The sequence below is a fragment of the Danio rerio genome, chromosome 24 (genome assembly GCF_052040795.2).
Source record: "Danio rerio strain M-AB ecotype USA chromosome 24, GRCz13ab, whole genome shotgun sequence".
Taxonomy (NCBI): Eukaryota; Metazoa; Chordata; class Actinopteri; order Cypriniformes; family Danionidae; genus Danio; species Danio rerio.
Genome location: NC_141044.1, coordinates 20,076,310 through 20,220,488, shown reverse-complemented (window position 1 = coordinate 20,220,488; position 144,179 = coordinate 20,076,310). Strand labels below are relative to the sequence as shown.

Below are 144,179 nucleotides of genomic sequence, written 5' to 3'. Positions count from 1 at the left end.
TAGCAACTCGCATAAATCTAATCAGATCTATAGTTTTCAATTAAGGCGAGAACTGCAGATATTTGCTCATGACGGCATACTACGAACAACCAAAGGTCAAAGTTGCATTACAGGGCTGCCTGTCTGCCATTCAAACCCTTTAACTCAGTTTTCTCATAGGCAAGTTAGAGACAGGTTGTCTTCCAAGACTTGGAGGAGAAATTGCATCAACCCACTGTGATGTGACCTCTCAGATAATGGAGAGCATTGAGGTCCCTTGAGACTTTCCTATTGGCTGGTCAAATGCCAGGCTTCTGGATTTTGAAGGGTGTCTCTGAGCTCTGCACTGTGGGTGAGCAGTGCTACCTATAGGAGGCAGATTATCTTTTTTTCTTGTCTTTCCAAATGTGATTATTATACCTCATTTGTTTAGCGTGTCAATTTTGCAAACTGTCAGACATCCACGAGTTAGTTATTTGACTTTCCTTTTGGATTTTTAGCTTAGTATAGTAAAATAAATGCTTTTCTATCAGCGATGTAGCTATTCCCTCTACAATAGTTATTAGTATAAATAAAACACACTGACATGAAATTCTAAATGCTAAAGTTTATGCTGAATGTATGTAATGAATGTTCATTACAGCGTATGCCAAATGCTCTTTTTGTTCCAGAGAGAGGAAAAACACAGTAACATTTTTGCAATTATTATGGCATCTTCTGTAAAACAAAGTATTAAAATACTAATTCAATTTAACTTGATTTCTTTATACATGTATACTCTACTTCAAATTAATTTGTCAGCAAAATGTTTTTAAATCGCTGATTATATAATCCAATTTAGTATGATCACTGAATTATTTCTATATTTTAATAAGTACAAGTCAGTCAGAATAAGTACACCACGTACACCGTCGCAAAAGGGCTTGTACTCTCTAAGATTAAACTAATACTGTAGTTCATAAAAAGACTTATTGCGTTTAGGCATAGAACGATTTGGTTCGGAACTGGTTTGGAAAAGTCAAGGTTTTAAAAACTGCAAAAAAAAAAATCTGCTGTACCACTCCAACAGTGTTTAAGTTTTTTATTTATGATTTCTTGTCTTATGATTTTTTTAAGTATCTCCAGCAGAAAAGAAATGCAAAAATGCCGTTTTTAAATAGTAGAGAAATCAGTGTTTTTGAAACAAATGAAGACAGCTGAAGTCAATGATTTATTTGAATTATTTAGTCTGACATGTTAACTGATTCAAAATATTTTTATATTAAAATAAAATTTACTGTAATCAAAAGAGAACAACTCATAGAATATATTTTAGAGCAGCAATCACAACACCATGAAATTGTGATACCATCAGAATCTTTTACCGGCCCATGCCTAACTGCGATTAACATGACTCATGTAACAACAGGCCATACACACACATCACCCGTGAGAAACAGCACAGTTAAATCATCGTCAGCTCAGTTCATTCGTAAAGCAGTGCGGTGGCCACATGAACATTTTTAAAAAGTTTTGATCGTAGACTGTAAAAAGGTTTTGAATAATGTTGATTTCAAATGCAACAAATCTGTTAATAGACACATTTCCAGCTTGCTCAGTACACTGAAAAAAAATCATATCTGCAAAACGGTTGCAAACAGTTTATTTGTGTTGAATTTAAAAAAACAAATGTAATAAAATTCTACTTAATTTGTTTGTTTAAATTCAGCCCAAATAAATTGATTACAGACACTTAACGTAAAAAAATGAGTAAATCCAAGGAATCATTTCTGAATTTTTTCACACAGTGAATGGAAGAGTACAACAAATATTTTTTACAATCCTTTTTGCTGAAATAATAAAAGACAAATGCCCCAATGGTGTTATCAAGACTTGCAGAAAGAGAGAAAAAATAGTGTGAGACTGATGACGGCAGCCAGAGGAGAGAATAATGTCAAATTTACTCTCAGCCGCTTAGACGCTGCATTAGAAACACCGCACATAAGGGGTAATTTGTTTTTTTGTAATTTGGCGAAAAAATGATATAATACTTACATAAATGCATAGAAATGTTCATACATTCACATTTGTAATGGTGGTGATTTTAATTTTAGGTGCGAGCACCTAAATTTTGGCTGGTGCTCCTAAATTTTTAAAGTTGAGAGCACCACTGTTACCTAGAAAAAAAAGTTAATTTCGAGGCCTGATGATCACATAATCTTTTCTATGTTTTAATAAGTACAGTCAATAAGTACAAGTTTGTGATTAATATTTTTTTACAAAAATATATGTTATTTCCAAGGCCAGCAGAACATTATTTCACCAATATTTTATTTTCCAAAATGTCTCATTTGAAGTGGACACAAAAAACTGATTGAGTAAAGGTAACTAAAATACATTTTTTTAAAATGTTTGTAAGATTTTTGTTTCAAGGCCATCATTAGCCTGCTTTTTATTATTTCTGAATGAATTTATAGCATTTAACCAATGCAACATATTGGTGTTTTCTTCTCTTAATATTTAATTCTCTTAACAACAGATTTTGATGGAACTTAGTCATGTGCTAGAGTTATCTACTGAAAAATACAATATAGCTAACAGTCATTAATTTATTGCTGGAATTTACTTATTAGAAAGAATGTATTGGGTGCACATTTACTACAGGAAATAGGATGCTTGCATGTTGTGCTGCTGACTCTAATAGCAATACATCATGCCTGTAGTTAAAAACATGACAACCCTGACACAGGAGAGAAGATAGTGAGCAAAATGATTTGAACTGTTTTTTGTTTGTTTTGTTTTTATTTGTGCGCACAGACTGTTCTTGAGCTTTGAATGATTACATTTGAACCTCTGAAATCCTATTGAATGTTTTGAGAAAGTTTTTGGTTTCTCTTCTAGACTATGAATGTAACTGAACTGGTCTATGATGGAAGAAGGAACTTTTGAAAATGCCTTTGGTCCTAAGATGCACAAAACTCTCAGGTGTATGAGCAAAGTCAAATAAAATAATATTAAATGTACACAAAGTTTTTCGTATTTTCTTTAATTTTTTAAATTAGCCCTGCAATGACCCAATACATTCAACCTTCTAAATAACAAACACAGACTTGTTAGAATCCAGGTTTTGCGTTCATTTTTGTCAAAGAGGACATGGGCAGGCTTCTTGCCAGTCCATAGGGAAACCTGTGGGCTTATCTGAGTAGGCTTTGGGTTACCTAAGCCCTTTACGCAAATGCAAATTGCGAAAGGAAGTCAGGCATTTTAAACAAGGTCACTTGAAACCCTTTAAAACACCTCACTCCTGACACAAGCAAGCGTAAAGAGGCTGTAATGCATGCTGTGGTTACTGCTCAGCGAGTTCAGCTCATCTTTCAGACTGTGGTCAGAGATTAGTCTATGTTGAGCACTAGGTATGAAGAGTAAATTATTATCTGCACCTACATATCTAGTTATAGTCACACAAAAAAAAAATTCATTAGGATTGTTTAAGGACATGAAATAAAATGAGTCAGTAATTTTGTTTTCCTTGCAAACATATAACTTGAGATAGCATAATAAAGTGTCAAATTTGGATAAATCTAAATTGAGGAATCGCATCCTATTTGAATTACAGGCTGAGTCAATTAAACTTTCTTCACCAACTCTATTACCCCATCTTAATACAGCGATCCCAATAGATCTATCATTATCTGAGGTTGACTATTGTATATCTTTGGAAAAGCTATACTGGTAAAGGAACAGGAGTTTGACATTACCTCAATGTGTATAGGGAATAGGGCTGGGTGATTAATCTAAAACTAATCAAAATTGCTGTTTAGAACCTTTAATCGATCAAATTTTTCCAGGTCAGTTTTTTCAATTACATTCTCTACGACGTGTGGAGTCACGTGATCCCACTCTGTTAAGGCTGGTTTATAATTTTGCAGCCATATCTGATGTCTGGTCAAGTAAGATGATGGACCCATGCTTGAGCCTTACTTTGCACTACATTGATGATGATTGGAAACTGCACCAGAGATGTCTTGATACTGCACATTTTCCATTACATTAAAATTATTTTTTTACATTAAAATATTTGTTTACAGAACCAAGAAATGCAGTTTAAACAATTATTTCCAGGATGTGCAAGAGTTATTTTATCTAGAACATATATTGCTTATTTTCTACTTTTAATATGAAAAAAAAAAACACTGAAAATAATTTATTTGGTTCCCAAAAGTGAAGTTATTTATTTTCTATTATAGATAATTATAGTTATTACAGATAATGTGGGTTTAATTTCAGTTGTTCAACGTTGATGTTCAATAAATAATCTTAGATAGTAGAAAGTGCGTTTCCTTTAAGTGTTTTAAAATCAACTAAAGCCTTCATTCAGAATTATCTGTCACTTGTAACATGTGAGCATATTTACTGTACAAAACCTGTCAATGATCTATAAGGGCAAAAAAATTAAATGAAATAAATAATAAAAAATAACATGCATTAATCGTAATTTACTTAAAATGTTTAATTAATCGAGATTTAGATTTTACACTAAGGCCGTACTCACACTAGGTACAGTTGCTTCGAACCGGGCCAAAGCACACTTGTCCCCCCTCCCGTCTCCCCCGACGGCCCGCACTCACACCACAAACGGGCTTCGGCATGCTTACGTCATCTCTGCTGCACTGTTCAGTGAGAAGTGCTCTCTCACTCAGCAGCACAGAGGAGATTGCTCTGGTTATATCGTTTCAGTCGTTTGATATGCCGTCAAATATTTCGCCAAACAGTCCTTAGGGATGCGGGGACACGCAGTCAGATATTTCACCGAACAGATCCGCCACTTTTGGCGCTCATAAACAATCATAAAGCCCTCGTGCTGCAGGAATGAGGAGGTCTGCTGAAGCCGCGCAGCTGTCGTGCAGTGAGAGGTTTGCGCCTCTAATAAACTACGGCAATTTTGAGTTCACTGAACAGTAGGAATGATTAATAAATCCATATGAAACAGTCCCTTAAAAGTCACGTCTCGCTTTCAGTTTTGGGCTTTGGCACGTTTTGCACTCACACACAAGCGTACCGCACCAAAGCCCAAGTGAACCGCGCTCAGGCACACCTCTTCCAACCAGGCCAGGGCCGGCCAAGTGAACCGTGCTTGAGCCCGATTTAGCGTACTCACACTTATCAAACGATCTGGGAAACGGGCCTGGTACGGATGGCATAGTGTAAGTAGGCCCTAAATTGCCCAGCCCTAATGGGAAAAAAATTCAGAGTGAAATTACCCTTGAAAAAGATGTTACAATGTATTAAAACAATGTATCCCTTCAGTCAATTTGTACAATGTAGTGTAACTACAATGTATCACTTCATTCAATTTGTATCTCATATAGATCCTGTGTCAACTCACTTTGCATTGAGCCTATTCCACAATGGGTTAATAAGCTCTTTTCTGCAATTGATTTAGAACTTCTGATTCGTTTGTATATAAGGAAGTATACAGTTGTGTTTATGGCGATGAATAAAAATATAAACAATAAGAAATACAGGTTAGCAAAATTAAGCGGCATAATGAGCTGTTGTTTTACAGATAAAAATAAATAGAAGTGAATGAGACTGAGACTGAATGAGACCAATAGAGAAATAAATGAATGTTTATTATTATTATTTTTATAATATAGTTGACCCTTTTTATAATAATAATAATAATAATTTATGTATTATTATCAGTGATGGGAATAACTAAAGGTGATACTTTAATCAACACTTTACCGTTTCCCCAGGAGTCAGAATGATGGCAAATCCAACAAGTTCAAAGAAACAAACTGGAAATACAGTTGAAGTCAGAATTATTAGCCCCCTTTTGATTTTCTTTTTTCCTTTTTAAAAAATTCCCAAATTATGTTTAACAAAGCAAGGAAATATTCACAATATGTCTGATAATATTTTTTCTTCTGGAGAAAGTCTTATTTGTTTTATTTCGGCTAGAATGAAAGAAGCTTTTCATTTTTTAAAAAACATTTTAACGTCAAAATTATTAGCCCCTTTAAGCTATATATTTTTTTCGATAGTCTACAGAACAAACCATTGTTATACAATAACTTGCCTAATTAACCTAACCTGCCTAGTTAAACTAATTAACCTAGTTAAGCCTTTAAATGTAAATTCAATCTCTATAGAAGTGTCTTGAAAAATATCTAGTTAAGTATTATTTACTGTCATCATGGCAAAGATAAAATAAATCAGTTATTAGTAATTTCCACTAAAATAATTAATAATTTATGTAGAATTATAAATGCACTAGCAAGTTAATTTAGGAATCACAGTATTATAATGTACAGCATGGATAATGAACATATACAGATCACTGTATATACTGTAAACACATTTTTCAGACAATGGTCAGAAATCAGGCTATTTTTAATGGTTAGGAATCTTACAACAAAATGAATTAATTAGAACTGCTAATGTGACAAGAGGATATCAGAACTATGAACAAAGGAGGCAAATTTCATGAGTTTATTTCAAGTTTATGTCCACTCATCACTAAAACTGAAACTAGTTTTTCTTTAGATTGTGCTGACATAAAGTGTTCATCCTTTTTATAGAACAGATGAGCTGTCTTAACCAGAAGAAACATAACTGCTCTTTGGGCCTCCGCCAGGCTGTTATATGCACTATTTATCAAAGTTCAAGTGAGGCACAGGCTGCAGACGACATCCAAGCAGCCACATGCCGGAGAACATGACACTAAATCACCCACAAACCAAAAAAAAGTGCGAACCAAAAGCAGAGGGGACCAAAATCTCCATCTTTACACCTTTCTCTGCTGATGTTTTGCTGTTTGTGGCATGCAGCAGTTTGTTTTCATGCAGGATAGGATTAATGCAGTGTTTATTTAAAACGTAATTAAAGCCAAGCGGTGTTATAAGGGGTTAAGAGGCAATGGGCACTTGCAGAAACATGTGCGAGCAGGATGAATTATGAACTGTGCTTTCATGAAAATCTTTCTGCTGGCAATGGTGAAGAAACGACTCCCTGCGACCCCTGTCAGCTACGACAGGGGGTCTTCTCAGTCACTCTCTCACTAGCTACAGCTTATTTTGGAGACCAAATCTATGCCTTTTAAGGGCTTGGTAATATCACGTGGACAAATAGGGAACTATATTTGTTCCCTTTTTGTGAAACATGCTGTATGTCAGACACGTGCATGTGAATAACAAAGGGCAAAGGCAAAAATGACTCTGAAAGTGACAAAAATGCCACAGATACTTGTATTTCTTGGGTGGCTCCACAATGTAATCATTTGGATTTTACCATAAACATTTTAGCCACTTTAAGCATAAATAAAGTAAATGTGATATCAACATTGGTAAAAACTGTAGCAATAGTATATAAAGCAAGATTTATCTAGGGCAATAAATCAATGTATGTATTAAATAACACACTTACAGTAGGTGAGAGTTCAAAGTGGCTATTAACGCCGCAGCATGTACCGCCGCCGTTTGAAATAGGTGCCGCTCTGTTTTTAGTGTATGACCGCAGTTTGTGAATGAGCCGCCAGGGGGCACAAAGGGACGGGATGCGAATGGACAGAAATAGCCCATACAGCAGCTACTGTGCTTGTAAATGATATTAAACAATATGTCAAAGTATTATAATTCCTTAATAAATCATTTAAAATTTGTTAACACTATTGTAAACTTTTTAAGTGCAAAGAGGATTCGTTTTGGAAAACAGAATTAAAGAAGTAAAAGACAACTAAAATGAAAGCACAAACATTTAGTAATAATTTAGTTTCAGTTCAGTTCAGTTTTTTTTTTTCAAAACGTCAATGTTCTCCTTTAAAGTAGCTATAACTGTTGTTTTGTTTAGTTTTTTTACTTAATGGCTCAGTATGTTTTGTATTTTAACTTCATATTCAGTCACCTTACATATGTGTGTGAAATATAATGCCGCATAACCGCGGAAAAAGAAGAAATAGCTGTCAAAGGTTAGAGCTAATTCATCAAAATAAGCTATATGCTGCCATATATGAGTTGAGATTTGGAGGAAATACATATAAATCTAATCCTTATAATACAGAAGAAAGTAATTAGAATGCTAGAAAATGTGGGGTATTTTGGAGCATACAAATTCTTACCTTTTTAAATTGAACATACTTAAGTTTAATGATTTGGTTAATTTTAAAACAGCACAATTTATGTTTAAAACTAGGAATAAATTACATACTAAAATATTTTGAGGAAAGACAAGAGGGATTTAATCTGAGAGAAGAACAAAATTTTATGAGGTTTAGAACCAGGACAACTTTAAAAAAATGTGTATGTCTGTATGTGATGTAAAATTATGGAATAGTCTGGAACAAATTCTCAAACATTGACGGGATAATAATTAATTTAAAAAGTTGCATAAATATACCATTGGAAATCAGAATTATTAGCCCCTCTGTTCATTTTTCCACCATTCTCTGTTTAATGGAGAGAAGATTTTTTCCAACACATTTCTGAACATAATAGTTTTAATAACTCATTTCTAATAACTGATTTATTTCATCATTGCCATGAAGACAGTAAATAATATTTTACTAGATATTTCCAAGACACTAGTATTTAGCTTGAAGTGACATTTAAAAGCTTAAATAGGTTAATTAGGTTAACTAGGCAGGTTAGGGTAATTAGGCAAGTTACTGTATAATGATGGTTTGTTAGACAATCAAAAAATAATAATAAAAAAGGGGTAATAATTTTAAGCTTAAAATGTTTTTTTTTTCTTTTATTCTAGCCGAAATAACACAAATAATACTTTCTCCAGAAGAAAAAATATTATCAGACATACTGTAAATATTTCCTTGCTCTGTTAATAATTAGGGAAGTATTTAAGAAAGAAAGAAATTCAAAAGGGGGCTAAAAATTGACTTCAAATATTATTAAAAGAATATAATGATTAATAGAGGAGATTGTAAAAATACGGAAAATGTATATAAAAAAAGTCAAAAATATATATTATCAAAGAAATATGTTGCTGAATAGAGATGATTGAAAAAAGAATAAAATGAGAAAGCAGGTATGTAGAAACTTTGGCGGTTTGCAAAAGTATGTATTTTTTTGGTTTATGTTATAAAATGTAAATGAATAAATGGTGAATTAACCATATAATATGTCAAAGATGTCAAAAGGATGAAACATGTCTCATTTTGCAGCTCATGTATGTCTCATGTAAAAAAGAGACAAGTAAAAGAACTAATAAGTTGAAGAAATAGACGAGTGATGTGTTTGTGGTAATGGGGTGGGCTTGCACTTCATCCCGCTCAATTTCGACCATGATGAAGTTAGTTTTGTTTAAAGAATTGTTTTGTGTATGAAATTTCTATTAAAATAAATAAATCAAATAAGTACACAGCATTTAGTAGCTCAAGTTATAAACAATAGACATTTAGTTTTTTTTTTTTTTTTTATATTAATGAAAATCAAATAAATAAATTAATTAATTCTAAGGAAAATGAAAAGTGAGTCAAGTATTTGTATTATTATTTTAAATAGGGCCGGGAGGTAGGACTATTTATATTGTTACAGTGGAATAAATTGTCTGATTGTTGAGAATTCTTATAATTCTGTATATACTGTGACATGTAAATAAGTGGGAGTGGCTAACTCATGTGCAGTGTGAGTGAGCAAAATGCTGCTCATGAGACTGAGTGAAATGCTGACTGTAGTAAGATCAGGTCAGCAATCTGGTGAAATCTGACATGTGATTTACATGAAGCGTTTAGGATTATGGACTTGAAACTGAATGCGAATACAGAATATCTTTGTGTACAATATCATTTCGTAAGTTAAACAGTGCCTTGTGTAGTGCTGGCATCTGCTGACTAACAGCCTACCTCAGGTCTGACATGCTTAATCTTGTTTGATATATTGGTCAGAATACATGAAAAAATAAGAACTGAATTATTAACTATGACACCAGTCATTCAGAGCTTAATTCAGAATCTGCTATATTAATATCTTTTCCTTACAATATTGCTCACAAGCAGCCTCTGGCTGGGTCCTAGTGCCTGCCCCATAAGAAATTTATTCAGAGGCTGTTACACTTCAATTTTCCAAATATTTTTTAGAGATGTATCTGTTGACTGGACAGGGACTGTAGCCATCTGATTGTTTCATAATCAGCTAGATCGGTGACCAGCTGGTCTTACGGCTGATTCCAGGCCAGCCCGTCTGTTCTGTTAGCAGCCATGAAAAGTGTTGCACATTTCACTTTTATGCATATGCTTAGGATCTTTGAACTTGAAAAGCAAAGAAAAAAGTTACAATGCTTTGATACAATTTGAGGAAGGGCTGGGCAACAACATGATAAAGGTCTATCAAGCCGATATCGATTATGACAGGGGTGGCCAACCCTGTTCCTTGAGAGCCACCTTCCTGCAGATTTCATCTGCAACCCATATCAGACACACCTGCCTATCAAGTAGGGTTGTAACAATATACCGGTATGACGGTTTACCACGATTTGAACGTGCACGATTATCATACCATGAACAATTGCATATCAACGGTTTTAACCCTTAAAGACAGAGACAGCCGCCCGCGGCTAAAAATAAGTATTGCTCTTAAATGTTTAATAACTTTTGATCCGCTGATCCGATTCATACAATTCAAAGATTGGCATAAAGAAGAGAATATCAGCTTTCCAGTGCTGTATCACTTTCAGAGGCTCCGGAATCAGTGCGGTTACGTCATCAAAATTTGACAACGCTGATTTGACAAAGAAACGCTCGTCACTGTGTCTCTGGACAAACCAGACATGATACATTGATGCATTGTCCCTCCTCCATGCCCAGATTGGTTCAAACTCGCTATATCACAACCAATAAGCATAGGTTTCACTTTTGTTTGTGGACCAACACTGAGCTTTTTGAACAACACGGAATGAGAGATAGGCATACATTTATGCGCGGCTGAATAAAACGCAAAAAAAAAAAAGTTTTGCATGAAATAATTCTCATACTAAGTACTTTTGCATGCACAGCAGCACAGAAACATGACAAAACAGTGACACAGCAAAGACGAACTGCTGCTCTTGCTGTTTTCAAAAGACACAAATGAAGGTGCAGCTGTTTGTCTGCATTGCATACAACCACATCCAAATCCATATCCACAGACAACCATATCCATGCTGGCACATAAAACCTAAGGATGTTCCATATTGAATCTAGTTTCGTTATGTAACTATTTATAGTATAGTAAATATTTATATCTTTTTTTTACTGAGGATTTGCACCATGTTTATTTGGACTTTGACACATTATTTATTATTTTTTTATTTGTTCATTGTACAAGTGGACACATTCTCTCACCTCAGCGGTCAAGATTAAGTCCTGAAAATCTCAACATGCTTACATTTCTTCATCACAACCTAGACTGAAAAAAACAACGCTTTAAATACATGTTTACAGCCATAAACTTGGTATTGCACTTTTGGTCTCCCATTTATCCTGCTTATAAGGAAGGACAGTTTAAGTTTATTTTTGTCTAATCTTAAAAGACCCTGCTTGTTTATTCCTTCTAATTTAATTTATTAAAATGGGAGATTTTTCAGTTTATTTTTATAAAAGACTTCTATAGTTCTATTAAAATGGTTCTTTCAAAAGTTTGTTGAAATAAAACCTTTGTTCAGTCAGAAAACGTGTTCTTATTCTTTTCAGGGTCTTTGCTATGAGAATTACTATTTAATACCGTATACCGCGAAACCGTCAAACCGTGGTATTGTTTTAGACGATTATCATACCGTAAAAAATTCATACCGTTACAACCCTACTATCAAGTCGTGTTCAGGTCCTAATTAATTGGTTCAGGTGTGTTTGATATGGGTAGCAACTAATCTGCAGGAAGGTGGCTCTCCAGGAACAGGGTTGGCCACCCCTGGATTATGACATTGAATTATCAAGAGATAATCATCATTATTGGGAAAAATGTAAATAGGCTTGATATTTTATTGTATTCTAATTGGCCTAGTAATTGCTCCTACCTTTAGATTTGCAACGAATGCATATGATGGCTTTTAATAAAGCACATTATTTAAAAAATTCCCTGTTACTTAAATTTATTTAATTTAGCCCTATAAATACAAAAAAGAAGTATAGAATAGAAAATATACTGGCTAATTAAGACATAAAACAACAAACAGGAAATAAAAAACTGCATGGAAAAAACATAGTCCTATAATTGTAAATGTATTTATTTTATTCAAGATATAATTAAAACAAATGCTTCTGCATTCAGCTGATTTAATACAACAAAATGATGTGCATCAGGCACGGGTATCTTTTGTAATCAATTTATAATGCGCAGGAAAAAAATAAACACTCCTGCATCTGCACATCTAAAACATTTCCCAAATCAAGACTAGATTTAGCCCAACACAACATACAGCTAAAAAAGCCAAAAACTATCAACTTTATTATTTATGTTGAATCTAAACTTTCCTAAACATCATAAAATGATGCACACACTTCTCCGAAGCTAAAACATTACTGAAAAGCATAACAGTGTAAACTTTTTCTTAAGGACTGCATTCAAAACATTTTTTTGGCTTGCAAGGGAAATTCATTATTTTTTCCTCCAATAACATCCTACACTGGCAAGCGCAGCTAAAGGCAAATTAATTAGATGGAGACAAGACAGTAAAATGAAGATTTAATTTATTATTATTAGATTGAAATGATGTGGTCATATAAACAAAGCCATCAGTGCTGTAATTCGAAATGAACTTCATGCCTCATTTTATCTGACAGGGACTCCACCTCGCCCGCATGCACAGGCTGACACACATCTAAAATGTCATCAAAACAAATAAAAAAAAAACTTGCAACAAAACATCCAGACACATCTAAACAAAATATTAGCTGTGACATTTCAGAGGTTGCATCCTCCGAAAGATATATTCGAAGTGTGCTGCATCATTGCAGCTTGAAATAAAAAAGGCAAGCATTGTAGCTGCCTTATTTTTAAAAAATTAGAAGGCTTCTTCAAATGCAGCCTCGATATGCGTCCTTCATTTCCCAGGTAATGAGGGCACAACCGTTGGATCCTTTGCGGCCACGAACAACCCAAGATCCATTGTGCACTGATAACGGCAGGACATTTTTAAAAGAAAACTCCGGATTTATTGTATGAATTGGGTTTATTTTACTCGGTTATCTAAACACGTAAAATAAATAAAAATTATGACATGACTTACAAATTATGACAAGTCATTACAAATTTCATTATCGCGTATTAACGGCAGCTTTTACGGTTGCTTGGTGATAAGAGCTATCCTCTGTAGGCTGGATCGGTTCGTTTCAAAAAGGCCTGTACGGACTTCAATCCACCGGAGGATGCAGCCTCTGAAATGAGACACAGCTATCGTCTCTTTTGCTTACGATGATGGTGTGAATTTTAAATCCTGATAAGCGCTTTGCAAAGGAATGTATGAGTGTAAGACAAAGAAAACTAAAAATCATGAGGTGCAAAAATGAGGTCAAAATGTTGTGCACATATATATATTTGCACCACAGGCTATGCAGTATCTATAGGCTACACATAATATTTAGGATATTTTCTGAAGCAAAATCTTTAGTAGTTACTAAAACGTATCTAAATGAACAAGTGATGTAGGGGTGGACAACAGTGTTCTCTGTACAGCTACACGAAGTTTGCACCAGGCGTCCTCCAAAAAAAGATAAACAGCTCAACTGGTGTAGTACAACACAAAAGTTAATCAGAATAAATCAAATACTTTATCAGGAAGGCACTAAAGTCTAAGTGAGTTTGGGTGTGATACTGTAAATAAAAAGTATTCAGTGATAACTGTAAATAAAACTGAAACTGTTCATTCAAGATTGCTCTCTAATGGGCTATCAGCCAATGATGAACTTTCCGTGAAAGCTTTATGTGACGATTTTTAATTTCATAAGGTTTCTTTTTACAGCATTGATGCTGTAATGTAATTCAAATGCATTTAGTTAAATAGACTTAAGCATCTATTTGGTTGTTTGTTTGTTGACCGTTTGAATGCAGGTGCCCTCATTAGAAGCAGGCTAGCGCAGAAATTTTGGGGTAAAATAATTTTCCATATTTTAAAGACATGGCAGGGAAAAATATAATTTTACACAGTGCTTCTTGTTTTGTCTGATACCACTTTATATTGTATCTCAGTCAGGCAGTGAGGATCACTGCTTTTTAAAGAAATAAGATCATAAACGCTGTGATTTTGTATGGGATGACAATTAACCGGAAGCCCTGGCTGACTGACTGAAATTAAAAGTCTGTGTGCATACACCCTGTGTATCGTTCTGTGTTCATTGAGCTACTGTATCGTTACTCAAAAAGCAGATGCATGTGAGTGAATAAGGTTTAAAACTAATGTGTCTTTATCTGCCTAAAAACCAGTTAACTGTTGGAGCTTGCAACCTTGATCCAACAAAACTCTACTCAGTGAGCCGGTGATGAGGCGTGCGCAGTTTTAGAGACGTTGCACTGCACAAGATTAGAAACTGAGAGAAACTGGAGTAGACAACATACTCCACTGTCCCAGTTTCCACCTACATGCTAGATCCTTTGAGAATCCAGGGATAGTGGCCTAACATTTTCAACAAAGCCTGGAGCAGCTGCACAGGATCTCCTGGACTAGCTCCCTCATACTTCAAACAGAAATACCTCACAGACTCGCCATGGCCTGAGGGCATGTTATAGGTGTTTTACAAGCCCGCAGCAAAGGTTTCATTTGATCAAGAACTTAGCGTTTATCTCAGTGCACCCATCTCATCGGCCAAGTTTCACACTACCACTTCCTGTTTGTCTCCATGGTAGCGAAGTCAGGTTTTCCGCTACAGAGCTCACAAGTTTGCACTCCATCAGTGCAGGAAGCCTAGTTCAGAGAACGCTCATCCTCCTACCAGATGTTTATAAAGCTCTTTGTTTCTAAGCAGTGCAGTCAAATGTAGCTGTCATAGTGGGATGTTTGGTATTTCAGCCTCTTGACGTCAACAATGCCTTCATTTATTACGTATGGGCCCATGAGTGTAAAAACAAAAGCAGCAATCAGATCTGATGCAGGCTGAGATTGGATTGTGACAAATCAAATGATAAAATGTGGATTTGTTTCCCTTAAAGGGGGAGTTCACTCAATAATGACATATCTAATCATTTTCTTGTTACACACCTGTGTGATTTTTTTCCTGTAAAGCATGCACAAACACATATTTCTGAAGGGAATTGTTTTCAATTATGTAACTACAATTAACAGTCAAAAATTACTTGGGCTCTACTAACTTTCATCATCTCAATATTTTACAGTGTTCCTCAGAATAAAGTTGATAAAGTCTGGTACAGGAGGCTTACTAATAATAACGAAATGACAAGAATCCATTTTCACAATGTGCGGACGTCTTTCCATTTTGGCACTATGCTTTCGTGTCCGTCACCTAGCAACAGCCTTACACACAACAGCAGCTCGATGACACAAGCGTACTGGGGTTTAGAGGAAAAAAAGACAGTGTAAACACAAACCAACTAAGAAGATAGCAAGGGGGTGGGGGCAACCGAACTTGGGTACGGTCTAGGTAACAGAACCAAATGTGAAAGCACCCAAAAATCAAAGCGTACTGCACTACTTTTTGGGTACCCTTTCCAAAGAATAGCTAGCGCAACAAAAGTGTGCCAAGAAGCCAAGATAAACCCGTTGTTTACGAGGCCATCTAAAGCGTGAATGGCTTCACTTTTTCCATAGAGCTCGCAATCGCTCGCCAAACGTCTATATTTGAAATAATAAACTTCTTGAGCTGATGATAATAACGTGTGCATAATTATTGAAGTGCTTCTGAAATCCGATCCAGTCAGAAACGAACAAACGCAAAAAAGACGGTAGAAAAAAGAAAGGAGAAGCCGTATAAAACAGCAGCAAATGATTCAGCTACCAAAAACATGAACAAGCTGCCATGTTTAACTATTATCATCACTTTTTAAACTATTATGAACTCGGGATGACTAAATTACTTTCTAACAGAGGTTACATGTGCTGCTGAAGATTAAAGACACAGATGAGAGGTTTGCACTGACTCTGCACTGGCTAAATGTATGTTGTGCATGGTTTCCGCTACATTCATTCTTCCATGGCGGGGCGCTACACCAAAATTGATCCTGCCACGGCTACGTTAAAGCTTTTCATTCAAAACATTCAGTCGTGTTTTTTTTTTTTTAATAGCGATTGATAATCGCACCAAAACATATTAAAATGTGAGAGAATTATAACAGCGCAAACTTTTCTGTAACCGTAGTAGTGATATGTGTCATTTGTTTAACCCTTTAAGGTTAAGTGCTGACTGACTGACTGGCTGACTGAGCCCAGGTGTGTGATGCATGAGGCCACCAAACATGACGTATAGCTGTTTCACTTCACTTCAGGACGCATTAATACCGCTCTGTAGGTCTATTGGAGACATTCGTAAATATTCCTAGCAAATCTAATAAATGTTGGAGACATACTTGTTACATAAACGCACTAAATCGGATTTCAGCAGCATTTATTTGAGAGCGCACAAAAAGATCTGCGCTTGAGCAGCACATATTTCAGGGGGCGTACAAGAAGTTTTGTGCACGAGCAGAGGAAATCGGCGGGCAAGCAAAGAGATTCGCATTCTGGTAGGCTATTACATAAATGAGATCTCGACTTAATACTGCGCTCACAACATTTGTCATTAAAATACCGCCACAGGTAGTTGGTAGATTTGTGTAAAAAAGGCCTGCCGCCACAGCTGAAAAAATCCTAGAGGAAACACTCTGTAGTTTTTCTGTAATTGGTAACATATCAGAGATGGTAAGGGTCTGTATGTGTTCATATATGTTGCATATTCATTCATTCATTAATTTTCTTTTCGACGTAATCCCTTTATTAATCTGGGGTCGCCACAGCGGAATGAACTGCCAACTTATCCAGCACATGTTTTCATATAGAAATGCAAGCCTGATGAAGGTGACCCGCACCTACCTATTTTTTTGACATACAAGAGGTAAAAAGATTTATAAAAAAACATCCTGTACGTTTCAAAACTTAAGACGTCATTGCTAGTTCAAAACAGATTTACTGAAAACAAGGATCCAAATGGTTTGTTTCATATTTCGGGTGTGTTCACACTTGGTTTCTTTGAGGGACCAAAAAAAAAAACATTTAGTCCTTGTCTGCTTAGTGTTCAGCTGTTATTCTTCAAACTGAAAAACAGACAGGTCTGAGTGTTCTGCCCTTTTTGGGTCACATCTTGTGACCTCATGTCCTGTTATTTGCTTGACTTTGACGTCTTTTGTCCATGATGTGTTCACAATTTAGTCAAACTACACCATTCCAGAGTTTATCTTAAAGAGGCTTAAGACCTATCTTTTCAGGGGTCTCGGTCTGCTTTTTTAGTGCACACCAAGGTTTGAATATCAAAGTTCACACCAGTTTGCTTTAATTGAACCAAACCTGCCAAGTATAAAAAGCAAAGAAATGTAAGAGTAGCTATGTTTCCATCCAAAGATGCTAATTAAATTTATGTGCAAAACTGGAATATCTAGGGATGGGTACTAAAACTCTGTACTTTATAGGTGCTACATTATAAAAGACCAAAGTATCGATAAGTTTTGATGTTAACGGTTCTGTTATCGATACTGGAGAATTATTGTCGAATAAACATTACTTACAGTAGCTTAATTTCACTGACCAGCTTTTTCTAATTTGCGATATTTAATATTCGTCAATCTCACTTGAGAAATGCTTGTGTTTAAAGCGAGCGTGTCAAGTATAAAAGCCTTCACAGTTTTCGGCTGTGCGCGCGCACTCAGCAGAGGCTCACGCTAAGTGCACACACAAAGCTCGCGACACAGACTCACGTGCACATTCAGCTCGTAAGCTTGCGGAATGAACCAAATAGGTTGTATTTTCCGAGTGAACAGCGACAATGCCTGTTGCAACAAACGCAACCAGCTGTTTTCTTGTATAAGCGGAAACGCAAGCAATCACACATTCGGTTACATTGAAAACAGTTTTTTTCTGAAGTAACCTAAATACATCAAACATTAAAAATGCTTTTACGTCAGCTGTATTTACCAATATATAGCCTATGAATAGCCTAGTAATAAACTATGTTTCTTAAGAAATTATAAAAAAAAATTGCTTATTTTTACATTGCAAGATGCTAAAAAAACTGTATTAAAAACACAGCTAACTCACAAAACACAGTTAACTAATTCATGTGAAAGAGGGTATTTTTAACTGCAGTGAGCACAATAAACTATGACAGATGCCGACTTCGGCCAGAAAAGGCAAATATGTTTGCCTTTCTGGCCAAATATCCAGAAAAATTATCATTTTCCTTCAAACCATTGTGCATTCTTTTACAGGGAAAAAAGATTTATTTGTTTTACAATTATTGGTTTTGTTTTATTTTATCTAAAAAACATAATGATAAATTAAAGTGTGGTTAATTCTGTTAATTTAGCTTTTTCATAAAAAAAAAATAAAAAAAAGTAACGATACGAGAACCGTTAAAGTACTGAACCGATAAGTGGTATCGATAAAAGTAGTAATACCTTTAAAACCTTAACGATACTTATCCTTAGGAATATTGCATAAAAGACATGCGAATAAAGCTGTGGTCACACTGGACTTCTCCCCATAGACTTCCATTTATAGACACGCGTATGCGTCAGACCGGAAACGCAAGCTTGTGCGCAAAGTTTCGCAGATCGCTGCGTTGGAAAGTTCAAGTTGGTGAACTCTGACCTGTGAAATCGCATCACTTCCATGCATGAGAAAAATCAAGGATCAAAACATGACTTCTCTGGACAGAAATTTTATAAATGGACCAATCGTTTGCTTTTTTAAATGTCTAAACATAGTTTAATCCAGTTTTCACAGCGATGTACGGCAAAATTTCGCTAGCTTAAACTCTAGTGTGACCGCAGCTTTAAGCAGCTTTCCATCCAATGAGTCAAAGAGAACAAAAACATCTCTTCCTGATATACTGGCGCCAAATTAAGTAAAAACAGAGTTTACAGTACTGCGTTAGGAAAAGCTGCATGAATCTTTTCCTTATTTAATAAATGACTTGTGCCTCAGAAGACAATGTCAACATGCAGTGAATGCGTGGTGGCGTTTAACGGCATGAGACACGGAGCACAGATGCTTTTGACTGGAGGTTCAATAACACTACTAAAATAGTTATGAAATTTTAGGATAACCAAAACAACTTTTCAGATGTTTTATAATATGCTCAGCTGGCTGATTGATCCATTCAATGCGCATACTGAAATTTGTTCAGTGGAAGTGTTTCAATTGTAGTTTATGTGCACCTTTGCTTATCGAATAAAAGGTTTATCCTACTCAGTTAAGCACATTTTCAAAATTGATGCGCATCTCGGCGTTTCCATCAACCATTTTTATGTGCATATCCAAAATGTGGATAAAAATAGGTGATACCATGTCAAAAGTTGTTTTGCAGGGACCATATTGTTTACATAGTACACAACAACGTCCATTGATTATTTTAATGGTCAAAACTGTTAATCATAGGGCTGTACAAATAATCAGAGCTGATTGAAGGCTTGGTAATCAGCTGTAAATCTGAAAAACCTGCTTTCAAATGGAGCAGCCTTTACTACACAGAGACATGGCTCACTGACAAGCCCCATGAGTGGGTGATTTAATCAGTGCAATCCAGAAATCAAGGAGAATCATTATGCGATTCACTCTCACTGGCTGAGAGCGAAGTGGCAGTGTTGCTGTTAACTTCTGATATTAAAAATCTGATATTGCAATATTTTTTTCTGCTATAGATATTGTGATATGAATAGAGTTTCATAAGATGTTTTTATAGCTCTATTTTACAGATTTCAGGGATGTCTAACAGTATCAGGGTCCAGAAATTTTATAATCACAATGGAAAAAATGCTTTTCTTATTTTGTTACTTTTTCCATAAAACAACAAAAAAATGTTTTGCCTAAATTGGATAAATTACACATAATTAAATAAAATTGATCTATGTTACACCGACAAACTAAATTTTGTGCCCAAACGTTCTAAACTCTTGAAATGCTCAGTCACAGGCCTTAAAAACACAAGCAAATGCTAAACTTTCACTCGATTATGTTTAAACTTAGCAGTGACTCTACAGACTCAACGCTGCATATCTTGCGATGTGACTGTTGCGGATTTGCTCATTGTGATATCGATGCTGAAACCATATATTGTGCAGTTCTACATGAAAGCATATGAAAATAGCCTATTTAACAACAGGTTTTACTAAAAAACTTGCCTCATACTTACAGTCAAGAGTTTAAAATGAAATCATTATTATACCACATTATTATTATAAATCAATAAAAGCAGTTTAATTATCTATGCCACTTGATCTTGCGTGGCTCTTTACAGTTGTAAGAGAGTGAGAGACAGTGCCATCTGGCTTTTGGAGGAGAAAAAAACACCTTCATTGCATTTATTTTTACCTAATGACCCCAATACATATTTGTTCAGCTATTTATTTTTAAATAAGTAGCTGAACAAATGCAGCGCATGTCCGAAACAGAAAGCTTATCATGGTTTTTAAGACAGCGTTGAAGCAACAAGCAGTCATGCTACAGAGTATGTGTGAGCCCAATGTAGAAACGTATTGATTAAGCACTAAAGATGCTACACAGCATATTGCTCTATTCTTCATCATATCTGCAAGTATAACAATGACAATAGAATTGTTTCGTTCAGACATCAAGATCAAACAGCTAAAGCTTCGTATGAAGGTTAACATGTTAACAGCTCTGAGTCAACCCTTTCTTTGAGTCAATAACTTTATAAACAGTGCTCTTTCAGATGTAAACCTCAGCTGGATGTTTTTATTCACGTAGAGGTGTGTTACACACTGCATAAATGGTAAATTTAAAAAATCCATAACCAGGGCACTTTCATACAAAAAGTGCCCTGAAAAACAGGAAGGAATTCATCTAACCAAAAGGCTCATTCAAAACCTTGTAGACAGCCCTAAAGGTCACATTTGAGGCTATTCAAAGTTTTCTCGCATGCATTAAAACCTCAGATCTAAGTTTCATAAGACTATCTAAAACAAGAGTTCATCATCACAGGTTCAGACACACTTTGTTAAAACATAGCAACAGCAACAAAAATATTTATTGCAGCGTTCAACACTAAGGATTTTTTACTGGCCTGTTCGGGCCAGTGTTTCAGATTTCTACTTGCCCAGCCAATATTTTCACTGACCCCACCAAAAAAAATAAATAAATAAATTGAGCAGCTATTTCTTAAGGCTAATTTATACTTCTGCATCGAGTGATTGTCATAACCCACGGTGCCTGCCTTGCACGTTGCCGTGCATTTTTACTTCTGCGCACTGTTTGTGTTGCGCTGCAATAGCATTTCCCAAGTGCTAGCTAGCGGTGAGGTTGTTATGTTCTTCTGTGTCAAGTTTTTTTGCTGGTGTTTTGTTTTTTTCTGAACGCAAACTTAATGTAAAAGTAGCTAAAACTCGCTCATGTAGTGGTGGGAACCAGCAGACGTGCAACAACATTAATGATAAGGTAAGCTCCCTCTGAATTTAGAGCTCCTTCACTGGACTCCACACTTGTAAACACTCACTCCAACGGGTTTGCGCAGCTCTTGGTCTCACCCACACTCGACAGCGCTACCAAACCAGCCAATCACAGAGCTTGCGCTATAAGTCATTGAGACGTGTAGTTAAATTTTTTGAGAGGTGCGCGTCGGCATCAGCAACGGCAAGGGCTATGCAACTTTGCCAGAGCAAACACATGCGCTTGATGCAGAAGTCTAAATCAGCCACACATTTTAAACAATGTGTCAAATAAAACATCTGTGAATCTAGATTTTAAATTTAAAAAATGAAATGGCCTATTTCCACTGAGTGGTATGGTATGGTACGGTTCGGTACGCTTTAATGGCCTTTTCCAATGTCAAAAGTTACCTAAAAGCGAAACGTACCGTACCACTTTTTGGGTACCCTTTGCAAAGAGTAACTATCACAGCAAAAGGGTACCAAAAATAAAGGTGAAGCTGGAAAAAACAAAGAAGCAAATGATTGTTTTAGCAACCTAAAACATGAACAAGCTGCCATCTTCAACTTTTATCATCACCTTTTGACCCATTATGAACTCAGAATGACGGAATTACTTTCTAACAGAGGTTACATGTGCTGCTGAAGATTAAAGACAGCGATAAGAGGTTTGCACCGCCTGGGCTATATGATGCGTGTTGTTTTTAACCCAACTAAGGACTAAATCTATGCTGTGTGTAGTTTTTCTGTAATTGGTAACATATCAGAGACTCTACGGGTCTGTATGTGTTCATATATGTTGCATTTATGTATTTTATGTAATCACAGACGTTACAGCTCATTGTACATTGACTTGCATCTATTTTGCATCATTGATTTGCAGTTATAACCCAATCATGTTCATTATTAAAGGCAAGTAATAAACATTTATACGCAAGTATTTATGTGTATAAAGCATCTGTTTTGTGAGAAGTGCTTCTCATATGATATGTGAACGACACGTACACCATGCCCACCAAATAAATAACATGCTCACAACATCCAATCAGATAAGAGCAACCGAAAAGCAATATGTTGTTTACAACATCACAGAGAAGACAAGAGAAGCATTTAAAGGCTTGAAAACACAAATTGTTACTTTTTTTTTTGTATTTGCACACAATTGACAAATAGTCAAAGGCAAATTAAACATCCAAAATTAAACAGATCAGGCCAGTAGCAATGCTGTCTACTGCCCCAAGCGTCTCTTTGGCTGGCCCCCGGCCATCGGGCAGTCCTTATTAATGAGCCGTGTATTGAAAAAAAAAACTTCTAAATCCAGAAGTCATCTGCAGTCTTATTAGTTTGTTTAAAGGGTAGCAGTTAGGATGTGCGTAATCAAATCACAGCTTAATGTTGATCTTCTACAACTTAAGGTTGAAGTAAATCTGTTATCCAGGTCACTCACCTGCGCTGCCCTCCCACGAATAACAAACTCAGGCACACTTAATTTGTGTATAGGTACTGATAGGTAATAAAAACAGAATGAACTGATAGTTTTGGTTTATCTTCTCTTACTAGTAAAGCTACACAGATAAGAAGTAGCATGACGTTTTTAGTTGAAGCTGATTCGCCTACAGCAAAGAAAATAGCAAATAGCATCCCACAAGCAGTTGAGCAGAAATGCACGTTACTGAGAAGAACATGTAAAAAACCATCTAATCAAAGCGGTCTGATTTGAGCTTTAAAGACTTTGAAGACGATCAGTCTTTGCCTTAGGCGGTGTAAAAATAAAATAGTATGTCTATTTTCCCAGTGCCACAGATCGGCTGCTGTATCTTAAGTATTTTTAGAAACTCCTTATGCAATCCAGACATAGACAGAGCAACTCTTGGTCAGGGTGGGAGAGTCTGGGAAGCTTGGAAGGCTTAACAAAGAGAAAAGTAAGAGATAAAGAGATTAAGAGAGCGTAAAGACCTGTACTGAGTAAGCAGAAAGGGGAGGGTAATGCAACAGCCATGAGTGAATAAAACAACCACTTCCCACTGCCTGTTTGCCTTTGTAATCATCTCAATATCCTCTTTTTGAGCATTAATTCTCGTATCAATTTCAATGCATACACAATTTAGACATACAAAAGCGGAGATGCTCCTTAATACGAGATTGAATAAGGTTACATTATATTCCCCATTCATTGGTTTGCTAATCAAATTCAAGCATTGTGGTCCTTAGTGGTCAAGAGCTGCTGCTGCTTTTCTGTTTAGTAGTCTGAGCTCAGTGAGGGCCTGCAGCTGCATGCATGATTCATTAGCAGAGTAAGCACCAGAGAGCTGCACCAACTACTCCACCCTCAACTTTCTTGACCACATGAGTTGCATGATATCTAAAATTTCCAGTACTAGGTTCCAAGGCCCCATTTGCAGCCTTCAGAAATGTAGTAGCGTGGTTAGCTCTGGCCAGTGGCAGTCAATGTTTTTAACTGATGGGGCTGTCACAGATAAGAAGGGATCTGTTCTCCGCTTGTCTCTTGTGATTTTTGGCCTCCCCCTCTTTCTAATTCCATTCCAGTCCTGCAAGACCAAGAGCTGACCTCCGCTATGACCCATGGCACAAAGCACCACAGCTCGCTGTTGATGTTTATATCATGCAAAACAACCTAACAAGCCGCTGTGGTTCAACACTTTTACATAATACAAAACCTTTTCTGCTTATGTTCAGCTTGAAATGGAAATTTGTTCTTTCGTTTTAATGTCCGCTATTGTGAAAGATTCATTCATGCTTTTTCTTTACATTTTAAATTAGGTTTAAACTTTTTACATGTTTATTTATTTAGCTTTAATCAAAATTTAAATTTCATTCATACATGTGCTAGACTTTTCCCAAAAGTATCATTGTTTTGTGTTTTTGATAATCTATTTAAATAGGTCATAAAATGCAGAAGAAGTCGCTACAAAACTTTCAGCATTATTTTTTAAACCACGAAAACCGATGGCATTCAATTAAACTATAGTTCACATACTAAAGAATTACTTGCTGACATAATAAAAGACTAATATGATATAACACTGTGGTAAAACCACTAGATTTTACCCATCCGACAGAAAATAAATAATTATAAAATCAAATGTTGTATTTTCAAGAATGAAAATATTTTATTTTACATACCTGTACACAGAAGGATGATGAAGAATTTTACCCTTACTTTCCTATATGTTTTCTTTTTTCTTGTGACAGGCAGGTAAGGCTTTTATAAGAGGCTTTAAGTATAATACAAATAGCCATGTTATTTTCATGCCTTGTCTGTTGGAACATTTTCTTAAATGTCAACCATCCATGTAGGCTACATTTATCCTCTGTAAATATACAAATAAAGCAGAAAATGACCCTTAAGGATGGTATGTGTGACTGGAAAATAAATAAATTTAATGTCTCAGACATCTAAACATTCGGAAAATGTCACCAGACAGTGTAGAAAAAGTACAAAACTAAAAACAAGATGCAACAATAAAGAATGACATTTAAAAAAAAAGCTTTGTGTTGAACACTAAAAGAATGCAGTATGATTGGTTTGTGACAGCTCATTCAGAGCAACATCAGAAACAGCTGGAGGGGGCAACCGCATGTCACATTAAAAGTATATGGACTATCAGAATGTTGCTGATTTCTGTAAAGACTAAATACTGCTATGCATCACCTCAACTAATATAATCATTTAAAACTGTATATACCCAAAAACAAATACATTAGCAAAGTTGTTTTTTTTCCTTTAACGACAGCTAAATGTTGCAACTAGTAGAAGAGTCAGTAGCAGCTGAGATGACTCTTGCTTCAGCTTATCATCTTGCAACCAAAACTTCCAACAGGAAATGATTACTCACCCACAACTCCACTACTGATACAGATATTATTTTGCAACGTCTTTGCATGCACGTAAAAGGACATAGAAACCTTACAAATGAGATTCCTTACATACCAAATATGAAGGCTTACAACTTTACAGCCTTAAGGGATATATATCATCTAAATATGAAATGTTGCTGTTAATTTACTCACCCCCAGGCCATACAAGTTGTACATGACTTTTTTTTTCTTTAGAAAAACATTTAACAAATATTTTAGCCAAAAACTGGGGTGATCCTTAAAAATTAAGTCAATAGTTGAAAGTAAAAAAGGAATATACAACACTTGTGGCTCACTATAATAAATTGGCTCTGTGCAAGAAACTAAACATTACTTGCAATATTAACCTTTATTCAGTTTTAGAAAACAGCCCTGACCCAGGACAATCCAGAGAATAAGCTTCTTGGCGTATATCCATCATCACATACATCATGTATGTGCAGGCACAAATTTGCACTGGAGTTTACAACAGTTTATTTACAACAGATATTCAGGATGGATGTGTTGTATTGTTCATCAAAAGGGTTGATGTATTTATCCTAGATGCTGCAGGCTGCAACCTACAGTATATAAGATGTAAACAAACAATGCAAGCTAAGGTGTGGGTTTGTGCACAAACACACACACACATAACTGTGTGACAGTTTCGAACACACTTTGCAAAATATTAATAAAAGTTAATAACATAAAAATTCATGTTTGGTTTTTTGCACAGACCAACAGTTTCACTTCCTAAGTACTTCATGCACTATGAGGAATTAATCTTGTTTTGCATATTTATATATATATATATATATATATATATATATATATATATATATATATATATATATATATATATATATATATATATAAACTCTAAAAATGGCAGTATATGTTGACTTACAATCTTCTTTAATGTTCTACTTAAAAATAAATATCATCATAGATCGCTGGAGATTAATAAATTAATAATTAAACCTCATTTTTGCAATTGTTTTACAACCATTGAACTTCCTATAACCACATAAGGATATGCAACTGTTTTACGGAGCAAATTAAAATGTTATGCATTAAACTGATGGTTAAGCACAATAAAAGAATCAAAGCAGCCCTCTGATGATCATGAAGACCATGTACCAAACAGAAGGTGCCAACTGCGGGTTAAAAGACACCCTGAAGTTCTCTTTCCCTCTTAATTGTAATGCAATGATCAATAACGGACACAAACACAAAGGAAAAGGCTGCAGATTTCACTCACCGAATGGTTAATTCCCCACATGAGAACACTGAGCAGAGGGTCGCTGGCACGAAACAGCTTCACTTTCTGAGCCACGAAGTGTTTCTTCTTCGTTTTTGTTTTGCTCGCAAACGATGAGACAGTGTTACTAGCCGAGGCCATTGTTTGTTGTATAACAATAAATTAACTATCACACAGTGACAAGTGCTTTAATTAAGCTAGTGGTGTCCTAACTGTCTCTTAGTAAAATATAATTTGGCATAACGTTCAGTTAGCTAACCGCAGCCAGCTAGCTGTACCAACTCAACTATTAGCTCTCTAGACAGAAGAATAACTCGCCAAATGCGCTAAAACAGTCTGCCGTTACATATAACATGAAAGTTAAGAGCAAAACGCGGTGTTATTTGTAAGTTCTTATGCGTAAAAAGCAAAATCCCCTTAAGACTTCATCAGTAAGCCTTCCTTACTTGCTAAATCGCTAGCCTCCCAAGCCAGCCCCTCTTAACACCCCGTTTAGGGTAAATTAGAAGAAATACTGACGGAACCAGCTGGAAACAAATAAAAAATGTAATCTGAACGGCGTCAGTGTAATTTGAGGAAAAAACAGCGGGTGGAGAGGCATCCACTGCGGCGCTGCTCCATTAGCATGCTAGCTCGCCCCAGTCAGGCTAAGCCTACAACCCTTCAAATATGTCTCAAGCAAAATCCCACTCCCACTTTCTTTCTCTGCCGCTTGTCTGCCCCGAAAAGGTGTTTATTTTTAGACGAAGCCAGTATTCCGAGAGTGGAAGGTGTCCGAGTCCAAAATCGGTGTGAATTTTGTCTGCGATATTGCTAGAAGTTGGTGTATCCGGCTCATCCGCACTGCCCAACTGACGGACTGACAGCTACACACACGAGCGCGCGCGCACACACACACGCACACACACACATACACACACACATTTGAAATAACACATAATTAAAAATATCTAAATGTCTGCAATTGATTAAAAATAGCAACATTTCTTGTTTAAAAGAACAATGGCAGATAGATTTATTTAAAACATACTTAGATAAGGGTCCCTGTTTAGGGAACAATTATGAAAAATGTCAACTAATAAAAATTAAAATTTAAAAGAAAAAAAAAGAAAATTTCAATTTAATAGGATAGAAGAAAAATAGAAATGTTATTAAGATGAATACATACTTTTGTATAAAATAAATGATCAAGTACGCCTAAATAAGATTTACATAATCGATTAACATATGATATATATTAATTATAGATCAATAATAATGCAAAAAATAATAATATTAAGAATAATCAGATTTTTTAAATATACATATAAAATTGAAGTTAATAATAAAACTTGGATTTTCATATTCGGGGGTCCATAACATCTAGAAGGTTGAAAACCCCTGGCCTTAATTTATGGTGACTCTATGTGTTCTCCAGTTTTACAGCACAAATTACTGTGGCGCTCCCTGTTCCACCCCGCCTGGATCACCCACTGCTGAACATGCTCCTCATTCCAGCCATGTTATGGAGTGGGAGGAAAACGAGGAAAAGCTGCTGTTGTCCACGAGCCTGGGCATGATCCTCATCCAGAGCGTCCGGGGCTCCTCCACTGACTGCTGCTTCTCTAAGAAGTTTACAGATCAAGTACATTTGAGATTGATTATTGATTTTGGTTTTAGAATTTCTCCATATTATGTTAATTTCATTATTTTGTGTATCATTTAATCTATTTAATAAATCAGTCTGAACACATAACAGTTCATCAGAAACATTTTATAAAAAATAAAAAAATTAAATAAGTAAATAACATTTAGATTGCACTAAAACAATCTAGATGCACAAACAAGACATTAAATAGAGTTATATGTCACAAAGAACGAATATAAAATTGCTTGTTTTATAAAGGTGGCACTGATTTACACAGACCGATGCCCTATAAAACTTCTGTCGTTTGATATTCCTCGTGTAATAATGTTTTTAGTTTATAATTGATTTAATGATAACATCAAAACCACTATTCATGGTTAAATATAAATGGAAAGACAGATTAACTGACTTAGCTAATATAGGCTAATCCACAAATATAGTCTAAAACTTTAAGACTATTTTAGAACATCAAATAAGTAACTGAAATGGCTGATATATCACATGGAAACAATATATTATTGCATATTTGATGTTCAATAGGCTGATATTATAAACCAAAAATAATAATAAAACATGTTATATTATTATGACCATTTTTTCATGCTTTCTCGTTCCTTCAATAATTTCATTGTGTACAATTTAATAAAGTATTAACGTCAGAGCCACCTAACGGTCCATGACTATGGAAGCATACGAGTAGCATAATTCAATTCAAAATGTAATATGCAAAATGGCAATGCAATATTTTAAATGGCAATGTATTTCTGTATTTGAATTTGCATTTTCCAAGACATATGAGCAAAGTTTGGTGCAGAATGAAAATGTAAATTAAATTACATTGTTTGCATTTCTCATTTCAAACACTGTTTTAATATTTAAATTGTATCCACATTTTAAAGCTTTATAAGTAGCAAAATTACATTGAAAATGCTATACACAAACTGAATTTGATGTGAATAAAGTACAAGCAGAAACTGTAGCAAAATGATAATTTAAATGTTATTTGTCCTAAATGCATTTACACTCGCGTCTAGGAAACGCAGGATTACATTTTCAGCATAACAGCATGGGATGTGTGTAGCAAAATTAATTTTGAAATGTAATATGCAAAACGATAATGCAATATGTAAAAGGCAGTGTATTTCTGTATTTCAGTTAGCATTTTCCAAGACATATGTGCAATGTTTGCTGCAGAATGAAAATTAAAATAAAAAAACATAATGCATTTTCATTTAACACATCGCGACGAATGAAAGCCGATTTGAAATTGAAAATGCATTCTGGCCTGGCCACGCCCACAGACGGCCACCGTTGCTGCAAGGCGGGTTTTAGGGTATGTTGTCACAGCTGCCGCGAGGACTATTTGGGACATTTGGCAGCATAAACATGGCGAAGTCTGTTCCTCAGCGGCTTCGTGAAGCTGCACGAGCCCTCGAGCGTAAACTGGGAAATACTTTAGAAAAGCAATCACCTCCTAGCTCAGTAAAGTTGGCCTTAGGTTTGATATTCGCGCACGCAGTTTTAGGGATCATCTGCGATTTACATCAACAGAACCAAAACGCACAGTAACGCAAAGCAGAAAAAAATTCAGGAGATTCCAATAAATGGTTAGAGGCCAGACTGATTTAATACAGGTAGCAAAGCTACTATACCTCTAACTATATGGTACATACAATGCAGAAATAGGCAGTAGTCTTGTCATAAGCATACAGTACACATCAGCTAAAGCCCCTTTAGGTTCTGTCGATGTAATTTGCAGATGATTCCTAAAACTGCGTGCGCGAATATCAAACCTTAAGCCAAGTTTACTGAGCTAGGAGGTGATTGGTTTTCTAAAGTATTTCCCAGTTCAAGCTCGAGGGCTCGTGCAGCTTCACGAAGCCGCTGAGGAACAGACTTCGCCATGTTTATGCTGCCAAATGTCCCAAATAGTCCTCGCGGCAGCTGTGACGACATAACCTAAAACCCGCCTGGCAGCAACGGTGGCCGTCTGTGGGCGTGGCCAGGCCAGAATGCATTTTCAATTTCAAATCGGCTTTCATTCGTCGCGATGTGTTAAATGAAAATGCATTATGTTTTTTTCATTTTCATTTTCATTCTGCAGCAAACATTGCACATATGTCTTGGAAAATGCTAACTGAAATACAGAAATACACTGCCTTTTACATATTGCATTATCGTTTTGCATATTACATTTCAAAATTAATTTTGCTACACACATCCCATGCTGTTATGCTGAAAATGTAATCCTGCGTTTCCTAGACGCGAGTGTAAATGCATTTAGGACAAATAACATTTAAATTATTATTTTGGGTCCGTGTATCATCCGTTCATTTGATTATTCCTTTTATTACGGAAAACGAAACATCAGAAAAACGATGAATATTTCGTTTTTCTGTTTATTCTGTAGGCAGAAAAAACGGAAACTCATCTGTTATTCTGCTTATTAACTTAAAACGAAATATTAAAACAAACACAAAACCAAAACGAAATAATGAGTCAAAAAATGGTTTTGTTCATTTGTTTTCCATTTTCAAACGGAATAAAGGAAATGGAGAAAACGGCCGTTTTTCCGTTTTTCTTTTGCTCACGAGAAAACGAAAAAACGAGATTTTGGCTGAATTTTCGTTTTTTGGTTTAGGGTAGGAAAACGGATAAACGACTTTAAAATTCATTTTACACATGTAGGCGGTGCTGAAACGCCCACTTTCCTCTAATTGGTCAACCAAATCTGCGCTCGTGACGTCACCCTCAAAATAAAAGCCTTACACGCAGACTTTTAATTATTATTATTTAATTATATATTAACTAAGTTTACATATTCTATCATTTGAACCACACACAGTTAGCAGGCTTACATTCATTGCGTATGTATAAATTAAATAAAAACGTAAAGCAGTATTCTTAGACATTTGTCATTAAAATAAGGTCATAGTTCACTGCCAAACTTCTTGCTGCTGTGCACCTGATGCAGAGCAAAGATAGCCATTTCCGAGGAGCACCTGGTTTGCATGATTGTTTCAGAGCAAGGGCTTTATAATAATAATAATAATAATAATAATAATAATAATTATTATTATTATTATTATTATTATTATTATTATTATTATTATTATTAGCAGTTACTAGTGTTTTTATTGTTTGGTGTGTGTTTTTTTTCTTTTTAATAGTTGTTAGCAGAACCAGAATAAGAACACTTTGGGCCCTGCTATAAAAACAAAGGGTACCATTTGTTTTCATTTATTTCTTCCTATTTTAATTATATATTGTAATTATTTATTTGATAATTAATACTATTTTATTGCAACGCCAAAGTAGGTCAGTCTTATTATTTTTTTTATTATTAAATTTGCTGTTATTGTAGGCTAGATGGCAGGCTTTAAATATTTTAAATAACATTTACTCATAACCTTACTAATTCGAGAGCCGAACCTAAAAAAGTTTAAGTGCAATAAGCCTGTACAATAAAGGGAGCCGCAATGCAAATTTCTAGCGCATTCTTTCACTCAACAATTATTGCTGGAATAATGAAATAAATTTCAAATTAACTATTTAAACACATTATAGTTGATAAAAAAATTGTGTCTAGTAGTTCCGACAAACAGATGAGCTCGCTACATGTGCGTTGCGCTAATAATTTGACATTTGCTCTTCTTGAGAAAGTGCTACAGCGGGCCCTGCTATTTCACATATAAGGTTAGTGATAAGTATTTTAAATTAGTATTGCACATTATTCATTCATTTTCTTGTCGGCTTAGTCCCTTTATTAATCTGGGGTCGCCACAGCGGAATGAACCGCCAACTTATTTAGCAAGTTTTTATGCAGCGGATGCCCTTCCAGCCACAACCCATCTCTGGGAAACATCCACACATACACACACACTTATACAGTACGGACAATTTAGCCTACCCAATTCACCTGTACCGCATGTCTTTTTACTGTGGGGAAAACCGGAGCACCCGGAGGAAACCCACGCGAACGCACTACACTACTGAATTAGACACAAAATCTCATAAAAAAAAAACTTGATGCTTATTTAGGCTACATTATCTAAAGTCATTTCTTAGGAGGTAGGATCTGTTGTTGTATTATATATTGTCGTTTTAATATGCAAATAATTTTCTTTAATTTGTAATAGGCCTATTGTCCCTCATTGCATAAAATAACCAGCCTTTGTATTCAATATGTTTGTAAATTGTCCATCCAGTTTGACGCAAGCTAAACAACATTTTGGCCTGTTTTGCTTATTAAATGAATGATTTTCACGGAGAAACAAATCATACATCCACACAGTTTTGTATAGGACCTGTGTGAACAAAAATATACACTTCATCATAGCCTATAGGAAAATGTATCTGTTTAGAACCAATTTTGTGTTGTATAATTAAAAATATTAAAAATACAATTAAAAAAAAAGGAATAACATTTGAAGTGCAATGCTTCAAAGATTCAATACGCTGCATGCCAAAACAAAAACTGGTTTGTTTGTTTAATAAAATAATAATATGAAATGAAAGTGAAATAGTTTCATAACCTGTATTATAACTGTAGTCACCCTAGATGACAAATCATCCGTTGCGCCGGTCAGTTTCACCTTTAATCAAGAATGTGCCAGAACCAAATGAGAATATTTACAGATTACCTCGGAATGAGACCTCGGTCTGTGAAGGATGCAGAACACAGAAACTCGTTGAGAATGGAGATGCATGTTAGATGTTTTATATCCCTTTAGATATTGTAAATAAACAACAAGTTTTTATAGAGATTGTGTCATGTCTTTTCTTTGACGCACGCGATGAACAGCCCCGAAAAGGCGCCTTTATTTAGCCTGTAGCCTAAATAATAGTTTAGATTTTATAACATATAATGTTCCATTACTTTAAATGTATAATGTTTTTTAATATTTATGGATTATATAAAATATATAGTTTATATAAATGCGCTCTGATCATTCAAGGATCATAATGCGTTGCATATTCTTCTTATTCTTCAGGCTTGATCCGTAAATTGTGTATTTTATAAACTGATCGTTTATAAGGACTAAGCTATTAATAACTGTAATTCCTCGAATGGAAAAGTCTTGATTAAAGAAAAAGAGAACTTAATTAGACATATGCATATAGTGCGCTTATTTCTGCGCGCATCGCGCGCTTTACCGAATTACCTTTTTTATTTTTTATGCATTATAAATGCATCTGGCAGCACCGAAAAGAGTAAATGCCAAGTTATTAGCGCAGCGCACAGACAGCTAGCTCGTCTAGTCTGAACCAGGAGTTTTCAAACTATTCATTGCACACCGATCCCATTGCATTTTATTTAGGATAAACCACTTATTTAAAATTAATTAATTAAAAGGTGCGTACTCTCCAATACACCACTGAATTATAGTGTCATAATATTTAATAATTATAATTAAGATAGACACCTGACCTCCATTTAATAAACAATTTATTTGCCATACTCTGTTAATTTGAAGTTTAAAGTTTAAATCATTTATGTTAAACTTAAATTATTTAAAAACTTAAAAAGACTTAAATTTAGTCATTTAAGACATTTTAGGTCATAAGTTTACATACATTGACCGTTGCATTTAGTAGGCCTCTAAATAAGCTTTTTGCATCTTAGGTGTTTACACACACAATTAAGCAGTTTATACGTACATTTAATGTTACTTTGAAATTACTTTTGATGCAATAAATAATCCAAAATAGTTGAAAGTGTTAACATATTCTTGAAATGTAGTTATTTTATAACTATGAAATTTATTACTAAACAAAGTGAATCATTATGAATTTGCCAAGAAATAATCCACTTTACCACTGTAAAGCAATGCCCCACACTCACTAGAACGGTAGAACCAGGACTGTATGATATGTTCTGTATGTAAAATAGAGAAAATAAGCAAGATGCGCAGTCTCATGCAGCCTTAGTGAAATATAGCGCGTCACAGCAATGAACTAAAAATAAAACCACCCTTGAAATGCTGGCGATCTTAATTTTTTCAGCCTACACTGACTGAGAATAATGTTGCACTATTTTATTAACAAATAATTAGAATGTTTTTTTTTTCTTCAACACATTCATCATTACTTTTGCCTGTGCAAGTTTTTTGCGCGCGCTTGAGCGCGAAGGCATCTATTTTCAGGTGCAAGATGCCACTTTGGGTGGCACCAGCACACTCTGCCACACCTGTGGCTATGTCTCTGCTACAATAATAATAACAACAACAACAACGACAAAATAATAACAAAAAATAATAATAATAAGACAGGCCTACTTTGACGTTGCAATAAAAAAGTATTAATTATCAAATAAATATTTACAATAGGCATATATTAAATTAAAATAGGAGAAAATCCAATAGAAACAAATGGTACCATTTATTATAGCCCCATGCAGGGTCCAATGTGTTCTTACAACCATTGAATAACTAAGCAAATAATAATAATAACAATACTAATAATAATAGGCCTAATAATAATAATAATAATAATAATAGATTATTATTTTATACAGAGTAGGCTATTATTTAGGCCTACAATAGCTCTGAAACAATCATGTAAACCAGGTGCTCCTCGGAAATGGCTATCTTTGCTCTGCATCAGGTGCACAGCAGCAAGAAGTTTGGCAGTGAACTATGACCTTATTTTAATGACAAATGTCTAAGAATACTGCTGATTTACGTTTTTATTTAATTTATACATACGCAATGAATGTAAGCCTGCTAACTGTGTGTGGTTCAAATGATAGAATATGTAAACTTTGTTTATATATATATAATTAAATAATAATAATTAAAAGCCTGCGTGTAAGGCTTTTATTTTGAGGGTGACGTCACGAGCGCAGATTTGGTTAACCAATTAGAGGAAAGTGGGCGTTTCAGCACCGCCTACATGTGTAAAATGAATTTTAAAGTCGTTTATCCGTTTTCCTACCCTAAACCAAAAAACGAAAATCCAGCCAAAATCTCGTTTTTTCATTTTCTCGTGAGCAAAAGAAAACCGGAAAAACGGCCGTTTTCTCCATTTCCTTTATTCCGTTTGAAAATGGAAAACAAATGAACAAAACGTACACGGACCGTACACGGACCATTTTTTGACTCATTATTTCGTTTTGGTTTTGTGTTTGTTTTAATATTTCGTTTTAAGTTAATAAGCAGAATAACAGATGAATTTCCTTTTTTTCTGCCTACAGAATAAACAGAAAAACGAAATATTCATCGTTTTTCTGATGTTTCGTTTTCCGTAATAAAAGGAATAATCAAATGAACGGATGATACACGGACCATTTTGCTACAGTTTCTGCTTGTACTTTATTCACATCAAATTCAGTTTGTGTATAGCATTTTCAATTTAATTTTGCTACTTATAAAGCTTTAAAATGTGGATACAATTTACATATTAAAACAGTGTTTGAAATGAGAAATGCAAACAATGTAATTTAATTTACATTTTCATTCTGCACCAAACATTGCTCAATTTACTTGGAAAATGCAAATTCAAATACAGAAATACATTGCCATTTAACATATTGCATTGCCATTTTGCATATTACATTTTGAATTGAATTATGCTACTCATATGCTTCCATACATGACCGGCATATTTTAAACTAATAGGTAAATAAATACATGGCAAAGTATGAATCAAGTGATTCTTGCCCCACCTACAGGTGACACGGGAAATTAAACATGTCACCTAGCAACAGCAGCAGGCTAAACAGACACACACTGTCGGAGAAGCACAGGTAACGTACATTTTGTAGAAGTGCTTAACGTTAAACAATTTACATTATTTTTTATTGTTCTCATCTTGTTGGAAGATATTCTTTCTTCGTTTCTGATACATTGTACCTTTTGGCATGTAGCTTGCAGTGTTCGTCTTCTAGATGGGGAAAAAAGTCAAAAAAGAGGCTGAGACATGCCCGAAAGATGTGGTGAGAGCGTATTTCTTGACCCTTGAGATTTTGCATGACTTCCTCGCTATGGTAGACCGTTTCAACATTAAATAAAAAAAAAAACATAGCCTACTTATGTTTTCATGCTACTAGTACTTTCTTTTTTAGATACAGTTGTCATTTCCATGAAGTGGTACTAGTAAAGTAAGGCCTAGCTACATATCATGTTCTTACAGTGTTTTATTCTTTAGATTCTTACTTACTTTAAAGTTACCTATAGGCAATAGTACCTTTTCAATAACGTTATACAGAGCACTGCATAAATAAGTACACCCTGTTTTGAAAATGAATATTTTTATCCATTTCCCAGTGAATATATGCATTTTGGTGCATTTAAACAAAACAGATTTATTAAACAGATATATTTACTAAAACAACATTTTAGTCACCAAACAGATTTAGAAATTGAAAGATCATACAAATTTGTATTTAACATTTTTCTATAACATAAAAGTTTGCGTGTACTTAATTTTGGACCGTTATTGTAAATTATTTTGTTGAATAAGCTCCAGATTTGGCTTCAGTACTGGCTAATCTGATGTATATGCACAAATATAATATTGTTTAGCTTCCTTTTGAAAATATGCATTTAAAAGATAGATTTAAAAGGGGTCTACTTATATAGGCTGAGCACTGTAACTATGCTAGATGTTATCTACAAGAAAAAATATTCTTTAGAAACCAGTACTTATTCCTGAATACTACTACATTTTTAATATACCACCATATATTATATAATAGCCTGCTACCTTTTATTTGTCGCTAGTATTTAATCATTGTGCACTTGCATTATACTAGTTTATTGGATACATAATAACTATAAAATATATGCTAGTTTTTAATTTTTGTATACTAATAATTATTAGTTAGGTTATAGTTTTATTCTAGAACTTAATCATTGTGCATCATACATTTTAAATATATAATAGGACTTATTCGTTTGATATCTTTTGCAGTAACTACAAAAAAAAACAATTCTTATTTTAAAAACTTTTTGAAGTAACTAAATATTTGTTCGTAACAAGTAACAACAGAATAGCTACTTAAGAAATATGTTCAAGTAATAAGAATTAACAGGTTTCATATTTTGTGATTCAGTTTTTTCTATTTATTTACAGTTATGAATTGCATTATAAGAACCTTTAGCTCTGCTCTGTTGACTTTGTTTGTTAAAAACTCATCTCTGCAGTGTTACAAATTGACTTTTATTGAGATTTTAGAACAATATTTTGTATATCAAATAATGTATAGACTGTTCATTCTGTAAAATAACAAAAAAAAATAATACTGCTAATTTCTCACCAGTTTTTGTACTGTAATTAACCACACCAATACAGAATATGTATGACTTCAAATTATGCTTAATAATATTAATAAAAGACACTTTTTCAAACTTTTAAATTTTAAAAGTTGTTGAAGGAAAATCAAGGTCCCATAATGCAGTTCAAAAGCATAAAAAAATCATAAATTAGCTGTAGCTGGACTTATGCCACAACAATTGGCTGTTCATTCCACTGTGGCAACTCCTGATTAATGGGGAACTAAGCCGAAAGATTCATTTTTTCAGTGTGTCTAAAGTAGTACTACTGCACTAAATAAATACCAGTACTTCACGAAAAACATAAGGTCTAAAAAATAGGTACTAGTTTCATGAAAATATGACTTCATATCCCGTATGCCAACATTTTAATACAATTCACATTTAATCCTTTTAGTTCGACCCTTTATCCATCGAAAGCAAAACTGCAACAACAGCAGTTCTGATGCTCAGCTCTCCTGAAGAAGAAGTGCTGGCCAAAGCTTGCGAGGCCATCCACAAATTTGCAGAAAAAGGTAACAGTGTCATCTAGTCTTACAATCTGAGGTCATTGAGAATTTTGCAGAGGTAAGTGTCCACTGTGTTCCCTCATGTGGTATTACTTCATTGATTTCACTGTGTGTTTTTGCTGTCTGCTGCTATTTTTAGGTGATGAGAATAAGACTTGTTTGATGTGTTTGGGAGCGATTGAACCCCTTTCTCTTCTCATATCTCATGAAGACAAGATTGTGCGCAGGAATGCTGTCATGGCTTTGGGCGTCATGGCTTCTAACAGTACGTAGGGTTTAAAAATAGGCACAGTAAGTAAATCAAAAGATTTTTAGCAACATAGTATTCATTTATTTGTCACATTTGAACAGATGAAGTTAAAAAGCGCCTGAAGTGTCTGGATGTGATACCTGCAATAATCAGCAAACTGTCTCCAGAAGGTACTGGTAGCTTCTATTTTCATTTTTAAATTGAGTGCGCATTTAACCATTCATGCATTCATCTATAGGCTAAATAAAGATAAAGAATATACTCTGTATATATATACAGTTAAAGTCAGAATTATTAGCCCCCCTGTGAATTTTGTTTTCTTTTTAAATATTTCCCAAATAATGTTCAACAGAGCAAGAAAATGTTCACAGTACGTCTGATAATATTTTTTTCTTCTGGAGAAAGTCATATTTGTTTTATTTCGACTAGAAAAATAGCAGTTTTTAATTTTTTTAAACACCATTTTAAGGACAAAATCATTAGCCCCTTTAAGCTATTTTTTTTTCGATAGTCTACAAAACAAGCCATCATTATACAGTAACTTGCCTAATTACCCTAACCTGCCTAGTTAACTTACTGTAATTAACCTAGTTAAGCCTTTAAATGTCACTTTAAGCTGTCTTGAAAAATATCTAGTCAAATATTATTTACTGTCATCATGGCAAAGATAAAATAAATCCATTATTAGAAATGAGTTATTAAAACTATTATGTTTAGAAATGTGCTGAAAAAAATATCTTCTCTTCGTTAAATAGAAATTGGGGAAAAATAAACAGGGGGGCTAATAATTCTGACTTAACAACTATAGCTGGTCAAAAAAATGGGGTCAGCAGGATTTTAAAATTCTTTTAAATAAGCTTTGTTCTGCTCACCAAGGCTGCGTTTATTTCATCAAAAATACAGTAATGTAAAATTGCTATTGAAAAAATTTTATTGCACTATAAAATTACTGATCAAAGGTAGTTTATAATTTTATTTAATAATGTATTCCAGTGAATTCATTGATGAATTTTCAGCTTCATTACTCCAATCTTGAGTTACATGATCCTTCAGAAATCTCTCTAATATTAATTATTATTATTGTTGTTGTTGTTGTTGTTGTTGTTGTGGTGGTGGTGGTTGCAACCCAAGCTCATTATTATTATTATTATTATTATTATTAATGGTGATAATAATAAAAGCATTAATGACTGGAGTAATAATTTCATTTGAAACTAAATACAGTAAGTAATAAATAAATATTTGCTAAAATATGTATTTAACAATAACCATTTTTTTACATTTAATAAATGCCACCTTGATGAACAGGCAACCACAACAACAACAAGCACTAGATAATAACAGTAATAATGGTACATTATATTATATTTATTACTATTTTTATTGTGTAAAAAGTATGATCTTTTTTACATTCATTCATCCACCTTTAAAAGGAGGAGGGAGAACATAACTTGAATACAATTAGTTTTCCCTATCCAAATAAAAATATTAATATTAATAATTTATCAATATTTTTATATATTTACCTTGATTATAGTTATTCCTATATGAATAATGATATTAGTACATTTTATTATTATTAATATTATTATTATTATTATCCAAAGTAATTAAAGCAGGGTAAATGCAGGGTAAACTACTTAAATAGAGATATTAATATTGCTTATTTTACAGGTAAATTATTATCATGAAATAACAATTCTTGTATTGTTTCATCTAAAAAAGTTGTTTATACTTATAATAATAATAAATACTATTATGATTATACACTGATAGAATAATACAGTATATTATTATATATTTAAAATAAGTTTATTGTTATTGTTTTTATTATTTTTTTTCAAACTTTGATTATTATTTAAAGAAGAAAAAATTATATCACACTCTGGAAAAAAGTATTTAATAACATAAATATTTTCTGACAATAAGCCTTGATGTCTAGAGCAGTTTACCCTGCATTTACCCTGCTTTAATTATTTGTAAATGTTTGATTTCTTGTCCACACATTTAACCTGCCACCATCTGTTCCTCAGAGAATGTTATGGTCCATGAATTTGCCACATTGTGTTTGGCATCATTGTCAGTGGACTTCTCCTACAAGATCCAGATATTTGAAAGCAATGGACTTGAACCTCTTATTCAGCTCTTGTCCAGCCCAGATCCAGATGTGAAGAAAAACTCAGTGGAGTGCATCTTTAATCTAGTGCAAGTAAGACAACAGATCAGTCAGAGTCAGTCAGAAAGGTTGCTGTGATTTCTGATTAAAAGGCATCTTGCAGGATGGTTTTCAAATTGGTTGTGTTTTAAAAAACATCAAAGATACTTAATCAGCTTTAAAGGGATATTTACACAAAAATGACAATTCTTTTACTCACCCTCCATTTATTCCAATACGGCTTGAGATTTTTTTCTTCAGTTGATCATAAAAATTTGGATTTTTTTGAAGAATGTTAGAAACTCATAATTTTTCTATAGATGTCAGTGGTTACCAGTTTCTGACATTCTTCAATGTATCCTCTTTTTTGTTCAACAAAAAGGTTTGGAACTGTTTTGGAAATTTTAGGGTGAACTGTTCCTTTAAACGCAGAACTCTTTGTATTCCAGAAGGACACATTTCAGATCAATTATTTGTGCTCTCTGCTGCTCTGTGTAAACTCAGGACGTCCAGAATAGAGCGGCTGTGCAGCGTCTGAATGGACTCCCTCCACTTCTGGACCTGCTGCGCTCAGAGTTCCCAGTCATTCAGCAACTTGCACTGCACACTATAGAGAAAATCACCTCTGACACCGAAACCTGTGTGGCCTTCAGGAATGTACAGGGCTTTGAGAGAATCCTGGAGGTTGTGGCGATGAAAGTAGGTTAATTATGCACTTCTAAATTATTCATATAACACTTAGCCATTTCAAATCCGCTCCTTCATTCATTACTAGTAAAATCATTCATCTGCATGCAGGTTAAGGACAATTTAAGCAATTCTATGGAAATCATAAAGCATGTGATTGGCAGTTGTGTTTTTTCTTGCTTGACAGGAGTTTAGTGACCTGCATGAAGGGGCTCTTAGGGTTATCTTGAACTGTCTGGAGGACACTGAGTCCATGCAGCTTTTTCAGACGATGGGGGGCCTGGAACAACTACTGCAGTGTGTTGGCACATCCACAGTGGCTGAAGTGGAGGCAAATGCAGTCAAAGCCGTAGCCAAGCTGGCACAGAGCAGTATGTCTACAAGAAAAAAATTTTGACAGATAACTGAATGTGTCTTATATACTTTCACCTAAAAATTCAGTCATATTTAGCCCATACCCATATAGGAATTAATTTTTTTACAATCATTATAAGACAAAAGGATTAGCCCTCTTGATAAAATTTAAATCCCGAAGCACTTTTTAATAGAGAACACATTTTTAAACACAATGTTAAAATATCGGCCACTTTATTAAGTACACCTTACCAGTTACCGGGTTGGACTCCTTTTCCCATAAGAAATCGAGACTCATCAGACCAGGCAACATTTTCCCATTCTTGTTTTGTCAAATTTTGTTGAGCTTGTGTGAATTGTAGCCTCAGATTCCTGTTCTTAGCTGACAAGAGTGGCACCTGGTGTGGTCTTCTGCTGCTGTAGTCTATCTGCCTCAAGGTTCGAAGTATTGTGCATTCTCGTCTGCATACCTCAGTTGTAACGAGGGGTTAATTGAGTTACTGTTGCCTTTCCATCAGCTGGAACCAGTCTGGCCATTCACCTCTGACCTCTGGCATCAACAGGGCATTTGCGCCCACAGAACTGCTGTTTACTGGATATTTTCCCACTGGACTCTTTTTCAGACCTTTCTCTGTAAACTTTAGAGATGGTTGTGCGTAAAAATCCCAGTAGATCTGCAGTTTCTGAAATACTTAGATCAGCTCATCTGGCACAACAACCATTCCTTGTTCAAAGTCACGTAAATCACCTCTGATGCTCAGTTTGAACTGCAGCAGATCGACTTGACCATGTCTACATGCCTAAATGCATTAAGTGCTGCCATGCGACTGGCTGATAAGGAATTTGCGTTAACGAGCAGTTGGACAGGTGTACCCAATAAAGTGGCTGGTGAGTGTACATGTAATATCAGCTAGCTACTTTTGCCTTTTCCATAATGACTGTACACATATTTGGCTAGTTATTTTGAAAGATATTAGTATTACAGCTTAAAGTTCAATTTAAAGGCTTAACTAGGTTAATTAGGCAAGTTAAGTTTATTTGGCAAATCATAAGACTGTTAATTCTTATGATAAGATAAGTTTGTTCTCTAGCCAATCAAAACAAGGTTTTGTTGTCTTGGTAATGTCAAGTTGGCATGACAAAGACAAAAACAGGTTGTGATTTATTTGTTTTTGTCAAACTGTCATAACAAACAATGTCAACTTTGCCTTTTAAATGACATAACTTAGCAATTAACACATAACAGTTGTTATAAGCATGCATAAAATTCACATTCACATTCATGATAATAAAGGTTTCATGAACACCCCTGAATAACTGTGAATATATATTGAATTAATACCTTAAAAATATATATTAGCAATATTTTATTTCCTATTTTGATGGTGTATAAACCACCTCAAAAATCTAAGGTATGCCATTAATGTACACCTACTTATAAGGTAGACTCTCAGAAATAAAGGTACGTAAGCTGTCACTGGGGTGGTACCTTTCCAAAAGATACAAATTTGTACCTAAAAGGTCCATATTAATACCTCAAGAGTACATAAGAGTACCTAAAAAGTACAAAAGTGTTCCTCTTAAAATTATTAGGTACTAATATATACTTTCGAGGCACTAATATGGACCCTTCAACTACAAATGTGTACCCTTTGAAAAGGTACCAACCCAGTGACAGCTCACTTCATTTCTGAAAGTGTACCTAAGGTGTTATTTGTACACTTTAAATTCCTCCTTACAAGATTATATATCGTCACCTTGGAATTATAAGGTTCTATCTGCATCTGAATGATTTTGAGATATTGAGCTTTAAAGTTTTTGCATTCCATAGCAAACAGTATCTGTGTAACATTTGTTTTTTAAATAAAAAGTCTTGAAATGTAAACATCTTATAAAAAATAACATACCATAATGTAAATAAGTTGTCATTTAAAAAGAATATGTCAATAACTCAATTTTGACAAAAATGTCTGATAGAACCTTATAATTCTAAGATGACGATATGTTAAATCTTAATAGAATGTATTAATAAGATGTAAATATTAGTTTATCAAGAGTACATAATTGTACTAGCATTTACTCATTTAAAAGGGGGTATTTTAGTACTAGTGTAGGGGCACATGAGTGTCATTTACAGGTGTAGATCCTTGGTTACATACTAATGGTACATTGTCTGCACATTTTGTCTTAAAGGGATAGTTCACCCAAAAATTTTGCTTTGGTTATTAATTACTCACTTTCATGTCTTTCCAATCCCCTGAGACCTTTGTTCATCTTCAGAGCACAGCACATTAAATAATTTAGATGAATTCCAAGAGCTCCATCATCCTCGAATGACTCAAATCATCTTCAAAATGACAACAAAAAAAATCCTTAAAAAGTCCAATTGTCTTGTGGACCAATTGGAATATTGTGAAGCTAAAAGAATACATTCGTGTGCCCATGAAGATGCCCATGTGTGATTTCCTTTGAGGTATACCTCAGCAGCACGGCATGCATAAAGAGCACATCACTCTTGTGAACACGTGCCCTATACTGACACTGATGAAAAAATGGTAAATAAAGTTATTTTGGTTTTTAAAAGCATTTTCATAGCTTGATAATATTCTAATTCAGTGTTTCTAAACCACATTCCTGGAGGACCACAAACACTGCATGTTTTGGTTGTTTCCTTTGTTTGTCACACCCATTACAGGTCTTTCAGTCTCTGCTAATGAGCTGATGATCGGAATCAGGTGTGTTTGGTTAAGCAGACATGGAAAATGTGCAAGGCTGGTGGTCCCCCAAGAACGTGGTTGAGAAACACTGTTCTAATTGAACCATTGTAGACATATGATCTGTATTGGGAATGTTAATGGTAGCTTTCTGAATGAGTCAGGACTGTTACTTTCTATGGAGGATGAAGTAGATCTGTTCATTTGTAACTTCATTTGCAACTTCATTTGTATTCCAAAGAACCGACTGTCTCAGGGCTTTGTGCCATGAGGGTGAGTAATTAATAGAAGAATTTAAATGCATTAGTGAATTATCATTTTAAAGTTGTATAATGGTAGAAGTTCAAAATTAGATTGTATAATTTTAAATTTTATTTACAATTTTTTTTCTGTCATAAAGGTGAGAACAGAAAAATTCTGCATGAGCGGAATATAGAAAAAACTCTCACTGACCTTCTCACACAGGAGAACGAAAGTGTACGCACTGCTGTGTGCCAGGCTGTGGCAACAGTGAGCAAAAACCTCTCCAGCAGGGACACATTCAGAAGTCTGGGTAATTGCATTTACATCAAATATCCAGACCTGTTTTACTTCCCCTTTTAATTCAGTTAACATTTTCACTCTTATTGTATCATTCAATTGCTTATATGTCTATGCATTTCAGATGGCATCAGACCCATTGTGCAGCTTCTGAACAGTGAAGGAAGTGAATTAAGAATGGCCGCAGCAGAGGCCTTGTCCAGCCTGACCAACAGCAACAATCTCAATGCATAGTAAGTCATTAATAGCAATTTGTGCCCGCAGAATGTAGTTTAGAGATGTACATCCCTGGTTACATGCTATTGGTATGTTCTCTGCACATTTGTCTTGAAGGTGCAGTAAGTGATCTGCCTAAATGCTAACTGGTTAGCATAATATATTTGAAACACAATACCTCCTCTGCTGTCCAAAGCCATGCCTCCTAAAATCAAGAACGCGCTCATTAAAGATGACAGAGACCCACTAGATCATGTCATTCACCAGTTAGAAAACTTTATAATTCTACAATTCTGAACCAAAAACTGGCCGACGGGGTGCAGGAATTACACTCATTACTAAGCCATACTTACATGCTATTTCAGACTGAATATTCAAAGTAGCATGGTAAACAACACACCCACATAGCAAAGTTTCTCTGGCCCAGCTCTGGCTCTGTAGCAATGAATTACGGTACATGATTGGACTAAGTCTGGCTTCCATACAAGGGCCAAACATGTACCATATCTGGGCCAAGTCTCAGCCAAGTTAATAACCAATAATTGGTCCAGATATGTTGGTGTATCATGACTTCAATGAATTTGATAATCTCATGAAGCATTTCGCTATATGGCCACGCTTTTTCTCAAAGCGACCTGATTGGCTGATTTTTTTTCCCTACTCAAAAATAATTTAAATGCATTTTAAAAGTGAGTAAAGATAGGCCAAATTTACATGTTTTTTTACATCTGGGCCAAATACTACGTTTGATCTGGCTGAAGTCTTATGTGCTGCCTTAAAGACGGTGACACCTCTGCAAACCTGGGCCTTGTTTGACCCACATGCTGTATGCCTGAGCCAGATGAATGCCTGCTATGCCAGCTTTATGCCAAATCTGGGGCAGAATTCTTTGCAAGGAGCGCGCCACACCTTGTCATTGTTCAAAAATGAGCCAATGTGATGTGAATATAAAACCAACTTCAGCTCAGTAAAATAGGCTAGGCAAATTAGTGCTATTTACTTATGTTTTGTTGTTAAATTAAATAAAAATCTACATTATCGATGCTGTAAAAGGTATCTTATGAAATTGAAAATAGTCTCATCAATCTTTCACTGGAAGATTTCAGTGGCTGATCAGCACTTCCGTGCATCACCCATTTGCAACGCAACAAAACCTACATAAGCTTCGCATTACATGGGGTCGTCTTTCCTCCAATGATGCAAAAGTAACTCCAATATTGATTCAGGATTTTAAAAAGTTTTGATTCAGCATTTGTTTTTACCGCTGTCTGCATGTGCATGTGCTAATGCCGAATCTGCATGAACAGAGGTGCACAGATGTACAAATCTACATTTATTGACAGACAGTTTGGGCTACTTATCAGAATTATGGGAATTATCGGCTCGACAATATTTAATTGGATAAACATTTAGTCTTATGCCTTACCCAGAATATAAAAATACACATAAATACATTAAGATCATTTTACACTTTAATCATTACTATTAGAATGTGAAGAGATTTTTAAACAGCACAGCAAAATTAGTTTCTGAAGACCATTACCTACTGCCACATTAAACAATCCCCTGAGACATTTGTTCATCTTCAGAGAACAAATGTAGTAATTTTAGATGAAAACAAACTCCAGAAAGGTACCAAAAACCATCCTTGACGCATTCCATATGCCTTCAGAGGTTTAATCTGAGATTTAATCTGAATATTATGAAGCTGCAAGATCTGCGCACTGAGAAGTAAATTAAGAATGGCTGCAGCAGAGGCATTGTTCAGCCTGACCAACAGCAACTTAGTCGTTTTTAGGCCCACACAGAAATTGAGCCTGCAGAAATCATTAAGTCTATTTATTTACTCATGTAAATGTGTATAAATATATATTTATTCAGTTTTTATATTGAATTTAGTACTGCTTTTTAAAAAAAAATGGAAATGTTTTATGTACAATTCAGTTTAAAAAGTCAAATTTTCGGTCTTTTAGTAGATATATTTTATGAGAGACTCCTATAGCTTCCTATAGCTTTGTTTACCATAATTGGGTCCGCTGCTTAAAACATATGCTGGAATAGTTGGCGGTTCATTTCGCTGTGATGACCCCTGATAAATAAGAGACTAAGCTGAAGGAAAATGAATGAATGAAAGTTTTTAGTCACGATACTCCTAAAATCATTCTGCATTAACCTGTAGAGTTTTTACAAAATATGCACAAAAATGACAAACAAGTTTGCAGATTCGGTCTGGCCCTGGTCAAGATTATCTACTCCAGAATGACATTTTTAACCTTTCTTTGTCCCCATTTTTAGTGCTATATATGATGCAGAAGGAGACAGGCTGTTGGTGCGACAGCTGCAAGACAGCTGCACTGGAGCAGCTGTGTATGCGGCAATGGCCTTGACAAACATGGCATCACAGGAGGAGCTGCGGAAAAGCATTCTGGCCCATGAAGCCATGCCAGCATTGGTGGAGCTGCTTCACTCCACTGATAATAACATTCTCATCAGTGCAGTGCAGGCTGTGGCTTCACTGACCTGTGATGCAGAGGCCAGGCAGGAGGTAACAAGCAGTGCACTGCACAAAAGAGTCCATTTCAAAGGTCTACACAATCACCACAGCTTATCAGCTAACTGAGCGCCAGACAAACAAACTTTTTTTCTGGGTCAGGGGTGTGAAGGGCGTAAATGGATATTGTTGTGCAGTGCATTATGTGTCATTTCTGGTGATTGTTTTGCTGTTTTCTTTACTTGCAGCTGAGAAATGTTGGAGGGCTATCAGCTTTAGTTCAGCTGCTCAAATCGATCAATGCTGAAATTCGCAGAAATGCTTCCTGGGCAATTAGTGTGTGCGCAAACGACGAAATAACAGCCTTAGAATTGTGTAATGTTGGGTAAGTATGCTATGCGTTACACACAAAATGGAAGATTTTTACAGTAAAAAGTCACTAAAATCTTCTCTTTCTCATTCTGATGCTTGATTTACAGGAAAGTTCATCCAAAAATAAAAAATTCTGTCACCGTTCACTCACCCTATACTTGTTCCAAACCTTTATGAGTTTCTTTCCTCTGCTGAACTCAAAAGAAGATATTTTGAAGAAAGCTGAAAACCTGCCACAGTTCATTTTCATAGTTTCATGTTTTTCTTGCTATAAAGGTTAATGTTTATAGGTTTTCAGCTGTCTTTAAACACAAAACAAAAGGTTTGGAACTACTTCAGGGTGAGTAAAGAGTGAGTACATTTTCATTTTTAGATGAACTATCCCTTTAAATTTCAGCAGATCATCTTGAACATGAAATGCCACCATGTGATGATGAGAATCTTTAAAGGTGCAGTAGGTGATCGGCCAGAATGCATTAGCATATTAGCTTAGAAACTTTACAGCCCTCCCCTGCCGTCCAAAGCCCACGCCTCCTTAAGTCATGAACGCAGGGACACGCTGATTAGATTTAACACTAGATCAAGTCATTCACCAGTTAGAAAACTCTGTGGAGACCATTGATGGAGACACGCACTTTACCAAGCGTAGTTGTTGACAGGCCAGCGGGTGCAGGATTTATATTTCCCCAAAACCATCACAGGCTGTCACTGTTCAAAAATGTGACGTTATGCGAACGAGCACATTTACTTATGTTTTGTTATTAAACTAACTAACTCCATGAACTTGAAAATAGCCAATCTTTTCGCCTAACGTTTTCAGTGGATGAACAACACTTCTGTGCATATAAACCCATTCATAACAAGAACACAGTCTACATAAGCTGTGCGTAGCTGTTATAATTTTAAAACATAGCAAAAGAAATACTTCAGCCATCAGATATTTGTTTTGAACTGCATAACATCATTGCCCTCCAGCGTGCAAAAGTAATCTCGATATTGATTCAGAGTTTAGATAGAAAAGTTTTGATTCTGCATTTTTGGCAGAAGCCCTTTCAAAACCATCTTTGTTGTCATGCATACAAGGCCATGTTGGTCTTTCAGAAAGAAGTTTAGGTTGATGCAGAGTTTGCCTGATGTCTCTCTGTCAGCGGTAGATCCATGCTTCACGTGTACGCGCAAGTGACATATCTGACTGTGCAGAAATTCAAATTTAAATTTGTTGACAGACAGTTTGAGATATCTGACGTAATTGAGTTTTTTATTGGTCCAACAATATTTAATTGGATGAACATTTTTTTGTCTTATGCCTTACCCAGAATATAAAAATACATATAAGGGTATTTCTTCAACTACGTGCACTTTTTGTCCTTTGATCATATAACCAAAACTATATATAATTTTGTTCAAATTCCTCTTTCTTTGTTAAACTAACATAAAAAACCTACTTTAAAAAAACGTACTACCTTTCCATTATAATTTTTTCATATTAATGACCTTTTAGGTGTCAAAATCACTGTTTTCACCTTGTTGCACACCCAGAGTTTTAAACTTCAACAATGAAAGTAACATTTTAAAATAATATTTATCTGGTATCTATTCATGTATCTTAATTAAGCAATAGTGAAATCATTTAATTATTTTTTAGTTATTTATGTGAGTCTATTATCAATAAAAATTTTTATACAAAATATAGCTGTCGCACCGTATCAGTGTCATTTCCACCACAACACTGTAACGTTGCTTTAAAAAGTTTGTGTGAAAGATTATTTAGGTGATTTATATGATAATGAATAGTGTCATCTGAGAACATGTTCAAGATGGAGGGAATTACAATTTTTATCAACAATACTTGAAGAAAAATCAAGGTTAATGTTGCTTGATAAGGCAATACATTTTTTCTACATCATTTCCAAACATGTTGTACCTTCAAAGATGTTTTCAAAAACCAAACAAAATCAAGGTAAATAGGAGTGTTTAGTATACATGAATGCTAGTATCAATTAAAAGCTAATCGGTGAAGCTATTTTTCATTTTTTCACAATAAACTGTTGAAATGTCATTTCCACCACTGTCATCTCCATCCCCACACACATTTTAAAAAATATTTTACAAAGTACTCAACACACATTAAAAGTGTATTTACAATGTATAAGTTCATGCTTTATTTAATATATGAATTCAGTTTTTTTTTCTAATAAGCTCTTAACAAAATTAATATTACATTTTAGAGTGTGACAGGTGTACAATTCAGCATACAACAAATTTATTTCATTGACAAATGTAAAATTATTATATATATTGTGGAAAGATTGGTTAAACTAGATACAAAAATGATCTTAGACAATGTTTGACTGCCATAATTTATTTCATTTTGAAATAAGCTGTATATTGAGATGTGGTGGGATTGACATTTGTTCAGTTCACGATGGAAAAAAAAATTCTCTTATCTAATTTTGTCCTCATACAGATCTCAAAACTAGACAAATTGTTCAAACTTATGAGGCTATGTTACGTTCATTTTGAACAAGTTTTTTTTTTTTTTACTTAACTTCACAAGCATTAAAGTGCCCGTAGTTGAAGAATGACCCATAAATACATTTAGATCATTTACTTTAATTATTACTATTGGAATGTAAATAGACTTTCAACCAGCACAACAACAAATGTTTCTAAGGACAATCACCTACTGCACCTTTAACAAGCATTAAATGTACCTGATAAAATGGCCACTGTATAACCCTTTAGCAGGTGCATCAGCCTTTTCTTTGAACATTAAAAAGGTTTCTTGCCAAGACTATTGACGTTGACATTTAAATAATGAACTGTAAAAGTAAAACCAGAAGATGGCAGCAGATCACAAGTGCCAAACATGTAGAAGATTATTAAGCGTATTTAGGACCAGTTTAAATGTCATGCATTCTGTCTTCTTCCTCTTGTGCATTTTAAACAATTGATATAATTCTGTCAGCCATTTTGATTATAATCTAATCACAATAGTTATTTTTTTGTATTTATTTAAGGATTAATATTTATATAATCTAATCTTGATCATCTGTTGTACTGCTATTGATTTCTAATTTATTTTAAACCAATCAAAAGAAATAAAACAAATGCCAGCATGATATAAGAATAATTTACAATTAAAACGATACATTTATCCCAAATTTCATATTACTGTAAATGACAAGTGGGAAATGCATTACTATTAAATGACAATGTAACAAAACTACTACAAATAAAGTTCTAAAAATAGGCTTAATTTTTTAGTCTCTCTCTTTTGGGGGGATTATATTGCTGACCGTTTTTGAGAGATTCGTTCTGCTAGGTGTTCCATCACTTGAAGGGTCAGCTCATTGATTGTTCAGTCATTTGGCGTTATTCTCATCAATCTTACAGAGCTCTAGAGATCCTCCAGGAAATCAGCCTGTCATCACATCGTAGCAACAAATTCAGTCAGCTGGCACTACAGAAGCTTCTGGACAGCAATCTATCATTGAAATATAGTTTGACTGGACACCTGTCATCCAGCGATATTACCACTGATGGCTTCTATGACCCTGGACAGGTCTGAATGTAAACGTTTCTCAAGAGCAAAACTAAATCTTCAGTCTCAAATGCTGCACAAATCAATCAGTCACTCTCTTTTCTCTTGTTTTGTCTTCCTCCTGTAGATAAGAGTGGGTCATCAGTTTCCTGTATTAGAGGATATATCAAAACAAGTGGTCAACCAGCATCGAGCCACCATTGCGGTCAATGGAAAACCTCAGAATCAGTATGTTAAGGCCAAGGGTCAAAAACTACTTTATCACATAAAACTTGCACAAACATTGTACCAAACAACTTTTCAAATATGACCCCGGACCACAAAACTAGCCTTATTTTTGCCAGTAGCCTAAAAAACAATGTGTATGGGTCCAAATAGATCTTTCCTTTCTGCCAAAAATCATTCAAATGTTCTATGAAGATATTTAAAAATTGTCCTACAGTAAATATATCAAAACTCAATTTCTGATTAGTAATGTTCATTGATAAGAACTTCATTTAATTCTTCAATAAAACTTAAATAATTTTTAAAAACTCAGATTACATATTAAAACAGTTATATCTCTGCTGAGATGTATGTTTATATATATATATATATATATATATATATATATATATATATATATATATATATATATATATATATATATATATATTTTTTTTTTTTTTAAATCAGATTTCGGGGGTGGCACAGTGTTCAGTAGTTAGTTGCGTAAGACATACAGTATGCTGGAATAGTTGGTGGCTCATTCCACTGTGGCAACCTCTGAAATAGAGACTCGAAGGAAGTCGAAGGATAGGAAGATAAGTCAAAGGAAAATGAATGAATGTATTCAGATTTCAGGTGATGTAAAAATCTCCAATAAAAAATTTACACTAATGATAGACTTTCTGATCCAGGATCATAAATAGTGCTAATTTTTCTATTCTATTTTGACCAGTATTTAGATCTCTTCTCTAATCTCACTTTAGAGAGAAAACAAGTTCTTTGTGGAGAATAAAGGCTTTCAGAGGCCGTCCTATTCCACAGCATTAGTTCTCCAGCAGCACACTTGAATATTAAATACCTCTGTTGCGCAACAGATAGATGTAGATAGATGGATTTCCCCCCCGGGGGAGGAAAATTCTTTTGCCTGCATTAGCTCGGGAATCATGCCTGGAGCTTCCACAGGAGAATTGGGAACTCTGCCACTGAGGCTCAAGCAACACAATTTATGCTTATTATAAGTTAATTGTATTTAAAGATTCTTAATTACACAGAACATTGTTTGACCACTTTTATACTTTTGTGTTTGTTTTGATCTTGGCGTTTGTGGACAGAGTTCTGGACTTAAATGTCAAGTGAACTCAAAGGTTACTTGATTAAGAGCTGTAGGATATGTTTGTGAAGGAGTTTACTTTTTGTCCATAGTGGAAGTTAAAGGAAAAGCCAACCAATATGTATCTGACTAAATAGATATGAAGATATTGGGGGAATTTTTCTTTATCCAATCAGAGTGTGTGGGGCTTTGATGGCTTTTTTATGGTCCAAAATCCAGCCTACATATAGAACGTTTTGAGCTGAAATAGTTTATGTGTAAAGAATTTATATTATATATTTTTTTCTGAAAATGCAGCTTATTTGTTGGCTGGGGTTGTGTGAATTATTTTAAAGTGACTTAAACGTGTGATTACATTCAAGAAATTAAGATCAATTGTCATAGTGATGGAATCTCAATTCCTATCATATTTGTTTTCTATAAATTAGACTGATAGTTTGACCCACTCCTGGAATCCTCCAAAACAACCTAATACCATAAATAATAAGTTCATTTTTATTTTTCAGTTTAATCCTTTTAAGTATTAAAAGGCCTCATCATTTATTCTACTTTAGATTTATCACCAAAGAACCAGAGGAAGGTAAACAAGACAGTCCAACAGATACTACAGCCTCATCTGTTTTAAACGGCAGAAGAAGCAGCAAAACACCAAGGTGTGTGTGTGAGCTGTGTATGTATATAAATGGGTTTCCTGTAAACCATTTTCCTGGTCTCATCTTTCTTTTTTTTCAAGTAAAACAAAGGGAAAAGGTCACAAAGAGGAAGATGAGAAAAAGAAAGAAGAGGATGAGTGCAAGCCACACCAGAAGATAATGGTGGAAGAAACATGGAGTTTGCCGTATGATGCTGCATTTCACAACCTTGTCAAAGAGGCTGCAGAATCCATAATGCCACTTAAGGATGAGGTCAAAATGTATACAGCTTTGGCCATGTGAGTTTTTCATCATCATCATCATCATCATCACCCCATATTTATCATCCACATGGCTGAAATAGGAAAATTGATGTGAGTTTCTCTTAGGTTAGTATGTGACGCGATGGGCGGTCAGGTTGAGCAACAGAAGCTTCATGACTTTCTGTGGGAGCTCCACATTAGCGAGCTGAAGTTTGAAGCCTGTTCCAACATCGTTCTCATTGGAAAGATTAAAAAGGGCACATATTTTCACAGAGCATTACTTTTTAAGGTAATTCATACATTCTTGTGTGCTATTCCAACAGGCACACAATGTCATAAGACATTAATATTAAAATGGTGATGTCAGGTGACCAAAATTCAATTTCTAGTCAGTGTCTAAGGACAACATTATTTTGATGTCCAGTAACGACATCAAATATCGTTAATATATAGTTAATTTTAGGTTGTGTTGGAAAGTGACCAAAAGCAAATGTCGAGCCAGCATCTTAAACTAACGTCATTTTGATGTCAAATACTGACATTTATTTGTAAGGGATGGCAAGCAAAATTCAACGTCTGATAGACGTCATTGTGGTAACATCCACGCAACGTCAAACTGTAACATCATTAGACGTTGATATTTGGTTCATTTTAGGTTTGACATTGACATTAGCCTGACATTGACGTCAACCCAGTTTTCATTTCCAAACAAAATGCAACGCCCCCAAGACATTGGGGTATGACATCTATCTGACACATGTTGACATCTTGTGCTTGCTGGGATTTGGCAGGATCTTTTTGCTTGACTGTATAAAAATGACCTGACAGTGACTTCAAGACTTATACATTTAAATTGAACTGCAAGTTATATGTCTCCATAAACATGGTGGTTGAAAAACAAATGCAGATTTAGTTACAACAGATGACTTTAGCCAGTTGTTTTAACAGATTAATTTCAATTCATTTTAGGTTCTTGCTGACCGAATTGGGCTGAGCTGTAGTCTCATCAGAGGAGAATACAACCGTGCCTGGAATGAAATTCTCATCATGGGTCCGAAGAAAGCTTATGGTTATTCTCAGCCTGAAAGCTATATCATAGACCTCATGCATCAACCTGGAAACCTCATGAAAAGCAACTCACAAGCAGCCCTAATATATCAGTCCATTTAAAGCAGATATTAATTTTGTTTCTGTGTGTCTATAGGGAAACTGAGAGGGGTGGGATAAATTCAATAATTTGACAATATATAAATTATACTCTGTAAAACAAAAATTGAATTAAATCCAAATAAAGTATTACCTTGATATAAAACTACGTGAGATATAAAATGCTGTGAATTGTGGTCAAGTCAGAGTTGTGATTTATGAAGTTCAAAGTCTACATTGATGAGCCAGAAAACAAGAAACCCCAAAGTCACATAAGTAAAAACTTCGACGTTCGTGAGCGGTTAGTCCATTGACAAAAGGTGCAAAGTTTGATCAGTTTCAGTTGCCAGTCGACCGTGACCCATAAAGCTGTGAGTTGTGACCGGTTTCCGCTGCTCGAGCTGTGAGGGGTGGAATGAAGACAACTGAGCTCAATTCTTTCCAGTCTATTGGGTTGCCCATCTTAACTAATAGTGGAGAAAGTCCCGCCAGTGCATGAAATAGTATGTTGAGAAGCATGTCACGGTTTCTAGTTCGCCTCTCCACTGTCGTTTCCAAAGGAGCGACTGGCAAATCAGTTTTACCTCAGAAGAGGATATTCGCTGGGATTCGATTGATTTCTTCATCTACGGGTAGGTGATAATTTAAACTAATATTTGTTTAAAATTGTTGTACCATCAGGCAGTCTTTCTGCTGTTTGTATTTTTTCTATTTGTGGATATTACGTTTTCTAATTACATTTCGTTATCTAGTAAGTCGGTGCAAAGTGCAGTACTGTATAGTCATGTCGCTTAGAACATGCATGACCTGAATACACAAATGCAGTTCACAAGGCCTGTGAAATGAACTATATGGTTTGAAGTGCAAGTCGAAAAAGTAAAGTTTTTACAATTAATTAAATTAATCTATCTATCTATCTATCTATCTATCTATCTATCTATCTATCTATCTATCATCTATCTATCTATCTATCTATCTATCTATCTATCTATCTATCTATCTATCTATCATCATCTGTCGAACATCTATTCAACAAATTAAGTGGAAATCAGTGTTATTTCACCAAATATTAATTTCTTATCTCATTTGAAATTAACATTAATATTTTGTTGTTTAAAAATCTAAATAAACCAGTTTTATTTTATGCATAGTTGTAATGCAATGATCGCATTTTGTCATAAGTAGTACACAGAATAAACCAAATATTTTCGGTTTTACTCAAATTATAAATCATAAAGTTAGGGAAACATTTTCTAGAGGTTTTATAATAATAATAAAAAAGTGTTAACATAATTATGACACTTCCTAGAGTATGATGCCATTAAAGATTACATTTGTTATAGGTAAATAATTAAATATACTATATAAAATCAACTTTAAATGGGGAACATTTCAACTGTTACTATTAAAATGATATAATTGGTTTGAAACATTTTCATTATAGAAAGTTAGGAAAGACTTGGATAACCTAATTGCGTTTACAAATCATCATAAACATCATATTTTATTTAGTGTACTATAAAATATATGATGATTTGCTGCATTTATGACTCTTGTCTTGGCTGTTCCTACAGGTTTGCAGTCATTGACACGTTATGACCAGTCCACAGACTGGCAGAGAAAACTATCCCCAGAACAATATGTTGTTACAAGAGAAAAAGGCACAGAGGTGGTAAGTTAAATAAACATTGTATAGCTCAAATATGTTCTTTGTTCATCTCTTTGAGTAAGTACCTCTTTATTTTTAGCCGTTCAGTGGCATCTACTTGAATCACAATGAGGTGGGCATGTATCACTGTGTTTGCTGTGACTCGCCTCTTTTTAGGTAAGTTTTTGAAAACTAAGACACTATGATGTTTTTTTTTTTTTTGTAACTGATACTTAAGAACGGTAAGTACCATGAAGTCTGTTACTGGATATGTTGAAAACCCATGAAAGTTTACATGTATTAAAAAACATAAAATATTTGCAATTAGTGAGTTGGTGCTAGGTTTAGTTTATTAATGCAACACAACTCAAAATATAAAATACTTACATAAAATGCCTCATTGTGCAGCTTTTTGTTGTAATTTTCAGCTGAAGGGCAACAAAAGAAGCAATGTAAGTTCAATACTGTTTATTTTTCTCCACAAGCAATCTAAAGGTCCAACATCTATTTTGAAAAATGCCAGAAACAAGACATACTTGATATAAATAAGGCTTCATGACAAGGTCAAAAGTTTAATCATCCACTGACAACTTATTATTATTTTTTACTCTTATGGGTTTGATTGGACCAGCAGTGTATTGCTACATTTTAGCTTAATTACAACACATAGAGACACTAACTTACAACTTAAGCACTGCTAACTAGTTTTTGTTGCACCATTGAACTTTGTTTAAATGTAACTTTACATTCCAACTAAATATTTATGGAAGCCTCTCTCCATGCATGAATAACTGTAAAAGTGCAAGATTAGATTACATTGATGAGCTCATATTGATATTCAAGAACCACAATCTCACTTCCTTCATCTACTTCTGTTCACAGTCTTTTGCATGTTTTAATTATTTATCCAGATGTCCTTCCAAATCTCAATTTATTTCCAGTTTTAAACAGATTAGTTTAATTGTTTCTCAAGGAGTGTTTTGGATATATATGTTTTAGGTTAAATCTAAGAGCTCCTTCGTCCTCCATAGACAGCAACGGTCTGAGAAGAAAAGGAACCAAAACATTGTCAAAACATTCCATGTGACTTCAGTGCTTCAACTGTAATCATACAAGACCATTTTTGTGCGCTAAAAAACTGTAAAAGAGAACTGTAAAAGAGTGCATGTTTACTATGGGCAATATGACGCACTGCTAACTATAATGGCAATATTTTTATTATGATTATTGCAAACATTAAAAAACAAAGAACAGACAGAGAAACCCTTCATTTAACAATAATCTGTGCAAAATGTAAATGAAACCATGAAAAAGACCAAATGAAGACAAAAATGACCTACAAAGACACTGCAATAGATTACAAGTCTTCAGATATTAAAGAAAATGATTGGTCCATCTGGTTTGGTAGAAAATAAAAGAGTGGATCCCACATTTTATCAAATTTTGCAGGGTTCTGAGAGGTGGTGTGTTATTCTCTCCAAATGTAAAGCTGAGGTAAGCCCAGATAGCCAGTCAGAAAAGAGGCTTTTTTTTGCCTATAATCATGTCTTATTGAACAAGAACACTTGAAAGACTAAAAAAAATCTGAACAACCAAAAATGGCTATCATTGGGTCAGGGATTATGTTGTGAAAATATTGTGACAATGTTCAATCTCAATTCTTAAACTCTTTTCTGGACTTTGAATCAATGTCTCTGGACTGTTGCTATCTCTGACAGAGCTCTTGGATCTGAAATATCTTTATTTGGAATATCTTCATATTTCACCATACAACTCTTGAAATATAGGTTTACTTTTACATTGAGTGGGCCTTGGTGAAATAGGGTTCATCTCAATGTCTTATATAGATTAAAATAACATTTGTATTTTAATGGAAAGAAGAACTAAAAGTAAAAAAAATATAAACTGAAATAAAAATGTGCCCAGTTATGCTAGCTTAACACCAAACACTGAATTAATCAACATAGGCTCATTCTAAAAAATGTAGCCCTTTCTACGTTTTTGAAGATTGCGAATTATGTAGCCAGAAGTACGTATGGCTGCATTTCGTCTTTAAAACAAACGCAATGGGGCAGTATGACGTCGTTCCTTTTCTCCCTTACCAGCTGACTGCTTACCTTCGTGTGGACAGCTTTCCTGCTGTTACCAGTTTGTCCGCTAGCTTGTCATGTACTTTGGCAGACTTGAGACACAGAGAGGAGGGGTTCAATGCGAAGACTAAAACAGAAGCCAAAAAATAAAATAAACACAATTGCAAAAGTAAATAACAGGGTAAAAATGTGGGAAAATCTAAAAACATGGTAAAAATCAGATGATGGCTTTTTTTCTGGATTGCTTTTTAATAATCTCTGTGGGTTTTAGGCAAAACCTATAGAATACACAAGACATGTCACTCGTATACTTTTAAATGGAGAAAACTGTCTATATGGCAAATGAAGCCCCACCTTCTAGTTCAGTAGCCAATCATTGATTGCAATAGAATGACAATTCTTCGGGGGAGGGGCTTAGACCAGATGTGAGTTTCTATAGATTTTGTGTATTATGAACATTTAGAAATGAAAACAGAAAGTTGTTGTTTAAATGTATTGGTTATTTGTAATATGAAACGTAATCGTAAGCTTGGCAAACAATTTTAGAGATTTTACTGTTTCCCCATTCAGACAGAATGTCCGAGCATACTGCCCGAGAGGCATTTCAATGATGGCCACCGAGTGAAATGACTTGCTTTATAAGGGTTTTGGTTTAGGGAAGTGGGTGTCCAGGTCAGTCTGTGCTTTTGAAAACACTATTGGTTGGGTTTAGGGAAGGAGGAGGTTCGGTCAGTCGATCGGTTGGTCAGTCAGTCAATCAGTCGAATATCAATCAATCAGTCGACAGTGGCCTCTAGTGAATTTATATGAGAACAGCAGGCATGAATAGCACTCGTGAGAGAAATTTGAGAACCCAAAAAGTTTACACAGCAGCCTCTGGTGGATTAGCGAAAACAAATACCGAAAAAAAGTAGCTCCTGCGACGTATTTGGCTCTCTCTCCAATATTGTATATAGCGGTATGTTTTCAGAATGAGCCTGGGTAGGAATTAATTATTTGCATGAGTAAAATAAATCCAAAGTCAATGCAAATGTGTAAAAAAGGGCAAATTAAGACCAGTGCAATAGTGAAAAACATCCCCTGAGTAAATTGGAGCAAGTGTCCAGTTGAGTGAACCCAGCAAAAGAATGATCAATACTTTTACAGCATTTATAAATCACAGTCCACCAGTTACTAATTCGTTATTATGATCCAAAGTTGTGCTTATTACCATTAGTAAGTGCACTGTGAGTTAACACAAATAACAATCAACTTTATGTAATAAAAGAATTGTTTGTTATTTGTTGATGTTAGTAAATACATAACCATTAAAGTCTGACTGCATAATGGCATATCAGAATGAATCAAAACTAAATGAACATGATTCTGCCTTTGACTTGGACAGCTCAGAAGCAAAATATGACGCAGGAGCTGGCTGGCCGTCATTCTGTGAGGCTCATGGGACTTGGGAAAAAGATGAGAGTCATGCCAACATTGTGCGCCGCCCTGATAACTCACTTGGCAGCACAGGAACTGAGGTCATCTGCAAACATGTGAGTCTTGTTTGTATTAATTATATAGTCAGTTTTATTTTCAGATTCCCAGAATAACATTTTGTTTGATTTTTGTTTGGTTTGATTTTGTTTTATAGTGTGATGCCCACCTTGGACATGTCTTTGAGGATGGTCCTGATCCGACCGGACAGCGATTCTGCATCAACAGTGTAGCACTGAACTTTAAACCCAGAGAAAAGTAATGCCAACAAATCCAATAGTGCAAATAACAAAAACAAATAGCATTAGAATAACAAATGTCCTTAGTTCTGTGCTATGTGTCGTGCCGGTTCACTCCTAAAATGATAACTATAACAATAACTATATTAGCATCCACAACAACAAACATTTGAGTTTATATTGACTGCCCACTTTTTCTGCAACATTGGTTTCCATATTGATTTTTCCCATTTATTTTTCCAATAGGAATTAAGCACATGACACTGTTAAATGTATTTGACTTTTATCATAATACATGATATAATGATATTATCACTGCTGCAAAGAAAGGTTCTTTTAGCATGTACAATTACAAACAGAGCTCTTCATTTTCGGGCATGGCTTAAAGCAGTGTGTCCCAAAGTGAGGGTCGCAAGACAATTTGCTTAACGATTTCCAAAATGGTTGAATGTTAATTATGTAAAATGTTAATAATAAACATTAAAAAATAACATGCAAAAAAAATCATCAGCCTTTCGATTATTTTTTTTTTTTTGCAACCCCTGGGGTTATTACGTTATATTAAAGACGTAGCAATTGGGTTCAACCCAGGCTCATTCTGATTACGAACCCCTATAAACATATCTGGAGAGCACCAAATATGTCCCAGGAGCCACTGCCACTGTGTACGTGTTTTCAGTTGTCAAATTTCTCTTGCGAGTGCCATTTTGCGCCTGCTCTTCTCATGTAAATCCACCAAAGGTCGCTGTTGACTGGCTGACCGACCAACCAACCGACCAATCCCCCATCCTCCCCATCTCTAAACCTAACCAACAGTATTGTTAATAGCTCCTATTGTGACCCACCTACCGACTTCCCTAAACCCAACTGGCAATTTTTTGAAAGTTCAGAAAAAGAAATTTTAAAGACCTGTAATGGATGTGACAAAGGAGACATGCAAAACATGCAGTGTTAACATATGAAATTATTTGTATTTTAAAATAAATAACCTAATAAGTCTTGAACTCTACTGTTAATACAAAACTTTGAATGTTCTGAAAAGCCATGCAAATGGTTTATATAATAAAATAACTATTCACTGTATTTTGAAGTGTTTATGATTAGGGCTGCACGATGCTGGAAAAATCTAACATTGTGTTTTTTTTCCCAGCGATACATGTATATATTACGAAATTAATACAATTTTGGTAGATTTCTTTAAATAGCTCTAATTGGAATGGATTTACATAAATAAAAATATTAATTAATAAAAACAAAATTGAGCAAAGATAAAAATAAATTTAGCAGTCAGATATTCAGGTAAAGTAATATGGTACGATACAATATCAATATATTTTACCCCCGATTATGATTATTACGAATATTAACCATCCACAATATATCATCATATTCATAAATGAAGGGGTGGATGCATCAAAAATGTAGAAGATGTATTTCATTAACAGCACATATATTTTGTAGAATTGCAACACTGATATGTTTGATCTGACACTATGAGAAGCACCACCTCATGTACAGTCATCTAAGTGGTAAATGGTAGCAGTGCAAGGCTAATGAATTAGTTCAGATCTTTTGTACCTTTACATAAATCCTGATACTTGGCTACATCATTAGTGTACCGGGGGTGGAATAAATCTCAATAAACCAGCATAGATATTTTGTCCTAGCCCTAATGTTGAATAATCAAATGTAATGTAAATAAACACTGTGCATTCTTCATTGCTGATCAACTATAATAATCCCAACTTCACATTGAAAATACTGCGGTGTGATTATGGCGAATGAGCACATTGCGATATCGATGCTAAACGTCATATTGAGCAGCCCTATTCATGAAAACATGTTATGCATGGTCATTATCATGATTTATTGTAGCATTTAATATTGGCACGTCTAATAGGGATCTGCTTATCTGCTTAAGTCTTTGTTGTTATTATTATTATTAACATTTTAACCAAACTATCCAGCTATGAGGAGAATCACAGCATTTAAACTTTGAGAAAAATCAGAAAATAAAGAAATAAAGAAATATTTACACAAAATTGTTTAACAGCTTATCTGAGAAAAGTAACTACAGTCCCACAACGCATGGATGACATGAATGACAATTTAATAAAAAGAAAATGAAATAAACATTGATTAAAATCACAGTGTGCTGCAGTTTTGTCATTTGATTTTTACATGCTTGAACTCTTTAAAGCGGGGTGGATTCTGATGGTCAATGTGCCTTCATGATCTGGAAAAATCTCAGAAAGTGATTTCAATTATTTCAAGTTGATGTGTCCACAGTACATTGTTGTTATAGTTATCATCTTTGGTTTGAGCGTGCATTTAGTTTACAATATTTACTCTTATCAAATACAGACACAAACACACACACACGTGTATATAAATATATATATATATATATATATATATATATATATATATATATATATATATATATATATATATATATATATATATATATATATATATATATATATATATATTTGCAGGCTGTGTTTGTGAAATGGTTCAATTAAACATCCATCTTGTACCACTTCAAAAAGGTGTAATTATTTATTGCATAATATATTTTATGTTTGAGTGGCACTGCATAATAATAAATAAATAATACTATTAATAATAATATTATTTTATAGAATGTTAATACTTATATAATATAGATATTATTATTAAGTTATAATGTTATAACTAATATTACAACTATAGGATATTACAATGTAAATCTATGAAAAATTATTCATTAAACAATTATGTTTTTATCACTATAAATATCATTATAGATACATATATTTAACAAAACCAATTATTTTTCTGAAGTTTCTATAAATTTACTATGCAGGTTTGAGCAAAATCTTAATATTTATTTTATTCTTTAAAGGTTTTTTTTTTTCTCGGAAAATAACAATTGGTCAGAGAAACAAACCTTTTATTTTTCTAATATGGGTTTCTTAACGTTCCTGAAGGTAAAATATTGGTATTGTGCTGTCTCAAAAATATAGATAAACATTATGACAAAATAAAGTATGACAAAATTGACAAATGTAAATACCTTTATGACAAAATAAAGAATGTAAATAAATGTAATAAAGTAAACACTGCCACAAATCCACCAGTATGTGACCAGTATTTGTATGGGTATGGTATGAGTTAATGATAAACCTGAACTGAGGGTCATCATCCTAATCTATGTTTGGAAACTGGACAGTTGACTGACTATTATAAGCAATCCTCTTCGCTAAGGAAATTATTTCTTAGTTAAAATTGCTGTGATGATTCGCTTCTGGCTGTATTTGTTCTTTGTGCTCGCGTGTCTCAGTTTTTGGGAACCTGTAGAGACACGAAGAGCGCGATATAAACCAGAACCTCCGAAGCCAAAGAAAACCGAGACACAGAAAGCTATCGACACATTGGCTCCAGGTCAGAACATCAACATTGATCAGGTAATTTCGACATACTTCATGACACCGCAATCAAGTTAATTCGTTTTGGCACCTTGAATTAAATGATCGACATTCACATTTATAGCCCTGTGGCAAGCCAGTTTAACATTTGGGTGTATATTTCATGCTACTTGAAGCTATTTTTTAAGTCCACATGAAATTCAATTTTACAATGTGTATTTTGCTAGAGCACATTGGTAGTCTTAAAGTAAACAATTAATCCACTGAGGGAAAACAATTTGTTCTGATAATTTTAGTTAACTTAAAACAATTTGCTTGCACTCTTGAACGATATTGATCAGGTGACCTCCATACTATATAGTACATTAAAAACAGCATGTGAGTCGAGTAGTATGTCTGAATTCATGGTATTCAAAAAACAGTATGCGTGAAGTACCCGGATGACCTACTACTTCTCATGAGATTCTGAAGTGTGCATACGATGGACGCTATGCTATATTCATAATGCCCCGCTAGAAAATTCATGAATGGGAGTAAATCGACACACCTGATGCAGGTAGGTCACATGATAACGACAAATGGCTGATGCAATATCTTCGAGCTCCATTCATACTATAAAGAACACACTTTTTTTGTAGTGAGCAATTTCAGATCCAGCAAAAGAAGAAATCCAAACTGTTCGATCATCACGTGAATAATATAGACTTAAATAGTTCCAGGAATTGCTTTACAGTTCATTTAAATGATCTTAGCTGATGTTAAAATTCAATTCAATTCAGCTTTATTTGTATAGCGCTTATACAATGTAGATTGTGTCAAAGCAGCTTCACATAAATGGTCATAGTAACTGGAACAGTGTAGTTCAGTTTTTAGTGTTTAAGTTCAGTTCAGTTCAGTTTAGCTCAGTTCAGTGTGATGTAAAATCATTACTGAGAGTTCAAAAACTGAAGAGCAAATTCATCGATGTTTAGCTCTACCAATCCTGAACCATGCGAGCCAGTGGCGACAGCGGAGAGGGGAAAAAAACTTCACCTGATAGGAGTGAAGAAAAAAAACCTTGAGAGAACCAGACTCAGTTGGGCACGACCATTTTAATTTCTCCGCTGGCCAAAAGTCTTGTGCAGATATTCAGTCACCGCGGTGGAGGCTGGAAGATGGCCTCAGCGAAGACTCGTCTGTCCCTGGAGCGTCGCTGGAATCAGACTCATGTTCTCATGTAAAAGCACACGTTTTTATTTTTAGAAATTGTATACCTTTCAAAAGTGCAAAAACACCGCTAACTAAGGTCCATGAGCCGCCATTGGTGTTGAAAAAACATTCCATTGGCATCAATTGTTGAAGTTCATAGTTGTCATTTTTTCTATTATAAGTAATTTTCTAAATGTTATCCATGTTTATTTCTTAATGACACGCAAACAAACAACCAAATAAAACAAATAAAAGAAGAAACTGATTTTCTTTGTCACATGAGGCTTTCAACTTCCTATCCCTAATTTCAGGATGCCAAATGAAGGCAAACTTTCGCAAATAAAGGCAATTATCATGTTACAACTTTTTTTTTTTCAGAAATAAATGTCAACATCATCCTCAGATCAAAAAAGCACTGGAGCAGAGTTAAAGTGCTGATTGGTCAGAGAATGATGAACTCCTACTGTTAATAAGCAGAATCGCTGAATAAGAACATAAAACTACAACTTCTGTGGCTTTAGTCACAGCCTTAGTCCCTGCTGTCCACACAAATATGGGTGTTTTCAAAACAGCAGCTTTTTTTCTATGCTGTTGGACTGCTTGTCAACACAAAAATGCTGTATCAGGTCACTGAAACACTATTTTTATTTATTTTGTTTTTAAAACATGCCAGGGTCTGTGTTTTTTTTAAAATGGAGGATTTTTTCCCCTGCTCTTCAACTTGAACACACACAATAACCCAGACAACCCACAACCCGTCGCTCTTCATCTTGAACACACATGTTCTCCTCCTATTCAAATTTTACATAGAAGGGAACATGTTTGCCCCCCGATCATATTTATTCAGATATGATTTTTTAGAAAAAAAAAAAAAACCTGGGGAAAATAAATGCAAAACTTGTTTTATATAGAACACGTTTAACAAGCATGCCTGAAACCATTTAGAAAAATTTGGGTACATCTGGGTAGCCCCCTCATCTGTCACTTTTTAATTTAAAAAATACATAGACACAAACATATCTTGACAACTTATACGTGATACGCGTATTTTACAATTCTATCCTGCTATCATTTCATACAGGTATTTTCTCATATTTCTCCTGTATTTTTAATCTGTCCATAAAGGGTGGCAACCCATAGGCCCATAGGCAAACCATACCGCCAAACCACCAGGGGACACCCCTTGCTCTTAAATGTGCATCTGTTCTGTGCTTTCATTTTATGGGAACTATGACGTCAATTTGTATGCAAAAACCTGGAAGCGAGTTAGAATTTTAGCATATCCGGTTCCCTCGTCCCAAAGTTATTATTATTTTTTTTTACATTTCAGTTAAATCACCTAAATAAGGTCCATGGCTAACACAAACTGAAGATGCTTTCACGTTTTATTCTACGACATAAAACACTTCAGTTACAGCACACTCTTTATTTTGTAAATTGGTTGCGCTTCTTTAAAAAGACGGTTGCTATCTAGTTGCTAAATGGGACTACAGGCGGTGCCGGAGACATTAATTATACGTCATCGAGCTGATCTGGTCTGGAGCGCAGCCCACTTGCATTGGGCATTTAAATTTGTCTGTTATTTAAATATTTTCATGAATAGTATTTTATAGTTTGTAGTATTTTTCTTATTGGGAATTCATATTGTGTGTAGATAATGCCTTCATTTATAAAAACTGTCAAGATTAATTTGTTGATCGCTTATTTTAATTAAACGATGTTATGAAGATACTGCAGTGCTGCCTGTCTCTTTCCTGCTTTCAGTAATACAAACGTGTGAATAAATGTGTAAAAATACATGCACATTAACTGTGATTTAACGTGATCAAGTGATTTTTCTGTTTTTCTCTTCATCTGAAGACATTTAACTCTGTCATAACTGCAATATTTACACTCCCTAAAATGTATAGCAGTTGTGACTATATGGGCTTTTTTCGGCTGTTTGCATTTAAGATCTAAAAGGGCTAAAAGATGTATTTTATTGTGAGGATTATACAGATTATCTTCAAAAAGCCTATGGGAAAATCCTATAGGGATTTTGCCACGGGAACCAGTTTTATGCTAGCAGCAGATTAGCCTACAAGGTGACATCATAGTTCCTCCACTCTATTCAGGTATGAAAACATTGTCAGACCCGCTCCATTAACAAATAGACGCTGTATCCCAAATGAATTCTGTACATGCGATTTGAAGTGGAGCAAAAGTGGACACTCTGGGCTTTGGGTGAATGTTTGAATAGACATATCCACATAAAAATATTAACATGTCGATCTTGGTGAGGTTTCTTTTAAATACAACAAATGTTGTTTTAAATGAGCAAAAAAGTTAGGAAAGCGATCAATTGCTTTCATTATAATGTTTAATGCGTCCATTTTAAAGTGACACCTCTGTTATTTAATGGAATCAGGAAAAAGGAAAGATCCAAGAGATTTATTTGCTGCTCTTTAATCAGAATATTTTAATTACACAGTGAAGAAAAGGTAAAGGAGATTTGATAAATTAGTTCAATTCTTTATAATAGCTCATTTTAATAGGCTAAACTGCTTGCTAATTATTTTGCAGCTTTTTAAATGGATTTTTCTTGGTAAATAATAAAAATAGTACATATTACTGACCATTCTAACTGTTTATTTACAATGAAACAGCTCTAGATGAGTAATTTGGGGATTTTCTTCTTCTTTTTTTTGGAAGGGGGTGTTGGAGTATTCTTTATTTTTACATGCAAATGTTGACATGTATGTGCATATGCTGCTATATCGAATATCAAATAGTTTTTTTTTTTTTTTCAAAAAATGAGATGACATTTGTGTTAAATGTAAAAACGGCTTCCCATACTAGGTCATTACTCTTGCTCGGTGTTGTTTCAAAATAGGGCATTAATACTTCTTCATAAATGCACGCACAGTTTATGACTGAATGATTTACACGTGTCGGTATGTTTGATTAAAATCTCGCTCTCTAGATGAGTGGCAAGTGGCACCTGCTCACAGTGGCTTCTCGGTGTAAGAATCTCCTGGAGAGCGGCTTTAAAACGGAGAGCACGAGCCTTACCTGGACCATCACTGCGGACACTGTGACTGTGGGCACCGTGAGAAAACTGTGAGTCCTGCTTCAGCCACCAGGAGGAGCAATTTACTCACTGCGAGCTGATGATTAATTATTTTGTATTTTCAACACTATAGTTATATTTCATTTCTCCAAATATTGGTCATTTATTACAGCTTGGTTATGACAGCTACCATAATCAATATTTTTTTCTGCTCAAAAATACATACATACATACATACATACATAAAAATAATAAATAATATTTAAAAGTAATCAATATGATATAAAAATATGATGACTGTGCTTCATATTAGGAGTACAAAATTTCACAAGTAGGCCATAAAGTCTTACACAACCTCAAAAAAGTTCCCTTTGGCAACTGCTGCAGACTATCATCAATTACAGCTGATGCAAGCAAAAGCACCGGAGAGTCAAGATACAACTTGCTTTTTCAGACTTTTTTGACATGCCATTTTTAAATGCTTGGATAAATATATCTAACAAATATTACAAAAACTAATGCTAACAGATAAATAGTATGTTTTAATATTGTTATTTCTACAATCATCTGTTATTTTAATTAATTCTTGTTTCATATGTAATTTTATTTTGACACAATTAGGATTTAAATTAATATTATTAAAATTAAACATTTATACATTAAATTACATAACTATACATGATGCATGCAAAGAATGATGTATATTTTAGACTTGCTTTGTCAAATTATTTTACATGGGCATTATTCTCACTCATTCTACCTTAAGTTAGACTTGTGTGTGCTTTTTAATTGTGGTAATCATTTCGTCATGATTTAAGAATTAAGATTTCATTCACTGTTATAATTGTTAGTAAGTTATGCAAGTAATAATTCTTGTCAGGCATATTTAAAACAAATAGATGAGCACTTACTGTATTGCTAACATAGTGCTCTATTCATTAATCATAACATCTTGATACTTTGCCACTTTTCATCAAGAAATTTTATAGAATTTATCATCAAATAACATTACGTATAATCATTTATTTATATATGTCTCAATTTTATTGTCATATATATATATATATATACATGTGTGTGTGTGTGTGTGTGTGTGTGTGTGTGTGTGTGTGTGTGTAAAAACGTATAACGTGTATAACAGTATGTTTCTTTCTTTGACCCACATGCATATTCTCCTTCTGTTTATTGTGCTCTTTCCAAATGTAAGCAATTTCGTGTGCTGGGAGATCAAGCAGAACTACATGAAAACGAAAACCCCTGGGCAGCTCTTCCTCAAAGGCATGTGCAGACGAAGGCCCACTATATCTATGGTTCTTTTTGGTTAAGAAATATTTTCTAACCTAGACTGTAAATGACAGTATATGTACCCTCTCTGAAATAAATATGCAAAATTGGTTAGTCATAACTTCTACTTCTGCTCTTCTTGTAATCTGTCGCTTGAAGGAGCCAATTTGAATCCAAAAAGGGCACAAATGTGAGCAATTTGAAAAGGTGCAATCACAGGGACAGTTTTTGCACTCTTATTTTTGAGAGTGTATTTATCAGTAATAAATGAATAAATAAATACATATAGTTGAAGTCAAAATGATCAACCCTCCTTTGAAATGAAAGTGCTGTTTAACAGAGCAATGGAATCTTCACAGTATTTCAAAAGATTTATTATTCTGCTGTGGACAGTCTTATTTCTTTCACTTTGGCTGGAATAAAAAGTTTTTAAATAAAAAAATTAAGGTCAACATTATTAGCCTCTTAAGAGTTTTTTTATTGGATACAGAAAAAAAAACATTTTCCATTCATAATAAAAAAGTTAAGCCTTTAAATCCAATTTAAGCTAAATAGCATCTTGCAAAATTAAAATATCACCATGGCAAAAGAAATGTGTTATTATTATGTTTAAAAATCTTCTCTCCGTTAACAATACTTTGGAAATATTTGTAAAAGAATTCATATTTCACAGGAGGGCTAATAATTTTGACTATGCATATATTTGGTTAGGGCTAAATGTAAAATGCATGTAAGATTTTCTATTAAGGTAATAAAGCATGTATATCAAGGAGATTTTTCCTGCATAATTTCAGTATGTATTTGATATGATAGCATTCAAATTTGTTTAGTTTAAATATCACTTAGGGCTGCTGTGCATGTGTTTTCATTCTGTTCTTGTGCAGGCAAGAGACCGTCTGACAATGTGGACATAATGGTGCTCGAGACGGACTACAGCACATATGCTATGCTGGTTTTTAAGAGAGCAGAGAAAATTACTATGAAACTGTATGGTAAGTGTTGGAATATTTTAAACTTTTCCACTCGTGGTGCTATAATAGCATCTTTTTATATGTGTTTATTTGGTTTCCATAATGATTAGCCTTATAAAAAGCTTAAGTGGCAAACATTTGTAAAGCGCAATACTGTTGGAACAGCTTAAAGTGAATTGATTGATGCAAATAATAATTTCTGTTGAAAGGTCGGTCTGGGGAAGTACCTGATAATATTGTGGATAAATTTGAGGATCGAGCGAAGACATTCAATTTGGGATTGGACGTAGTTTTCCAGTTTCCTGACTACGGTGAGACTATTCATAATTAACTCATACGCCTATATTAAAATAGTTAATGAACACTTTTGACTCTCGATTCCTTTTTGCAGGTTTCTGTGAGTCAGCAGAAAAAGTTCTAGGTAAGACCTTTGTTTTTCCTCCGATAAATAAGTTGGAGGTTATTATTTGTTTTAAGAACGACGTGAAAGCGATTAAGTAAATTTATAGCTGTTAACTTTTTGTAGTACGCCTAATATCTGCGAATTTGTCGTTATATTGTAGCAATTCATTTAAATGATCCAAATGAACCGATTCGTCTCGCGTATGCAAATATTTTGGATTAAAGCAGATAATTTTGTGCAATACAAACATTATACATTATAAATAAATAGTTTAATTGAACATTAGGCTAGCCTAACTTTTAAACCATATGTGTAATACAATCCCGCGCGAGGAGTTCTGTTAAATGATTTAAATGAATCATATAAGCGAACCGATTCATTAAATGAATCAGATTACTCAACAGCATTTTCTTTCCCCTCGGTGTCAGCAACCTTTACTGATTGGCTGAAAGAACTTTTACATCCTGCAAAAAGAACCAATCAATCCACGTGTGCATCACGTTATCTTTCGTAAAGGCACATGTTGCAAAACTTGCACAACCTCAGAATTTGGTTTTGTAACAAAACAGTATAATTTTGCATAAGGTCTATTTTTTGCTTAACAACTCTATCATTGCTTTGTCCCCCAGATCTGACCTAAAACTGACTGGCTAACTTTGGTAGACCCTGAGCAATGTGAGAAAGCAGCCTGCAGGAGTACAGAAATAAAATGGTTGTTTAATTTCATTGTTATATGAGTTTTTCAGCATTAGCACTAATTTGCTAGGTGCACCTCTATAATAGCTGATATGGTTGCATCTTTGGTAAAGCTTGAAAAGTTGTGTTTATCCTCAAGCCATTTTAGGGAACAAAACAGTGCTTATAAAACAAGGTAAAGGCATCTTGGTATAATTGGTGTGGTTTGTGATGTAAGTGTCAGAACAGGACTCTGCCTGCCCACCCGTTCAGAGTTACACAACACAACGAAGTAAACATGATGCACATCCAACATTCCAAAAAAAAGTATCCTGAGGAAATCATTTTCTTACGGAAAAATATCAAACACAAATGAACTTTGTTGAACTCGAAATGAGTTTCTACAGCACTAAACTGACTCTGTGCAACTTTCTGAGGTGAAAATAAAAGGCTATAAGATAGAAAGTGCATGTTTAGATAAACTGAGACTGATTTAGATATCTTAGATGCTATGCTGCAGATTTCTTTTAGTCTCATTAACATCATTTATGATCTACACTGATCTATTTTACACAATAATAAACTAATAAAATACTAATAATAAAAGAATTGCTATGAATGGTTACATTATGTGCTTTAAACGGTCATGTAATCATACAAGTGCACATGTCTCATAAAGTAAAAAAAATTGCTCATAAAATGTTTGGTAACACCTTAAAATAACAGTGCATGAATAATGATGTATTAATATGTAAACTAAACATTACTTTATGATAAATTAATGATGCGTTAATGCATGCGCTAATCATGAACTAACTTTTAGTCACTTGAGTTCATGTGTAAATAATGGCTACCTTAATTACTTGTTAGTATATGATTGTTTGTTAATTATGCATTATTTTCCACATCGGTTTATGCTTAACTCATAAAATGTTATTGTATAATTATATTGTCTTTACTTGGAGGGGCACATCATCATTAGCCCATTATTAACTACTCAAATTACCAAATGTTCTTCATATTAGGAAAAAAACCCTCTTAGATCTGCTCTGAAAGCCGCCCCCTGCGCAAACCCCCGCCCCAAACACACACACATATATACAAAAAAATGTTAGTCTAAGACATCTCTGCAAAAAACATTTTTAAGATGCACACCATTACACAATTCCTAATTTGTCTATTTTAAACGTCTATTTTTTTATCTTAGTATTTACTTTATACATTGAGTAAACTAATGAGAAATATTGCTAGCATCAATGAATTTGTTTTGGTGTATTTTATTTTATATAACAAAATGGTGTTTTTGTGTGTGTGGTTTTAGTTTCAGTTAAAGAGCCTTGTTGCTGACGATATGCAATATTAATTTGTTATCCACATTAGTTAGTTAGCATACACTGACTGATATTGAGAAATAATTAGACAAACAATGATAATATTTGCATTAACATTAAGATAGATAAGAATATATGAAAATAGAAAGAATATATGAAATGTTCAAGTGCAAAAACCTCTAAATGCCATTAGAAATTTTCTGCTAAAATAGTCATTTTTCTTAGCCTCTTACACTGTAAAAAAAATCCTGGTTGCCTTAAATTTTTAAGCAGAATCAAATTACATTTTTGAGTCTGTTAAACTTATATTATGTCAAACTGACCTAAAATAGCTTGGGTAACTTATAAAATTAAGTTAAAACATGATTAACTTAGTTTAATAAGTTACAATGACCTAAAAACATATGTGGTCAGGACTAACAGATCATATAATTTTTACAGTGTATGTTTATGCTCAAGTATTTCACTTTAAAAGCAATGAAAATAACTTGCTCATCACTATAAAATAACAATTTCTGAGCTTACACAAAAGTCTGAGAAAATGCTAATTTTAGAAGAAAATATCAAACAACATTTAGAGGTTTTTGCATCTAAACTCCTTCTTGTGAAAAATGAACATTTTAACTCAACACGTTCTCTTATACTAACAAAGGTGGCTTTACTGTAATTTTACCAAATTTATTAAATGTGCACCAGATATGAACACTGAGTGAAGCTGCATGTGGCATTACAATTATATAGCCTACATATAATATACATTTTTTATAATTAATATAATACTGTTTTAAATAAATACATCCCTGAGTTAGCACGGCTCACTTGTCACATAAGAAGGTAAAATAGGGACATCGGTATGAGGGTCATAAAAACCATCAAACACGCATATTTACCTGGAAAAAACCACACGTGCGTGTTAGCAGTTGTGTAACGACTGTAATTATCATTCCTGCTGGGTCTGCAAGTAGGGAGGGACTCGGCTTTGGGGGGCTCAGTTTGAGGATAAAAAGGGGCTGCCATTCGTCTTCTCCACACACCTTGGAACTGCAAACAGAGAGAGAAGCAACACTTCTGCAAACATGACGAGTGTCGTAGTAAAGATGCTGTGCCTTCTGCTCTGTGCAGTTTTTGCTTCGGCTGATGTCATGCCTATGACTGACTTCGACCTGCAAAAGGTAAATTCCTCAAATATACGAGCATTTACACCATGCGTTTAACTGAAGGGCACTAAGTGAGATAATTGCGCTAACAATTTTTTTCAGGTGGAAGGAAAGTGGTATCTCGTTGGCTTTGCTACAAACGCAAAATGGTTTGTCAGTCATAAGGATGACATGAAGATGGGAACTGCCATGCTGGTGCCCACCCAGGAGGGAGACCTTGACCTCAGTTACTCTAACCTAAAGTAAGCCTAAATTGGCTTTATTACAGTGTCAAATGTAAAGAGTTTGATAAATATTAACTTGTTGTTTCATTTGTTTGTCAGGAGTGATGGTTCCTGCTGGAGGATGACTTACCTCGCCAAGAAAACCGAGACTCCTGGAAGATTTGTCTTCTACAGCCAGCGTAAGGAGTGAAATATGTTTTGGTTAGATTACTTCACTGTATTTAAAATTATTTGGCTAAAATGTGGTTTACATTTTTTAGGTTGGGGAAATGACAATGACATGCGCGTGGTTGACGCCAAGTTTGACGAGTACGCTATTTTTCACACCATCAAGACCAAAGGAGGAGTATCTGAGATCCTCAACAAACTCTACAGTAAGGACATTTCTGTAACAATAGATTAACCTTTTAACTTAGATTGTTGTAATTAATTAAATATTTATATTACAAAAACTGACCACGGCCTAACTAGAATAAAACAAAAACATGTTTTGTTGCATCATGTAGCATATACACAAATCAGAGTGCATGTTTTGATGCAATCGCTACAGTTTATCCATGGTATTTTTTGCACAACTATGGTTATTTAAACAATAAATATTGCTATAAATAAAGCCATGCATCTAACGAAGTTAGTCCACATTTTTAATTAGGAGTTATACCAAACATTTCCACTAGGTGACACCCAAAACTCAATCAATCTCCATCACAGTGCAAACTTTCTCTAACCAAACACTAAAATTTACCTATCATACCTTTTCTGATTTGTTGGAATGATTTTGTCAAGAAAATTAAATCTAATGTATACCTATATTAAAATGATTGTGAAACTTATATTGTCCACTAGACAGCAGAGCTCGCTAATGTTGTTTTAAAGTAGCCTTTCCATCTAAAGCCGGATTTCAAAATGGTATTTTGAGGTTTAAGCTTTCAAATAATATCAATGAATACTAAACTAACATATGATGGGGAATTTAGCAGAAACGATTGCCAAATAAGCCATCTGTGAGCAGGAAAGTGAAAGAGTATAATGTTTTCAATGCTAAACAGACTCTAAATGTGTCACAGGTCGCACTCCAGAAATGGTCGATGACTTGAAGGAGAAGTTCAGGCAGTTTTGTTTGGACACTGGCATCCTTGAGGAAAACATTGTCATGCTTCCACAAAATGGTAATTTTTTTGCTTCATAAAATTTTGTAATGTATAAATACTAAAAAAACAACAACTTATAATTCACTTTGGACTGTAAACTTGTGTTCTACAGGAGAATGCTCAGTTGCCGCATAATTGCCTCATCAAGCGAAGACAAAGACAGCTTCAGCTGGTCCAATCATTTCAGCCAAAAACAGATCTGAATTTACTGTCGGCTTGGTTTTGGTCTCTTTCACTTTGTATGGAAACATTCTTTGTGCCTTGAACAGTCATGGTGTGCTCATATTGATTGACCAGTTTGCAACTACAGAGTAATCAAAAGCAGAGGGGAAAGAATGGCAAAGCATTTCCTTACAAAAAAGATGTTTTTTTAACTCAAGTTTTTCATGTTCTAGACCGATGTGTCATGTTTTTAAGTGCCAATGTTAGCTAACATGTCTGATCACCCATTTCACACACCACCTGCAGGACTTTTATAAGCTGTGCTTTTTATCTTTGATGGTTTTGTTTACTGCTGATTGATTAAATTGGTTTACAAAAGTCTAATGTTGGTGTGATTCTTTCCATTTCTCCATTTCATAGTGAAAATAATGAAAGTAATCCACAATTACTGTTTATTATTTATGTATTTACTAATATTTCATACACACATTTCAAAACTTCTTTTAGAATCTGTTTATTCCAAATTGTACATTTCTGTATTTGTTTAAAAAATAACTAACTTCTCAAAAATAGTTGAAGGGTGAGTTTTACAATAAACAGAGCCTTTTACAACAACCTATGAATAAAGCATTAGCACCGTGCATTTAAAGCCAAAGATTGTGTAAGGTCCATCCAGTTGGTCCAATAGAGGTGTCCACTGGTGGATGAAGGTTCAATGCCTGTTTGGTGTTTCCAGTGCACAATGTTGATTTACTTTAAATTTAACTCAAATCTGACTCCAATTTGAATATGAGGTGGTTTAGAAAATATTTATCCTCGTTTTATCTGACTCCAATCAAAACATTAGGAAAATCATATCAATATATAATTAGTGTGCCCAATGCTCCATCTCAACTGGATTTTAGTCCGTCTACTGACCTGACACAGGAAGTGTGGAAACAAGGATACAACATGATCTACTGGAATGAATAATTACAGAGTAAGCAAAAAATGTTCAAACATAACAATTAAATAGTCAGGTAAATGTGTATCATGCTAAATCATTCAGTCAATTCATAAACGATCAATACAAGACATTAAATTATCAACAATAAATCCAAGATTAAAAGATGCATACCTGACTTCAAAATATACATAACATGGAGCGTTAGAGCTTCCATGGTATGGGCTGATCTGAATAGCAGGATCGCACCAACATTTTTCAATCCTTCCCTTAGGTAGAAAACCCAAGAATCCTCTCAAGGAAAGGGGTATGTGAATAACAAAAGGCATTTGCATTTAGTGGAAGCGTTTCTGCCTATAGAAAAAGCACACCCTTCACAGTGGTTCAAAAGATACCTGAAGTTATATATTTACTGTTTTGATTATGTCTGTTTCTGAGAGAATATGACCATTGTACCAGTCGCACTGAGACATTTCAAATGATATCAAACATGATAGATGAAGTCACTTGGGTTGATTTAGAACATTCAGACTTTGAAATGACCATACTGTGTGAGTTGGGGTGGTTGAACAAAGGGGTTTCAGGGGATTCAAATGTAAATGGAGGAAATGAGGGGAGCTGGCTTTTCCTGCATTCCCACCTGCTGGGTTGTGGAGCTGATTGTCTCTGTTTTCGGCTCATATTTGAATTTTCAAAAGACATCAAAGTATTTGTGATATCTCATGCCTTACAATTGGACTCAATGTTTCTCAATGTTTGGAATCACTTAAGGGGGAGTAAAGTGAACTCTCCATTTAAAACTAAAGCTGCATTCATTTGATTAAAACACAGCAGGAACTGTTCTCTTGTGAACTTTCATTTATGATGCTTTACATTTTAACAATTAGAAATGTAACTCATGTGGAGGCAAAGATGAATTTTCAGATGGCATTAGGCCAGTTTGCAGTCTCATATAATAACAAGGGTTTTCAACATTCAGTTGTCATCACAGGAATTACTATTTTAAAGTGGTTTACCACATTTATCAGATAAGTGTAAATACATTTTAAAAAGGCGAAAACGCTAAAACACCTAAAAGGGTTCCAGTCAGGATGAAGGACTGGTGTGCTCAAAACATTAACCATTTAGATTTTTTTAAAGTAAATTAATGTGAAGTGTTTGGTGTCATCGCCTATTCGAATATACACTATTTTATTTAACATTGGCCAATATATCAGGAACACCTTACTCGTAAAGACTTGGACCTTTTGCCTTCAGAACTGCTTAAACCTTCATGGCATATTCAACAAGGGACTAGAAATAATCCTTAGAGAGTTAATCGATATTGACATGATAGCATCACGCAGTTGCTACAGATTTGTCAACTACACATCCATGATGTGAATCTCCCATTCCACCACATCCCAAAGGTGCTCTACTTTTTTAAGGTCTGGTGACTGTGGAGGCCATTTGAGTACAGTGAACTTATTGTCATGTTCAAGAAACCAATCTGAGATAATTTGCTCTATATGATATGGTGCGTTATCTTGCAGGAGGTAGCCATTAGAAGATGGGTACACTGTGGTCATAAAGGCCTACTCACACTATGCTATCCGAGCCGTGTCCAGACCTGTTTCCCGGATCGTTTGAGAAGTGTGAGTGCGCTGAATCGTGCTCAGGCACGGTTCACTTGGCCAGCCCTGGCCCGGTTGGAAGAGGTGTGCCTGAGCGTGGTTCACTTGGTCTTTGGTGTGGTACGCTTGTAGTGTGAGTGCAAAACGCGCAAAAGCCCGAAACTGAAAGAGAGACGTGACTTTTAAGGGGCTGTTTCATATGGATTTATTAATCAATCTTACTGTTCAATGAACGCAAGCTGTCGTAGTTTATTAAAGATGCAAACCCCTCACTGCACAACAGCTGCTCACCTTAAGCAAACCTCATTCCTGCAGCACGAGGGCTTTATGATTGTTTTTGAGCGCCAAACATGGCGGATCTGTGGTGTTGACACAATGATCACTTGCTATCAATAAAAATATCCCCCACACCATTGCACAAGCACCACCAGCCTGAAACGCTGATACAAGACAGGATGGATCCATGTTTTCATTATGCTGACGCCAAATTCTGACCCTACCATCTGAATGTCGCAGCAGAAATCAAGACTCATCAGACCAAACAACATTTTTCTCTATTATCCACTTTTGGTGAGCCTATGTGAATCTCATCTCATTTTCTTGTCGGCTTAGTCCCTTTATTAATCCGGGGTCGCCACAGCGGAATGAATCGCCAACTTATCCAGCACATTTTTTATGCAGCGGATGCCCTTCCAGCCGCAACCCATCTCTGGGAAACATCCACACACACACTCATACACTATGGACGATTTTGCCTACCCAATTGACCTGTACTGCATGTCTTTGGACTGTGGGGGAAACCGGAGCACCCGGAGGAAACCCACGCGAACGCATGGAGAACATGCAAACTCCACACAGAAACGAGGATCGGACCAGCGACCTAGTGACCTTCTTGCGGTGAGGCGACAGCACTACCTACTGCGCCACTGCTTCGCCCACCTGTGTGAATTGTAGTCTCATTTTCCTGTTCTTTGCTGACAGGAGTGGCACCCAATGTGGTCTTCTGCTGCTGTAGCCCATCCGCCTCAAGGTTGGGCGTGTTGTGCATTCAGAGATGCTCTTCTTCATACTTTGTTGTAACGAGTAGTTATTTGAGTTACTGTTGTCTTTCTATTAGCTGGAACCAGTCTGGCCATTCTCCTCTGACATCTGGCATCAACAAGGCATTTGCGCCCACAGAACTGCTGCTCTCTGGATATTTTATCTTTTTTTGACCATTCTCTGCTGAGATGGTTGTGTGTGAAAATCCAAGTAGATCAAGTTTCTGAAATACTCAGACCAGCCCGTCTGGCACAAATAATCATGCCACGCTCAAAGTTACATAAATCATCTTTCTTCTCCATTCTGATGCTCAGTTTTGACCTGCAGCAGATTGTCTTGATCATGTCTACATGCCTAAATGCATTGAGTTGCTGCCATGTGATTGGATGATTAGAAATTTACAGTACTGAGCAGTTAGATAGGTGTACCTAATAAAGTGGCCGGCGAGTGTATTTGCGTATTTTTGGATTGGCTGAGCAGCCAGTTGCGATGTACATGCTTTTGTTAAATTTTAGATTATCAAATAAATGTAACCAGAATGAACACAAGAGCCTTAATAAACATGTATTTTGAAGGTCAAATATGGACATATAAATTATAAAACGCACCCACATGCGGTACATCTAGAAGAAAACACACGTGCGTGTTAGCAGTTGTGTAACGACTGTAATTATCATTCCTGTTGGGTCTGCAAGTAGGGAGGGACTCGGCTTTGGGGGGCTCAGTTTGAGGATAAAAAGGGGCTGCCATTCGTCTCCTCCACACACCCGACTCTGCCTTGTGAACTGCAAACAGAGAGAGAAGCAACACTTCTGCAAACATGACGAGTGTCGTAGTAAAGATGCTGTGCCTTCTGCTCTGTGCAGTTTTCGCCTCGGCTGATGTCATGCCTATGACTGACTTCGACCTGCAAAAGGTAAATCCCTCAAATATACGAGCATTTACACCATGCGTTAAACTGAAGGGCACTAAGTGAGATAATTGCGCTAACAAATTTTCTTCAGGTGGAAGGAAAGTGGTATCTCGTTGGCTTTGCTACAAACGCAAAATGGTTTGCAAGTAAAAAGGTTGACATGAAGATGGGAACTGCCATGCTGGTGCCCACCGAAGAGGGAGACCTTGAACTCAATTGCTATAAACCAAAGTATGCAAACAAGCTTCATTGGTGCCAAAGGAAATAGTTTTGATGCATTACCTTTTGATCAATACCTTCGGTAATTTGTTTTTTAGGAGTGATGGTACCTGCTGGAAAATGACGAACCTCGCCAAGAAAACCGAGACTCCTGGAAGATTTGTCTTCTACAGCCAGCGTAAGATTGCTTTTTTCTTATTTTTTCATCTAATAGTTAACATGCTTTATCTGGGCTAAAATACGAATGCAAATTTTTTTTCAGGTTGGAAAAATGACAATGATTTGCGCGTGGTTGATGCCACATTTGACAAGTACGCTGTTATTCATGTCATCAAAACCAAAGCAGGAGAATCTGATGTCCTCAACAAACTCCTCAGTAAGGACATCTTTTGTAGACAATACAAGTAGCCGCTTAACCTTAATGTTGACAATGTTTTCCCTTACAAAAATCAACCATAGTAAATGAACCATGGTTTTATTAAAAAAGGCTAGTCTGGAGTAAAACCATGGTAACAAAAAATCTATCATGGTTGTGCTACCATAATTTAAGAAAAAAATATTAAAAAATCAGTCATGCCTCTAACCAAGTTATTTAAAAAATTTGAAGTTATTACAAAAACTGAGATTCCCTTGGGATTTTTGTCACAGGTCGCACTCCAGAAATTGCTGATGACTTGAAGGAGAAGTTCAGGCAGTTCTGTCGGGACACTGGCATTCTTGATGAAAACATTCTCATACTTCCACCAGGCGGTTTGTTTTATGATTTTTCATGGGGAAAAAAATGTTATTTAAAAAAAACTGACAATGTGTTGAAAGAAACATCATTTATAAATAACTTTCTAACATAAACTTGTGTTCTACAGGAGAATGCTCAGTTGCCGCATAATCACCTCATCAAGCGAAGACAAAGACAGCTTCAGCCGGTCCACTCATTTCAGACAAAAAACAGATCTGAATTTACTGTCGGCTTGGTTTTGGTCTCTTTCACTTTGTATGAAAACATTCTTTGTGCCTTGAACAGTCATGGTGTGCTCATATTGATTGACCAGTTTGCAACTACAGAGTAATCAAAAGCAGAGGGGAGAGAAGTATTTCCTTACCAAAACTCAGTTTTTCATGTTCTAGACCATAAGTGCCAATGCTAGCTAACAAGTCTGATCACCATTATGGCACATCACCTGTAAGACTTTTATAAGCTGTTTCATTTGATTAGATTTTTTAGAATTTACGGTCGGCTTGGTTTTGGTCTCTTTCACATTATATTGTTTTTATTTGTGCCTTAAACAGTCTGCACAATCTCAAGCAAAGGGAAGAGAATCACAAAGTATTTTTTACACCAAAATGATGCGTTTTTAACTCAATTCTTAATGATGTATCATGTTTAGAGGTGCCACTGTTGGCTAACATGTCTGATCACCATTATGGCACACCACCTGTAAGAATAACTTCTTTTTTCTCTTTGTTGGTTTTGTTTGCTGCCGATGGATTAAATAGGTTGGCAAAAAACTAGTGTGTGTGAGTGTGTGTGTGTGATTCATGCTCAATTTTATAATGAAAAGCAAACACCTTGGACACAAAATACTGTTTATTACTTCTGTATTTACAAATATTTCATATACACATAACATAACCTCTTTTAGAATCTGTTTATTCCAAATTATACATTTTCTGGATCTGTGTAAAAAATAAAATTTACCCTAAATTTCTTCATAATAACAATAATAATAATATTTATTTGAGGGTGAGTTTTACAACAAACAGACCAAAAGCCAAATGGCCACATTCGAGGAGTACACAAACATACAAGCATCTAAATTAAAACAAATTTAGATTTCAGTCTGATGTAATGACGGCACACTCTGATCAAAGCTTGTTATATTACCAAGAAAACCTAAATTACATTCAAGTCCAGACAGCTGTTATTGGTAAATGAATGTGGCAGCACGGTTTGGTTTTAGAACCCAAATTAAAGCCTATATCAGCCATTTGCTCTCAAGTGACAACACTTTTCCAGCAGCCAGGGCATGAGGTGATTATTTCTAATTAGTTTTCATTAGACATTCTGCACATCTGAAGCTAAACATAAAGCATTAGCACCATCGTTTAACGACAATAGACTTTTTCAAGCCCATTCTCAAAACTTGTACTAGTAAACGCATGTGCACATTCACGCCACAATCATCAAAGCTGTTCACACACAGTTTGTGTAACATGCAATGCAGGAGTCATAATTCAAATGTATCACCAGATGCTCAATATCAACATGTAATGCCATCCACACTTGATTTAATATGCAAGATTATCTAGAGGTGCATTTACCCTACAGCTGGTCACAACAATGGTTAGCTTTTTATTCTTCAGGATCTAAAGAAAGGTTCATGAATCTTCGAAACATTCACTTGAACATTATAGAGGGGTAATCAGACACATTAGATGGTCCATTTACTCCCGCTTTCATTCTTTCTATACCATCTGCAATCTGAAAAAGCTCAACCAGACTTCGCTTTCAGCCAAAAAGGCCACAGCTATATCAGAATGAACCGTTTCCTGATTGGAGATAGTATGGCAGGTCACATGGTAGGCATTAGGTCTTTATGATGCCTCATGATGTGCTGATTCTTCTCGGATGGTCTTCTGAAACCTTTCGAGCAGAAGTCACAACGGTGAGGATAGTCTTTGGTGTGAATGGAGATCACGTGCCTTTTGAAACCAGACGCGTCGCCTGTGCTGTAGTCACAATACTGGCATTGGTACACCCTTCGCTCCCGGTGACCCTTCGACAAACCGGCACCCCCCAATATTTTCTTACCTCCATGAGCTCCGAGTCCAAACGTCTTCTTAAGACCCTTTTTATCAGGAAATGCCTGTTGCTCCTTGGTGTGCACCGACAAAATGTGCCGACTGAGAACAAATGGATCTGCGATCTTGAAATTGCAATGCCTGCATTGGTGCAACTTCTTAGCCTTATGGGCGGCCGAGTGTTTCTTGAGCTCGGACGGCCGGTGGAAGCCTTTGCCGCAGACTTCACATTTATGTGGATAGTCTTTGGTGTGAACTGAAATAATGTGGCGCTTCAGGTCACTGGAGTTCGAGCTTTTATGGTCACAGTGGGTGCACTGGTGCGTTTTGGCTTCCTCGTGCGTTAAGCTGTGCTGTAGAAGCTCCTCTGGTTCAGCGAATGTCTGGAAACATCGGTCACACTTGTAGGGCATTTCTTTGCTATGTTTGGTTTTAACGTGCGTCTTTAAATTGGACGAATCGGCTGATTTGTAGTCGCAGTAAAGGCATGAGTACGGTTTTTCACCGGTGTGTGTTCTCATGTGTTTCTTCAGCTCTGAAGGATGCCGAAAACCTTTCCCACACTCTACGCAAATATGCGGGAAGTTCTTGCTGTGAACGGCGAGCAGGTGCCGGTTGAGGAGTCCTTGTTCTGCAGTCTCGTATTCGCAGAACTTGCACTTGTGCATTTTGGTGGTTGGTGGTGAGATCTGAAGCTTGGCTTCTCTGTGGTGGTGCTGCAGACGATGGGAGAACAGCGCAGCCTGCTGGTGAAACTCTTTCCCACACACTTCACACTCAAATGGGGCTTTACTACTGAGAGTGTGGATCTCCATGTGGTTGTGGAGACTGACTTTTTTGTTAGTGGTAAAGTCACAGTCTGTGCACTGGTATTTCTTTCGGTTGACGACATCCTGGTGGTGGTTCTTGGTGTGGCGCTTGAGGAAACCACGTGACTTGAATTTCTTGCCGCAGAGCATACAAGGGTACACTGTAAGAGGCTGGCCGTAAGGCCCGATGATGATTGCTGAAGTTGAAAAAGTAAACAAAAATGAATGCAATATATTTTAGCACTGAGAAAGATTGAGGTTGGAAAGAGTCTTTAAGTAAGCTGCTTTCATTTGGTCAAAAAATGTAAAACTCTACAATCTTGAAATGTTATTTAGAATAAATACTTTTAATTTTTATTTCATTTTAAATGTAATGAACACAAAGATAAACGTTCAGCATTTACTTAGTCTTCAGTGTCACATAATCACAAGTGTTTTTAACATTGATAATAATAATATATTTAAAGGGTCACGAAACCCCCGTCTCAGCAGGGTGTTTTCATACCTCCAGTGGGTGAGTCCCGCACTGTATAGGAGGGAGTGTTGAGTGGCAAAAGAGGGTAGGGCTTGCATAAAAAGGGGAGTTTCATTAAGTGTACTACAGCTGATTTCCACACCGGCAACACAGTCACAGGGGAGATGATAGTGACTGCTTTTACATGGAAATCAGTAATCAAATGATTTGCCTTAATCTGAATAAGACAATAATATGATTAAAGCGTGTACATGAGTTGTGTTTTGATGATCCCGTTTTACATGTTATTGTACACAATTCGACACAGCACTATCCAAATTCCCTCTGGAGTTTCATGTATTTTCGGGTGTTTCATTCTTAATTTTTTTACTTTAACTGAAGTTTGGCACTTTCACTTTCATTCAGAAACCTTTCATGCATGCCCCCCATGACAAAACGAGATATTGGATGCGTGGAACAGCTGGAAGTGTAGTTTTAATGGAATTTTATACCACACAAAGTAGAGAGCACAATGATCGCACACTTACCAAATCTGTGGAGACAGGACACACAACACAAACTGGAGCCGTGTCTTTTTTAAAAGGAGCTGAGCGGCAAATACGAATTTCACCATTTCCAGACACAAAAAGCTTTTGGGTAAAAATGTTCTTTACAAACATTTTTGTTGCATGTTAGCAGACTACTGTAATCCACACGAGTCCAGCTGTGCTCTCATAGCGGGAAAACTGATGACCCATGTCTCCAAACAATTCTTCTTCTTCCACCTTTTTTAATTATGATTGGCAACACAACATGGCGTCTCTCTGATTGGTCTCTGAGTTCGCTGATTGGTTTGAACCAAGTCTTTCTCATAAATAATGCTGAAAGCTCAAAGATGTCACGTTGTATTTGCTGGTACAGACATCCAATCAATTTGCTTGAAATAGCGCAAAAACAACCAATTGTCACTTTTTTTTGTAAATATGTGTGTCCTAATAGTGTTTTTAGCAGCGTAGGACACATACAGTTGAAGTCAGAATTATTAGCCCGCCTGATTATTTTTTTCCAATTTCTGTTTAACGAAGAGAAGATTTTTTTTTCAACACATTTCTAAATAATTCATTCCTAATAATTGATTTATTTTATTTTTGCCATGATGACAGTAAATAATATTATATTAGATATTTTTCAAGACACTTCTATACGACTTAAAGTGACATTTAAAGGCTTAACTAGGCAGGTTAGGGTAATTAGGCAAGTTATTGTATAATGTTGGTTATAGTCTGTAGACTATCGAAAACTAATATAGCTTAAAGGGGCTAACAATATTGACCTTAAAATGGTTCTTAAACAATTAAAAATGGCTTTTATTCTTGCCGAAATAAGACAAATAAGACTTCCACCAGAAGAAAAAAATATTATCAGACATACTGTGGAAATTTCCTTGCTGTGTTTAAACACTATTTGGAAAATATTTAGAAAAGAAAAAAAAGGGGGACTAAAAATACTGACTTCAACTCTATATGATTGTCAACATCTCAAAAAATGTGTTTGTGTTTCGTGACCCTTTATGAATATACATGTCGCAAACATTTGTGTTGCTTAATATTTTTGTGAATACTGTGACAGGTTTTTCAGTGGAATTTTTTCACCAGTTTTTGCATTTACTGTTACTTTTGTAGTTAAAGTTGGTAGTATAATGTATTTTAGCTGAACAGAAGTTATTTCTTTTATTTCTTACTTTGTTTTAATTTTATTTTTGACCACATAAATTTGCATATAATATGTAACAGCTGTTTAAAGGTTAATAAATAAATTCAAATAAAAAATGAACTATAAAAATAAAATCTAAAAAACCAACAATGAAGCAGTAAAGACGCACCTGTCTGAATGTGCCGAAATTCAGAGCGTTTTTTGCCCCTGTTCTTGTTTCGTTGCCGACTGAGCCTTTCAATCATGTCAGATTCATCAACATGCAGCAGAGCACTAGCTGCTCCATTCCGGTTCTCACAGCTTTCGCTCTCTTCCCCACCTGACAGACATTATATTAATTACCTTTCTCACATTGTAAACAAACACATTTACAAACTCCATCTAAACACATTTTCCCAAATTTATCCAAATAAATGTAATAAGCAAATACGTTCATTCTATACCAGGGAAAATATAAATGATAAAAGGAGACATACAAATGCAGATTTTTTTTAAAATTAACTGTAAAAAATATATGCGTTAACCATAAACAATGGTGACTTTACTGACCGTAAGCAGCTGCCCAAGCCACAGGCATGAAGTCTTTGCTAAGTGATGCGTTTTCAAGTGTCCTCTGAACATTTCCAGGGTCTTCACCCCCAACCACCACTTCCATGTAGACCTCATCTGTGATTTTAGCCACATCTGTTTGGGGAAGAACATGCAGTCTCAACAGAGCCGCTCTTCATATTTAAGGGATAGTTCCGCCAAATATTGAGTTTCTTTCATCTGCTCAACTCAAAGGAAGATATACTAAAGAATGATGGGGAATAGTCACTGATGTCCATACCATTTTTTTTCCTACTATGGATGACAATGGCTGCATTTTTTTCAACATTCTGGGTTTGTTGTCAACCGAAGCAAGCAAGTCAACCGCTTTTCATTTTTGGGTGAACTACCCCTTTACAGAATCCCCTTCATATGAAACTGACAGTAACAAGACTCACTGATGTCATCCTGACTTTGATTGGCTTCATCCATTGACATGTACACCATTTTCTCTCGTATGGGCAGTCCAGAAGAATCCACCAGCTCCACGGTTTCATCCACATCTAGCTCAGCGTCTCCTATGTCGACTGTGCCTCCTGTGAATCACCAATAACTCTGTTAAAAACTATACTAGTAAACAACTAGAAATGATTTCATAAAAGGATATTGCAAACAATTTTTTAAATGCAAATGCAAATTGGATTTTCAAATGCATTTTCAATATGTGGATGGATAAATTGTCACATAATGCAAATGCAGTTGCAAATCCCGCATTGCACTTTCGTGACTTTGTTGTGATTGCCCCATTTCAAATAAAAAAATCCCAAACGTCCATTGTCTTACAATCTTACAAGCTATGCACCTGACCTATCTAAAAAACAATATTAATGGCTGCATTTGCTTATTCTTTTTCCCTGCATCGTGCATGTAACCTGCCAAAGTGGAATCGCAAATACTTTTGTCATTTGAATTTCCGATATCTTCACAAAAACCTGTCAATCAAATGACAGTGGTGGGTCTACTTTATTGACATGTTTATTTTGGGAAGTCACATCACCAGTGCCAGCCCGTCCAACAGGCAGTATAGACGGTCGACTAAGCCACTGCGTTTCTTGAAGGGCCCCACGAACACTGCTCTTGTACATTTACTGTGAATGTAAGGGTGAGGATGAGCGCGCACGTATAAATCCTTAACAATACAAATTGAAACCGCATTAAAAGCGATACAATTCACAACAACAGTGAGAAGAAAAAAAAAACCTTAATTTCTTTAAGAGAATAGCTCTGCATAATTCATACATGACAAATAGCTGAAAACTATAATAAATACACAACAGTCAAATAAAAGCAGAAAATATTAGAAACATATCCAGCAGCACCACACTCTAATTTGCATAACACCGCCCTCGCTCGGCTATTGGGTGAACTACAATGAAGTAACGTTCACGCTAGAGATGCGCGGTTGGCGGTTATAGCCGCGGACTCCGCGGATAAACCGCGGATCGGGCGGATGACGTTACGAAAAAATAATATTTTAATTAAATTCGGGCGGGCGGCGGGCGGTTGTACTGTTTTTATAGGCATAGCTGGCACTCCAACGAAAAAGCCTAGGACTGACTTCACAGAATGGGAGGAGGAATCGGATACACTAATTCTGGATGAAGTACAGAAGTATTCCTCTACAAACTTCCGTATAGACGGATCAGCAGAGGAAAATCTACTTCCTTTTGGGAGAAATAAGGCCAGTCATTCCCACGACTACAGCAACTTTCCAAGAGAATTCTATGCATTTCAGCAACAAGTGCTGCGAGCGAGCGCTCCTTCAGTGCAGCAGGGCGCATTATAGTGGCTATGCAGGCGCTCCCGTCTGAATCCTGACACAGATGCTATTTTATTCCTGCATTGTGCCAAGAAAAAAAATCAAACTAGACCTAAGGTCAGGCATATTAAACCAATTAGCCTATGTTATTTAGGCTACACATATGTTCAATATAAACTTTTGAGTTCGGTCAGCTGATAATTTTACGTTCATATTGGTTTAGCCTATTCTATTCTAGACATGTTGGCCTCGCTTTTACGTTCCGAGGCTAAGGTTATTTTGCCAGAATTTCTTTGTCGCAACTGGCGTAGTATTTCGTTTTGCTTCAAGTTTGAGGGGAATGGGCATAATCCTAAATCCATGGGTTATTGGGGCACTTGTCATACATGCACTTAGCCTGGTCAGACTTTGTTCGCTCAAAGAGGGATGGCATATCTATTTTTCTTATTTAATTTCTAATTGTGGGGGTGACTGAGCCTACAAGGCTTAGGCACGATATGACGTTTTTCTTACATTTTTTTTCAACTGTTTGCCAAAGCATGCGACTATAGCCTATGGCTACATTAAGATATTTATGTTAATATTTTTTTACTGCCTGTTGTTTCTTTTGGCATATAAAATAGGTATTGTCTGATAGAGATATAAATAAAGGTTCATCTTGTCGCAGAACTGGTGTTGTTTCCAATTTCTACAAGCTCAATAACATCCACAGCAAAAAATAAAAAATAAATAAATAAAAAAATAGTCGAAAAACTGTGCCCATTAATTAGATGTGCAAGGCATCAGGTACGTTTTTGGTGTTGCTATGGACAACTACAAATGTAAACATTATTAGGCTATAGTGTAAATGACTTATTATTCTATCTATTTACTAAAAAATAAAGTGAAATAGGCATTTAGTAGTAGACTAAATAGCAGCATGTTGAAATGATGTGTCAATGCATTTTCTGTTAGGCTACAATAAAAAAAGTTGTATAGTACAGTGCGTTTAATTTAGGCTATTTATTTATTTTTGTCCCTGTGCGCCGATTGGAGACGGAGTTCACTGCTGATATTCTGAGAGCTCGGGTGCTTCTCATTTCTTATTTGTGCATCCTCGTTTCCTTTCCTTGCTTTCTCTCCTCGTGTTTCCACCCCACCGGGATAATTACGAGGGAAGGACGCAAGAAAAAGACTGAAGGACCGAGGAATCGAATCAAGTGAAAAGACACGTCCTCGTATCTTTAGCGTAACTTCAAAGCGTCGTCAATTAATGACTTGCACGTTTGGATTAACTGCATGTCTACATTAAAGTCATTCTCTATTCTATAATGATCAATAAAGAAACATTCATTTAATAATAAAAAGGAATAAGCCATTCAAATAAAGAGCCCAATCAGCAGATGGCGGGCGGGTGCGGTTTTAAAAATTGGTCAAAAATGTTACTGCGGATGGATGGCGGACGGATGATGAATTTTGTCATGCGGTTGCGGATGAAATAATAGCCCATCCGCGCATCTCTAGTTCACGCTCACGTTCAATATAAACTCAAAAAAGTGTCTTAAAGTCTTAAGTAAAATTATATCACAAGAGTAGTTGCCATTTTTAATTGATCTTAATCAAATTTGAATTTGAATTGAAACGGCAACTGAAAAAAGGAAGCAAGCTCAAAGTAAAGGTATGTTTTCTTTCATCAAAATAGTTCATATAATTCAAGAATCTGTGTCTTGTCCAACCTGTGCCCTTCTTTATTAATTCATTAATTTATTTGTACTTTATTTTATTTAGTTTGTTCTATTTACAATTTATTTTCACAACACACTTGCATTTTCATTTGCAATACTTTACAACACTTGCCAACTTACACTACCGGTCAAAAGTTTGGGGTCAGTTTTTTTTATTTCCATGTTTTTTTAAATTATTCTGTTCATCAAGGCGGCATTTATTAAATGTCAAAAATTGTTAAATTGTTCAATATTTATTACATTTTTAAATAACTTATTTGAACCTTTATTGTATGTAGTTTCAAATGAAATTATTACTAATATTAGAGTGATCATGTGACTCTAGACCAGAGTAATGAAGCTGAAAATGCATCATTAAATTCACTGGAATAAATTATTGAATTAAATGATAAACTACTTTTGAACAGTTCTTATCTTTACACTTTGTACTGTATTTTTGATTAAATAAACGAAGCCTTGGTGAGCAGGATAAGCTTATTTACATTTAAATTTTTATAAGCTTTAATTACTAATTTTTTTAATTCTTTAAATATTAATTTTTATAAGCTTATAAAACATTTAAAAATCCTACTGACCCCAAACTTATCGCTAAAGACCCATAGTGTATTTGTTTAAATATGAGTGAATATTCGAAGAGTTCAGCTGCAAACACCTCTAAATGCCATCTAAACTTTTCATCTAAAATTAGCATTTTTCTAAGGCTCTTGTGGGTAGGTTCAGTAAATACACTTTTAGGTTGAAATAATTTAACATAAACATAGGAGGTTGAGAAAAATTTTCATTTTTGAAAGAAATTTTAAATGGCATTTAGAGTTTTTGCATCTGAACTCTTCATTTTTAAATGTACTAAATGTAAATATGTTACAGTTAATACAAATGTCTACATGTAAATATTAAAATAGTGTTTTTTTCTGCTTTCTTCTTTATGTTTTTGCACCAGTGAGCCCATTTTTTTTTTATCTCGCCCAGGGCCGGCATTGCATGTCATTCACAGTTGGCGTAGTGTTTTGAACTTTACAGTCTATAGCTTTGAACAATGGAGGTAATTGGTGAAATTATGAAGGGCGTTTTGAAGCATTTGAACAGACTCTGTAAAAACACTGTAAGGATTGTGTTGGCTTAGTTTGGACAATGACTTGGAGTTTCAATCATATGCAATCTACTTTCATTCCAAAATAAATAAAAACAACCTGTTTAGAATCAGTCATGAAAAACAAAATCACGATTGATAAATCACATGTATATATTTGTGACGTACCCAAGTCATCCTCCCCTGGGTGAGCCTTGATGATGTACACTTTGATGACCTCTTGACCATCATCATCCTTCTCCACATCTTCTGAATCCTCTAAAGTGCCCTCAATGGTGACCTTAGCATCTTCATCAGACACCACCTTTCCAGCTTCATCCACTGAAAGCAAGTGAGTGTTAGATTATGGAAAATGTAATCCATATTTTGAAAAGCAGCAGCCATTAACTTCCATAGTATTATTTTTCCTGGTATTGATGTCAATAGCCATGTTTCCATGCAAAGATCCAAATTAGATTTCACATGAAATGGAAATGGAATATCACATGAAACATTATTGAATAAAGACACCATCACACCAATTATACTGCATGGCCTGGAGAAAAAAATAAATCACAAGACTTTTTTGATGTGCGTGTTGGAATTGATTCTGTTTACATGTGCATGCTTTTTCTTATAGGATAAAAGGTTTATCAAACAGAGTTGTGCGCATCAGTTGTTTATGCTCATTGCATTTTCAACATTTTTGCACATTTTTCCATTTCCATGAAGCTTTTTTAATGTGACACCTGAAATGTGCATAAATATAGGTGAATAGAAACAGAGCTAACGGCTATAACATTCTTTCTGTGTTCAAGAGAAGAAGAAAAAGAATTCTGAAAGAATTCAGAACCACTTGAGGGCTAGCAAATATTTACAGATCATTTTCGCTACAATCTCACTCACAGGAGATCATCAGATAGTCTCCGCAGGTGTCTGGATCCTCTTGTACCTGAGCGTCGGTCACCACATCCACCTGCAACCCTTCATCCTCCAGAGCCACATCATCAGGTGACATCACACAGGTCTCCACTGCAATGGTGCCAAGCCCTTCATCATCGTCATCATCAACATCGTCCTCTTCATCAGTGCAAGGCACATACTCCGCCACCACATCCTCTATGGCCTCCTGGATGACCAGCTCCTCATGAGTGAGACCGTGCACCGCGATCTTCTCACCCTCAACATCAGACACCAGCACTGACTCCTGCAGCTCCACCACCACCTCGTCTTCTTCTCCATCACACTCTTCTCAAAAAAGAGGTTACAAATTCCAAAGCATTAAGGTGAGACATTGTTTTTTCCATGCACATGCTAATTCTGAGATTTTGATTAGATTTTTCAGTCTTCTTTCTATTCTTACTTCTTTTTTAACAACCTTTCAACGTCCATATTCATAATCAGTATCAGGTTTAGCTATTCCAAACTTAAAACAAGATAAGATGTTTAAGATTACTTTAAAAAAAAAACTTTTAACCTTAATCTGGTTAGAAACTTTCAAAAATGTCAACAGAATAAATAATAGTTCCTGAAATGTATTTTTTATCCTAAACAATCATTTTTAACCTGAATTATTCTAAACAATTAATGCAAATTGGAACATATTTAATAAAAAAAGAATGCCTCATTGCATATTTAAATTGTTCATTTTTTATGCAAAAATGTCTTTTCTAAGTGAAGTTTCACAAACTAATTTCAGGAGGAGCATGTGATATGATTGACTACAGCTGGTCCTTATCGCTAATCATTAGCTAGCCTATCGGATCATTCCAAAATTCCAAAATATCCTTAAATACAAGTTTTCATTTCCTATCTTCTTTTTGGAAAACCCTCCTCCACCCTTCCCCTTCTCCCTCCTCCACAATTCTAGGATCGGGCGACATGGCAGCTCAGTGGCTGGCGCTGCTGCCTCGCAGCGGGAGGCCCAATGGTTCAAGTTCAAATTGAGCCAGTCGGCACTCTCTGCAGAGTTTGCATGTTCTTCCCGTGTCTGCATTGGTTTCCCCCAGGAACTCAGGTTTCCTCCCACAGTCTAAAAACGTGACATAAGCGAACTGTAATAACAGTCACAAGCACTTAACACATACATACTGAATTGATTCTAATAGAACCACCATATCAACCAAAGTATAGGTAAAAACTAACTGGGGGGTTCTCGGGAAATACCTGATCTCGTATCCATACTAATGATCATTGACCATGCAGGAACCTTGGTCTCATCTATCTCCAAGCTCAGAGGTCTCTCCCGGGACAGCATGCCAAATCGGCTATTATAGTCAAGCATTATTCATTCATTCATTTTCTTGTCGGCTTAGTCCCTTTATTAATCCGGGGTCGCCACAGTGGAATGAACCGCCAACTTATCCAGCAAGTTTTTTCGCAGCGGATGCCCTTCCAGCCGCAACCCATCTCTGGGAAACATCCACACACACATTCACACACACACACACACACACACACACACTACGGACAATTTAGCCTACCCAATTCACCTGTACCGCATGTCTTTGGACTGTGGAGGAACCAGCGACCCAGCGACTTTCTTGCTGTGAGGCGACAGCACTACCTACTGTGCCACTGCCTTGCCTAGTCAAGCAATATCTAAGTGTGAACTCTCGAAGTGGTTTAAACTGTTGGTTTAAAGTTGTGTGGCAACAGTATAGGATACAGTAACAGTATAAGCCTGTAATGCTAAACATTAATTCATTGTATTCATTTGTAGTTCCGCCCTCTTTTGAAAATCTAATTTGAATTTAAAGCGACAGTCGCTAAAATGCAACAATTTAGAACAAATCCAAAAATTAGCAATTTTAAATAGTTAAAGATTATGTGTGGGGTATTTTGAGTTGAAACTTCACATGCAGTCTAAGGACATCAGAGACTTATTTTAAATGTTGTAAAAACGGGCATAATAGGTCTCCTTTAAACATTACATTTTAGAAAATGTACAATTATAATATTATTTAATTCTTAATATAAATCAGAGCAGGGGAATAGTTTATTGACTATAAGTTGTGGTATTAACTATTAGTGGACTAACCTTAAAGGGCACATAGTTTACCCCTTTTTTATGATTTAATGTTAATATTATGGTTCTTCTGAGTGTGCCAGTTTAGGTTCAGTTTAACACAGTTCAGATGTTTTTATTATAACGTGTTAAACGGTGGGGGGCGTTTACACAGTTCGCTGTTTTAGGGGCGTGTTGCTTCACATGAAAATTAGTTTCAAATTCCTGCCAACGTAACTAGGGGGAGGAGTCAAGAGCTCCCCCGCTTTGTGTTTAGCAACAAACAGGCAGAGAAGCTGCATGAGAGGATCAGCATTCAGCCATGCTTATACGCATCGGCCACAGACCAAGCAGAGAGTACAAAATCATTTGTGTCTTTGTATAGTTTTACAGCCAACTGTGTGCTAGTTTAAAAATAACGAGCTTGTACACCAAGACTAATAACCATGCACACTAAATTAACTTTGTCTGAGGCACCGGATGACCCGCTTAGAGCCGCGACACGGCACACCAGACACGGACATTCGCATGTTCAGATGGCGCTCTGTGGTAGAGATCTGCACGAGACTAAATTTTGAATCCCGCTCCCGCCAGGTTTTAGCCCGAACCCGACCGCTCCCGCTTATATTTAGCATTTGTTCTCCCGCTGCCCGACCCACCCTGTTTCCTACCCGCTGCGCCCGTTCCCGCTAACGAGTGGGGAGGAAAACAAAACCGAAAACCACCCAGCTATACGGAGTCCAGACAGCCTAACAAGCTGTCTGTATCAACACACACACCAACAAACACGCTAAACGCAGCATCAAGATGTCTCATTCACACACATACATACACGTGCTCGCTCGCTCCAGCAGTACAGCCGCGGGAATGCAGACCTCTACTCTGTGGGGCGGCAGATATGAAGTCAATGCTGCACGTCGCCAAGCAGCGCTTCTGGTGTGCGACCTGCAGGCAAGTTTGCTATTTTATTTCCAATGGAGCGACACTCACATGAGGGAAAGTCGCTCACACTTTACAGCTGCACCTAGTTAAGATCACACTCACAGGGAGCTTCTGTGACCAAGAAATGCAAACTTCTGAAGTTTAAGGTAGATGCAATGAAAAGTACACTAGTATGCAAACCTACCTACAGACAAACTAAGTTACAAACAATAATTCCAATTAAAGCGATCATGTGGTGAATGCTGATCTTGTGTTGAGCCCAGTGAGCTTTACATCTAAAAATAGAGCAAGGGTGTTCCTTTAGTGGCATCGCTTTGACTCACACGCTGAAAATGGCGGACGTGAAACGACAAACTGAAGATTAGGTGGCGTGTGCCAGTCAATCAATATTGATGGGCGGGTGGACTGCACTCCTACGTCAAGTTGCGGTCAATCTAAATACCGCTCCAATTGGTCCACCGTTTTTATGTTGTTAAATTGAAAAAAAAAGGACTGGGTGTGTTTATATTACCCCAATATGACGGTCTATACACTATACTTATACACATGTCTGTCCAAACAGCTTGAAAAGTAGATTATTTACCATAGATGCCCTTTAAAGCAGGGGTGTCCAAACTCTGTCCCAGTGGGCCGGTGTCCTGCATAGTTTAGCTACAACTTCCTTCACTACACATGCCTGGAAGTTTCTAATATATCTAAACTGCTTGATTAGCTGGGTCAGGTTGTTTAATTGGGGTTGGAAATAAAGTATGCAGGACACCGGCCCTCCAGGATTGAGTTTGGACACCCCTGTCTTAAAGGGTTAAAAGTCTCAGTGGTTTGGAACGACACAAGGGTGAGTAACTAATAACAAGATTTTAATCTTTTTAATGTCTTAAAACAAACAAACAAACAAACAAACAAAATCAAACAAAAAATATGTGAGAGACTTCAGCATAATGACTGTTTGTTTACCTGTCCCGTGGAATATGATCTTAGGCTCATGGGAATGAAGAGAGAGAACAGTTACATCTTCATCCATTGTCTTCACCGTTCATCTGCATAATATAGGATCTACAAGAGAAATCACACAAGAAATGTAACAAAATTCTTTTTTTTTTATTCAATTAAGGTTTAGTTGTGTAGCTTTAAAAATTTTTTTTTACAATATATACAGTGAGATAAAGAAAACTACATCACAAAACAAATGAACAAAACAGTTAAGGTGTTCTTGCATTCCTTTATTGCAAGCATACATATATATATATATATATATATATATACACACACATATACATATATATATATATATATATATATATATACATATACATATATACATATATATATATATATATATATATATATATATATATATATATATATATATATATATATATATATATATATATAAAAATAAAATAACTATATATATAATAACTTTAATTACTATATAATTACTTAATAACGTCTTGATTTACTGCATAAATAGAATTAAAAACTAAGATGGAAGTTACTTAAAATGAAATTTAATAAAACTTTTCTAAATATAATAATTACAATTTCTATAAAATGTTAGAAATAAAAATGCTTTGCAAATCACTATTGTAATGAATATTGTAATGCACTTGTAGAACTTGCATCAAGTGAACATTTTGATGGTTTCTGCATTTAATTCAGACAACATTTTAATGGATGCTTAATTCTCATTTATAGGCCATAACCATAAAGTAATATTTTGTAAAGAATCTATCATAATTAATAGATATTGGCAAGGCTTTACTTAATGGTCTTAAGTTAACATTTTATGCTAATGAACAGACATCAAGCAAAACATTTGCTACAGTATTAGGAAGTAGGGTAATGTTATCTAAAACAAGCAGCTTTTCATTGTTAATAGTTTATTTTAGATTAGGTGCATTAAATTAAATTTACTAATACATAACAAAAATAGCATAAGGTTAGCCTTAACCAACACAGATAAGAGTTCAGAGGTATTTTTGATGTAATGTAGTTAACTAACGTTAATAAATTAAACTATATTGTGAAGTGTCATTACAAATTTAAAAACACAACCTTTACATAAAAATAATTCAATCCTGTTTGCATTAAAACTGCACTTATTATTTATTTAACATGACCTTATGCGTTAATCAAATGAATATTAAATAAAGTACCTTATCTTGAGCTGCCTATTTCTCAGTCTATGAGTTGCAAATACTTTAAATTATAACTCAAGCATATTTATTTAATTATAAGTAACAGAGTTCAGAAATGACTGCACAATAAGAAGTAGGTTTAGCACACCAACTGTAACCCAAATAGCCTCCCATGAATCCTATAATCTGATACTGTAGGGTTGACGCCTCTCCTCCTCCCATCTGTTTACAGTAAAAAGGGCGTTTCCTTCTTGAGCCTTGACTATATCCCGCCCATCGTTATGAACCACCAGCCACGCCCCTTTGCCTAACATCGCCATTTTGAATACATTAAAATAATCCTTTAAATTTCATAAATATACACTTTAGTCAAAGCAAACTAACACTAAATATAATCCCCAACACAAACTCTAGTCAATGTAAATACGAAATCAACGTGTAGCTCTATTAGTGTATATAAAAACAGTCAAGTGGGTCGTGAGAGTCTGGTCTCCGCGGCCTACTTTAGGCCTCTGCAGGCCGCGGCTCGCTGCTAACAAAAGGCCTACGTTCCATTAGAGCGGCGTTAATCTCGCAAACCCATAAACACGCACTTCACTTCCCCTCTAAACCAACAAAACCTCACACATGTGTATTTTAAGACCGTGTTAAAGCCTGGGGCCTACCTGTTGTAGTATATATACGATTTGTTCCCAAGGCCGTGCGGGTTTGCGTCTCCCACCCCCCGACTCGGGCAGAATCAGACGGGGCTCTTGTGTGAGTAGGGCGGGCCGCGGCGGAGCGCGGAGGGGAGGGGCCGAGTCTGATGCGCTCCGCGGCGCTGCAGCCTCCAGCTCCTCCGGCTCTTACACCGCCTTCAGAGGCGCACGTCACTGCCTCACAGCCGCAGGAAAATGCGGAAGGAGTCTCAGACGAGTGGCCGCGCTCCGGCGTTTTTGGCAGGCCCACAAATTCTGTTTATCTACGGTTTTGAAAGCAGTCGGTGTGTAATAAAAGCGGACGAATCGCTTTGTTTTTTGTTTGGCGCTTTTGAGGGAACGCTTGTGGAGTTTAATTTATGGTCCGCGAATGATGCGGAATGATTAGCGAGCTCGGAATATTAGCCAGTAATGGATTTACCATTAAAAATCTGGGTGAAAATGACCATTACACTGTTTTGTTGGAGAAAAATTGCTGCGTAGTACATTTACACTGTTCAGTGCGAATACTGATTTTACCGTTTTCTGTTTATATACGTTTCGCTATGAAAAAAAATAAGAGACGACTTCATAGTTATGGTAAAGTTTTTTTGTTTGTTTGTTTCATTTTGTAAACTACCGTTGACATTCTTTCGAATTTCAAATAAAAATATAATTTGGAGATTTTTTTTTTTTTTTTTTGCATAAACAGCCCTGATTTTTCATCCAACACAAAGTAGAACATTTGTTATTCTGACCAATCTTTCTTTGTGGAAAAAATTTACTTTTAGTTTCATTTTAAATTAGTTACATTTTTTTATTTGGAAATGTTCATAAACCTTTACAGAACAAAATATATTTTTTATAATAAACTTTTATATCTTTTAAATTGTTATATTTATTAAACTAACATTTTCTTCTATATAGAAGTTCTATGAAGAACACATAGAAAACTAGGCAAACATATAAAACAATGTACAAATTGTAAGACAAATGCTAGTAATATAATGATACATTATGCGACCTAAATGCCCAAAATTATGGTAATAATAATTCTTTAACCCAATACATTATTTTAATATATTATTGAGTGTATATTTCAGCCGTTTATTTTTCAGTCACACTTTAAATAAGGTTTCATTAGTTAATGTTAATTTATTTACTAACATTATGAACAATACTTGTAAAGCATCTATTAATCATAGTTCAACATGTTCTAATGCATTAACAACCAAAATCCTGCTTGTCAACATTAGTTAATTCAACGTGAGTTAACATTAACAATGAACAACTGTATTTATATCATCAAACATGAACATATACTGTGATAAATGTATTGTTCATTGTTTGTTCTTGTTAGTAAATACATGAACTAATATGAATGAATACATCCTTATTGTAAAGGGTTACCTAGTTTTCAAATACTCTTTGGATAAACTTAAAGGCAGTGTGGAGAAAATTTTTCATTATTGTTAATTTCATTAATACAGTATTAAGACAACTGCCACTCATTCAAAAGCCTCATAGCCTTTCTTTAATGCACAGACCATATTTTATCAGTCTTTTCAGTATGCACTGACAAGTTTTACTGTTAATCCCAGTTGTAAGAGCAACAAATATTAACTTGACTTCTGGTTGATCATTTGGAAAAGTGGCAGAAAATAGATTTTTCAGATGAATCAACTGCATCCCAATCATCACAAATAATGCAAAAGACTTCTTGAAAACTGCATGGACCCAACATTTTCACAGAAATCTGTCAAGTTTGATGAAGGAAAAAAATCATGATTTGGAGTTACATTTAGTATGGGGGTGTACAAAAGATCTGCAGAGTGGCAACATCAATAGCCTGAAGTATCAAGACATTGGTGCTGCCCATTACATTATAAACCACAGGAAAGGGCAAAAGCTTCAGCAGGATAGCGCTCCTTAGACTTCAGCCTCCACATCAAAGTTCCTAAAGGCAAAGAAGGTCAAGGTGCTCCAGGATTAACCAGCCAAGTCACCAGATATCAACATTATTGAGCATTTCTGGGGTAAGATTGAGGAGGCACTGAAGATGAATCCAAAAAATTGATAAACTCTGGGAGTCCAGCAAGAACGATTTCTTTGTCATTCCAGATGACTTTATTAATAAGTTATTTGTCGTTGCAGAAATGTATAGATGCAGTCCTCCAAGCTCATGGGAGTCATACACTATATTCGTTCTTTTTTCACTGCACCATGACTTTATATTCTATACTGTACATTATTTTTGTTAAGTGACAAGACTTTTGTCTAAGCAAAGTCAGACCTCACTGTCTTAATTGAATAATTAAAAATTAAGGCATGATCATATTTTATTTTGGTAAAATAAGCGTAAATCTAGTGGCCTTTGCCTTTCAAATAAGCTGCTTCTGATAATGATCAACTTAAGTCAAGTTACTTGCTGTTCCTGAAACTTGAATAGGTGACAAGACTTCTGTCAGGTAGTGTACAGCAGCGTTTGATCAAGAAATTTCTTCAGGAACAAAAAAAAAAATAACAAAAATCAACAGTACAGTCTTGAATGAGTATCCAAACACTATTAATAAACCTTCATGTCACATTAAAAATTCACGAGTCATGTTTACAACACGGGTTGGCCTAGGTATGTTTACCCCCTTTTTAAAGATCAAGTACACAATTTAACTGCAATAAAAATAGCTTAACATCATCGCACACACTGAAGAATTATATTCTAATAACATCCTGCTGTTGTGTGAAATGAAGCACCATTCACAGACAAAAAGCACAATAATTGGTTTGATCCAAAAGGTTTTTTATTTGTCATCACTGAAAGATGTTGACAATTTCTTCGCCAAGCCAAGGAATAATGTTTTCATTGCATTTCTCATATAAATGACACCAATCTTTCCTCTGAGTATGGCGAACATCTTAAAATACAGGGCCAGTGCGTTCCCCTCAAAAAGAGCTCTTCCCTTCACTCTGCGCTGATGGCGAAACGCGCTGGCCTGTGCTCAAGTGTGTGTGAAAATGGTTTAATAATTATGTCCGGTAGAGAGACAGTGCCAGCCACTGACAGGATGTGGTCACTCCTCAATCATCGTCGACTGTTGGTGTGATGGTTACACCTCTCCTAATCTGCCCCCATCCGATCAAACTAAAAAAAAAGAGAGAAAGAAGTCACCGTCACTGTTTTAAACTGCACTAAAGTCTTAAGAAAGCATCAAATTCGACATCGCTAGACTTTTACCACATTCGCTTAATTTTGCAATCATGTTAATCCATTATTAACCTGCTTTATTCCTTTACTGAAGTATGAATGTGTGAAATGTGACAGGAATATTTAAGAGGATTAGTTTAGTTCAAAGCTTTATTAATCCCCTTGGGGCAATGGTGGTGCTTCACATATAACAAGAATGACACACTTAACACAATGAACACCAACACTTCAAAAAAAAAACTGAAAAAAAATAAAATGTATGAATAATATTACCAATAATGATAATAAAAGTAACGATAATCCATTGATTAACTATATTTAGTACGTAACCAAATTACTTCAGGCGCAAAAGTAGATTTTTAACAATTTGTAAAACATCCTATTGTCCCTAGATGTCACCCAAGGGGCATCCGCGCTCAAAATATTTGTTTAAAATTCCCAAGAAATCAAAACTATCCATATGTTTTTGTTAGCTCACATTGCTAGCTTTGTGGTGAACAATTCATCTGTGCATGTCATTAGGAAAAAAAAAAGTTAAACATTATTTGAAATCTGAAAATGTACTTTTTTAAAGATAAATAGTCAGAATATATACTTATACATCTTAGAAAATGGGGGTGGCTAACATGTTTAATCATGCCGCTCCAACGGTCAGTTTTGACAACAAACAGAAATGGTGAGCAGGAGTCTGTTTAGTTGTAATACCTCTACCCAAACCCTTTTCCCCATCTTTCTGAATGAAATGCCTACTTTACTACATCCATTCATCCTGCACTAGAAAAAAACAAGCCACGCCCTCAGTTTGCTCATTTAATATTCTGTTTCCCTAGGAACTGCATCACAAAACAAAACAAAACAATTTGTGGTAACAGCTTCAGGTTCATGGGGACTTTAAGGGGTGTGTGCTATCTCTTATTACTTCATGTGCCATCCTTAACACCTGCTGTTCGTAATAGGATGCAATACTTTGCAGGGGAACTCCCAAAATTTGAGCACAAATTAACACTGTCTTGAAGACGATTCATGTTTTTTATAGACAGTGAAGAAAACCAGCAAATAAGGAAAAAGGACAAATTACTTTCAACAGACTAATTATAAAAGGTCTTAAGAAGAACTCACTCAACATTAAATGGGTTGAGTTCCACAATAAAAAAAAAGTCTCTGATGAGCCTTAATAATGTATGCCTGTTTTGATTAAATTTCAGCTGTTATCAATAATCGTTACTAGGTATGTATAATCCTCCACAACCTCGAGCATTCAAGCATGAGCATTTATTTGGTTTTTGACACATTCAGATCTACTTTTGTTTTATTGCACCATGAGATAAAGTCATGCAAGACTGGTCCATGTTTCTGGTCTGGTGTAAGAAAGCAGGGATAAAAGCGCAGTGTCATCTGCAGATATAACCAGATAGCTATTTTCCAGCAGGGCTCGAAATTAACTTTTTTACTTGGTAGCACCGGTGCTCCCAACTTCAAATATATAGGAGCACCACCAAAAATGAATGAGCACCGCTGCAAATTGTTTTTTAAGGGATTTATTGTATTTTAAAACAACATCAATAGGACTGACAAAAACCAGAAACAACTATCTAACTAATGCTGCGAAGACATTGATATTTGTGTGCAATAATTCCAAAAAGAATGTCTAATAATTAGGCCATAGAATATTAATGATGATGAAAATAATAATAGTAACAATGAATTACATTTCTCATTATGATACTGCCTTGTAAAATGAAGCATTGCAGTAAGAAATATTTATTTTGTACTGCTGTTTTTATATGCATGTCAATTTAATAAATAATATTTATGCTACAAAACAAACAAAAAGATTATAATAAATCATTCAATTCAATAATGAAAGCTGCAAAGTCATCAGTAAATAAATAAAAAAATAATATACTCCTCAAAAAAGAATAGACAAAAGAAAGTAAATAAAGTCTCACTTCTATCACTCTTTAAAAGTTTTGGTTTCAGTTTGTGTCAATTTAAATGTTCAGTCTGAGATGATCTTCATTTTTCTGTGTTAGTGGAAAAGCTAGCGAGTCAGCCGACCCAATTTATGAGCAGGCAGAGCAGGATTCTTGCGATGAAAACCGGCGCAATACCGCTCTTTGTTATGAGCCGCAGTTTCAGTGTAAACTTGGTAAAGGCGAGCTTCTTTGGCGATGATATGTACAGGATTAGATTTGACTTTTAGTGGACATTTGCGCTGAACACGCAGTGAATGCAAAGCATGGAGATTCGGGCACCTTCTCCAAGAAGCGCATACTCAATTGATCTCAGCTGGTGGATCATTATTCACCACGTGGCGTGTCATGATCGCTCTCATCTGCGCCTCAACTTTAGGTGGGGTTTGCAAACCTGTGCGCTTTAAGTTTTTACTCTTCAGCCGTTTGCATTTCCCGTGGTCATCAAGCTCCTCATCTGACAGCGGAATACCTTGAGGGATTGACAGCTAATATAAACCAATATAGCGGCAGGGAAGAGCGATTCAGCACGTTTTTACAAAAAAATCAAAACAGGTCGCACTACAACCATTATCTGCAGTCGCAATAATGCGCCCAAATATATTATGCGGTCGCATAGATTAATTTTCGGGCGCATATGCGATTTTCAATTCCCTGTCCAGTGTACTCTGACAATCATTTGTATATACAGTGGTATTGTACATTACGTTCTAAAAATAGCCCGCAATAGGTGAAATTTACGAAGTAGTAGTTTTATTTTTTACAATGATTAGATAAATTTTCTCAGACAGGCATTAACATTTTCACACTTTTCTCTCGTTTAAAACTCAAACACAGTAAATTATACACTTACTTTATAATCATACTAACTGTTATACACACACACACACACACACACACACACACACACACACACACACACACACACACACACACACACACACACACACACACACACACACACACACACACACACACACACACACACACACACACGGTCGTTTTTCTTTTACAGATATACCTGTACATCTATAAATGCAAAAAATGTTGAAAACGTGCCATAGACGTAAACATTTTTCAAACCGAAAGATTTCCATGTTTGGCTACTTTTTTGTCAGGTAAACATAGCCTCGAATGATTTCTCCATTCAAAGATTTATAAAAATGTGTTCTCATCTCAAGCAGCAAAAATAGAATATGGTAAATTTCTGCATCTTGAGAGGATTACATAGCTGTCGTTTAAGTTTTAATGAATTAATATGACAATCAACATAAATACTTCTAAATAATAAGTTAAATTCACAAATGATTACGTTTACCAAATAAACTGATTTATATATAAAGTCTTGCAAGCCCATTGCCAAGTAAATCTAAACAACAGATCATTTCAATAGTGATTTTTGTGGATTAGCAGCTGACTGGTGTGCATGTAAACATGCTCGATGGATCATGAACTTATTTTGAATGAATCTTTGCTCACCGCCAATGTTTCTCCACTCTGCGACTCAAGGCGATCTTCTCCCCCACCTCTGTGCAAACAGGGTTTGTGAGCACAATCTTAGCCAGATCAGCTTTGACTGCACTCACACGGCCTCCTGTTGACAGCGAGCCAATGTTAACCATCAGCACCTCATTCTTCGACAGCTTCTGAACCTGTGGGCCAAATCAAATCAAAGAAAACTGTAACCGCTTTCAAAAAAAGTGCAAGGGTACATTAAAAACTGACTACACAGCTCCCACTCTTAGCCAAATATAAACTTTTCCCTGACTTTCATTCATGTCAAAAAAGCTGAATTAGAATTACCATTAATGAATCAAAAAATATGGTTGTTCTTTGCATAATTTTAAAATAGTTCAGGCTTGAATGACATTTTTCATTAATTTAATAGCCGTAATAAGAGAAGCAATGGGTAATTTACCTCTGATTTTGAAAAGAAATAATAATGCAGGAAGATTACATAGAAAGTCAAATAGTCATTGCATATACACAAATGTAAGCGAATTTCCTCTGGACGGCACAAATGACATAGAATTAGCCTCAAACACATTCTTTATGCAAGTTCAAATAAATAAACTTGAGAGGAAAATGCAAATCTCTTGAAATGGTCATTTCTCTGGTATGTGTGCCTCAGTTGATGTCTTGACTCACATGAGCAAGAGAATGAAAACAAAGGAACCGCCATGGTCGACCAGAGCTCAAAGCCAAAAAAAAACAAAATCTACTTTGTCCTGTTGTTGTTTTACGAGCCTGTTAAAAGGTTGCGCGTCTATATTTGAAAAACTTTTTGAGCTCATATTAATAACGTGCGCGTGATTATTGAAGTGCTTCTGACATCCGATCCTTTCAGAAAGGGACAAACGCGAAAGTGAAGCGCGAAAAAACAAAGGAGAAGGAAAACCAGCAGCAAATCATGCTTTCTGCAACCTAAAACATGAACAATATGCTGTGTCTATCATCACCTTTTGGACTATTATAAACGCAGAATGACGAAATTACTTTTTAACATAAGGTCACAAATGCTGGTGAAGATTAAAGACACAGATGAGAAGTTTGAACAGACTGGGCTTGTTGCATGTTGTTTTTGAAACCAGCATCTGTTTTGTGAGAAGTGCTTTCTCATATGATATGTGAATGACCATGACGGAATTTCCTTGAGTAAAAAAGACGTTGTCTGAAACTTTTAGTACCCTTTTGGCAGTGGAAACGCAAGCCTGATAAAGGTGACCCATACCGACCGGTACCGTACTGTACAGTTTCACTCAGTGAAAACGGGCCATTAGTAACTGACAGCTGACGAGAAGGAAAGGTAAAGAAATGGTGCTGATAGTCAAAAACAGCCTAACCTTTACAATAGGTCAAAGTAGGAAATAGAGAAATATTGAAACTACATGATACAGTATAGAAAAACTACATTTTGATGAATGGAAACTAAAATTTGAAGTCAAAAGTCTCTTATGATCCATGACTTTTAATGTCTATAAGATTCAAAAAAATTCCATGACCCTTGGGAACCCTGCATATCCACAAAAAAAAAAGTTTAATTATGAAGTAAATAATCTATTGTCTATTGTATAAAATCCACACTATATTTCTTCCCATATCATAGAATATCACACAAATAAGCTATTAGAAATATAACGCACAACCAAGAAGTAATGGCACCTTGGGTATACATTATTTATCTAATAACCGAACAGCAAGAGGTCAACTAACTTCTGCCTAAACTACTTTTACCACACCTCAAGACATTGTTTAGATTAGGGCTGAACAATGTGTTGCTTGAGGATTGATTTCGCAATGTGTTTATCGTCAATTGTCACATCACATGATTAGCTTTTTATTAAAGATTAAAATATACAGATATTTTTAAATATTACGACGACCATGTTATTTTACAATTGACTGTTCAATTTCTTCACTTGAACACTGCCCAGAAAACAATTACTTATTATTGCTGTCGTATTAATATGCGCTTATAATTTATTAAATAATTATGCTGATGCACTGCATAAAAAAAGACTTCATCATCCCATTCAATCTAAATTAATGAAATCTTTTTAAATAGAGCCATTCAAATCAACCAGTTGAAATTATATTTATATCGCAGCAAAACAAAATACTGCAATGTTAGATTTTTTCAATAACATGCAGCCATAGTTCAGGTGCTGTATTTCAAGGCATTTGTCAGGTTTTTGACCTAAAACATCTCCTCTGTGATCTTAAACCCTTCTGTTTTGTTTTGTTTTATGGAAGTGTCATGCAGTTAGGATTTGTTAAGAACTGCTTTAACCATATATAACAGCATGCCTTAACATGTTCATCATCCAATCAGAATCAAGCATCCAACAGCACTGTAGAATAATGAAATTTGCTAAAAGATGCAAATCTACGGAAAAGTTCTGAAACGGGGTGCCCAACAATAAATATGCAAACCACATGCGAGTTTGTTGTTAAGTTTTGAAGCCAAGATGTGCTCATGTTTTTCTAAGGGACAGAATGCCATTATATTATACTGCATGAATACATGTTCTCCCCGTGTTCGTGTGGGTTTCCTCCGGGTGCTCCGGTTTCCCCCACAAGTCCAAAGACATGTGGTACAGGTGAATTGGGTTAGCTATAATTGTCTGTAGTCTATGTGTGTAAATGAGTGTGTATGGGTGTTTCCCAGTGATGGGTTGTAGCCTTAAGGGCATCCGCTGCATAAGTTAGCGGTTCTTTCCGCTGTGGCAACCCCAGATTAATAAAGGGACTAAGTTGAAAAGTAAATGAATGAATGAGCAAGATTCCAGCAAGATTTTCCTATGGCGGTTCAATCTTCTGGCTTTGGACGTTATTTGTGCACCCCTCTATTTAACTGTAGTTTAATCACAAATGAAAAGCAAATCTCAGAACAGCTTGTTATGAAAGAATAGTGAACCATCCTCATGTATTGATGCATAAATGATGAAACCAGCATGTCTACTAGCGTTTTCTTTACTACAACATGAAAAACATCACTCATACACACAGAGACACTCATTTCTGCTATGTGAGCTGTTAAAATAATAAATAGAGGAAAAATGCTAAGACTGTGTTTTCTTTATCAGTATAAATTCTCAAATAGATATAATATAATATAATAGATATAATGCTGATAATTTTATCCAGGACTCACTGAAAGAAGAGAGAGTAATATCTCAGTGTGATTTCCTGTTTAAGTAAAGAAATATAAAAAAAAAAAATCATCATCATCATCATCATCATCCAACTTTGACCAGACAGTTTCATTTTTCATAAGGTCTTTTCGTATGCAAAATCGTGTTTTAAAACAATCCTGTTTCTCAATTTGCATCATGCTCCTGATGTTTATAAAAATGTCATTTATAATGTAGGATTTTGTGTAACAACAACAACAACAACAAAAAAATGGAGATAATAACCTTGGCTGCTTTCTTGTCCCCTTCAGTGCGCACACCTAGCAGTCTTCTCAAGAGGAAGTAGGAGATCTCCAGCTCTGTAAAGATCTCAGGAAGAGCCCCCACTGCACCGAGGACCTGACCCACCATTCGATCCGCTCTGCACAGTGTAGGGTCAATCTTGGTGCCAACACCTGCAACCCAACGTGCATGGCAAATACTAAATCAATCATGTACTTCATTTTTTTGCATAAAAAACTGAATAAATGGCGCAAATATACAAATTAAAGATACTCTTGAATTAAAACAACAGATCCCCATGAAGCTATTAGTTTTAAGCTTTAAATCATCTGGTGTCTGAGAACAGAGATCATTACACAGTGACTCTGATAATATCAAAAATAAGCTATATGCACAGCAAGTGTTTTTCAGTCACAGATAAACTTCCAATTTTATAAGGTTCCTTTTATAGCATTGTTGATGTAAATTAATTAAAAAATAGTCCATTTTATAGACTTAAGCATTAATTTCGTTGTTCAAGTGTAAAATGAGATGAAAGATTGTTTAAACGAAAGTGCCTTCAGGAGCAGCAAGTGAGTGCAAAAAATCTGTTAAAAATTCTGTCACTGTGTTTATTAAATTTTAAAGTTTTGCGTTTACAATGGAATTTAATGCAGTGCTTTTTATCTGGTCTGAGACCCACTTTATAAATCGCATCTCAACCAGGCAGTGAAGATCATTGCTTTTTACAGAAACCAGATCTTAATTGTGCAATTTTATAATGGAATGACAGTTCACCGGAAACGTTTGAGCTGGCTTAAGGCTGGTTCATACGTCTGTGTTGAGTGATCGCTGTGATCCACAGCACCTCTGCATGCTGTTTGTGTTGCTCTGCAATAACACTTCTGGAACTCTTGATGGCATTGGGAATTTTATGTTCCTCTGTTTCGAGTTTCTTTGTCTCCCCAGAATGCTACCTTAATATACCAGTAGCTACATCTCGCTTATTTAGAGGTGGGAACTGGCGGACGTGCAACAACTTTAATCATAAGGTAAACACAAAAAGAAAGTTTCAATATGGAGCTCCTGCACAGGACTTAACATTTGTAAACACTCGCTGCTCAACTGCGGCTCTCAGCACCGCGCACACTCTTCAACGCTACCAAACAGACCAATCACAAAGCTTGCACTACACGTTGTTGCGACATGTAGTTACATTTTTTTTGAGAGGTCAGCATCAGCCACGGCGAGGGGTTTGTGACCTTACAAAAGATGTGCTGGACCATACACGTATGACGCAGCCTTTACTGAAAATTAAGTCCCCGCGCATACACCCCACTGGAGAAAAAATGGGACAATTATTTTAATTAATTTCATGATAACTTTAAGTTGTAAGGATAAACTGCTTATGCTTGTGTTCTAGTACCCATCTTTTAGCTTATTTTATGCTGAATAATTTTGGATAAAAATATAATATTGAACATAAATTAGATTAGTTAAATGGCAGATGACCAAAAAAAAAAAAAAAAAACTTGCACTCAAGAGAAGATCTGGATACAGGAGTTTCATAGTGGATGTATGGCCAACAACAACAAAAAAGCATTGTTGAGGTCAGCTCCAACAAAGGGATATCCTATCATTTGCAATATAATGATAAAAATGCTCCGTACAATAAGATTTAATATTCTTGCAGCACTAAAAGTACTGCCTACAATCTGGCCTCTCTTAATATTCTTGCAGGACTAAAAGTACTGCCTACAACTGGCCTCTGCCTACAACTGGCCTCTCTGGTCTCTCCAGGAGCATGTGTGCAATACTGTTGTGTGTGTGTGTGTGTGTGTGTGTGAGCCTGTAACAAATAAAGAAAGTGATATACTTTCATTTTAAATTAACTTTATAACACAAGTCAATTAATCATTACATATTTTTTGCAAAAGCTAATTTTGTAGGGGATTCATCCTGCAAGATCGCATAAGGTTCAGTGTTAAACCTAAAATCTGAACGCAAGCGATCACAATAGAGATACTTTCAGGTTAATTTAGTCATTTGTAATGGAATCACTGAGAACATGTTAATATGATGTGGAAAAAGGGAACTCTCTTTACAAGCACAATTACATAATTCCAGCAACATTAAAGTTTGCATACCAATAAGGCCACCAGGAGCAGCATACTGAAGGTCATTGTGTTCGGCAAAAAGTGAGACGATTTTGGAGAAGATGGGTTTGCACATTAATTTCCCTTCATGGTCCTTTGAAACGATACCTGGTCTGACCTCAAGCTCCTGTCCGACCTTGAACCAAAATAAATACAGAGGAAAACAACATTAAAAGAGGAACAGTAGAGCAGAAGGCTGGCCTGACAATAAACCTGTTCAGTAATTGTGGAACAGAAATGGAGCTTTTACTGCCTCAAACTAGTCAGAGTTATACCTTCAGGACACCTTTGAGGATGCTTCCTCCAGCTACACCACCTTTCAGATCATCTACTTCACAGCCAGGCTTATTGACATCAAATGACCTGATTACTGTGGGGAAAACACAATCATTCATCTAAACTTTCATAATAAGCCCTCTTCAGTGCCATTCAAATGAAAGCAGTCTCATACCAATAAGTCGAGGCTCAGAGGTGAAGTCGCGGACAGGCACGGGGATCTTATTTACAATGTACTCGCAAACAACTTCGATGTTGTACTTGAGCTGGGCTGAGATCGGGATAATTGGAGCTCCCTCTGCTACTGTACCTGTAGGAAGATGAACGAGAAAGAAATCACCTCATTAGGAATGCTTTAGAAGTTTGTATAACCCAGAAAAGCAAATCAGCTGCCCTTTACACTGTTTTTTTTGTTTCATACCTATTGACCTTATTCTTCGTGTACAAATGGGCGCAGCCTTTTGAATCTTTTCGGCTTGAGACTTTCGGTCTTATTCAGTTTTATTCATTTTTAGACGTTAAAAACAGCTCTTTGCGCTGCCTAATGTTGCAAACTAACATTTTCTTATTATATTATTCTGCTTTTTCTGTATTGTCATGCACACACTTGTTGTTGAGCAAGAAATTTGACCGTTTTTTGCTGTTTTTTATTTCTAGTCATTTCTCCCATAGGCAAATGAATCGGAAGTTCTAAAACAAATAGCAAAAACGAGCGCACTTCGGTATTGAAGAATAGGGTCAATAGATTAATCATTTTGTTTCAAAACAGATTAAAATTACTACTATGCTATGTTTTGTTCTTGTTGTGGTTCATTTTCATTGAGCAAAGTTTCTAAATGGACCAAAATAGTTCAAACTAGTCACATGCGAGTAAACGGAGCGCAATTGCAGTGTTCACATGCCCAAATGAACTGAGCTAAGGGGAAATGCACCAGGATTCGAAATAAACATCTAGGTGTGAAAACACCCTAAAACAAGTTTTTTTTTAAAGGTCGTTCATTGGATTCACACAGCATTGCTTTGAAAACTCTCAACACAATGTTTTTGTTTGAAAATGCTGGCATTGTCTCAGTATAGATAGACTTAAATGCTGGTTTTGCAACCAGAGGCACAGCATTGGGCTTTTATATTAGCACATTTAGGCCTTCTCCTTGATAATATAATTTCAGAAAAGCATTCTTTGCATTGCTAAATAGGAAAATCATATTAGCAGGCAATGACTATCAAAGTACAACATTGTTAACAGTCAATTAAACAGTCCTTTTTTTGAAGTCATATTTACAAGCAATTTTCGACAGAATATTTAAAGTAGCCTAGTAAACAATATAGGAAGCGTGTCACAAGTTGTCACTGTTCAAAAATGAATGAATGTGCGAAAATAAAACCAACTTCCTCTCAACAGCCATTGCTTTCCAAAATAGTTCTCTGATTGGTGTTCTGGACTATTGCATATTGATCCCTGATTCGTCAAGCCCTTTTCATATAACCTTTAACGCTAGACAGCAAGTATGGATGCCAGCAAAACATCTGCATGTTCATTAGGCATTAAGTAACACATCATGTATTGTAGGCTGTATAGTGTGCACTGAGATCATCTTCTGTAAGGCAGTAAAAACAGCAGCTTGGACGAGAAATGTTTTCATTCTAAAATAAATGTTTTAAAATAATTGTACAATAGTTTAAACTGTACTTTAGAGCAGTGGTTCTCAACCACTGAGCCGCAGACTGGTATTTTATTTTGAAAAATGACCGCATTCTCTCACTTAGGTCTCTGTCACTTGAGCACCCAAATTTAACCCACAAGCAGCAAAATGAGTAAGAAACAGACATCTTTTTGGAAAGTTTCTTTGCTAAGGGGAAAATGCCCAGTGAAGGACCCACGAACTGCCAAGGAATAGATCCGCAACCCATGCGTCAACAAATCAGGTGAATCCAACATGTCTGTGCAAGATAGTCAAATGCTGGAGATCGCAAATGACATATCGTGTATTTTGAGGAGTTTGTTATTTCCAAAGGAAGCACACGGCGTGATGCGCTCGCGCCTTCCTGACCCATCAAGTTGAATGAATGTGCAAGCGCACTGCGGGTCACATGACAAGAACTGATTAATCAGTTTTATGTTTTATATAAAATATACAAATTTCGGTAGACTAATTATCTCAGACAAACACAGAACAATTTTCTCCATAAATAAAACTTGTAAGAGTGACACATGTTTTGTCAGCTTGTTCCTCTTAGAAAACGTTGATGGTCACCTAGCAACCCACAAAGCGTTGACCAGTCCGCGGTGATAAAAAGGTGCCTTAGAGGACACATAAGCTAAAAACAAGGTAATAGAAATGACTATGTTAAGCCAAAAGCTTGATTTTTTTTATTATTATTATTACTACACTTTGGACAAAAACATGTAAGAACCTACTAAAGACAACAAAAACAGTATTTTATCACTAAAAGCGGAAAAGGCAGCTAAAAGTAGCTGAAACTTCATAAGTATTAAAAAATACAATGGCATGTAAATAATAAAAAAATACAATTTAGCATCAAAACTATGAAATACACATTTAGAATTAAAAATATCTAATAAACACAAAATCCACAAACAAAACTGTGCATTGCTAACTATATATAAATGCATTATTAGTTCTCTGCAAAAGAACACAAAAATAGTTCTGTGTTGACAGCACTGTACTACAGTTGAACATTTTTAAAGACTATTTAGAAGAACTGAATAAAATGTATCAAAAGTGACAGAAAGTAATTTATGTTACTATAAATCAAGCCCTTTTGACCATTGATAATTCACCATCTTTTCACCCTCAAGTGGTTCTAAATTTTAAGCAGGTAACACTGCAGCCCGGAGACCTCCAAGTGGTAGGGATTACACCTCAAGTAGGTTGGGTGACCTCCAAGTAACCACAGTTTGGAAAATTCAAGGTTTTAAAACCGTAAAAAATTCTGCAATACCATCCCTAAGGTATGTGTAACAATTTTTTATTGACATTTTTTGTTTTTTGTTGTTTTTTTTGCAGTTTCTTCAGCAGAAAAAAGACATCTGAAGATGCTGTTTTAAATTGTAAAATAAAACTGTTTTTTAAACAAATGAAGACAGAAGTCAATAATTCATTCAGCCTAACACGTTTACTCTTCCAAAATATTTGAAATGTTTCTTAAAATAAAATGTGTTTAAAAGGGAAAAAAGTTTTTTTTTTACCCAGACATTTAAAAAGAAGCATTTCAGAGCAGAAATCATAATACCGTGAAACTGTGATATTTTTATCCAAGGATATCATACCGTCAGAATCTTATACCGGCCCATGTCTAGTGGAAAGGACTTAAACCACAAGTAGGTTGGGTTTAGGTGGTGTAGGTGGAGTAGATATTAATAAAATACATCATGTTACTGTGAGGTTGGGTTTAGGGTTGGGGTAGGTGTAGACATTCATAAAGCATAATATTGGACTCATTAAATAAAATGCCATTAAATAAAAACATAAACTACAGGTTTGTACAGCCTACTTGGAGCTTGAAAGCCCACCCACTTGGAGCTGGCACCACCCTTCGTTTATACAGTTTATATGATTTTTTTCTTTATTTTTTGGCATTTATGTTGCTAAAAAAGGCATATGTTTCAAATAAATCAAGTGCTTTTGACCATATTTTTTTTTATCAAGCTTATGGACTCAAACTCCAAAGGTACTGTGATTGTACACCAATTAAAGGCATAATTCACCTAAAAATGAAAACTTACTCACTTTTTTCTCACCCTCAAGTGGTTCTAAATTGAGTTTATTTTATTCTGTTAAACATTAAAAAAGGCTGGAAAGTGGAAGACATTAACTTCTATTGTAGGGGGGAAAAAAAAAAATCACAGAAAAAAGAAACTTAATCAGGTTTAAAACAATTAAGAGGATTATTAAACGATGACAGAATTTACTTTTTTAAAGAAAACTATCTCCCTTTAAACCTCTATGCAGTAATACCATTATGGTTTCCCGTAACCATACCAGTAAATCTATATTTCAAATAAAACATTGAGCTAAAACTCTTACCCTGCACAAACGCCAGGATCTGTTCATACTGCTCTTTGGCCTGACTCTCTTTCACCAAGTCGATTTTATTCTGCAGAATCAGTATGTGCTTGAGCTTCATGATCTCAATGGCAGCCAAATGCTCTGACGTCTGAGGCTGAGGACATGATTCATTGCCAGCTGAAGAGAGAAAAAAATAATTATCATTAGCCACTTGTACAACAATAACACTTTGGCTTAACTTCAAAAGTACCCTACATGCTGCAAGGTAAATACCCACCGATTAGGAGCAGCGCAGCATCCATTACAGCAGCACCGTTTAACATGGTGGCCATCAAGATGTCGTGACCTGGGCAATCCACAAATGAGACATGTCTAAAAGAAAGAAAAAAGAAAGAATCATGAAATGCACACTGGATCTCTGAAGCAATTACAACTGAATTACATAAAGGGTAAAGAATAAATCAGAATACTGCAATAGTTCAGCAAATATGAAGTTACCAGAAAGTTCAGGGTGTCAGGCTTTTACTTGACTTATCAAAATTTTCTCTGGTCCAACCAAAATTATATATTTCTTAGCCAAGTTTTAATATCAAAACAAGTCAAATACAGTCGTACACATACACTTTTTATTTAACATCAACTTATTACAATTTGCTCATTTTCTAAAATCAAAATTAAACTTAGTGTGATTTAGCCATTTTATAGGATCATGGCTAGCAAAGTTTAAGTCAGACACAGAATTCTGCACTTATTTTAAGTTTTACCTTGCAAATCAACTAGCAGCTATCACTCACGCATGATCATTGAGATTTTTACACTAAAAATTCCATGACATGTTTTTGGTGCTCTGGTATGAGGCGAGTAAAATATATATTTTCAATATTCATTAATCACCTCTGGTTCAACCTGCTACCCGAGTTCTCTCCGATAATGTAATAACCAGTGGGGTGGGGAAAACTGTTTGCCTGTTCAATAACTGTAGAGTTATTGAGTCTGCCACAATGAAGACATTTTTGTAGTAACATGAACAAAATATTTCAGGCCATTAAATATGAAGTCAAGGGTTTAAGACTTAAAGCCCTTTTATAAAGCAAACTTTAAGACATTATTACTTTTTAAAGACCTGTTGCTACTATGGAGTTACATTTCAGACAGAATGTAGCCCGTTTTGCGTTTAAAAACAGCTTCAAATAAAGCCAGAGCAGAACATTTGTGTCTCAGAGCAATGCTATCATTTTTAGTCCATGCTTCAATGATCCTTGCTAAATGAACCAGACACCTTGAGGAAATCATTTCAATGAATATTTTAAAAGGCACTCATTAAGACAAGGTTGCTCTGTCATCTACTGGCACTTGGATGTCAGACTGATTTAAAAAGCACCTTGGTTACCCCTTTTTCAGATTAAATATGAGTCTTTTGTGTCTCCAAATTGTGTCTGTAAAGTTTCAGTTCAAAACAATTATCAGATTTTTTATTATACCTTTTATAAGTTTCTGTTTTATAACTCTGAGCACCAGGTAGCGTTTTTTTGTACAGCGCCTTTAAGCCTGGTCTTTCTCGCCCACTGTTTCTATGTGCCTTTCAGCGTGCCTCATCTCCCCCCTCGGCTGCCTCAGACAACGGACAGACATAAAGGAAGAATATCTCATGTAACATTTGTGAGAAATACTACAGTAAGAACTTTTTCCCAATGAGTATTTGATGCAGTTGTTGTGGAGTTGCAACGACGAGTCAAAGACAATGACTCGTCGTTGCAACTAATACGTCAAGTTGCTGTCGCTCTGAAAACCGCTCTAATTGGTCCACCGTTTTTATGTTGTTAAATAAAAAAATAAAAAAAAAGACTGGGTGTGTTTATATTACCCCAATATGACGGTCTATACACTATACCTACACATACGTCTGTCAAAACAGCTTGAAGAGTAGATTTTTCACCATAGGTGCCCTTTAACAAATAACAGGCCCAAGCCAGCTAATGTACAGCACAAAAACAGACTCAGCAAAATGGTTTAATTATCATTATACAAAAAAATTTCTATTTTAAATTAACTAATTTACTTATCTTAAAATTTTTGTGTCTATTTTGTAACTAAACCCTGGCAGTAGGGGTTGCACAGATTAGTCAGCTGGTCTGCTTTAATCCTCTGCCATGGCGCTTTTTGATTGACATCGACAGGGCATGACGTGCAGATCACATGGTTTTTGAGCTGAAATATATGAAAGGTGGGTTCACGGAATGAAACCCTTCTTAGATTATTGAAATTCATTTAAATGTTATTTTTATTATTTTGAAACTTTAAAGTGTAATTGTGAAAAAGGCCAGACATGAGCGAGATTGATGAAAAAGCATAAATTGGAGAAGCCGGAGGAAACCCACACGAACATGGGGAGAACATGCAAACTCCACACAAAAACGCCAGCTGGCCCAGCCAGGACTCGAACCAGTGACCTTTTTCCTGTGAGGCGACAGTGCTAACCATTGAGGCACTGTGCTGCCTTTATGCATTATTTTTGCAATAAAATATCTGCTTTTGCTACATTCTTAGTAAAACGTGCAGTGATCAATGTGTTTACTGCATTTATTTTGCAACAAAATTAGCCCGTGCTAATGTTGAGTTGGTAACTAAATGAACAATGCTGAAAATGTATTCGTTTTCCACTAAATTTGTGATTGGTAAAGTTGCATTGTTTTTGCAACATGTTATGAGCTGCCAAACAGCATGTATATATATTTTTGCTGCAAATAAATAGCAAATCGTGGCATGATGCAAAACATTTGCATCTTGAGTTTTAGTGATTACATCATAAGTGACCAGTCGACATCAGAACATCACTGAAAAAGTATTTCAAACTTTTCTTTACACATAAGCATGTAGAAAAAAAAAACTTGGCTATAATAATATCAGGACCTTTACTCTCAACACTTTTCTTAAATGTAATCTAATAACACACAAATAAACATACCGGACTAGTTTGAAGTTGCCTTTGGTGCCAGGAATGTCTGTAGGGAACTCATCAGGTGTGCTGCTGCCACAAGACCTGTAACACTCCGGCCGTGGACAACTTGGGTCATCCAATTTATACACCTAAATACACAAGATGTAAAAGACTCACATTTTCAAGAAAACATGACAACAATCTAAATAAATCAAACCCTGGGGAAAAAACAATATTACCTTCAAAAGCAATGACATGTAACAGCCTCTCTTAGAGGTGAAAAAACAACAACAATTTTCCCTAAAAAGAGAAGCTGTAATTTGCTGTTGCAAGCTTAAATTGAGTCAAATAACTGCTATTTCTAGCTTCTGACTCAGAGTGTAGCTTGCAATATTTTTTATAGTTAGCTTTGTGAATAACATACACACCTTGGCATTAGCATAGCCCAACTTGATTGTAATGTTCCTCTCCAGCTCGTTTTTGAATCTGACAGTGTGAACTCCAGAGATGGCTTTCACCACTGTTGATTTTCCATGGGCTACATGACCAATAGTTCCTACAGACAAATCAATAGGTACAATTAATTAATATTTGGATATTGACTTGCTCTCCAAGCAGAATCTAACAGAAAAAAAAGAAATCTTACCTATGTTTATTGTGGCTTGTCTGCTGATGATCTCTTGGGAGAGAGGAGTCAGTTTGCTCACATCCTACAAAGCAAAACCAATCTTTTAATACCAATCTTTAGTACAAATTAAAAAAAGAGAATTGCAAACTGCTTATCAGAAATATAAGTTAAGAGCTGCTGCTGCATATAAAACTGTGTGATGTGATCGATTCTGAATGAGAGAACAAAAACAACATAATTTTTACATAAATATAAATACATATTGGTGTTCATGTACTTAGTAGAAATTAACAATTTATCAGACAAGGAGCTAAATAAGAAAGTAATTATTGTTCAGTAGCCTTGTAATAACCCCACGTAACACTCCAGAAAGTGCCCATTAAATAGTTAAAAGTTTTTTAAAAGAAAAACTAACTTTTGTGGAATTAGTAATTATCAGTTTACTTCTAAATGATTCTGGAAAAATTAGATCGATTATAGGTTCTGAATGTCAATTTCGTTTACTTTTCAACTAATCGCCCAGCCCTAGTTACTACTTTGCGGCGTATTTGGAGTGTCTGCAACAGGGAGTGCCCACTGCTGACCACACAACATTGTTTTCCTGACAAGATGTGCATGATAATGAAAGTTACAATTCAATTTCAATTATTCACTCAGCCCTAGTTTAAAACTTGTAACAGCCTCTATGAAAGGGGAAAAATGTTTTTACCCTAGAGAAGGGAAGCTGTTATTTGCTGTTGCAAGCTTAAATTGAATCAAATAATTGCTATTGCTAGCTTTTGACTCAGAGTGTAGCTTGCAATGATAAAAAAGGAATTCGCGGTTAGACTGACAAACAATTTAAAAAGTGAATTACAGTAAAAATATAAATACTCCATCGTTTAACGATAACTATAAGATAAGGAGCTTGGCATAACGTTAATGAAACATCTAAGTACTGTCAACCACATCACACGAGACGTCAATGAAGAATTGATTAGAAGTTAATTCAACCACATTTGTCGATAATTGGAACTATATTGAAAATAACAGCACGATATAAATGACAAACAACGTTTTAACGATATTTTCATATAATTTCTACACGGGGTCCTTCTCCATCCCCGAATGAATCATGTGGTGAGCTTTCACCGGTACTGCTAACCAGCACGCCTGCCTTCATCAGAGAGCACAAAACCGCTCTACTCGAACTGACGACGAAGACAGTACATCTAGATCATTTCATATTACCTAAATGAACACAAGATGCAGACTTACTAGTGTACTGAGATCTTGTTTATAAAGATGGGGCTGACCCAACGTTGTTCCAGACTCGTCGCCCGCCATCTTGAAAGAAAAGGAATGAGGGTATGACCAAGCAAGCGCCTGACCGTTTTTTACAAATAAATATATGCGATTAAATAATATTCTGTGCAATTACATCGCAGTTTCGGTCATATGAAGTTAGATAAAGTTGTAATTCTTACTATTACACTGTATCAAACCATTAAATGAGACAAATAATTATAAACTCATATATTTAACGGCGTCCAGAAGGTAACGTATGGGATGATGCAATCCGATTCTAGAAAAGGACAGGAAATCCCAAGAAGAGAAGATAGACCGGAAATCGCATTCTAAACTATGGGTAACAAATAAAATGAAAGCAGCAACATACAAATATCACGATTTACCTAATTGTGATTAACGTCAGCAAACTTGAAAACACGTTGGGCTGATACTGATGAAACAAGGGTCCGTCTTATTATAATGACGTCAGAAGTTTTGTAGTTCTTATGTTATTCGTGAAACTCACAATCAGTGGTTGTTATTTGCGAAACGGCTGTTTGTTTAATGATTTATATGTTTGATTTATATAGCAAATGACAAATGCTGCAAACTACATCTTTCAGAAAAAAATGGCATTTGGTTTTTATGTGTGTCTAAACTGGATTTTATTCAAAAGTAATGCAGGCGGAGGCGGTTCATTCCGTTGTGGAGACTTGTAAGTAAATAAGCTACTAAGACGAAGGACAGTGAAGGAATAAATGATAATGCATCTGATTTTTGGTTTCCACATCAAAATAAATGTACGAAATTTGTGCAAAGAAACATATTGCTTGCAATTCTGCCACTAGTGTTTCAAATAATTTTAATGAAAATTCAATGTCAAAACATGGGTGAATAAATAATTTGAGTGAAAATTAAATGTCAAAACATGAGTGAATATCATCATTTAGTGAAGCAATTGCTTATGTAATACAGGCCTTCTTATTGTAATCTCTAACAATTAGTTATGAATGGGCAAAACATACTTATTTAGGGTCAAGAGCACTCACAAATTTTTGCCTATTTTGTCCAGTAAGTTTAATTAACCTCATTTTATTTGTGTTATGTTGTGCACAAATAGAGGAAGCATGAACACTTAAAATTTTTTAATTGGATTTGCTCTTTTTTTAAGCTAATGATTGCAAATGGTTCTTAATGTATGGTTGCAAACAGTTTATATGGGCAGCATTTGAACAAACAAATTAATTTGAACATTACCAAATTTAGGCGAGGCAGTGGCGCAGTAGGTAGTGCTGTCGCCTCACAGCAAGAAGGTCGCTGGTTCGAACTTCGGCTCAGTGGCCGTTTCTGTGTGGTGTATGCATGTTCTCTCTGCCTTTGCGTGGGTTTCCTCTGGGTGCTCCGGTTTCCCCCACAGTCCAAAGACATGCGGTACAGGTGAATTGGGTAGGCTAAATTGTCCGTAGTGTATGAGTGTGTGTGTGTGTGTGAACGTGTGTGTGGATGTTTCCCAGAGATGGGTAGTGGCTGGAAGGCCATCTGCTGCGTAAAAACTTGGTGGATAAATTGGCTGTTCATTCCCCGGAATAATAAAGGGACTAAGCTGACAAGAAAATGAATGAATGAATTACTAAATTTAATTTGTTTGTTTAAATTCAGCCCCTCAAAATTTTTTTTTTCAATAAATCAAATGAATTGTTTTTTTTTTCAGTGAACAGGGGACGAAATATTTTATTGTCTGACTTCCACTGTTGTTTAATAATGAAAGAGGTATTAGAAATGGAGGAGATCAGCCTATAAAGTAGACCTAGAGACTTTGAGAATTTGGTCCAGTCCAGATAACGTTCTGCTTCGTAAACACATGTGCCGGATAAGTTAGTGGTTCATTCCACTGTGGCGACCCTGGATTAATGGGACTATAAGGGACCAATCTGAAAAAAAAATTAATGAATGAATAATATTCTGGTGGAAGATTTGGAAAATCTGGAAATTAGTTTAGTTTAAAAACAGACAGTATCTAAAAATAAAAATGAGCACTGGGAAGGGAAATCTTTTGTGTATTAATTTAAAAAGTAACCATTTTGAGTGATTGCTTTAAAAGCTTATTGGTGACATGTCACCCAAAATAACTTTCTATATCAGTTTTGATTTAAAGAAAAAGTATAAAGTCAGTGTAAATAAAAATATCACATAAATGCTGTCAACTACACATACTAAACATTGTAGAAACATGAATGTGGGGAGTGCATCATGTCTCTTGTACAGAGGACTGTGTTTTTATTTATTTATTTTTATTTCACAAAAATTTTTACAATTAATCAACATTGACATAAATGTACTCAGAAGAGCCCTCTAATTTTTTCTCTTATATACGTTTACTGTATGTGTATATCACTGTCCTATATGCCCCATTCAGTGTTGACCTATTTTTTTTTTTCAATCTGCTGAATAACTTCCCTTCAGGGATCAATAAAGTACCAATAATGTGAGAGGGAAACTAGTTCAAAGCCTGCACTACATTGCGAAGAACCATTATAATCTCCTAGCGTGTCTGAATGTATACAAATTCTGTAAAAGTAAACAAATAAAAAATATATAATCTTAAAATAAAACAAGTAAAAATAACAATTTTGAAAAAATGGTAGCCTTTGACTTCTATTATTTTTCATTAAGTTGGCTACCGGTTTCCAATGTTCTTTACCTCTATGACTGCCGCTCTACTAAACGGTTGACCATGTTTATACTGTTTTAAATAAAGACTGTTAAAGTAATTTAAAGAATGACTGTTTTAAATATTAGTTTACACACAGCATTGATGGTTTACAAAAAAATAAATAAAAATCAAACAAACGTAACCCTGTTGCACTACTGCACTTGATTTAAATTTTACCGTAAAAAACAAACAAACAAACAAACAAACAAACAAGAAAGCATGTTAAATGAAAATGTAAAATATTTTATGCCATACTTCAACAAATAAAAATGATTTAGTATTCAAAATGTTTTTATTTTGGATATTTTTTAAAAATAAATTGGTCCTACACTTTTCATAGTATACGTGTTAATTCCATTAATTTGACCATGCACAGACATATCAATCATTTGGTAGAGGCTGATATTTTAAAAGTTATTGGATGTGCTGAAAAAAAGCATTGAGTGTGTTAACTAGCAACATTAGGAGTTGGAAATGTAATCTTTTTTTTTTTTTTTTTTGGTGGGGCAGTTAAAGGGTTCAAATGTATTTTTGTGTTAAAACAAAACACAAGTATTACAAACAATACAAAAGTAAAACTAATAAACATTCGAGGGGGAGTGAGTGGTGAGGAACTTTTTCGGGGACAAACTAACTCTTTAAAAGGCTGATAATAAAATAATATTTTATCACACAATGGCAGCAAATTAATTAACTGGGTCTTCATTTGAAATAATAGGTAGTAGGTAGGTAGTGCTGTCGCCTCACAGCAAGAAGGTCGCTGTTTCGAGCCTCGGCTGGTTTAGTTGGCGTTTCTGTGTGGAGTTTGCATGTTCTCCCTGCATTCGCGTGGGTTTTCTCTGTGTACTTTGGTTTCCCCCACAGTCCAAAGACATGAAGTACAGGTGAATTGGGTAAGCTAAATTGTGTATGAGTGTGTCTGAATGAGCGTGTGATTGTTTCCCAGTGATGGGTTGCAGCTGGAAGGGTATCTGCAGCATAAAAACATATGCTGGATAAGTTGGTGGTTCATTCCGCTGTGGCGACGCCTGATTAATAAAGGGACTAAGTCAAAAAAGAAAATGAATGAATAATATAGCTATAATATAATATAATAATATAATATAATATAATATAATATAATATAATATAATAAAATATTAATTAAATAGGAGATTCCCCCTCTCAAATCTTTCAACTGCTTAATGCATTATCTAAAATCATAATATAGTCATAAATTATGTGCTCATAACGATTTCCAGCTCTGTGACGGACTAAAACATGTCCATTTAGACTCCATAGACAGTCATTGCAGTGGACACAGAGAAACTCCAACAACATTTCCGTCCGACCGACAAATGTTCGGGAAATGACGTCAGTGCAGACAATAATATGGCGTCTACGATCGCTGTGGAGCCTATAGACAAACAACATTTAGCTATTCCGTACAAATAACATTGATTTATTGTCACCTAAAGTCGCCAATGGGCAGCACAGCTCCGTCGATAATGAGATGTAATCTTTAATTTCTCTGCTCTTTGTCTGACATCAGCACTCCATGTCCGAAGGACCTCGGGCTCCCTGGTCGAAGCGGGGTTGCGTGGAGTCGCATCGCCGAGGTAAAGCCTGCTACAAACCGTCTCATTTCACACAGCAACATTGTCATGCTTTAAAACACACTCCTTTTAACCTGGCGTTGCCGAAAACACCGGAATTCTTTTGTTTGTAGAGCGCTGACATTTGCTAGGACATGTCACCGGTGATTATTGACTGTGTCTATGATATTGACCTATCTAGTGAGCTCCCTAGGTAGACAGCTTGTTTGGTCATTACATGTAAGTGAAGCGATTTTGAGATTTAGTGATCACGAATGCAGTCTAGGCGGACAGATTAGTAGGTGACACAATATTGACAGTCTTGTTTTGTTCAGTTACTGAATTCTGAACATGACATAATACATTAGATGATAATAATACAAGCTTCTCTGTGAATCAGTCAAGTGTTGTTTTTGTGTCTGATGGTGGTTTGCTGAGATTTTGAGCATGAGGTCATTCAAATTCAAAGGTTTTCATTCATATAAGGTGTAATATAAGTTTTAAGAGTAGTATTTGCCTTTAGTAGTGTTCACACTTTTCTCTAATTGTCTTGTTAGTTATTGTTACAGAGATGTTTATCACATTGTATGTCAAAACAAGAAGATTTATTGTAAAAAAAAAATGTATATAAAATTAAGAGGCATCTGGGTAGTTATGGAGCAGTTAGCATTTGAGACATACAATTGAAGTCAGAATTATTAGCCCCCCCTGAATTATTAGACCCATTTATTTCGCCCCCCAATTTTTCTTTAACGGAGGTAAGATTCTTTCAACTAATTTCTGAATATAATAGTTTTAATGACTCATTTCTAATAACCGAATTGTTTTAACTTTGTCATGATGACAGCAAATGATATTTTACTAGATATTTTTTAAGGCACTTTTATACAACTTAAAGTGACATTTAAAGGCTTAACTAGGTTAATTGGGCAAGATGGGGTAATTAGGCAAGTTATAATACAACAATGGTTTGTTCTGTAGAGTATTGAAAATAAAAATAGCTTAAACGGGCGAATAATTTTAATCTTAAAATGGTTTTAAAAAAAATTAAAAACTGCTTTTATTCTAGCTGAAATAAAACAAATAAGACTTTCTCCAGAAGAAAAATATTATTAGACTGTTATTCACTGCTATTATAAATATTATTCACTGTGAAAAATTCCTGTGCTCTCTTAAACATAATTTAGGAAATATTTAAAAAAGAAACAAAAATAAAAATGTGGATAATAATTCTGACTTTAACTGTATGAGTGACATTAGAGTTTTTTTTTATTAAGTTCCATCTAAAATATAGGGATCTGTTAAATTTTTTATTATTTATTTAAAAAGAAGTGTCATGTAAAAAAACAACTATAAAATTAGGATATATTAACATGTAGGAAAATGACCTTTATTATAATAATATTAATATAAACGTAAATCAGTTCATATGTGTTTCTGTACTACACATAAATGTGATCTATTATTTTAATGGCAAACCTAATTTTTGGTATACAGTAGCCTTTATGCAAGTCCTAAGTGCCGCATGATCTTTGAATAATCATTCTCATCCACCTAAATCTCATTCCCATCCCAAACGAGCCCCCTTGTATCCTACTGCAGTTCTACTGCACCCAACCCATGCTGAGCTGGGATCGAACCGGCGATTCTTTGTATGGGAGTTGGTTGCCTTAACAAGGAGTCTAACGCCTCACACGGGGCTTCAGTGTCGACGCTTGACAGAGGACGTGTCTAAAGTTAGGGCTGACGTTATCGTCATAGCAACGTCAGCCAATGAAATTAGTCAGCAATAGGCCACTGTCTGAGCTGGTGTATTTGCATACCGTGATCTGATTGGCTGACACTTCCGTCGGTGCTTGAAAAGTTGAGCAAGTCCTAACTTCTGCAGCGAGCAACGCCACCAAAGAGCTTAGAATGACCAAGAGGCGACACTCTAGTGTAATTTGGGAAACAGCCACTAGAGGGCGGCTGCCATTTTGGTATGAAAACTCCAATAGAACAACAGCATATTATAAGTCTGTTAAATAAACTATTAAAAGTGCTGATGATTGTGATAGTAAGTGTTGTATTGTCGTCTTTCAGGTTGTATCTCAGCTTTAATGCACTTTTTAAATAAATAAATAAAAAACAAAGTAGCTGCTTGCCATCGCGACAGTAATGAGATCCAATGGAGGGCCGATCACTTTAACTCCAACATGGCGGAATCCGGGGCTGTTGCTGGGTGCTGCTGTTGCAATGGAATGTTCTATTGAGTGTCGCCTCTTGGTCATTCTAAGCTCTTTGACGCCTCTGAAGCGGCACCGACGGATCCACAATGCAGTTCGGCAACGCCTGACATCATCCATTCAAAGTGAATGGGAAGCTTTAACGCTGACGCCCTATGTGAATGGGGCGTAAAGGCCATGGCCTCTAGCATTTGTTGCTAGCGCACCTTTTAAGGTCAGAGAAATGAGGTTTACCTGCATCTCCGTTAACTACAGATTCATGATCATGATCTATTTTGAAATAATATGTGCTGGATCATGTTTAAACTATTTACATTTGATCACAATTTATTTTAAGATTCTTTGATTAATAGAATGTTTAGAAGAATGTTGACGCTGTGGCACAGTGGGTAGCAAAATTGCCTCACAGCAAGAAGTTCGCTGGTTCGAGCCTCAGCTGGGTCAGTTGGCATTTCTGTGTGGAGTTTGCATGTCCAGAAGACATGTGGTATAGGAAAATTGGGTAAGCTAAAATTGGCCGTAGTGTATGTGTGTGATTGAGTTTGTTTGGGTGTTTACCAGTGATGGGTTGCAGCTGGAAGTGCATCGGCTGCGTAAAACATGTGCTGGATAAGTTGGCGGTTCATTCAGCTGTGGTGACCCCATATTAATAAAGGGACTTAGCTGAAAAGAAAATGAATGAAGGAATGTTTAGAGGAAATGCTTTTTATCTGAAATATGTATTTATTGTAGCATTATAAATGTATTTGCTGAAACCTTTAATCAGTTTAGTGCCTACATCGTACAGATTTCATTAAAGGGAAATTTCTCTTGTATTACACATGTAAATTATGATTTCTTCAGTATTCGTTTAATTTTACAATTTTTTTTCCTAATTTAGCAAAAGTGCAAATAAACACACAAAAGCAAAAGTGCTTTCTTTTCAAAAATGTTTCCTTAAGATTAACATGGTGTTGTTTAAAATTACCCCTATAAAAATACATCAAATATACCCCAATATTAATATTACCCCAATAAAACAAATTGTTCACACTGCAGTAAATTACACAGTTAATTACATTAAGACTGTAAATAACACATTGAATTACACATGATATCTTCAAGTAGATATGAACATGAATCAAATGCTAAATTAGTCACATTAGTTCCTGTATAAGTTACATATTTATACTCTTTAAAAAATTTTTTTTTAAGGGTTTTAAAGAATAAAAGTATTGGTAAAAGAAAAATACAATAATCAAAAAATATAAATGATCATTAATTATCCTGTCTGTTTACAAGCATCTGGATGTGGTCTTTGTTTTAGAGCAGGGCAAGTACAAGCAGAGGAAATGTGAACGTCCCTTCAGCGCAGTTAAGCCCATGATTGGCCAGGAGGCCTCGAAAAGGTAAGGCCACAAACTCATCACACTATTGTTTTCTTAACTGCATAACTTGGTTAGAATGAGGAACATGAAGTGCTACTCAGTGTCATACATATCAAGTGCCCTGATATACTCAAGGGTAGTTCATTTAGGGCTTAAAAAAAAGTTTAGTTCAAACAAGGGCTGGGCGATTTGGCCTATAAATTTAAATCTCGATCAATTAAACATTTTAACTCTGTTACAATTATTGAGTGATTATTTATTTATTTCGCCCTCATAGTTCACTGACATGTTTTGTACAGAAAATATGCTCACATAATACAAGTGACAAATAATTCTGAACGAAGGGTGCATTACTTGATTTTAAAATGATTGAAGGAAACACAGTCTACTTTCTATGATTATTTACAGACATCAACGTTGAACAACTAAAATTAAAACACACATCATACAAAACAAAGTCACGTTTTTCTTATAAAAAATAAAAATAAATAACTTGAAAAATTATTTTCAGGATTTTTCATATGAGAAGTAAAAATTAGGAATAAATAAAATAACACTTCTTAATAGTTTAAACAGTTCATTTCTTGCATATACTGTAAACAAATATTTCAAAGTAAATTATAATTTTAGTGTAATGGAAAATAAGCCATCTCAAGGCATCTCTGGTGCAGCTTCCATTCATCGTCAATGTAGTGCAAAGTAAGGCTCAAGAATGGGTCCATCGCCAGGAACCGGTGGACATGCAACATCTTTAATCGTAAGGTAAACACAAAACAAAAGTTTCCATATGTAGCTCCTTCATGGCACTGTCCACTTGTTAATAATCGCTCCTACGTGCTCTCTAGCGACTCTCCGTGCTGCCAGCTCGTCGCTGCTACCAAACCGATTAATCACAGAGCTTGTGCTACATGTAGTTAATAGAGCGGGGGCACGTGACCTCACACGCGGCATGGAAAGTTATTGAAAAATTTGATAGATTATATTGTTCTGAATGTCGATTATATTACTTTTCGATTAATCGCCCAGCCTTAGTTCAAACTGCAGAGAGTGTGTTCAGATGAATATGTAAATAAATGTTGCACACTTTCCTCCAATTACCACAATAAACATACAGCTTAAATAACATCAATGGGAAAACAGCAGTTAAAACATTAAAGATCAAATTGCTTAAAGATCAAATTGCCATTTTAGTGCAGCATCAAAGGCCTCTACTACACAACACCGCCGAAGGAAGAAGGCTTTTGTCTAGCAAAATTAGGTTTTGTTAACTACAAATGCTCCTCAGATTCACATATTAAGTAATCATGTTAAAAAGATGCACATGGCAAAGCTTCCAAGTAGTCCTACATTTTTTCACTAGGGTGGCACAGTGGCTGAGTGTTTAGCACTGTCGCTTCACAACAAGAAGGTCACTGGATCGAGTCTCGGCTGGGCCAGTTGGCATTTCTGTGTGGAGTTTGCATAGGTTTCCTCAAGGTGTTCCGGTTTCCCCCCACAATCCAAACACATGCGTTATAAGTGAATTGGATGAACTAAATTGGCTGTAGTGTGTGTGTGTGTGTGTGTGTGTGAATGCGAGAGTATATGGGTGTTTCCCAGTACTGGGTTGCGGCTGTCCACTTTGTAAAACATATGCCAGAGTGGGTGTTGTGATCCCTGATAAATACTAAGCATGAATGAATGAACGTTGTTTCTCCTTTTTTTGTAAAGGGAATTAGGTTTGGCTTAAGGCTTGTGCACACCGGGACGATTATCGTGTGTGATTATTACTGATATTTAATGCCATGTGATTAAACAGAGTGAGCTAATGCACAAAACCCCAGTCATGAAAGCGTAATAAATAACCCAACACATCGGCCTTGTTTCGGTTTGACACTTTTGTCATGTTAAAAACCGATCATGCAACTGTGATTGATGCTTTTGTCCACATGCCTTCAGCTGCTGAAGTTGCAGTAAATTGCACACAACTTGGTGGCACTAGCATGCAGGAATTGGAATTGTTCTAGCCAAGCACACAGGAAATGCAGATCAGATAGTATTCAATGGTGGGTTTCCTTGCAAACTTTTAGACCAGGTGTTTGTGTGCTGTAGTGGAGAAGATCAGACAAAAGCGGAAAAGCTTATGCGACCAATAGACATGGAAAAAACGTAAAGGTGACTACTTCTGTTCAACAAGCCAGTGTCATCACTAGTAAGAATCGATTGTGCATAAATGTTGTATGACAACTCTAAATAAATACACTGGTGATAAGTGTGAGTAATAAACCATTGGGTGTGCACAAGGCTTTAGTCTTTGCATGTTTGACTTTGTAAACACTTGGTTGGTCCTTGACTATCAACAACTATGTAATGTGTGAAGTTGTGGACACACATCAAAGCGGAAGTAGAATAAAAGACAAGAATATGTGGTTAAAAGTGTCTGATTTTAAATATAATTTAGAAAATGTCTGACACTAGCTATGTTTCAATCTAAAGCTGCAAATTAGATTAATGGGCAAATCTGCAATATCGCAGAAAACATTTGTGAATAATGTGTTTGATGAGTCAAAGAGAACAAAATCACCACTTCCTTATAAACTGATGCCAAATATCAAAAAGAAAAACTGAGTTTGCTGCAGTGACAGAAACCACTGTGGGCCTTTTTCCTTTTAAAATAAATGTCTTGTGCCTCAGAAGACAAAGACAAAATGCAATGAATGGGCAGTGGCTTTTGGAGGCACGGGATGACTCCTATGGAGCGCAGCTACGAAAGGCGGTTCTGAGAGATATTAATACTGAACCACTTTGATGACAGACTTTGGCTGAGGCATTTTACAATGACCAAAACAACATTTTAGATGTTTTACAATCTGGTTAATCTGCTGGTTTGTCCATTAAGGCAGTATCATTGCACATATCACATTGACCCCGTTTCAGAAAGTAGACCACGATAACTGTCTCTGTTTCACTAATGCAGTGGTGTTGCTTTTTTAAATATATGGTCAAATTTACTAAAACTTCACAGGAGCACATCAATTTCAGCTGGAGAAAGAAATGCTGATCCCTTTTCTCAGATGTTGCCATGGTGACTCGTAATATCTGCACTCTATTGATAATGCCTTTTTATAGTTGCGGTGTGTGCACTTAACTCTGAGTTGGTCTACTCAAACTCGATTGACCTGACTCAGATCAGCTATTCTAAGACCGAAAACTCTGAGTTTTTAATCTCTCTGTAAATCAACTCAGAGGTCAAGTTTAAGCTCCAAGTTGGTTGAACCTTCTTACTGAAACAGGCCCATTATCCGTTTAAATAAAATTTTATGTGTACTTGTATAGTGCATTTATTGTGTATGGCCATACACCCAAAGCACTTCACAATCATGAGGGGGGTTTCTCCACACCACCACCAGTGTGCAGCATCCACTTGGATGATGCAATGGCAGCTACAGGGCAATGGCGCCAGTGCGCTCATGACACACCAGCTATAGGTGGAGTGCAGAGACAGTCATACAGCCAATTCAGTGGATGGTTAAGGAATTTACAATAAGTGCCATGAGATTTCTAATGACCACAGAGAGTCAGGACCTTATTTTAACGTCTCATCCAAAAAGAAGGAGCTCACTGACAGTACAGTGTCCCCTTCACTATACTGGGGCAGTAGGACTCACAGGTTGAGCGCCCTCTGCTGGCCTCACTAAAACCATTTTAATTAGCAACCTAGTTTTCCTATGTCTCCCATCCAGGCTCAGCCCTGCTTAAGTTTTTTTGTGTACATTTTCAAAATGTATGCGCATGATGGCATTTACACTAAGCATTTTGTATGCAACATTTTAAAATGCAGATAAAAATAGGTGGATGGAAACAGCAAATTTAGCTAGATAACTCCCAAGTTCTCCAATCTAATGCTTTAAAAAAAGCATCTCCTATAAGGATGTGGATGTTTGTACCAGCTCTACAATTTGTCAAAGTCAAATCACGTTTATTCAGATAGAAGTCTGTGTGTTTTAAATAGTTTTTGCTTTTCAAATTGTGTTTATGTTTGTATTTGTAGATTTACAAGTTGAAGAAGGCAACAAACAACTAATAATAGTTCCACATGATTATAGGTCCACAGTTTAGTTTATTAGTTTAGTTTAACTGAGGCAAATATTTCCAGAAAATTTCCTTTGTTATGTGGTTTCAAACTTCTGTAACAAATGTCTAACTAACACCATAAAGCCTGATTTACCTAGAAATGTATTTTACAGGATATTGATGTATTTTACAGTATGTTGATGTATCTAACAGTATATTGGGGCATTAAATGCATTTTTTCCCTTTAGCTCTGTATTCAAATTTGCAGATTAAATGTTAAAAGGTTTTTCTTATGGTTTATTTTCAGTGTGCAAACTGGCATATATGTGTATGTGATCAATGATCTTCTACCTCATTTATGTTTCGAGTTAAAATGTTTCCTGTTTGCACACAGTGGGACGTTCGGTTTTTGGTGCATCTTTAGTATTTCAGTCTGTTGGTAATGATTACATAAATATAATGATCAGGGCTTGTTCAATTTGTCATTTAGGTGAATATCTTCAGAATTAAATTTCCTACGGACACAAGAGGTACTGTCCTCTGATTGGCTCGGACACCACCTGTGACATGCCCGTGGCCAATCAGAGGTGAGTGTGCTGTGTGTGTGTGCATTAGAGGGAGTGTGTGGGGGAGCATTGAGACTGAGTTTGGCTTTCAGCAGCAGAAACTGAAGTGCTGAGGTGTGAAAGTTCTTGAAGTCCTTCCAGAGCCTTTATTAAAGTCTGGCATGTTTTTTCACTGTCTATTATTCACTAAACTACAAGTAGATCAGACAATAAGCTTGATAATGAACTTGAGGAGATGCTGTTTAGTTTTAATAAGCATTTAATGAAAGACTCGAGTAATTATATTTAGTTTTAAAGGGATAGTACACCCAAAAATAATCTATACTTCAGTAAATGAAATTCTTAATGAAATAAATGTCTTATGTTTACTAATTTTGCATTTATTTTAGCCTTTGTAATTAGTAATTATTGGTAAATAACTGAGTTGTGATAAAATAACTGAATCATATTAAAGGAAATGGACAAAGAACAGCAAAAATGTATAATATTTTAATATAATAAAAATGTTTTGTGCTGCAAATATTAAAATGTTTTCTGAAGGATCATGTGACTGGGGTAAGAATGCTTTGAAATTACTGGAATAAATGACAATTATATATACACATTTAAATAGAAAAAAGTTATTTCAGTAAATGTATTTTACAGTTCTATTCTTTATGCTGTAATTATTTGGTATCAGATAAATATAGGCTTGGTGAGCAGAAGAGACTTCTCTAAAAAACTTTCAAAATCTTACTGTTAGAAATTTTAGTACTTTATGTGTTATGTATTTAAAATATTGAAAATGCATAACTTGTATCTATATTCAGTTTTTTATTCATTCTAGATTTTCAGTTCACATCAAGTCAGCTTTATTTCTATAGCACTTTGTATAATCTAGATTTTGTCAAAGCTGCTCTACATGGATGAACAGAAGAAAATAGTCAAAAACTATATTTTCTATTGTGGGACACAATCAGCAGGTTGAAAAATAATGCTTGATTACTAGTTTAGTTCTAGTTAGTTAAAATATTTAGTTCAAAATGGTCAAATTTAACAGGATTCACAAGATTGGTGGTCATTTTATTTAGTCATGCATTTAGGGTCCTCATGGATTCCTTTTATCATTAAAAAAAGATCTTTTAAAAAGTTTTTTTAAAACAATTGTCCAAGCTGTTTGTTAGATGCTGTTAGTTTCTGTGTACATAATATATACTAATATACATAAATACTACCAGGCGAGGTAGTAGGTACTAGTGGCGCAGTAGGGAGTGCTGTCACCTCACAGCAAGAAGGTTGCTGGATCGCTGGTTCGAACCTCGGCTCAGTTGGCGTTTCTGTGTGGAGTTTGCATGTTCTTACTCCCTGAGTGTGATTGTGTGTGTTTCCCAGAGATGGGTTGCGGCTGGAAGGGTATCCGCTGCGTAAAAAAAACTTGCTAGTTAAGTTGACGGTTCATTCCGCTGTGGCGACCCCGGATTAATAAAGGGACTCAGCCGACAAGAAAATGAATGAATGAACATAAAAACTAAAATACTTATAATTAATATGTATGACGAGAAAATTTGGCCATCTTCTATAAATACAACTTGTCTCCTACAAGTTTCCTCTAATATTTAAAAACAATGGGATAGTTCACCCAAAAATGTCAATTCTGTCATCATGTACTCACCCTTTATTTCTTCTGTTGAACACAAAATAATTTATTTTTCAAGAAGGCTGGAAACTTGTAATCATTGACTTCCATAGTATTTGTTTTTCCTGGAACTCAAGGGTTACTGGTTTCCAGCTTTCTTCAAAAATAATTATTTTGTGTTGAAAAGAAGAAAGAATCTCAAGTTTTGGAACAACTTGATGGCGTAAATAATGAGTAAATACATTTTTTTGGGTAAACTATACTTTTAATGTCTATGTCCCTTACAGCCTTGTCATGGTGTTAATCACTGAGTATGTTTACATGGACACAAATAATCCAATGTGCACATGATTAAGACAATATCATGTTATACCAAAAGAGTCTATCAAGTAATCTGGTTTTTGATTAATTTATTCAGATTAAGGTCAAGGTCAAGGCAATGACATTAATCGTATTATGTGGTATAAGAAGTAAAAAGATAATATAAGATGTATAAGATCATGAAAGAAACATTCAAAAAGCAACTCCTGTAAACTCCTTAATCATATTATTGTCTTAATCAGATTAAGGCAAACAATTGATTACTGATGTCCATGTAAACGTAGTCAATAATACAGAATTTAGGTTTTATGTGAACTGTCTTTTTGAAAGTCTTTATCCATCAATGTAGGTTGCAACTGAACTGTAAGACGACAAATCGTTTTTACACTCTCATCAAAGATTTTAACTGTCTTTCCATCACAATTATGGTCTTTCCAACCTTGCAGAGTTGACCAAATGAATTGGTCACATTGACTCGACAGCTGAGCCGACAGTTTATTTATAAGAGTGTTTGTGTCTCCGCAGGTGCCTAATGTCGGGGGATGTGGAGGTCTACCTTTCCCAAGTGCATGACGGCAGCGTGTCGTCGGGCTTCAGAGCCTTGTATGAGGAGCGACTGCTTCTCGATGTCACTCTGCTCATCGAGGAACACCACTTCCAGGCGCACAAGGCTCTGCTAGCAACGCAAAGCGACTATTTCAGGGTCATGTTCACGGCAGATATGCGGGAACGTGACCAGGATAAGATCCACATGAAGGGGTTGACGGCAGCCGGCTTTGGTCACGTCCTTCGCTTCATGTATTATGGCTCTTTGGAGTTAAGCATGCTCACGGTGCAGGAGATATTACAGGCTGCTATGTACGTTCAACTCACTGAAGCTGTAGAGTTCTGCTGTTCCTTCCTGCTGGCCAAAATCTGCTTAGAGAACTGTGCCGAAGTCATGCGTTTGCTGGAGGACTTTAGCGTTGGTGTGGAAGGCGTGCAGGAGCAGCTTGATGCGTTCTTGTTGGAGAACTTTGTGCCCCTGATGGCCAGGCCGGACTTTTTGTCTTATTTGAGTTTGGAGAAGTTGATGGCATATCTGGATAGTGACCAGCTAAGCCGATATCCAGAAATTGAGCTGTATGAAGCTGTGCAGGCCTGGTTGAGACACGATCGGAGACGCTGGAGACACACGGATGCAGTGGTGCAAAACCTACGCTTTTGTTTGATGACGCCTGCCAATATCTTCGAGAAAGTAAGAATGGTCTCTTGGTTTATGTGCGTGAATGACAAATTACAGCTCAAGGGAAAAGAAAATATAGGGTGAAACAGGGTTAAATCATAGGTTCCAAGATTTTACAAATGTGCTCTGTGTTACGGCTTGGGAAAACTTGTGTATTGGTTTCAAGAAAGGCGTAAGTGTAATCACTTTAAAATGACTTTTTTTGCTGTTGTGAAACTTATTATTTGCTAATGCTGTGGTATATATGTTCAATCATAATCATATTATTATTAGTTAGTTGAAATGAAATGATTGAATTCTTTAAGTGTGATCTTTATGTTGTTCCAATCCCAAGACCTTCATTCATTCTCATCTTAAGAGCACAAATTAAGATGTTTTGGACGAAATCCTGGAGCTCCTCATCCTCCGTTTTGTTGTGGAAGACAAGACAAGGGGGAACAAAAATAGTTTTTAGAGTTTTTTTCCCACACAAAATGTGTGTGGAGCTTCGTATGATTATAGTTGACACTTTACAGTTAACATTTGACAATGTTTTTTTATAAGGATGCACCGATACCAATACCAGTATTGGGTATTGGGTCGATACTTAGTTAAAAATAAAAGTTTATTAAAAACAAAGTTTCACTCAAAAGTCGTTAGAAATAAGACAACAATTTTACACAAAAATTAACCCAAGTTTAACAGACATAAGGAGGACAAAGGGAAGGGACTGTGCCAAACAAAAGAAAAGAATAAAACAAAAATCAACTAACTAACCCATTAAACTCTTTTCCTAGGTCTTCAAAATAAAGCAAAAAGTAAACCTTTAACATCCGAGACGTCGTATTGTACCTACTCTTTCCTTCCAAAGAAAAACATACAAAACAAGTGTGGCACAAATCCGTAACCTAGTATGTATAACTAAAATAGGAGGGACCTATTCCCTCTCCTATGTCTAGAATAATACAGAAATACGATGATCACACTCCAGTTCTCAAATAAGTTTGAAACAAAGCCTTTCAGTAATTACATGGCAAACAAATCACAACAACAAACAATGATGGATCGAAGCAAAAGGGGAAAAAAAACACAGAGAAATAAACGTCAAACACCGCTCAGGTTTACACGAGTTGTTTGCTATCGCAAACTGATGCGGCGTTTTCCTTATATAGTGTCTTGCCATCCTGCAGCGTAGCAATTGGGGCTGTTCATAATTGCATCATCACACATCAGTCCGTGTCCCAAAAGGTTGACATCTAACAGATTCAACCCGCATATCCTAAAAACGTTAAATGAAATCAGCTTAAAGGGAAACAACAGTCCCTCAACTGTATAGCGTCATAGACGTAACATACTCTTATCGTACATGAAATGCCGATACCATGCACTGATACAACTCAACAGTATTTCACTGCGTGGATGTGATTTGTTGTCCTACTTGACTTCAATGTCTTTATGTATTAATTCATGTATTATATATTAATAGCTTAGTGCTTATAAACACTCTGTTTATAAAATACATTGTCAAAGACTGAAAATGCAATATGATACTTGCATAATGGTCACAGCAAAACAAGCTAGCATTCATTTTATATCTAAACTATAAATATAAAAAAGAAATGTAAGAAATTTTGAGTAATGGAAGATATGTTAAAAATCTAAACTGTTATATAGTAGACTACAAGCTGAATAAAAGCGCCTAGTCAGAGCTGAACATCACTGGGATCACCGTGCGCACGCATGTCTGTTTACAGCTTCTAAAATGATCAGACAGCCTATACTTCACAGAATTTTTTCAATATTGTGCAGTCCTAGTGAGTATATAACTTACTATATGTGTGTCCTGACATTGTTATCTAAGCATTTTATTCCCTTTTACACCAGGTGAAGACATCAGAGTTCTACCGTTATTCCCGCCAACTGCGACTAGAAGTAGACCAGGCGCTCAGCTACTTCCATCAGGTGAATGAACAACCGCTGGCAGAAACCAAATCCAACCGCATCCGATCAGTGAGACCTCAAACTGCTGTATTTCGTGGAATGATCGGCCACAGCATGGTCAACAGTAAGATCCTCCTCCTTCACCGGCCTAAAGTGTGGTGGGAACTCGAAGGCCCTCAGGTGCCGCTCCGGCCAGATTGCCTGGCCATCGTCAACAACTTCGCCTTCCTGTTGGGTGGTGAAGAACTAGGCCCTGACGGAGAGTTTCATGCTTCTTCCAAAGTCTACCGCTATGACCCCAGACAGAACTCTTGGCTACGCATGGCCGACATGTCCGTTCCCAGATCAGAGTTTGCAGTCGGCGTTATTGGGAAGTATATTTATGCCGTCGCAGGTCGTACTCGCGATGAGACCTTTTATTCCACAGAGCGATATGACATTGTCGAGGACAAATGGGAGTTTGTTGACCCGTACCCAGTGAACAAGTACGGTCACGAAGGCACTGTGCTCAATGGGAAGTTGTACATCACTGGCGGCATCACCTCCTCATCCACCTCAAAGCAAGTCTGCGTTTTTGACCCAGGACGGGAAGGATCGTCCGAACATCGAACGCGGCGCACGCCAATCCTCACCAACTGCTGGGAGAACAAGTCGAAAATGAACTACGCTCGTTGCTTCCACAAAATGATCTCCCACAATGGGAAGCTGTACGTTTTCGGCGGGGTTTGTGTGATACTCCGTGCCTCTTTTGAGTCCCAGGGCTGCCCTTCGACGGAAGTGTATGACCCAGAGACTGACGAGTGGACTATTTTGGCCTCGATGCCTATAGGACGCAGTGGACACGGAGTGGCGGTGTTGGACAAACAGATCATGGTGCTTGGAGGACTTTGCTACAACGGTCATTACAGCGACTCTATCCTCACATTTGACCCAGAGGAGAACAAATGGAAGGAGGACGAGTATCCCAGGATGCCTTGCAAACTGGACGGACTGCAAGTGTGTAGTTTGCACTTCCCAGAATACGTTCTGGAACACGTGAGACGCTGCAGCTGAGTCTCGGCAACTTCTGGACAGTTTAGAAAACAAACGTTTACAGGTGTGACGAGTAATACTAATACTGTTGAAGCTTTTAAACTGTAGGCCAGTGCTTATTTAAGAAGAAAAAACCCTTTTTAGGCTTTCATTGTAGAAAGGAAGGTTTGTTACTTGGTCCGAGCATTGGCGTTCTTGTAAAAGAAAAAACAAAACACAAACAGACGACCTTTTTGACTCATTGCACTGTAATCATCCTATAGAGCACATAATACTCTCCATCTTTCACATTGTCTTCTCTGTGACGTTCTACTTCTATATCCCTTCATTCTATACACAGGAAGTCATGTTTTTCCACAAGTAGTCTACAAGCTGCGTTTATAAACGGAGACTAGGGGAACTCATGAAAAAAATGGAAAACTTCCATGTCCCTTTTTTCTTTAATACTTACTAATCTAAGAATGCATTTGTGCTGATACTAGTGATGTTGTAGTGGACGATATTGACTGTAATCGATGATGTTGACAAGCATTGCACTCGTATAAGGGCGTATATTACTGCTCTACAATAACACCGGTCCTCCACTGCTGACTGCAAAGGGAGAAAAAGAGGACGGCAGAGATTAGGGGACGCGTAGTTCCTACTTCTCCAACCTTTATTAGTTGTGCTTATGCTTATTTTTAACTTATTTATTAAAATGGCAAAGCCTTGCCTTGATCAAATCCGTGTAATGTAATGAACTACTTTCTGTGTGCGCGTGCGTGCGTGTGTGTGTGTGTCTGTCTCATGTTTGGTTTCACCAGCAAAGGGCTAAAGCACATATGCATCTCGTGTTTAATGTTTAACACTAAATGCAGTTCTAAGAGGTTAGGCGTCCACCAAGTATTCAATCAGTTGTAGTTAAAGGGATAGTACACCCATTAGTCAATAGTTCCTCAATATCATGTTCCAACATACTTTTTTGGACCACACTTAATGTCATTTAATGGACGAAGGATTATTATTTAGTGTTCCAAAGAAGTAAGCATGTGTTTAATTGATCCAACATTATTTTGGCAGAACAGTAAAGAAGGTTTTAGTTGAAGCTGTGGTCCTTCAAACAAACACACATACAGTCAAAACAAAGTAAGACTGAATATTTTAATTTTTCAGACCTCAATGCATTGTCAGGAATCATGTGTATTACTTTTGTTTTGACTTTATTTTTCTGACTGCATTTTGTAAATCATCAAGGACTAGTTTTATCTACAGACCTTCCATAATATTCTACTGAAGAATAAAGTGAGTAGTCTTTTGGGTGAACTATCCCTTTAAGCCAGATCTTGAAGATATTAGGCTCTGTAAGTTCCTGTTACGGACCCTTACATGTGATGCTGTGTGTTTCTTCAGAGTTCCTGGTTGGTTTGTACTTCCTCAAACACTGACTTTGACCTTTTCTCTCTGTTGTGTGACATCTTTCCATCCGAACCTCATGTACATATAGATGCCAAACTGTGGTCTGTAAGGGTCAAGCTGTAATAATCAGACGCAGCAATAGATTTTAACCTGGTCTTGTTATTTATTTTAGTAGAATAACAGACAATAACTATAATAATGATAATCCACAGCCCTGTATCTTGTTCTTGAGAGGAGTATAATCAGATCGCTAACTTGTTTACCAGAATCTGGTGGCTCACTGCTATTTAAAGACTTTGTAATTCATTTCCAGAAATAAATGTTCATACTGTCCGGCTGTCTGAGTTTTCTGACTGAATATAAGCACTCGCTGTGTTTTCTGTGTTTGGGGTTTAATGTGTGTTTGAGCCTCTGGATATCAGCATCTTATCCTGTAGGTTTATCCCTGTAAGAGGATCCATCAGCAGTACATGTGCTGTGACCTAAGCCTGTTTTCCAACTTGTGTGTTGCCACGTCTGTCAGAAGGTAAACACAGCAGAATTGTGCGTTTTTGTAGCTGAAATGGCAAAAGCTTGGTGCGGCACCAAGGTCATGGGGTTTGGTTTACAGGAACAGACCTTAGTTACAATAACGAGGGGTTATTTGAGTTACTGTGGCCTTTTCGAACTGATTCAGTGTTCTCCTCTGACCTCTGGCATCCACAAAACATTTTCCACCACAGAACTGCTGCTCACTGGATATTTTCTCTCGCCCCACACACACTGTTCTCTGTAAACCCGAGTGATGGTTGTGTGTGAAAATCCCTGTAGATCAGCAGTTTCTGAAACACTCTGTTCAGCCCGTCTGGCACCAACAATCAGGCCACATTCAGAACTGCTTAAAACAAATTTCCTCCCCATTCTGATGATCGGTGAACTACAACAAATCAACTGAAGTGTTATTTTATATATCGTCACATTGGATTTATAAGGTTCTGTCTCCGTTCTGAGTGATTTTGAGATATTGAGCTTAAAAGTTTTTGCATTCAATAGCAAACAGCATGTGTGTAATATTTGTTTTTTAAATAAAAAGTCTTAAAATGTTAACAACTTAAAAAAAAAATCCCACAATGTAAATAAGTTGTCATTTAATAAGAATATGTCATTTCCCAGAGATGGGTTGCGACTGGAAGTGCATTCGCTGCGTAAAAACTTGCTGGATAAGTTGGCGGTTCATTCCGCTGTGGCGACTCCGAATTAAAAAAGGGACTAAGCCGACAAGAAAATGAATGAATGAAAGACTATGTCAAAAACTCAATTTTGACAAAAATGTCAGATAGAACCTTATAATTCTAAGGTGACCATATAAATATTGCTGATGCAAAAATGCATTTTAAATTTCACTAATAACAAACCTGGGTATAGTTAGTTTTGTCATAATTTGAATGCAGTAAATTTGTCTGCCATGGACCTCTTGTTATATAAACTGCTGTGTCATTAACTCATTATGGTGTCTGAGTATGGTGTAGCTGTTTTTGTAGCCTGTGACTTTAAATCCAAATGAGCTGCTTTCTCCCCGCACGTGTCTGCTTCTCCTGCATTATGTCAGATAAACAGCACAGTGACAGAGACAGGACTGGACGAAGCTGAAATACAGCTCATTAGTCAAAAATACCAAGTAAGTTTATTTCCTGTGTTTGTGGTGGAGTCGTGCTGATTATAGTGGTTAAGAATTACATGGTGATTTTACTGTCTTTATTACAAACTTGCTCTGTTTTAAAAATGTTTTAAAACTATATATATATATATATATATATATATATATATATATATATATATATATATATATATATATATATGTATATCCTATTTTGTCAATTAGAGTTGAAGTCAAAATTATTAGCCCCCCTTGAATTTGTTGTTCTTTTTATATATATATATATATATATATATATATTTCTCTAATTATGTTTAACAGAACAAGGAATTTTTCACAGTATTTCCTATGTTTTTTTTTTATTCTGGAGAAAGTCAGTAAAAAAAAAAAATTTTTTAAATACCATTTGAAGGGCAATATTATTAGCCCCCTCAAGCCTCGTTTTTTTAAAATCATTTAGTAGAAATTTGTTATTAAAACTGTTAAACAGAAATTGGGGGAAATATGCACAGGAGGGCTAATAATTCTGACTTCAACTATACTGGCTAACATATACAACATTATATATTGATCTATTTCTCTGACAAAGTATAACGTCAATACAAATAAAGGTCTTTAGAAACAATTGGTATCTCTCAAATGCTAAAAAGTACTATATTTGATAAGGGTCATTCTACAGAAATGTCCACTTTTGTTAGCTAACCAGATTAATCAATTACCTTTTGACTTTGTCAAAATAAATGACTGCGTAATTTTATTTATTTGCAAAATATTTATTTGCACATTTATTTAAAGTTCAGATGTATCATTTTTGTCACTGGTGTTAGCTACTTTTTTGCCAATAATAAAGATTTTTATGAAATATTATTTCTAGATTTTTTTTAGCAGCTTAGAGAAATAATCGTAATTCACCAAATTGTGTTTTTATTTGTTCTAAACAGGGTTATTTAAAGTGTTATTTAATGATGTCAGCTCATTTACACAACAATTTGCTATAATAACAATGAAAATATTTGAAAAAAAATTGTAAATAACTAATGATGCAACCATTTGAATCCTAAACCTTGAGTGTAGTAGAATTCAATGGATGTAAAAGTATTTTCTTTATTCATGTGACGGGGCAAAACAGGCAAACACAGCAACACAAAAAATCATCAGTGGGAAACAATGATCCACAGGGGTGTAAACCAGAAGAAAAGCACTCTGTAAAAAAAGTTGACTCAACTTAAAGTTTTAAAGCAACAAACTTTAGAACATTTTGAGTATACTCAACTTAAATATAGTCAAGGGAGGTAATTGGGTTGAAAGTTGAGTCAATTTCTTTTTTTTTTACAGTGCAACACCAGTGATACACGTGACAAGTTTTATGAAAAATGTATTTTACAGAATGTCTGCAACAAGGTATCTGACCACATTGACAAAATGACATACTAAATTAAGAATTTATTTTTTTTAATTCGAGTTTTTTTTCACCCTAACATTAAAATAGGTCACACCAGTGACTCCAACTAAAAGCTTAAGATATCATGCGATATGATGAAATGTGACTATTTTTTTGGGACTTTGGTGATTGCAATTACAATGGGCATTTCTTAAAGATCTTCCGAAAATATGAAGAAAAAAAGTGGAACTTTTTGTAATTAACAAACAAATATTGCCACGAAAGGTTGTTCAAATAATCTGTTGTTTCATTTTTAGATATAAAGAAAATGTAAACCTAAAGAGTTTTTCAAGACTAATATTTCTCTCAAGGCTAGAGACAGAACAGTTTCTGGCATTTCAGTAACTTAGAGCTGGCATTTCTGTAGAAAGCTACGCTTCAAATTATATCAGGGGAAATAAAGCATAGATGTAACCTTTAAAGTGAACAGCCATTTTTCTGTTGATTAAAACAAATCACTTTAAAATACATCTTAACAATATAAACAAAAAATAAATTACCACGATTTTACGAATAGCGACTACAACAACGACGAGAAAAACTACGCCAAACTAGTTTATGAGTAGTGACGTTAATGCATTAGGCACTTTAACTGAACGGTCAGTTGCTCTAAACATACAGCAAATATTAAACAATAAACAATATCAAGTCGTCACAGGTTTCCACTAAGGAAAAAACACCTGCATTTTGCCCATTGCGCACGTGGCGCCGTGGCTTAGTTGGTCAAAGCGCCTGTCTAGTAAACAGGAGATCCTGGGTTCGAATCCCAGCGGTGCCTTTTGAGTCTGTCTGCCCTTCACATTGCACGTCCTGATATTGCAGACAGATTTCTAGTAAAGAAGAGCAATAGTAAAAAAATATTACTGTAATGTAGTAATGAAGGGGCACGTTCTGATATTGCAGAGTTTTAAGTGTTCCAGGGATAACAAGGGTGGAGCTTATAATACAATGTTTTAACCAATCGATACAATGTTTCAACCAATAAGACGCGAGTGCGTATGGTCACGTAACGCTTCAGCGCAAATTTAGGCGCCATCTTTTATATCCCATCGCATCGCTATATGTGGAGGTTAGTCAATTTCCTCAATATTTGCATGTAAGACTATTCATTACTCAATATAAGATATTGGTTGTGATTTCATAATAGTTCGGTAAAATCCTCAAATAAGACATAAATCGTTTGAAACCCTCATTATTGATGCTGTTATAAGCGTCATCAGACCAGGGGTGAGAGACGCTTTTTCCTGTGATCTATTATTATCAACAATAATATAATCATAATGATTATAGGCTAAAAATAATATTGAAATGTTTTGTATAACAAAATTATTTTAAAAATATTTTTTCTTTATAGTTCCATCTTTCTTTTTATAGCTCATGTAATATTAGACAGACACACTCGATCACCGTATAATAATAATAATTCTAAAAACAATAATATAAAACATTAGTTTAATAATAATGATAATAATAATAATATTATTAATAATAATAATAATAATAATAATAATAAACAGGAACAATGAACATATTTTGTCTTAGCACAGGGACATCATTCATTAAATACAATGATAATAATATATAAATAATAATAATGATAAATAGGCTAATAATAATAAAAATGAAATATCTTGTTAGCCCAGGGCGATTATTTATTGTGGACCATATAACATAAAACCAGCAATAACTGATTATTGCATTACAAGAACAACAATAATAAAGATTACAATAATAATAATAATAATAAGACTAAGAAGAAGAAGAAAAAGAAAGAGAAAAAGAAGAAGAAGGATTAAAAAAAAAATGATGATAACCACAGGCTTATAATAATCATAATGGAAAGTTTTTTTTTTTTAGCCCTGGGCCATCATTTATTATATACTATAATAATAATATTATATGTAAATAATAATAATATTGAGCTAATAATAATACTAAGATTCTAGGAAGAAGAAGATTTTGATAATAATAATAATAATAATAATAATAATAATAATAATAATAACAGGCTTATAATAATAATTTAACATTTTTTGTTAGCACTAGACCATCATTCATTATAACAACAAAAATAATAATATATAAATAATAGTAATAATTTATAAATAATAATGATAATA

The 144,179-nt window shown here is 35.5% G+C and overlaps 9 protein-coding genes, 1 long non-coding RNA gene and 1 other non-coding gene across 20 annotated transcripts in view; 8 read left to right on the top strand and 3 right to left on the bottom strand.

Annotated features, from left to right (window-relative positions):
• Window positions 1-26,984, bottom strand: part of pip4k2aa (phosphatidylinositol-5-phosphate 4-kinase, type II, alpha a) — a 51,151-nt gene extending 24,167 nt beyond the window's left edge. The window contains exon 1 of the mRNA NM_001128702.1: window positions 26,650-26,984. Within this exon, the coding sequence (NP_001122174.1) occupies window positions 26,650-26,790 (141 nt within the window). The 5' untranslated portion in view covers window positions 26,791-26,984. The remainder of the gene's footprint in view (window positions 1-26,649) is intronic.
• Window positions 26,985-35,972: 8,988 nt separating this feature from the next.
• Window positions 35,973-54,908, top strand: armc3 (armadillo repeat containing 3). Of its 4 annotated transcripts, none has more exons than XM_087309420.1 (18): window positions 35,973-36,023; window positions 36,144-36,212; window positions 37,949-38,066; window positions 38,200-38,325; window positions 38,412-38,480; window positions 40,344-40,519; window positions 40,970-41,164; window positions 41,340-41,523; window positions 44,621-44,773; window positions 44,885-44,993; window positions 47,272-47,521; window positions 47,716-47,852; window positions 51,236-51,404; window positions 51,511-51,611; window positions 53,256-53,354; window positions 53,435-53,632; window positions 53,723-53,885; window positions 54,566-54,908. In XM_087309420.1, exons 2-18 carry the CDS (start codon window positions 36,165-36,167, stop codon window positions 54,764-54,766), a joined length of 2,496 nt encoding a protein of 831 aa, XP_087165546.1. In that variant the 5' UTR covers window positions 35,973-36,023; window positions 36,144-36,164; the 3' UTR covers window positions 54,767-54,908. The 4 variants fall into 4 exon arrangements, with proteins under 4 accessions (XP_087165546.1, XP_087165547.1, XP_087165548.1 ...); XM_087309421.1 differs by having other exon boundaries at window positions 37,949-38,118; XM_087309422.1 differs by lacking the exon at window positions 53,723-53,885.
• A 91-nt stretch (window positions 54,909-54,999) lies between these two features.
• msrb2 (methionine sulfoxide reductase B2) lies at window positions 55,000-62,337 on the top strand. Of its 2 annotated transcripts, XR_015524354.1 has the most exons (6): window positions 55,137-55,374; window positions 56,317-56,414; window positions 56,491-56,567; window positions 56,819-56,842; window positions 59,865-60,012; window positions 60,111-62,337. XR_015524354.1 is itself a non-coding variant. In NM_212921.2 (5 exon segments), coding segments are annotated over 5 exon segments (555 nt in total). In that variant the 5' UTR covers window positions 55,000-55,247; the 3' UTR covers window positions 60,216-62,337.
• Window positions 62,338-63,398: 1,061 nt separating this feature from the next.
• On the top strand, window positions 63,399-71,778 carry c8g (complement component 8, gamma polypeptide). The gene is given in 7 exon segments (NM_200863.1): window positions 63,399-63,641; window positions 67,753-67,889; window positions 69,047-69,117; window positions 70,008-70,115; window positions 70,304-70,405; window positions 70,486-70,515; window positions 71,127-71,778. Coding segments are annotated over 7 exon segments (630 nt in total). The 5' UTR covers window positions 63,399-63,470; the 3' UTR covers window positions 71,138-71,778.
• Window positions 71,779-73,555: 1,777 nt separating this feature from the next.
• ptgdsb.1 (prostaglandin D2 synthase b, tandem duplicate 1) lies at window positions 73,556-75,578 on the top strand. The gene is made up of 6 exons (NM_213634.1): window positions 73,556-73,675; window positions 73,763-73,902; window positions 73,984-74,063; window positions 74,145-74,258; window positions 74,952-75,053; window positions 75,148-75,578. Exons 1-6 carry the CDS (start codon window positions 73,580-73,582, stop codon window positions 75,168-75,170), a joined length of 555 nt encoding a protein of 184 aa, NP_998799.1. The 5' UTR covers window positions 73,556-73,579; the 3' UTR covers window positions 75,171-75,578.
• A 3,977-nt stretch (window positions 75,579-79,555) lies between these two features.
• Window positions 79,556-81,435, top strand: ptgdsb.2 (prostaglandin D2 synthase b, tandem duplicate 2). 2 transcript variants are annotated; one of them, NM_001045413.1, is given in 6 exon segments: window positions 79,556-79,710; window positions 79,799-79,938; window positions 80,025-80,104; window positions 80,189-80,302; window positions 80,575-80,676; window positions 80,790-81,435. In NM_001045413.1, coding segments are annotated over 6 exon segments (555 nt in total). In that variant the 5' UTR covers window positions 79,556-79,614; the 3' UTR covers window positions 80,813-81,435.
• A 58-nt stretch (window positions 81,436-81,493) lies between these two features.
• On the bottom strand, window positions 81,494-97,673 carry zfx (zinc finger protein X-linked). Of its 2 annotated transcripts, none has more exons than XM_087309427.1 (8): window positions 96,947-97,673; window positions 95,745-95,843; window positions 91,748-92,089; window positions 91,031-91,183; window positions 86,688-86,825; window positions 86,251-86,385; window positions 85,871-86,020; window positions 81,494-83,731 (listed from the first exon to the last, which is right to left on the bottom strand). In XM_087309427.1, the coding sequence occupies exons 2-8, from the start codon at window positions 95,809-95,811 to the stop codon at window positions 82,497-82,499; spliced, it is 2,220 nt and encodes a 739-aa protein (XP_087165553.1). In that variant the 5' UTR covers window positions 95,812-95,843; window positions 96,947-97,673; the 3' UTR covers window positions 81,494-82,496. The 2 variants fall into 2 exon arrangements, with proteins under 2 accessions (XP_087165553.1, XP_087165552.1); XM_087309426.1 differs by having other exon boundaries at window positions 97,594-97,673.
• Window positions 86,688-93,604, top strand: LOC147838015 (uncharacterized). Its single transcript, XR_015524888.2, has 3 exons — window positions 86,688-89,906; window positions 90,375-93,116; window positions 93,432-93,604. It is a non-coding gene; the product is annotated as an uncharacterized LOC147838015 (long non-coding RNA).
• Window positions 97,674-100,386: 2,713 nt separating the features above from the next.
• eif2s3 (eukaryotic translation initiation factor 2, subunit 3 gamma) lies at window positions 100,387-119,455 on the bottom strand. 3 transcript variants are annotated; one of them, XM_087308182.1, is made up of 13 exons: window positions 119,128-119,455; window positions 118,965-119,033; window positions 117,726-117,789; window positions 117,508-117,635; window positions 117,107-117,228; window positions 114,419-114,513; window positions 114,160-114,318; window positions 110,286-110,420; window positions 110,110-110,204; window positions 109,826-109,970; window positions 107,703-107,872; window positions 104,263-104,435; window positions 100,389-100,747 (listed from the first exon to the last, which is right to left on the bottom strand). In XM_087308182.1, the coding sequence occupies exons 2-13, from the start codon at window positions 119,031-119,033 to the stop codon at window positions 100,684-100,686; spliced, it is 1,419 nt and encodes a 472-aa protein (XP_087164308.1). In that variant the 5' UTR covers window positions 119,128-119,455; the 3' UTR covers window positions 100,389-100,683.
• A 3,529-nt stretch (window positions 119,456-122,984) lies between these two features.
• klhl15 (kelch-like family member 15) lies at window positions 122,985-139,315 on the top strand. Of its 2 annotated transcripts, XM_087308460.1 has the most exons (5): window positions 122,985-123,287; window positions 126,795-126,876; window positions 131,399-131,495; window positions 133,936-134,647; window positions 136,499-139,315. In XM_087308460.1, exons 3-5 carry the CDS (start codon window positions 131,476-131,478, stop codon window positions 137,606-137,608), a joined length of 1,842 nt encoding a protein of 613 aa, XP_087164586.1. In that variant the 5' UTR covers window positions 122,985-123,287; window positions 126,795-126,876; window positions 131,399-131,475; the 3' UTR covers window positions 137,609-139,315.
• Window positions 139,316-142,763: 3,448 nt separating this feature from the next.
• On the top strand, window positions 142,764-142,837 carry trnat-agu (transfer RNA threonine (anticodon AGU)). Its single transcript has one exon. It is a non-coding gene; the product is annotated as a tRNA-Thr (tRNA).
• The last annotated feature ends 1,342 nt before the right edge of the window (window positions 142,838-144,179 follow it).

Excerpts from the sequence above, each read along its gene's own strand:
- armc3 (XM_087309420.1), top strand. The coding sequence starts at position 36,165 with ATGGGGAAAAAAGTCAAAAAAGAGGCTGAGACATGCCCGAAAGATGTG. Across the intron at positions 36,213-37,948 it reads AGACATGCCCGAAAGATGTG|TTCGACCCTTTATCCATCGA; the intron begins GTGAGAGCGTAT and ends TAATCCTTTTAG. Across the intron at positions 51,405-51,510 it reads GCTTCTATGACCCTGGACAG|ATAAGAGTGGGTCATCAGTT; the intron begins GTCTGAATGTAA and ends TTCCTCCTGTAG.
- ptgdsb.2 (XM_087308883.1), top strand. The coding sequence starts at position 79,615 with ATGACGAGTGTCGTAGTAAAGATGCTGTGCCTTCTGCTCTGTGCAGTT. Across the intron at positions 80,105-80,188 it reads ATTTGTCTTCTACAGCCAGC|GTTGGAAAAATGACAATGAT; the intron begins GTAAGATTGCTT and ends ATTTTTTTTCAG. Across the intron at positions 80,681-80,792 it reads ATACTTCCACCAGGCGGTTT|AATGCTCAGTTGCCGCATAA; the intron begins GTTTTATGATTT and ends GTTCTACAGGAG.
- klhl15 (XM_087308460.1), top strand. The coding sequence starts at position 131,476 with ATGCCCGTGGCCAATCAGAG. Across the intron at positions 131,496-133,935 it reads ATGCCCGTGGCCAATCAGAG|GTGCCTAATGTCGGGGGATG; the intron begins GTGAGTGTGCTG and ends GTGTCTCCGCAG. Across the intron at positions 134,648-136,498 it reads CTGCCAATATCTTCGAGAAA|GTGAAGACATCAGAGTTCTA; the intron begins GTAAGAATGGTC and ends CTTTTACACCAG.
- zfx (XM_087309427.1), bottom strand. The coding sequence starts at position 95,811 with ATGGATGAAGATGTAACTGTTCTCTCTCTTCATTCCCATGAGCCTAAG. Across the intron at positions 91,184-91,747 it reads AGACTATCTGATGATCTCCT|TGGATGAAGCTGGAAAGGTG; the intron begins GTGAGTGAGATT and ends ACTTGCTTTCAG. Across the intron at positions 86,826-91,030 it reads CCCAGGGGAGGATGACTTGG|GAGGCACAGTCGACATAGGA; the intron begins GTACGTCACAAA and ends GGTGATTCACAG.
- ptgdsb.1 (NM_213634.1), top strand. The coding sequence starts at position 73,580 with ATGACGAGTGTCGTAGTAAAGATGCTGTGCCTTCTGCTCTGTGCAGTT. Across the intron at positions 73,676-73,762 it reads CTGACTTCGACCTGCAAAAG|GTGGAAGGAAAGTGGTATCT; the intron begins GTAAATTCCTCA and ends AATTTTTTTCAG. Across the intron at positions 73,903-73,983 it reads CTCAGTTACTCTAACCTAAA|GAGTGATGGTTCCTGCTGGA; the intron begins GTAAGCCTAAAT and ends TTTGTTTGTCAG.
- eif2s3 (XM_087308182.1), bottom strand. The coding sequence starts at position 119,033 with ATGGCGGGCGACGAGTCTGGAACAACGTTGGGTCAGCCCCATCTTTAT. Across the intron at positions 117,229-117,507 it reads TGGGCTATGCTAATGCCAAG|GTGTATAAATTGGATGACCC; the intron begins GTGTGTATGTTA and ends TTGTGTATTTAG. Across the intron at positions 110,205-110,285 it reads CTCTGAGCCTCGACTTATTG|TAATCAGGTCATTTGATGTC; the intron begins GTATGAGACTGC and ends TTTTCCCCACAG.